The sequence below is a fragment of the Magnolia sinica genome, chromosome 4 (assembly GCF_029962835.1).
Source record: "Magnolia sinica isolate HGM2019 chromosome 4, MsV1, whole genome shotgun sequence".
NCBI classification, from domain to species: Eukaryota; Viridiplantae; Streptophyta; class Magnoliopsida; order Magnoliales; family Magnoliaceae; genus Magnolia; species Magnolia sinica.
This window is the reverse complement of record NC_080576.1, coordinates 69,491,755-69,635,933: the sequence shown is the minus strand read 5'-3', so window position 1 is coordinate 69,635,933 and position 144,179 is coordinate 69,491,755. Positions and strand designations below refer to the sequence as shown.

The following is a 144,179-nucleotide window of genomic DNA, read 5'->3' as shown; positions in this document are numbered from 1 at the left end:
CCGACCTTCTGCAAGATTAAGATCATCTATTCACACGTCATTCCAAGACCACTTACTTCCTTAGCTCTTAGAGATAACACTCGGAAGTAGGGGCAATTGTTATAGGTAAAATAGAACTAACCTGATCGCAGGGGCGTAACGAGGCCGTTTTCAAAGGAAGCCCATAAGAAAGGTCAAGATACTGAATCAAACTCCGAGACTAGCTTGAGTGGTGACTACAAATCCCGACTTTGATTGCCAAGCTTGACCACTGACCTTGAAGGTCGAACTCGGCCCCCGAACTAACCTCATAATAGAAGGTCAACCTCTACCTCGGGCGCCAAACTAAACCCCAGGTGCCAACCTCCTTGAGTATTGACCTTGACCTCGGCCTCAGGTATCGAGATCGGCCTTGGCCTCGATTACTAACCTTATCCCTGAAATGATGGAGAGAATCCGTCCAATGTATCCATCAAATCCACCATAACACGTAAGTGACCCAAAGGGCTTATAAATAGACCCCCCCCCCCCCCCCCCCCACATGGAACAAGGTATGCACAACTACCTCAATTCTACAACGCTTATGGTGAGCCCACCCTGACTTAGGCATCGAAGGGCCCCCAATCATAACTAGCGCCCCCAGTTTCCCCTTGTCTCCATTCGTTTGCGGGTACCTAGCGGGCTCGCAGGGAGCAGAGCAAGATCAACTAGATTTCACCATCAACATCCACCTAAGATACAATTTTTGTGAGAAGGTATATTAGGGAGGTGTGTTTCGAATGAAACATCACCTAGCCGATATGAAGAAGAATGTTGCGGCATGTCCCCAAGTAAATTGCAGAAAAATTTAAGAAATTATTAGATGGTAATGTTAATGAGAAGAAGCAACAAGAAGCGATGGGCTATGATGTTAGAAAGGTTCATATAATTGATGATGTTGATAAAATGGGTAGTGGAAAAAGAAAAAGAACAATAGATAATTTTATGGGAAATAGTGGGCCAAAAGAAAAACAACAAGCTACTCTAAACAAAATCTTTAAAAAAAATTTAAAAAAAATAATGATAGTATGTGCCTATTTATTTCACATTTACTATATGTGAATGCTCTACCATTTAACCTTGTAAAGAGCCCATTCTTTGCACCAACGATGGAAGCAATTGTTGCATTTGGGCCAGGATTGAACCTTTCATCATATCATGAAGTGAGAAATAAATTTTTGAATATGGATGTTGAATTGATAGAGAAATCTATTCATGCTATAAGAAAGAATAAGGGAAGATCAGATGCACAATTAAGTTAGATGAGTGGACCGATGGAGTGAATCGGTCAATTACAAAAAAAAAAAAAAAAAAAAAAAAATTGTTAATAGTCTAAGTGGTGTGATATTTTTAAGATATGCCGATACTTCCGATATTTCAAAATTTTTAAATAATTTGTTTGGCTTGCTCAAGTCAATGATTGATGAAGTGGGTGAAGAGAACGTTGTACAGGTAGTTACAGATAGTGCATTTGCCTATGTGAAGGTGGGTCAAATGTTAATAGAGAAGAGGAAGACATTGTTTTGGTCTCCATGTGCAGCCCATTGCATAGACCTAATGCTTACAGACATTGGAAAGTTGCAAGTTCGTTCATTAACCGTGGCGAAAGCAAGGGGCCATAATGGTCTATATTTACAAACATTATTGGGTCTTAAATTTGATGAGGAAGCACGCGAAATGGGAGTTGACTCGACCAGCCGTAACACGGTTTGCTACGTGTTAACTTTAAAAAGCATTCATGAAAATAGAATAGGCCTAAGATCGATGTTTACCTCAAAAGAATAGAAGGTAGCAGCTTTTCCAAGATCGCAAAGGGAAAATATGTTCAAGATAGTTTTGGCCAATGTAATTTTTGGCCATCTATTAAGTTTTACTTAAAGACCACTATTCCATTGGTCAAAGTGCTATGACTAATTGATTCAGATGAGAGGCTATCCATGGGATATATTTATAAAGCGATGGATCAGGCAAAAGAGGCTAGAGCAAAAAACTTGGGAGAGTTGAAGAAGCGATATTCGAATATATGAGAAATCATTGACCAGAAGTGGAATCTTCAGTTGCATAGACCCTTACATTCGGCGACTCACTTCTTAAATCTTATATTTCAGTATGATGACAATTTTCATCCAGATTTAGGGATTAAATTCAACCTATATGACTATTGAAAGAATGGTCCTTAATTCAAGGCAGAAGGTCATTATTGATGAGCAGATGGATAAGTTCAAAACGACTTATGGTTTATTTGGAAGAGAGACAGAAAAATTAACTAGAACGACAAAGCAACTAGGTAATTTTACTTACAATTATTTTGTTTCTTTGAGTTTGATTGTGTGCCTATTGTTTATATAAATTATTATATGATTGTGTTTTAGGTCTATGGTGGGAGAGTTACAGAGACAAGTTTCAAGAATTGTAAAAGTTGGTTGTTCGTATTTTAAGTTTGACATATGGTGCTACTGGTTGTGAGTGCAACTGGAGCACTTTTGAGCAGGTGAGACACTACTGAATTCATCAATCAACTTATAAATTCACCATGTAGATTGTAGTGACCGATAGCCTTATATTATTACGTTCTTAGGCTTGTAGATACATTTAAAGAATATTAATAGACTTGCGCTATAGAGATTGAATGTGCTCATCTTCGTAAGATATAATCTTTAGCTCGAAGTCCGTCATGCAAAGAAAGAGAAGGATCAAGGGCTTGATCCTATACAAGTGTAGAATTTGATGATGAATGGATCACAAAGAATGAGGATCCTATACTTCCTACAAATAACACCTAGATGGACATAGGTGAATGCTTTGCTGAAGGCTTGGAGGATGTGTGAGATGTCACTGGATTCACATCAAGATCGGATGGACGACGTAATATGACTCATATTCTTGTTGTAGTCGTATAATTATTAAGTAATAGTCTTATATTATAATAAATTTTGTAACAATTATTTTGTAGGTCCTAAAAAACTTACTATTCGAAGCAAGGCGAATGGAAAAGCGAAAGTGGTAGAAGTAGAGGAGGAAGATGAGTTTATTTTGAGATCGAATTCTAAAGATGAAGATGATGTTGATAATATTGACCTCATTGATGATGAGGAGGAGGATGATGGCGCAACCAATGAAGAGTAGATTTGTTTGGACTTTTTATTTCCTTTTTGAATTATAGAAACAAGTGAAGAATACATATACATTATACATGTAAATGGGGATGGGAAAATTGCTATTTTTCGAATCATATAGAAAACTTACATGTATAAGGGATGGGAAAATGGATTATTGTTTGAACTTGATTATGACATGATGATATATACATGATACATTTTTTTTTGTATAGTCATGACAAAATGAATGATTGACGTGTGTTTTTATTTTTATTTTTTAATTTATATACAATTTTTATATTTTTATAACATGTTTTATGAAATATATGAAAAAAATTTACAATTTATGATATGATTTACGATAAAATACGTTTCAGACCCCTTCAAGATTTATGATATAGTAATCATTATAACAACATTGGTCGTTATGCCCCTTGTAATGGTAAAAAAAAAAAATTGTCAAAGAAATTTTAAAAATATCTATTAAATTTAGAAAAATTATAAATATTCCAAATTTGCATTCATTTATAATTTTGAACATGTTTATGGTAGTATAACGATGCACTCTTCGGTTAGGAAGTTGTATCGGGCTGTCTTAATAAATTTATGAACTATATAACCTGGAATTAACTGCAGAACTCATAAATTAAATTTTCTAACTATCTAATACCAATGATAAATATATTAGAATGAATGTAATATAAAAATATCTCACATATGTACGTACTTGCTATTATTTTTCATAATTTACTCTATATTATTTAATAGAGACACGAGGACTTGCATAAATTACAATGTTCATTCTATTTTAATGTCTTTAACATGCTAAAGCAATGTATTCGAAATCGATTACCTATCGGTCATAACGACCGATACGTAACGGTAACGATTGACATTGTTACGCGATATGAGGTCGAAATGGTGACTTCTTAGCTTGATTGGACGGCCATATAAAATACTCGTAAAGATCCTAGCCACAAGGTTTTGAGCAGTCTTAGGGAAAGTTATCTCAGAATCTCAAGGAGCATTTCTAACAGGCAGATAGATTTTGGATAGTGCTCAAATTGCACTGAGTGCTTGGATTCGAGACATAATAAAGGAAAGTAGTGGATTGCATACAAACTGGACATTGAAAACGCATACAATCATGTAAATTGGGGATTTTTGGATTACATTTTGGGAAGATTGGGACCTATTCGGATTACAAATTACATTAGTAATGTATTGTTAAAGTGCAATGATTACAAATTATTATACCAATCTCCTAAAAACAAGTAATTTGACCAACAATTCTCATGATTGGATAAACATGGTAAAATTCTAACAATGATACTTTCACATTACTTCAATGTCAAGTCGTATAGAAAAATGCACCCTCGTGTTTGGATAGGAGATTTCTAATGCGATACAATGTAAAATTGTAATGATTACAAATTCATTTACTTTCCTCGTATGACTTATGCTTTTGACTGTTGAATTACATGTTTAAACCAAAGTTGTAAATTCATAATGATGGCGCTTTTACATTACGTTAATGATGTAATTCGCAAACCAAACAGGCCCTTAGGTTGTTAACCAATGTTATAGTGAAATTATGAAACATAAAGAAGAAGAATTGATTTCCAAAAAGGATTAGCTAAGATGAGACTTGGATGGTTTGACCATGTGCAACGGAGACCAAGAACTACACTAGTTAAGGATGAGTTAGTTCAAGAAAGCTCTAAAAGGGCAAGGCGATGACCTAAAAAGATGTGGGCAGAGTTACTAAAAAAATACTTAATGACTTATTGTTTAATTGAGGGATGTGGTCCGTTATAGAGTGGAATGGCAAAAGAGGATCTATGTACCCAACCCCAATTAATTTGGACAAGGCTTACATTACGATGAAGGATTCGATAAGATGCTTCCTCTGCTTTCAAGTGGCGCTAGAGCAGAGACCCATCAGATATCTAAACAATATGAGAACTAAGAGAATATCACACATACCATTCATGTGTTGTGTCCCAGATCAATAATCCAAGGAGTGAAGGAATAAAGATCAGGATTTACATAAAAAGATGTTCCTGTTTGATCCACATGGGATTTTAGGAACTTACCTTATCTAGATTAGGAGCTTGTGGAGCTCATGGAGTTAGTCATCTGGAAATGGTGACAAGATCTTTAAAGGTACTACAGGGGCAATAGAGAAATCACGAGATGTATTGTTTAATTCAGTGGAAGTCGGGTAGGCTTTTGTACATTATTTTAGACAAGGTTTGGCCCTCACAATGAGATCATAGAACATTCCCCTCATGTGTTGATTTTTCCCACAATGTGCATTTGAAGTTTTGTCCTTTTATTCAGAAGAGAATCTGTTTGATTTTCCTCAATCATGATTAAGCTGATTGTCAGAGACAAGTATTTGATCTCTTAGTCGTTGGGGTAATGATGCCCGGAAACCTCTTGACCGTTCTTCTCGTATTGGAGAAGAAAGAACATTGCCCCAGGGGAGTAAGTAGTTTCCCCTGTTAATATGTGTGCTCAAGTAGCTTCGAACTATGGATTTAACCCATCCAACAGATTAAATGTGTTATTGTAGCTGCTCTTATTGAGCATCAACAAAACAAGAAGAAATGGATTGATGGTAATTTAATTCATCCCACATCACTCGAATGTTGTAATAATCACTAATGGACAAGAGAACGTTATTTTGTCAAGAATCGATAGTTGGACTGGATTGAAAAGTTTCCTTTAAGCTCGCAACAGTGTTTCCCAAAGGTAACCTCTAATCATCGTCCAATAGCCTTGGTGGTTGAAGATGAGAACAAGAGCCCACACCACTTCATATTTGAAATTTTTTGATGGAAGTCAAAGGATTTTACTAGCTGATTTCTAATTGGTGGGTCTCATTTGATGTTCAAGGATTTGCAGGGTATATGCTTAGCATCAAGCTGAGACTTCTTAAGGAAAAGCTTAGGCAGTCGAAGAATGGCGTCCTAGGCGCCAGGGAAGAGGAGTTTGATAGAATGGTTGAAGAAATCTATAAGCTAGACTGACGAAAGAGTAAACCGAGATGAGCTTTCCCTCTCTTATGATACTCAAGAGAAAGAAGAGGAAATTAAGTGGCATTAAAGATCGAGGGCAGTTTGGTTAAAGGAAGGCGACAAGAACACTCGGGTCTTTCATAAAATAGCTAGTGCCCGTGCTCGTGCAAACAAAATATCATCCTTGGTGGTTGATGGGGTGAGGACTTCAGACAAGAGGAGAATCTGCAACTCGGTGGTTGCCTTTTATCAAAATGTGCTTGTTAGAGAGAAATGGGATCGCCCGAGATTGGATAATCTTCATTTTCATCAATTAATCGATGAGGATGCTTGCATGCTTGAAACACCAATATCAGAAGATAAAGTGAAAGCTGCCTTGACAGCCATGTGTGGAAATAAGTCCCCAGGACCTAATGGTTTTCCTATAATCTTCTTCCAGAAATTTTGGAATATTATTAAAAATGATGTAATGGATTATATTAAGGAATTTTACAATAGAGAGTGTTTGTCCAAAGAATTGACAGCCACTTTCATTGCCATTATCCCAAGTTGGAAGGAGTCCAGCAATTGAAGGACTTTAGGCCGATCCTAGCTATGCGTACAAAATTCTTATTGGGAGCTTGTACAAAATTCTTGTTAAGATCATGGCTATGCGTTTTAGGGATATCTTTTCAAAGGTTATCTTGGAAAACCAAGGAGCTTTTGTGCAAGGACGGCAGATCCTCAACAGCACCCTCGTAGGGCATGAATGTATAAATATAAGATTCAAGGAAAAGAAGAGCGGCCTAGTGGGCAAGCTTGACATCAAGAATGCGTACAATCATGTCGATTGGATTTCCTTGACTATATGCTTGGCAAGTTGGGATGTGGTCTCAAACGGAGGAATTGGATTTGAGAATGTGTGCAATCTGCCTCTTTTCTGTGTTGGTTAATAGTTCTCCCAGAGGATTCTTTAAAGCTTCTCGCAGCCTAAGGCAAGGAGATCCTATTTCCCCCTATTTGTTCGTAGTCATAGGGGAAGCTATAAGTATGATGCTCCAAAGGGGGTAGTTAAATGGGCTCTTTTGTGGCTTCAGGGGTACAAGTGAGGGTGAGAACATTAGCCACCTCCAATATGCTGATGACACCTTATTGTTCTGTGAGGTGGATGCTAGGTCGGTGACCAACCTTAGAAAGATATTGTTTTACTTCGAGGCAGTATCGAGCCTAAAGATTAATATGAAAAAATCTGAGATGCTGGGGGTGCACATGAACACGGAGGAGCTTTCTTATTTTGCTTCTTTATTCGGGTGAAGAATGGATAATTTCCCATCTTCTTATCTTGGGTTGTCGCTTTGCATTGAGAAGCCTCCAATTGCCATGTGGAACAAAATTGTTAAAAGAATCGAAAGGAAATTGGCCTCTTGGAGATGTCGACATCTTTCCTTGGGGGGCAAGTTGACCCTTTTAAAGATAGCCTTTTCAAATTTACTGATGTATTTCATGACTCCTTTCAAATGTCTGACATCTATGTTGAAAAGACTTGAGAAAATGAGAAGAGATTTCTTTTGGAGGGGACCCAATGTGGAGGGGAAATTTCACCTACTCAAGTGGGATGACATGTGTAAACTGATTAAAGAAGGGTGGGTGGCTAAAGCCTTTGTCAGTCATCGACATGACTTTGCTAGGCAAGTGGATATAGAGGTTCAAAGTTGAAGAGGAAAGACAATGGAGGGAAATTATTGCTAGTAAGTATGGAACTCAAGAAGCAGGTTGGTTTGTGAGAAGTTCTTCCTTTATGGAACTTCGGGGGGGGGGGGGGGGGGGGGGGGGGGGGGAATTAAATTTAAAAAGGAATCTCGTTCAAGCTTGGGAATGGTAAGTGCATATGATTTTGTGTTGATGTGTGGTGTACAAAAAGATCGTTTAAGGATTTATTCCCAATGATTGCCTGACTGGTTGTCGACCGACTCGTAGTAGTTGAGGATTGTTACTCGATTTTTGGGAGTAAGGTGGTGTGGAATATGTTGGATATGGAGATCGGTGAGGTTACAGATCTTTTCACTCTCCTTACCTCCTTAAAACCAAATTGTGATAAGCATGATGCCATATATTGGAGGAGGTCATGATCTGAGCAATTTTTCGTGTCTTTTTGTGACATTATTTTTGCTCTGAATATTGATTTCCCCTCGTCAACTTTTCAGCATTGGTTCTATGGGGTGCCACCTCGGGTGACAGTGTTTGTTTGGCATGTGGGAAGAAAGAGAATCCTTACGGATGACAACTTGCAGAGAAGATCTCTAGCTCTCCCTAATATTTATTTGATGTGCATGAAGACCAAGGAGTCCATTAACCATTTATTTATTCATTGTTCCTTTGTTAGTATTGTGTGGTGTTACTTCCTTTGCTTGATGCACATGGTTTAGGTTTTAATGTGTGGGGTTACTTCCCATGTGTGTTAGGGTTTTAATGCGTACCTCTCTCTATAGATTGAACCTCTATTTATAACCCCGATATGTCCTTCTTAGATGGAAAACTCCCATACATGGCAAGTGTTAGTTGCAACTGTATTTTGAGGTCCTCAACTGATATTTAGGAACGATTTTAGCGATAAGGGCAACTGGTCGGAACATGGAAAGGTTGCACCAGATAGCTAAGCCCAACCGGCACCAGATAGTTATACCCCAAAACTCGCGCCATGTGCGCAACCTATTACTTGGCGATGAAGTAATCAAAAATAACAACTAATCAAAGTAATCTAAACCGTCCATGACACTTGTAATAATAATAATAAGTAAAAGCTAAAATACGAGATTAATTAGACTAGTGGGCCACAATCATGATAACCCATGGTGGGCTTTATATGGCTATCGGGTCCACTCCAATGAACCAAAACGTAGTCCTCTAACTAGGAGGCCCTCCTTGGATGTCGTCATCGATCCAGATCGATGGTGGGGCCCTCCTCCTCCTTGCGTACGTGCGTATGAGAGCGTGCATGTGCACGTGATGTCCCCATCAACTCTCCTCGACTGCGAAGATTTCGCCACTGGCGAAATAAAATTCCTGGACCGCTCCAAGATGTGATGATCAAGTCTCTGAAGCTCCTCCTTAGTGAGCCACGCACTATCTAAAGTTGAACGTGACTTTCACTTAACTAGGTACTTTTAAAACCTGTCGTCCGATGTTGATACTATCTGATGGTCCAGAATATCCTCTATTTCCTCTTTGGGTGTGGGAAGATTAGGTATGGGAGGTAGAAGCTGAGAAGAAAGGTCCAGAAGAGGCCATGGATCAAGGAACAAATCTGAAAAATCAGGATGGATGAGCGAAGGGCCGGACAAAGTATCAGTGATTCCCTGAAAAGGAAGTAGAGCCTCCACATTGAATGTAGAACTAATTCCTATGGAAGGTAGAAGATCTACCACATATGCATTGAGACCATTTTGTTTTATAATTTTGAAGGGTTCAGCGCTACGCGCGTATAATTTACGAACGGCCCCCTGAGGGTACCGATCGGGCCTAATGCGGACCATTACAGAGTCCCCTACATTAAATTCCTTAAAACGTTTATGTTGGTCTGTGAAAATTTGTAATGTTCATTATTAGTAGTGATCTTTCACCTGATTTCTTGATGCAATGAATGAACATGATGCGCAAAAGACTCTGTAGACTCTGATGGCCTATGGGACAATGACATAAGGATAAGATCAATAGGCTTCCTAGGCTTATAACCAGTAACGACTTCAAAAGGACTTAGACCTACGGACCTATTGACAGAACTATTGAATGCAAACTAGTGTGCTCCCCCACTAAACACTTGAGCAAACTCCCTAAGCTCTTATTGACCACCTCAGTCTGACCATCTGTCTGAGGGTGGTAGGCAGAAGAAAATTGGAGCCTAGTATTCATCATATGCCATAGTGTCTTTCAAAAGTAACCCATGAATCGCACATCACGGTTAGACACTATAGTTTTTGGTAACCCATGCAGTTTGATGACCTCACTAAAGAACAGCTTGGCAACATGAGATGCGTCAGAGGTCTTAGAACAAGGAATGAAGTGAGCCATTTTAGAAAAACAGTCCATGACAACAAATATGGAATCATGTTTCCGAATAATCTTGGGGAGTCCATACTGATGTCCTGCTAAGGGATGAATAGAACTGACAACGGTGTGTATAATCTTGTATTTTGCTTCTTTTACTTTGCTAGTTGACAAGTACGACATTGCCCTATAATTTTAGCAACGTCTCGCTTGAAGCTTGGCTAATGAAACCTATCCTCCACTAGGGCAATGGTCTTGTCTCGACCGAAATGACCCGCAACCCCTCCTGAAGGTAACTCCCAGACAAGAAAATCATGGAGGGAGGTGTGCGGTATGTATAAGTGGTCACTCCTAAATAAGTAGCCGTCTAAAATCAAGTACTCATTGCTAGCTCCTGATGGATTCTAACAACGACGCATACACAACTTCAAAATCCGGACACTCGGAATACTCTTCTTTGATGCGCTTGAGGCCCCTGACTTCGACACTCATGGAATTGAGTAATGCAATTCGACAATTCAACGCGTTTGTAGTCTTATTCTCTACACTGGCCTTGTGCTTAAGCATAAAAGTGTACTCTTGAAGGAATTGAACCCACTTGGCGTGCCTAGGGTTTAATTTCTTCTGAGAGTTCAAATATCTCAAGGCCTCGTGATCTGAGAATAAGACGAATTCTTGTAGCAATAGGTAATGACGCCAATGGTACAGTGATTGCATTACCACATAAAACTCTTTGTCATAGGTGGAATATTTTTGTTTCACCTCATTTATTTTCTCACTAAAAAAGGCGACAGTGTGCCCTTCCTGATTAAGTATTCTTCCTATGCCGACTCCTGACGCGTCACATGCAACTTCAAAAGCTTTTGAAAAATTCAGAAGTTGCATGACCGGAGCTTCGGTCATCTTGACCTTTATTTTCTTGAAGGCCTTCGAGACTACCTTTAGCCATTGAAACTCTCCTTTTTTATGCAATCTGTGATGAGAGCCATAATGGAATTAAAACCTCGAATGAACCGCCTATAAAAGGTGGCTAAGCCGTGAAAGCTGCGCAACTCATAAACAGTGCGGGGTTTAGGCCAATGGACGATGGACTTGACCTTCTCGGGATCTGTCGATACACCCTTAGCTGACATAATAAAACCTAAGAAGATAATACTACTAGATAAAAATGCACACTTCTTTAGGTTGACATACAATTTATCGGCTCTAAGGATCCCATAAACTTGCCTTAAATGGTTGAGGTCTTGTTCTTTGGTCATGTTATAAATCAAGATATCATCAAAGTATACAACTAGAAACTTTCCCATGAAGGGCCTCAACACTTGAGTCATCACACACATGACAGTGCTTAGGGCATTAGTTAACCCAAAAGGCATAACTAGTCACTTGTATAGCCCATCATTCATCTTGAAGACCGTCTTCCACCCATCACCAGGGCATACATGGATTTCATAACCACTTTTGAGGTCAATTTTCAAGAAGATAGTAGCATTGGCCATCATGTCCAACATGTCATCAAGACGCGGTATGGGAAACTGATACTTGACTATGATTTTGTTGATGACCCTACTATCAACACACATCCTCCATGTGTCATCCTTCTTAGGTGTAAGAAGGGCGGGCACGGCACATGGGCTCATGCTCTCTCGAATGAAACCCTTCTCTAGGAGTTCGTCAATCTACCTCTTCAACTCAGTGTGCTCCTTTGGGTTCATTTTGTAAAGCAGGAGGTTTGGTAGAGTCGCCTCATGGATTAAATCAATGGCGTGCTATATATCCCTCATAAGGGAAGCTCATTCGGTAGATCATCAGGAAAAACATCACGAAACTCATGCATTAACTGAATGACCTTAATAGGTAACTTTACACTAGCCTCTGGTACACTCTCCCTAGCCACAAGGGCGTATACTATCGAGTCCGCCTCTGTTTCTCGCTCAAAGTCTTTGGCATTTAAAATATGGAGAGGCTTAGACTTGGACTTCGACTCCTTCAATTCTTTTGAGCCGCTCACACTACTTTATGTGGTGGATTCCTTTCCAGTAGTGTTCTTGGGTGGCAGTGGATTTAGCTTGACTTTCTTGCCCTCAAATCAGAATGTACACACATTTGAACGACTAAATATGGTAACATCTCTATCATAGAGCCACGATTTACCAAGAATGATATGGCCAACATCCATAAGAATAACATTACACCAAAGTGTGTCTTTATATGATCCAAACTAAATAGGAACAAGACAATGGTGTGAGACTGGAATGGAAGTTTCATCAACCCAGGAGCCTCTATAGGGTTGAGGATGGGCTTCCAGCTTTAAGCCCAAACGGCTCACAATGCTAGTCAATGCCACGTTGGCACAACTACCACTATCCACGATCATCTTACAGTTCTTTTCTCACACTTTGCATAAGTATAGAAGATCCTGTTGCGGCGTCAATCGTCAGGATTCTTGGCTTGAGCAAAGGCGCAACGCAAAACTGTGAGGGTCGCAGACTCTTGCACTCCATCTTCCTCATCACTAGGGGTTTCTACTGGCTTATATTCTTCCTCATCACATTCACTCTCTGGGGACACTACTTCTACTTGCCCATCAATAAGAAATACTTTGGTGCCCTCTTTCGTGCCGCACTGGTGAGCAAAGTGACCAAACCCCTGACACCTAAAACACCTAGTTGCCCCACTTCCATGTGAACTAGACCCGACAATCTCTTCACCCTTATCATCCTTGGGCCTAAACTGAGAACTGTTGGAAGGTTTGTTTTGGTATCCAGTGTGAGGTTTAGCCTCAGAGGGTTTGGCCTTAGCACTAGAATCGTGAAAGTCAAACCGTCTTCCCACAGATGCTTTGAGGTATTACTCGACTTCTAACACTACTTGATATAATTGTTCAATGGTATCTATGTCTTTAGTGAGCAATTCTCTCCTAATGTCAGGACGGAGGCCCATTTTAAAGTGAGCAAGGGTAAGTACGGGGTCCTCATCAACCTCGCAACGGGTCAAGTACTCTTCGAATTTCTCAATATATTCAGCAACAGTCATGGAACCCTATCGAAGAGACTGTCATTCCTCAATCAACCAAAGTGATAAGAGAAAGAGAGATACTTCTCTTTAAGTGTTTCTTTCATCTCTCCCCAATGGACTATTGGGAGCTTCCTCGCTCTTTCTTTCTTTCACTCTACTGTTGCCCAAAACCTCTTTGCTTGGCCCACAAGCTTCATCTTGGCGAATCAGACTCGACGAGCATTCGATATATTATACCACTCAAAATAGTGGTCCATATCCGTCAACCAATCTAAAAAGGCTTTAGGGTCCAAGTGGCCATCAAATGTAGATGCATCTACTCTAACTCCCTTGAGGTGCATCTGGGTCATATTGATCATGATATCCCTCATGGGGTGGGTGCATAGGTGCGCGCCCACGACCAACTCCTTGGCCGCCTCCAGTCCTTGGTCTAACCTCCTGACCGCCTACCTGAGATTGGACATTTTTCCCAATGGTGGGGTTTGCCCCAAGAGAGGCTTCTAGTTGGGCAACGCGATCATTAAATTGGTCAAGGCGTTGATCTATGCATTTTTCCAAGCGCTTACTCAAAGAATCAACCTGCTGGGTTAACTTGTCCATTGATTCTTGCAATTGCTCCATGTTTAGTGTAGGGTGCAAACCAAAACCATGACCCGTACGCATGGGCATGCAGTTATTAACTCAACCGAAAGACCTTCTACTACGACTATATGCAACTAGACAAGACTAAATGATCCTATGAGACTTTATATGAGAAAAAATACGCAGTGCTACTAAAATCCAGTAATATAGTTGTCAAAATATGGGAATAACAGAAAGTTATAGCAATGTGAATTGTTGGCTTCCTGATAATAGAAATTTCAGCAACTAATATTAGGATTTATGGATCTCTAGACAGCTATATGTGATGAGACTTGATGTATGATGGGCATAAACAAATTAAACCCTAAACATGTGATGCATTCCCTATAAGAACTCTAGTCTCTGATACCAAATTTGATGCAGGACATGAAATTCAAGTATGATGTGCAAGATTTTCAGGCTTTAGATCACACTAGTTTAAAAACAATTACAGAAAATTTCACATCCCACGCAAAAGTTCAAACACTCAATCAAGGAGAATCTTATGCGGATCCAGGCCTACACATGATAGGGCCGGATCAATCAAAATTATAAACCAAATAAGAATCAAAAGAGGGTAAATTCATCCACACATGCACAAAAATAATTCTGCCAATCTAAGGGATTCAGAAATTTTAATTTGGGGAACCCTAAGGTTGAAGAAATGGCATAAAATTGGGAATTTTAGTAATTTAGGGTTAGGTTTAGGGATTTTGGGTGAAAGAGGAATGAAAGAGAGGAGAGAGACGAACCAGGGAAGTACCGCACGTGTGGATAGCAGCGATAACATAGACACACATGTGTGTGATCCCGATCGCACATGTGTGGGGCCCACTATTCAGAAAAAGGCCACCTTGGCCCTGATCGGCCAGGGATGGACTCCAAACCTCCAAATCTCAGCTCGATCTGATGCATAGTTTATACGTGCTACTCCGCCGAAGTTTCAGCCTTCCTGTAGGGTCAGAATCTGAAAATCTACTGTAGAGAGAAAAATAACCTCAAATATTGATGGATTTGCAGATGGAATGCTTGTAGGAGGAGAAATATGGATGAAAGAAGATGGGGGCGAATCGGGATAGGTGTGGCTTCAAACCACTATAGTCAGCCCTTCGAGGAAAGGAGGGTTTCACACCCAATTGAATTTCCACAACTCAGAAGTTGAGAGGAGTAGAAAAAATGTAAGAATTTTTATTAATCTTCAATAAATTAAAAAGACTACAAGGGGTGCCTATTTATAATAAAACCTTATACCCCAAAACTCGCGCCATGTGCACAACCTATTACTTGGCGATAAAGTAATAAAAAATAACAACTAATCAAAGTAATCTAAACTGTCCATGACACTTGTAATAACAATAATAAGTAAAACCTAAAATACGAGATTAATTAGACTAGTGGGTCACGATCATGATAACACATGGTGGGCTTTATATGGCTATCGGGTCCACTCTAACGAATCAAAACGTAGTCCTCCAACTAAGAGGCCCTTCCTAGATGTTGTTATCGATTCAGATCGATGGTGGGGCCTCCTCCTCCTTGCATACGTGCGTATGGGGGGCGTATGTATGCGTGTGATGTCCCCATTAGAAATCTCCTTTCTCTGAGACCAGCTATCATAGCGACCAAGGCTATCTGATCTAAATAGCCTTCCACTTGCATTACTTCTTGGTTGTACTGCGCAATGTAGTCTTTCAACAACTCAGCCCCCTTTTGGGTAATGGCTTTGTTTTCGCTTCCCACAGACGACACCAACTGTTGATACTATTTTCTGGTCGTCCTAGCCTCACCTTTGAGCCCCTGTACCAACGAAACACCAATGGAGACCCTGGCTAAGACAAGGGACCCTTCGATGCCAAAGTCAGATACGGAATCTGGGTCTATGTGTATTAGGGTTTTAATGTGTACCTCTTTGTAGATTAGACCTTTATTTATAACCCCAAGATGTCCTTCTTGGATGGAAAACTCCCTTACTTGGCAAGTGTTAGTTGCAGTTGTCTTCCAAGATCCTCGGCTGAGACCTCGGAACGACTTTAGCAATAAGGGCAACTGGTCGGAACATGGAAAGGTTGCACCAGATAGCTGAGCCCGACTAGCAACAGATAGTCGAACCCAACCAGATGAGGCTGAGCTGTGGATTTAAGGGTCGATGTCGTCCCGAGTCGAGTGTTCGGCTGGGACCAGGTTGACCCGTATAGCAACTTGGCAAGAAAGTCATCGCAATGAGAGCTCGATGGCGACGAGGTTCCCTTCTCACGGTCGGTTCCCTGCTTGTGGTCGGGTCATTGAACCATCCATGGAGGTCGCACTCAGTCATTCAACCTGGGTTATCTTCCTGTTGTTGCTACTTCTATGTCAGTTACTTCATGTCAGTCCGTTTTTACCCACAACAATGTTTATTTAACATCCAATTTGTTCATAAGGTCATATAGACATGGATGAAGGGAAAACACAAATATCAGCTTTGTCAAAAACTTCTAAAGCCCCCAAAAAGTTTTCAATGGTGGGTGTTTAACATGCGCTGTTTTCTATGGTGTGGTCAGCTTTGGATCTACCTCATTTTTGGGCTCATATCCGGAAAAGAGAAAAAAATTGAATGAATGACGTGGATAAAACAGACATGGCCCACGGAGTTTTGGGTTGGAAAGATGTAAGAGGGGTTTGAGTGAGGTGGAAATCTGCCTATTGCCCAAACAACGAGCTTTTTTCATTATTACAAATTTACTGACTTTTATCAGTTACCCAACAAAACATGCCTTGAGTGGCATGCAACATGCATGTTTCAGCCAGATGAGGTGGCATAAAGGAGCCAAGCTATGAAGACACCAAAACAGCATTTTCGACTTCCTAATCACCATTATGTTATGTCATCATAACTGGGGCTCAGAACCTTACTTAAGACATCCAACTTCCTGCATCCACCCCCTCATTTTTTTAGATGGAGACCACTTTAGATAGTTTGTCCCATCAAATTTAATGGTGGTGATCTGAAGCTTCAGATTATCTGCAACACTACACTGAGATTCATACTCACGTATGAGGGAGCGCCAGAACTAGAATTTGATTACGTGTTATTAGCCATTGACCCTGTCAGCTACCTACTCTACCATAGTACAGTAAAGAAACATAAATATTTGGATTTCAATTACAGAACCTCATTTCCATATAACCTTATGGAACATATATTTCTAGAATGCTTATACCATCGATGTCACATGACAGAAAACAATTTTTGAAATGATGAAACCTAACTTCTCAAGGCCAGTGATCCAAATCCGTGGAAAACTTCGAATCTCCATTCCCAATACATCCACGGAAGTCATATTGGTAACTTGAGACCCACCAAACATGATGATATTAGCAGAGTGAGCATGCATACCAAAAACGTAAGAAACCCTTTCAAAAGCTCATTAAAAAAAAAAAAAACCTCATTCCTGATAAATCAAGCTAGTCTTGGTGGTACCTTTTTGTACCAAACTGGACACCTGGGCTGAACGGCTGCTGATGTCTACAATACGGCCAAATGACATCAAATTCTCTTGGAAAACTTTGAAGTAATTGTGATCCTTGTTGCATCAGGACATTGGGACTGTCCACTCGATCAACCTAGAATCTAGATTATCCATTAAGTCTAGTACACATTTCATAGGCTTCCTTGCAAAACTCAGACCTATTAAAAGATTTTAACCATTCATAAGTAGCATATAAAATCAACAAGCAAAATGTTTGTACAAAAAGTTCCAGTTAACAATTTGGAATAGGTACGTATTGTGCGAAGATGAGCGCTAACGCTACTCGCGCTCCTAATTGTACGAACGGTTCAAAGGATATCAAAGTTACATGGGGCCCCACAATGATGTACTTATTATATCCACACCGTTCATCCATTTTTCGAGATCATTTTATAGTACTATCCAAAAAATGAATCATATCCAAAGATCAACTGCACCACACCACAAATAGCAATGGAGATAATGATGTTCATCGTTAAAAATTTTGTAGGGCCCACCATAATGTCTATTTTCCATGCAATTTGTTCATAAGGTCACAAAGACATGGATGAAGAGTAAAAACAAATTTCATATTGATTCAAAACTTTTGTGAACCCCAAAAGGTTTTCAATGGTATCCGTTTAGTCCCCCACTGATTTTTGCATTGTGGTCCACTTGATCTGTGGATCTGTCTTATTTTTCGTCTCAAGCCTTATGACGAGCTCGCAAAATGGATGGACGGTTTGGATATAATACATACCTCCTAATGGGACCCACAGAACTTGCTGACGTCAATACACTGGCTATATAGCTGGTGCATGGTACACCAGCCAATCCACTTCCTAACAATTTAGGCTTTCTATTTGTTCAGGTCATCATGGATTGCTTATGTTTCTAAGGAATATTTAGGGTTTTGAGTCTTCTCAATGGTTGCATGTAAATATGGATTTTTAGGTGATTTAGTAAATTTTGACAAGTGATTTATAAATACCTGTTTGCTTGTGATGCTCATGGTTTTGAATATTTGTTACATTAATACTGTATTGGCTGTTACATAACGGTCATTCCTGTCACGCATTAAAGGGTTGAATGGGTCCTTTAAAAGAGGAAAAAAAAAGGGCTGTATTGACTAATTCATGGCAGTTATAGGTGATGCATGCTGATACGGACATTAAGGCCTTGTTTTGAAATTTTTATCTTCAAATCTTTTCTTATTTTTCCACTTGTTTCTTTATTTTCTTTTCAAAATCCTCATGTTTGTCGTCAGGAAGCTAGATAGGATCCAAGTAAACTTTCTATGGGAGGGGAGGAGAAACACAAAAGAGCATTTAATTACATGGAAATCCAAAATTCTCATAAAGGAGGAGGGCTTGGAAGGGTTGGGGGAGCACATTTGGAGTCTTCTAAGCAAATGATGGTGGATGATTGGATGTGGATAAGCTGATCCATTATAGAGGAAAGTTATTTCCATGAAGTATGACAACCTCAAATAAGTTGTGGGATCCTCTAATGCTGATCGTGACCGGCCAATCATGAAATAACGGATTGGATCTCTCTTTTAAAAATCCAAGATATCATTTTAACTAAATCCAATCCTAATCACGACAAGTGAGTAGTAAAACAATAGATTGGACCTAAAATTTTAAAATCCAAAAAATCATTTTCAATAAACTCAATTTTGATTGTGACCGTCTAATTACAAAATAAGGGATTGGATTTGATTTGTGAAAATCCAAATAAATAAATAAAGAATAAATCCATTCCTGGTCACGATTGTCCCATAGCAAAATGACATATTAGATCTCTTTTTCAAAAAAAAAAAAAAATCATTTTCAATAAATCTAATCCTGATTGCGACCATCGAGTCACGAAATAACAATTAAATCTCGTGTCCAAAAAATCTATATATATATATATATATATATATCTTTCAATAATAATAAAAAATTGATCTTGATTGTAATCATCAGATCATAAAATGATAAATCAAGTTCATTTTAAGAAATATACCCATATCGGAGCCTACAACAATAGCAACTATCTCGCCAATCTCTTGTGAGGTCATACCCCTCTAAAACAAAAATGGCCAAATAAAAACCATCCGTCGACGCCCGCCCACAAGATCAGACAGATCTTTACAAAATGAACGGCCCAACAAAATCTTTGAAAAATATTTTGTAATAAAAAAATCCCATGGAATTATGTTCTACAGGTGACGACCGCTTTTTAAAAAAAATATAAAAGTGCACGATACCCGAAGTATGAGGAAGTCTTCCATACCTCTCCGTGAGTACCGACGCAAAAGCAATAATTGATTTTAGTGTTTTTTGAATCTTCAATTTTCCCCAAATCATGTGGAACATGGGACAATAGACCTGGACTTCTAGTGCTAGCTCGGGTGTCTCAAACTACACACTAAGCCTGACTAAGATGGTGTAATTACACTTCCAGCTGCAAAAAGGCTCTAACTCAACCAAAGTACCGAGCTCGAAGCTCCGCATGGCAAAAGAATAACAAGGAAGGGCTCTACTAAGGGATGCTTTTCAAGACTGACATAAAGTAAAAAAATGCGCAAGCAACTGCCCGTTACGAGCATTCCATTTTACAAGCAATCCTAGGGGATTGCACATGCAATGCGAACTACTCTAGGTTTAAAAGGCTACCCTCATAAGGTCGTAAAAAGTGCATAGGCTCTAAACATCTTACACTTAGACTTGTAAACACCCTTGATGCACTTACGTTTGTCACAATGTGAAGGGGTTGCAATTTGATGACCTGTAAAGTCATGAAAGGGGTTGGGACAAATCACAACGTATTCCTTAACTCTTCAGAGACATCTGTATTGATTTTCAACCAAACGAGTATTTTAATCAAGGTATTATGCCTAGTTAGGGCAAATTGCCTTGTCCTTAAGGGTGGGGTGTCCACTTGTTTTGGCATTCAGTTGCCAACAACTTTTGCCAAAGAGGGGCATATGTAGACACTCTACCTAAATCACAAGGCACTTTTCCTAAATTGATCTACTATTCTCTTGATAATACAGCTCCTAGAACCCTTTATCACCATTGGATGCTCGACCAAATTTATAGGTAGACCCCCTAGCCCATCCTAACCTAGACTATTAGACTAGATTAGGGGATTCCTGACTCCCGACCCTTCAATCAAAACTACTAATCAACACAAACAAAAATTTACAACCCCTATTACATTATGATAAAATTGAACTTATGCACCAAATGGAGATTTAAAAGCTAACTAAAAAGACAACATTAGGCATAGACCCCTTTTTAAAGATAGTGAACGACTTGGATCATCCGATCCATGGCCATATAACTTGAGTTCAATTCGGAAAGAATAAAGGTAAAGGAGAGAAAATGTTGTTGTTGGACTCAAAACCAAGAGCAACAGGTCGTCGGCCTTTCACGAGCCGACTGCCACATGGCACACTTCCAACCAACTAGAGATCTAGCCCCCTTTGAAAAATCTTGCATGGCCAAAATTTAATAGCCGTCCACTGTCGACCCACCACAAGAAAATGGTTTTGATTCATAAAATTGACCCCCATCACTCCATAAAGGAATGGTGGAAGTCCCTAAAGGAGAGCGGAAAAATTCTAAGAGTGGTAAATGACCCCTAAGGGCTGAGAGTAGGTAAAACACAAGCCAATAATAGAGGTAAAATGGGTTATGCCATCTAGAAAATCCAAAAACTATTGCATCGATACTTACAGCTTGCCCCACGGAGAAAGTTAATTACTTTAGGAGTAGGGTCAGAATCAAGGATGTTTGACCATCCCTTTTGACAAAAAGGGGGTTTAATTTCCCTTTTTCTTTGTCACATCTCAATCAATATCAAAACATAGTTCATTTCACAAATTCCTACATATTATTTATAATCATCCACATTTTTATTATTCCATTTATATGCGTTTTTTTTTTTTTTCATTCATCTTGTTCTCTTGCTCGGGACTACTTGATTCCACGTAGCAAAGCTAGGATCTATATTGTTATTGCATGCCCAATCCTCTCATAGTACTACAGAAAACATGGCTAGACATATAATGACAATGCATGTCTAAATTCCATTCAAAGTTATATATCCTGTAAAGTAGAGACGGTACGAAATATAAGCAGAAGAGGCTGCCTAGCTCATTCCTCTCTTATAATCAAAACTCTTACCCAAATCATTATGATTGCAGGCCAATCACAGTAGTCATTTGAGTAAGGGGATTTCACGATCCCCTGACCTCGAGGTAGGTCCATGGACTTTAGCCAACCGTAGATACATGTGAGGCTGATTGGCTAATGGCAACTTCAAATATTCAAACGTACCCTTTTTCCGCCACCTTGGAAAGGAATTACACAACTAAGAAAATGAGGTAAAAGTCAATCAAACTAAAAATACCTTGTTTTACACCAAATACCTCCCTCTCTTCCCACGACGGACTGCATTGGGATAGGTGGTCGAACCTACGTGTGGCCTACACATATAACTGCCTCATTGGAACCCATAACCTCTTGTTGAAACTCTTATTAGTCTACCACTAAGGCACAAGTAAATGACCTGAACTCACCGAGATAAAGCTTAAATAATAATAATTTTATTCAATAATGCAAATAAAATCAAGAAGTGGGATTATATGCTACTCCAACTCACTTGTGGTGGTATTAGGCTGCTGCTTGCCCATCCACTTCAGCTTTGTATCCAAACTACCCCATCCATCGTGCTCTTTCCCCATGTGATCAAGTACAAACAAAGATGATTTAAAGTTAAGTAAGCCCCAATATAAGGATGATCTACAAGCATGCATGAAACCTCTAACATCACATTCAATGGGCCATCCAGTTTTGGGAATTGCTTTACTTTGATGTGTCCCTTAATGGCAGATGGCATATATACAACATGATGGCCTCACAAAAGGTGGCATAATTTTATTGGTTATCCCTTCACCACTGTTCTTTCTGGTGTGGCCCACCTGAGTTTCCATTGGGGCTGAATTTTGGTATCATTGACTAAAATCAAATCATAGATCTAATGGACGGGAAGGATCTGAAGCACAGTTATCGTGGGCTGCACAGCATCTCGGCTACAACTTCTGGGGGCACTGGTGCCATATGAGCACACCTCTGGAAATTAAGGAATATGCTGCACGATATACAGTACAATAGCGCAATACAATTCAATAATAATAATAATACTGTACACATGCACATCTTGCCATAAGCCACGTGGACATCAATTCAAACAATTCAGATAGTGGGCCTCGTTTGGACCATCCACCCAACGTCGAAATAACTGGACCAGCATTATCATATGTTAGAGCACCTTAGCCACACCCAATTTCTATTTTAATCAGCATTGCGCGGTCCACTTGGATGAACAGCTACGATTGTCTGGTGGATGCATGGATGACCTGAACACAAGTGGTTGCGGTGGAGAGCACCATCACACCCGTCGCATGAAGATAGCATGCGTGCCAGGGAGCCGCGTACGGAAAAAACGCGTCAAGCATAATCCGTATTTCGTTTCGTACGGTCGAGGGCAGTTTCGTGTTTTCAGGTAAAAGTCGGGGCATTTCGGATGGCTCCAATATTTAAATGGAAGGAAAAACAGCAACAGCACAGAAGAGTTGCTCAATACACTGAAAGATCATGGTTATTCATACGCACGCCACCTTTTTTTATAAACTAAGAATCAAGTTAACTAGAATCCAATCCGTCAAAATCAAGTGAATCATCATTTTGATAAGCTACAAAGACAGAATCAGATCGATTGTAAAATTCTTCCCTTTTCGTTTATTGAAACCATTCTCCAGTTCATCATCTATTTTTTAACTACCAATAGGAATAGGAAGGTCAGAAAAATCCTTTATACTTATGCGTTTTGTCGTAGATCCCTTGTTTTAATCGTTTTTGGGTAAACATATGAAATGTGTAAATTACCCAGTTTGCCTGTGTATGGATGCATTTTCTCTTGAGTATCAGTATTTTTCTCCAGCAACAAAACCATCCCAAGAGGGGCCCGTCGTCTTTCTTCCGTGGTTTGCCTTCGCTCTCTCTCTCTCTCTCTCTCTCTCTCTCCTCTGAGCTTTTCCCTTTCAATCCATCAAAATGTAAGTACTTCACCATTTAACAATCTTTGATTTCTTCTTCTTCTCATTACTATCATTTAAGATTCTCAGATTCCATAACAAAGCGCCTCGTTCTTCATTTCCCCCTTTCATTCTCTCATCTTCATGCATTCTTTTGTATAATTGGATTCTCTGAATATCTTCCACACGCAGCGGATCTCTTCGATTAGGTCTCGGAAATTCAACTCCCGGGGCTGCATCTCGATCTGCTGGGATTCGGTTTTTTTTTTCTTCCCTTAATCTCTGATGCAGATGCTAGTTTCTCCCGTTCTTGGTTCGATTCCTAGTGCTTGAAATGTACTCGTGCTTTTGTCTTACCGTTGTTGATGGGTTGGGGGGGATTTTAGGGCTTCTAGGGCTCTATTTAGGGTTTGTTTGCAACTTTTCTGTCATTTCCTTCTTCTTTCCGTTCTCGGGAGTTAGTTCTTTCCAAGCAGTGGAAAGCTAATGCGAGCTGCTTCTGGTTCATTTTAAGGAAACCGTTCCTTCGGCATTGGTTCCATCAGCTGATGTGTCTACAGCTTAATTATATGATTATATTATCATTATAACTACTGGGTTTTCTTTCTTTCTTTCTTTTATATTTAGAAGAAGATCTCAGTGAGAGATGAACTTTCTCGCCTTCCCTGTAATGCATTGGGTAGTGACATTTTACTTTGTTGTTGTTGTTGCTGTTGCTGTTTTTGGAAGGGCAACCATGGGCGATGAAGGAGAAAGAACGTGCCCTCTCTGTGCTGAAGAGATGGACTTGACTGATCGGCAATTGAGGCCATGCAAATGTGGTTATGAGGTTTGAATCCTTAGATGGCTTTCTTTCCAGATATAATGAATTTTACACGTGTTCATACTTTCTCAATCTATAATGTATTCTGTACACATGTGAGTTTGCATGACGTCGAAACAAACAGCCCCACGCATAAGTCTGTGAGTCTTGCCTGTGTGTGCATTTGTACTCTTCCTCCGGGTTGATTTTATAATGCCTTTCTAGCTATTTGGAGGATCTAGTTATTGCGATGATATCGTGAGCTTAGTCCCTCAATGCATGTTAGACTTCAACCATTATTTTGTGATCTGATATTCCAATGGATCGTCTTTTTTTCTATTTTGTGACCAGAAAATATTTCTAGTCAGACTATACTTGTTTTTGCCATAATTTGGCTAGATTTGCATTATTCAATTTATATCTAAAATGCTGACTTACATGGACTCTACCAAAGTATCTTAGATAATTAAGATTGATCACATTTTTCTGCATGTCTTAGATTATGGAGATTTATCAGCTGATTTCTATCTTGAAACAGATATGTGTGTGGTGTTGGCACCAAATAATGGACATGGCTGAGAAGGATGACACTGAGGGGCGGTGTCCAGCATGCCGTATGCCTTATGACAAGGAAAAAATTGTAGGAATGGCTGACAACTGTGAAAGGTCAGCCCAGTTCATAACACATGCACAAACACACCCTTACGCTCTTTTGTATGATGTTCTTTTGGGAGTGGGGGTTTCTCAAGATTTGTTCTCCTTGGCATAGGATGGTGGCCGAAATCAATTCCGAGAGAAAGCTGAAGTCACAGAAGGCAAAGTTGAAAACATCCGAAGGAAGGAAGCATCTTAGCAGTGTTCGTGTGATACAACGGAACCTAGTGTACATAATTGGCATACCTGTTAATTTAGCAGATGAAGATGTTGGTACCTCTTCATGATATTTCCTTGTTTTTATAGTGCCTAGAATGATTTTGGATGTGAGTTCCAAGGAGGCTCTTTTCTGAGTGTGTCTTTATGGATTTAAGCAGACTCTTGAGCGGAGGGAATTTTTTGGCCAGTATGGGAAGGTCCTGAAGGTGTCTATTTCTCGGCTAGCTGGTGGTAGTCAGCACTCTTCCAACAACAATACTTGTAGTGTGTAAGTTTTATATTTTTCATAAAAAGTGCCCTCCTATTCTAGCCACTAGAAGATTTTGAAGCCTTTGCATTGGCATCTGCTGGTGACATGGGGTCAAACCCTTCCATAGAATGGTTTCAGTTTGTGGGAGCCTATTGCACTGTTGTCCCGAGTCTTCTATTGCATCAGCTTAGATATCTACCTTTTACGCGATTATGTTCTTTCAATTGACTTGTTCCATGTCATGATCATTGTCTTCTGCTTTTAAGTGGATTGCAATGAATCCTAACAAACACTTGTGTGCGTGTGTATATAACTCTTTTCCATAATAACTTACCTGCAGACCGTTCAGGCACACACACACACATATATGTATATGTATGAATGTACAAACATACCTACATGGTGTAGGTTAGAGATCCCATGGTGTATCTTGTTTGTAAATAACATAGTTTTGATTGACAAGACGAGGGTGTAAATACAAAGCAAGATTTATGGAGAGGTAGCTTTATCATCTAAAGGATTTAAAATTAGTTGGACTAAAATAGAGTACATTGAGTGTAATTTTACTAATAATAGTGGGGATGAGGAATTAGTAAAGCTTGCTAACCAAGAAGTTTCCCAAAATGATCACTTTCAATATCTTGGGTTGATAATTCATGAGAGTAGAGAGATTAAGAAAGATGCTACGCATAGAATTCAAGCGGGGTGTAAGAAATGGAGATGTGCTTCTAGAGTTTTATGTAATTATCATGTATCACTTAAACTGAAAGGGAAATTTTATAGATGGCTATAAGACCAGCCATGCTCTATGGGATAGAATATTATGTAGTTAAGGAACAACATGTTCATAGGATGAGCGTAGCTGAATGAGGATGTTGAGATGGATGAATGACAAGATGAGGAAGGATAGAATTAGAAATGAATGTATTTGAGGCAACATAGACCAGCACCAATAGAGTAATAAGATGAGGGAAAGTAGATTTAGATGGTTTGGTCATGTGCAACGAAGACTAAAAACTGTGCTGGTTAGGAGTGAGTTCGTGCAAGTTTAAGGCTCTAAAGGGGCAAGGGGAAGGCCCAAAAGGATGTGGGTTGAGGTAGTAACAAAAGACTTGATGACCCATGGCCTAATTGAAGTTATGGCCCTTGATATAGTAGAATGGCGGAGAAGGATTCATGTAGCCGAACCCAATTAGTTGGGATAAGGCTCAGAAGATGATGATAATGATGTATAAGCAACAACTCCTTTTCCATGATAACTCACTTGCAGATCTTTCAGGAAAAATTCGTCAGGGTGTTAGGCTAGTTCCATTTTGTTATTTGAAGCTCTGACCTAAAAGTTATTCTAACTTCTCGCATGGTGGTGAAAATCTACTTCTCTTTCTACTGTGCTGTTACATTTAATTGTAGTGTGGTTCCACAACTCCTCTCTCTCTCTCTCTGTTTTTTTTTTTTTTTGGTCTCAGATATATTACTTATTCAAAAGAAGAGGAAGCTGTTCGATGTATTCAATCGGTTCATGGTTTCATTTTGGAAGGTAGATCCTTGAGGTAGGCATTTGATTCACTTTTCAGTTTTCACTGCACCTCAAGCATCCCCTTGATGACTATATGAAGCTTGTGTTTGTGCTTCGCAGAGCATGCTATGGTACTACAAAATATTGCCACACATGGTTGAGAAATATGGTATGATTGAATATATGATAGGATATAAATTCATTTGCTTATCATTTTATAACTTGTTCCCTTCTTTTGGTAATATCTGGTGGTCTGCTTTAACTTTGCTAAGGGAAATGTTTGTTTGGTTCAGCCTTGCAATAATCCAGATTGTTTATATTTGCATGACATTGGCACCCAAGAAGACAGTTTTACGAAAGATGAGATAATTTCTGCATATACGAGGTATATTTATTGGTACAAATGATGCATGGACTTCTGCTTTCATTTTCCACAATTTTGTTTATTTTATCGAAAGGATATGTGCTATTTTGTAACCCTGCAATCCGTATAGCTTACTTTTTCCACTTCTACCTAGAGATGATGAAAACTATTATGGGATTGTAACTGTTTTATTTGACGATACTCAAATCCAAGAATCTGCATGTTCCTTTCTTTGCTAGGCTTTACTGTTGTCTGGCTAAACCTTTTTTACCAGCTGCTATCATTATGCTCTTGGCCATGTGAAGCATTTTTGAAGTTTTTCATGATTCTTGTTTTTTTTTTTTTTTTTTTTTGACATGCATGCACACACACATATCACCATTAGCAATTTATTAAGGGCTACAAATAGACTCAATTTGATGAGTCAATTGTTAAAAAAATTGGAAAAACCCAAATTGATCAGATTTTGCTTTGACTTGACCAAAAACTTGCTTTGGCTAAGGCTTGATCAATGGCTGGTTGTATCACCAAGACTCTGCTGGGTCTTGTCTTTCTTTTTAAAGTATCTTTAACTGTAAAAGGGTTTCTTTTGAATAGATAAACCAATTTTTATGTAAATAAGGCATTTCTCAGATTTTCCTATATCCATACTTTTTCACTGATTTTTACATTTTTATTGTATTTAAAATGTCAATTGTTATTGAGTTTTTGATATTTAACAACTGACAGTGTTTTTGAGCTGACTTGCCTTGAATTAATCAAGCCTTTCCTTGTGTAAAAGTAACATGACACTTCTTCGAAATCGTATTTTGTTGACATGCATCCAACACTCCTACACGGCTCATTTTTAACTAATTCTTTATGTTTAATTGTTCTTATATTTTATTTTTTAAATATTTCTTGGCTTATAAAAAATCAATTTTAAGTTTGTTGTTATTTTATTTATTTTTCAGTCTACATTACCTATAATTCTAAATATATTATTAAAATAATGGTTTTTATTTATTTATTTATTTATAAATTTTAAGTATGATGTCTTATTTATTTAAAATCAAGGTGTTCCAAAACGGTAACGGTGGCCATAACGGCCACCACCATTACCGTTATGATACGGGCCGTAACGGCCTATTACGACCCACATTGGCCATTATGACCCCTTTTTATTTTTTGAAAAAAACTGTTATAGGTCCCCGTTATAGGGCCATTACAGCCGTTTTGACCCCGTAACGTGAAACGGTTAATGACCATTACCGTTATGTAATGGCTGTTACGTAACCGATTTTGAATACCTTGTTTAAAATATGATGTTTGTGCTTAGTTGGGACATCAACTTTTCACAAATTCCCCTTCGTGGATGGATAATACACCTTTTTTTTTTTTTTTTTGAAGATTGCAAATTTATTAAAACCCTGAATGTAGCAGAAAACAGAAAAGCAACAAAACATAAACAAAAACAAAAGAAAAGAAAATGGGAAAGACAAAAAAGAAAAGAAAAAAGAACACGAGCTATACAACTCGAACCAGGGACACAAACCTACAAAAAACTAAACATTAAGAAGCAGAGGTAGCATGATCAGGGGGTGGCTGGCAAGAAAGCCAATCTGTGACATCCTAAAGGATTTAGGCAATGACTCGTGTCGAAGAAGTGAATTATTGAAAAGAGTGAGAGTTCCTTTCCCTCCTGATAGCTCATAAGATGGCGAGCATGGAGAGATGCCAACGAGCTGTTGGGAAGACACCTTCAGGGACTCCATGCCAAGCGAAGAGGAGATCACTGACTAAGGAGGGCATCACCCAAGCAATGTTTGATTGGACTAGGATGGCCAACTAGATCTTTGAAGTGAAGGGACAATGGATGAATAGGTGGGATATGGTTTCAAAATCCTCTGCATGCAAAGTAGGTATATGCTTTGCAAAACCATGACTCGCCTCAGCGGGTTCTTAATGGTGAGAGCTCTTCCTCTAGTTAGGAGCCAAAAGTAGGCTGCAATCTTATGAGTGGCTTCATACTTCCAAACAAGTGAGGGAAAGGCTACCGAGTCGATTGGTTGGGAGGGGCTGAGCAGCTTGAATAGAATGTGGGCATAACATATATCAGAGAGATCATTGGTCCAAACGATGGAATCAGAAGCTTCAAGAGGGGTGAATATTTCGCATCATCTCCAACAACCTTGACAGCTCCACTTCGGCATCTCCACACCTTCGAGCCTATGTTGTCATCGCCACACCTTCAAGCATATGTTAGAGAAACAAGCCGCAACAGAATTGGAGATGGAGGAAGAGATTTTGCACACATAAGGAAAGGATGTGGAGTAGAGGAGAGTCGGAAATCCAAGGGTTGAGCCAAAAAAGAATGTTCAAGCCATTTCCAAAGGCAAAGGAGAAACTATTTTGCATTAGGGGCCTCAAGTGGCAGATATATTTCCAAACATGAGAGGCTTTGTAAGGAGAGGAAGATTTAGGAAACCATCCACCTTTGTTAATGCCATATTTGTAGACCAAAAGCTCTCTCCACTAGAGGCCAACTTTTGAGCAAAAATGCCCCAACGACTTGCTAAGCAAAGTAGAGTTCACAACCAAGAAGTTGCAAATCCCTGCTCCCCCATCAGAGAGGGGTTTATAAACCTCAGACCATTTAGGCAAATTAAATTTGTGGCTAATTGAGTCTCCTTGCCATAAGAAATCCTTGCGGATGTTGTCGAGTTTGCTAATAATAAATTTGGGGTAGTCATAAAGATTAAGGAAATACGAAGGGAGATTAGAAAACGTAGATTTGATGAGGGTGATACAGCCCCCTAGGTATAAATACCTTCTGTTCCAAGTCGACAATTTCCGTCCAAACCTTTCAATGATGATGTCCCAAAGGTGATCAACTGGCTTACCAATGTAAAGGTGGAGGTTGAGTTAGGTGGAGGGGAAAGAGCCGGCTTTGCAACCAAAGATATTGACCAGTCAAGGTTGACCCCTAGCATTCTGCTTTTGAAAAGATTGACCTTCAAGCCAGAGACAGCTTTGAAACACCGTATTGTTTTCCAGAGATTCAAAATTGCCCCCTCGGAAGCCTTACAACATAGGAGTGCATCATTTGTGAATAGTATGTGGAAGATAGTGGGTTCTAAAGGCGAGATACCTATCCCACTAAAGAGGCCAATAGACTCTCCCTTGTTGAGCATTTTGTTGTGACCCTCAATAGCAATAACAAACAGAAAGGTTGAGAGCAGATCATGGATCACCTTGTCTCAGGCCCCAAGAAGAGTTGAAAAAACCTTTGTGGGAGTCATTAACCAAAACTAAAAATTTCCCTGAGGAAATAGAAGCTCTCATCCAACCCTTCCACATTCGCCCAAAACTAAGGGGATCCAACATGTATAAAAGGTAATCCCATTCTACGTGATCGAAAGCTTTCCCTATATTGAGTTTACACAATACTTTTGCCCTCATGGTGCCTGGAATCTATACTCTTATGAATAATGAGAACACAGTCGAAGATTTGGCGATTAGCCATAAAGGCTCCTTGAGCTTGGGGGACCACACTAGAGAGGTCGAAGTCTAGAGGCTAAAACTTTAGCAAGGATCTTATAGGGGCCACCAAGCATATTAATAGGCCTAAAGTCTTTAAGATCCTCAACGCCATCAATTTTCAAGATAAGCGATATAAAGTTGGCTCCCATGGTGTAGGGTAGACGACTATGGTAATGAAAATCGAGCACAAACCTCAAAATATCCGATTTGATGACATCCGAAAAAACTTGGAAGAAGCCGATGAGGAAGCCATCGGGACCAGAGGCCTTGTCCCTGTCTAGAGAGAACACAACCTCCTTGACCTCCAGTTCAGAGAAAGGAGACTCAAGATTGACAACAATTTCAGTCGAAATTTGGGGGAAAACAAGATTGTCAAGATTCGGTCAGGCCCACCCTTCAGAGGAGAGAAGATTGCGATAAAAAAGCAACTATATGATCACAAACCTTGTCTCTCTCCTCAACTTTAGAGCCATCAAGATAGACACTGTTAATCTTATTGCTATGAGCCATGACATTAGCTATACAGTGAAAGAAATGAGTGTTTTGTTTCCCCTCTTTGAGCCACAGAGCTCGGGACCGTTGACTCCATTTAATCTCTTCCTATTTGATTTTATTGGACTAATCAGAAAGCAAAGCCAGTCTGGAAACTCTTTCATAGTTAGAAAGCTGGTGGAGCTCCTCCTTAGCATCAAGAATCTAAATGGCCGAGAGAAGATTAGCTAATTTAGATTCTAAGGAGTCAAGGGAAGATTTTCTTTAGGCAATCAACTTGAACTTGAGGAGTTTAAGCTTCTGCCCAAGTATAAGGCTTGAGTCACCAGAGATAGAGAAAGAGGACCGCCATTCTGAAATGAGAGAGCAGAAGCTGTTTGGCGGAACCGACTGATGGGGAGGATCTGCCCAAGCGTAGGCACCTCCAAGCTAAGCACAAGAATCACACAAAGTAGAAAGAAACAAATTAGAATTCTTATTCAATTCAAATGTTTCTTGATGCTATTCATTCTAGGCCCTTGTATAAGATTTTGAAATGTACATATGAGGAAAACTTATAATGTCATTGACAACCAATGACTTGTTACAAATATTGAAAAGAAATAAAAGGGATAAGAACACGTTTAAAAATATTTGATTAATGGATTATTCATAGCTAGTTGATTGATTTTGTTAGCTAATTACCTAAATAGGCGGCTTGGGTATCCTTATTGATGGGCCAAGTTGGGTTTGGGCTTAATAGGCCTGGGCCTGGCCGATGGATCATAGGTCCACATCAGCCTGCATTAGTCCTCTCTCGCTTGAAAGAACTCGACTCTGGCGAGTTAATAGCTTGATATTGCTCATAAAGGTTAAGATTCAGATGCTGGAAGCCTGTGGCTGTGATCCATGTAGCATCGGAGAGGGGTCGTCTTTGCCAACAGACGAGAAACTTCTAGTAACCGCCTTGGCGCATGGAGATGATCTACCTCTGGTGATCGAGAACATCAATGATTGCGTCTATAGGTGGCAAAATAGTCAAAAGTGTGATGGTGTGTTCTTTGATACTATCGTCAGTATGGTGCCAATGATAGATTGAAAGATCTTCCACATTGAAAGGACTGACAGGTAAATCTAGTGGGAGATCTAAACATAAGCATTGACACTAATCTTCTTTATGATTTTGAACGGTTCCACATAACCATTACTTGAGGCAATGTTGTGTTGAACTTCGTCACGCTCTTGCTACATATGGCGGATGAAGTCATCAACTTCTGCTTTTGGTCTCGACTCTGTGTAGATCCAAATTGAATAGAAGATGCGGTCGTATACCCAGTTATTGCTTCAAAAGGGGACATCTTTGTGATCCTGTTGACTGAGTTTTTATTAGTAAATTCAGCCGTGGGTATTACTAGTGCCTATGAAATTATATGATCGCGGACAAGACACTGTAATAACTTACCCAAGCTATGGCTGACCACTTTCGTTTGACCATCGGTTCGAGGGTGGTAGGCACTAGAAAACTGAAGCTTGGTTTTCATTGCTGCTTAAAGAGTTTTCCAGAAATAACTCATGGACTTGGTATCACGACTAGATACAATTGTTTTCGGAAGGCCATGAAGATGAACAACCTCTCGAAAGAATAATTGGGCAATCTTGAGAGCGTCTGTTGTATTCGAGCATGGTATGAAATGAGCCATCTTTGAAAATCAATCAACCACCACAAATACTAAATCAACTTTCCGAGCAGTCTTTGGCAAACCCAAGACGAAGTCTATGCTGAGATTATGGTGTGCCGTAAAGGCCTTTACGGGGCTGTAAAGGCCGTTACGTAAAGGTAACGGTGGCAACCGTTACACGTTACGGGGTCGTAATAGCCGTTATGGGAAAAAATGACCCGTAATTGCCGTTAACGGCACGTTACATCCCCTATAAAGGCCATAATAGTCCCTTAATGGTCTATTACATGACATATATAGGTTTTTCATATTTTTTAATCAACATTACGGGGCAGATACAAGTTTTTTTGGGGGTGTTTTCAATAAATAAAAAATAAAAAAGAGAGATCTTAATGGCCGTTACGAGGCCGTAATAGCCGTTATGCCTCGTATCGTAAAGGTAATAGTGGTGGCCGTTACGGCCACTGTTACCGTTACGGAACACCTTGGCCGAGATCTTCCCACAGAGCATGTGGGATCAATAATGGTTGATACAATCCATTATTTTTCTTTTGACCCTTAACAAGTTGGCAAACTCTGGATAACTGGTAAATCTTTGCAACATTTGATTTTATACAGGGCCAAAAGTATCCATCTCCAATGAGAGCTAGGGTCTTATTACAACCTAAGTGTCCACTACACCCATTGGCGTGCAACTCCCTCACAACATACTCACGGATGGACGTATTGGGTAGACAAAGTTGCGTTCCCCAGAACAAGTAGCCATTATGAATGCTGAAATTTGGGTGTCTCGCATGCTCTGCACTAAGAACGCATGTATAAATACTTATGAAATCCTTGTCGTTAGTATACTCATACCATCTCTCTTTGAATCCCGGAACAGTGATCGACATTGATGACAATAAATGCACTCTACGGCTTATGACATTCGGTCCCACAAATGGACCTAGCACTTTCATGCACGTCATGACCCAGTTGTTACACTCCTTCATTGGTAAGTTTGTCGTTGTTTATTTTGACGACATCCTTCTATCAAGCTATTAACTCGCTAGAGTCGAGTTCTTTGGCAAACCCAAGATGAAGTCTATGCTGAGAATATGCGGAGCATCCTTAAAAAGGGCATTAAGTCTAGCATATCATCAAGCCGATGAATGGGGAAGCGGTACTTCACTGTGATTTTATTAATAGCTTGGGTGTTTACACACATATGCCAACTCCCATCCTTCTCGGGAGTAAGGAAGGCGGGCACCGCACATGGGCTTAGGCTCTCTCGGATGTAGCCCTTTTTAATTAACTCATCAACTTGATGTTTCAACTTGGTGTGCTCGGTGGGACTCATTCGGTATGCTAGTAAGTTAGGTAAAGATACTTCGAAAACCAAATCTATAGCAACCTGAATATCTTGTAGTGGAGGCAACTCCTCAAGCAGATCATCGGGGACTAAATCCTGGAAATCATGCAACATAGATTTGATTTCATCAGGAATAAGCTTATCTCGGTCAATAACAGGCTCCTACACCTGTTTTGTGATTAGAGCGAACATAATGCCTTTCTCCTTGCTTCCTCTTCAAACTTCTACATGGTGAGAACACGTGAGTTAAAAAGAGCAGTCAATATCGGCAATGGAGGTGTCGATGAAGGAGGTGATGTAGGATGTAACAAGCAAAGAAGGATATGATGACCTCGCCATAGGACAATATGCGCGTTAGCCTCACCTTCGCTTTGTACCTTCCAATAAAAAAGCCAAGGTTGACTGAGAAGGACGTGAGTGACATTCATCGGAATTATGTTACATCAAATATCATCCGCATATATGTTGATTTTAAAGGATACCAAACACCTTTGAATTATGAGGGTGGATGCATTTCAGTTGGCAACTTGAGCTTATCAATCATCTCTTGAGATATGATGTTTATTGCACTGCTACCATCGATGATCATATTACATAACCTACCTTGGCATCTTACTTGCGTACAGAAAACAGTGGTCCGTCGCCAGTCTTCCTCTTCCTAGTTAGTGGTGGTAAGGCGGTAGCGTATGATAAGAGTGGGACCTTCAACTTCAACAGGGGGTCCTTTGGCTTTGATGCAAGTTCTACACTAGGTTGTTTCATCTCGATGTGCTCGTCGTAATACTCATAGTCATTCGGGTAGTAGGGTTCCTCCACATTACCGTAGTAATGGGGGTTCTTGCCTTTCAGATGCTCATTAGAAAAATGTCCTATCTATCTAAAACGATAACAGTCAACACCCTGTGTTCTCGCCGGAGGGGATGATTAGGATTAGAGCCTCGTTGTAACAACTCGAGATTCTGATCCTCGTGGACAACACGAAAAAGTCAAATTCCAAGGTGATAATATGAGTATGTTAGAGTATACTACTCCGCATATTCTTTGCAATCTTATAAATTCATGTTTTCATGGCAATCACGTCATAAATGACGGGAAAATTAAATCTCATTTACATAACTATTCTAAGTTCCATTAATCATCATTACATCTATATGTTATATGCTCAGTCCTTCCATGCGACTTATTACAATTTAAAATTTAAGCAACTACTTTTAAGAAAGAAAAATAAATAAAAGAAGAAAAATAGTCCAAGCCGTCTTGGCTTCATCATCTGCCATCTGTCGCCATAGACCATCATAATTCTCACCTTGAAGCTCTGGCTCATTCTTTGGAACGTGACCTGCACAGTCTATGTTTGCTTTTCCAATAAGAGGAATGGGTTGCCTAGGTTCAACTTAGTGAGGGCTTCCCTCCAAGATTATCACAATAATAGCTCATTCAATTCATAACAAAGCAAAACATCCATACAAAGTCTTAATTAATGCAATGCATGAAACACATGCTCTAATGAAGGCACCTTGACTAAATAAGATGGTGAAGCGGGAACCCATTACAACTTCAACGTTAGCTACTAGTCATTGGAGTAATGTGAAGTGGGGACCTCATCCAAATAATGAAAGTGGGAAACCTCCATTAAAACTTCCATTAGATAGTGTACAACTGGAAGCAGGAACCCCCTATTACAACTTCCATTGTATCACCTACGGGGCTGATCCATCAAGTCAAATCGCAGTGAATGCATGTTATTAATCCAATCCTTTAATTAATCCGGTTCAATATCCATCCGGTTTAATAATTCCCACACTCAACAAGTCACCACCTCACCCCATCATCGTTCTTTCACGGATCCACCATAAGAAACAATCCAACCTTCGGATCCCCCATAAGTCACCATAATCCATACACATGGATACTTCATACTCATTCCATTATATAAACCACATGGGTCTTAATAATTCCATAACATAAACCACATGAATTTCCATAATTCCATAACATAAACCACATGGGATGAGGGGTTTCCTTATGATGTGGCATTCCAATTACATATGTCCACAATCACAATATCACATGGGCGTGCCATGTCCATCATCATAGCACATTCATCATGAAACATACATAGTTTCCACCTAGTTCCATCATGTACACCATTTCATCTGTAATTTCATGTTCAAATGTCCAAACGTGTAACATTCTCATGTTCATCAAAAAGTCCAGCAACATATCATCACATATACCTCATATTAAACATCATCAAACCATTCACAAACATCACAACTATTAGGCCAACCCAATCTACATCATATAGGTTCCATATGGGCTAACCTAGTGGGCGCACTTTGTAGGCTCAGCAGGTAAGCTCATCACAATGGGTTAACTCGCTAATCTACACGTTCCCATGATATCCAACACCATAGGACATCAATCTAGGCATCATAGGTTCACGCCCCCAATCTAGGTAGGGTTTCCAACATCAATTCCACAAATCCTACATTATGTAGTTAGGGTTTAGGCTCATTCATGATTAAATTCACCACCAAACCACATCCAAATATGGATTCATTCAATCATCCTCAATTTTACAGCAATAAAAGAAATTAAAACAGAGAATTAACATGAATTACACCAATCATACCAACAAGCAAACAATCAAGGAAAACAATGCCTATATTTAAGGAAAGACAAATTCGAATTGTGCACAAGTTTAAAGGGAGTCCTCACCTTAGCCTTAGATGAAAATCCTAGGTTGAATTTGATGGAGGAGGCATCTACACGAACCACAACAACGACGAGCTAGGGTGGAGACGTCCACACATGGAAGGAAGAAGGAGAAGATGGAAGGGGGTTGGACGTCCCTGGTAAGAGCGTACTCTCTCTCTCTCTCTCTCTCTCTCTCTCTCTCTCTCTCTCTCCCCTCACATCTAGCCCCTCATGTCTAGTTCAAAATCTAAATTTTGAATAGGCTTGGCTCGAAACAGTTCAAAATCCGGGATGAGGCCAACCTTAGGCCTGGCCCGTTGACAACCCTAATCAAGTTGCTCTTTATATTGTTCTCCACGTAGTTGGTCAACAATGGTTTCTAGGTTGGCTACCCTTACGAATAGCTCGGTGATTCAATTGTCTCATTGTTGATTGGTAAGCTTCCCTCAATAGATGTTACCACTACGGGTAGACATCGTGATGTCGGAAAGTAATGGACAAAATATATAGCGGTGGAGTCTAGGGAATCTGAATGCCTCCAATCCGATCGGCCCCTAAAGGAATTGTGATGACAGTGCCGTTAGTAAAATTCTCATGTAGTCAGAGGTGGATCGGATCAAGAGGCTTAGAAGCCAAAGAGAAACGAAGATGTAGAGTACCAAAGAGATGCACGAAGATCTATATAGCAGTCCCCATTATCCCCTTATCTGTGTCTATCTCCTTCATTATACTCACATCTTCGCTACATCCACCCTCATTTTCATCCTTGTGGTCAATAATGTGGATCATCTTCTTCTTCCAATGTTAGGATTTGATTTTTGTGGAATTTCCATTTGAGGCTTTATCAAGAAGAACATTCTTCTTAGGTACCCATTGTTTCATAGCATCAATGCTCTATAGGCTAATGGGGTTAGAAGCGATGAGCTCATCTTCTATCTCTTTCTTCTATGTAATGGATGAATCAGCCCCACACACTTTTATTTCTTTTCCTAATGTTAGGAAGGTTGATGTTTCCATAACTTCTTTTGTTGGTTATTCATTTTTTGTTATGCATTTCTATTAAATAATCAGTTTTATAATTATTTTGACCTTTAAAAGTAATACGGTTTGAATATATTATATTTTTTGTAGCCTTTTGTTCTAAAATAAAAATAAAAAATACACAAATGAATAATTCAGGTGAAATATTTAGATATACCATGTTCAATTTTCGTATGGTTACTAGTTTATTTTCTTAATTTTTTCAACAAGTTCCTCATTTTCATATTTTTTGAACAAAATGAAGGAAGAGCATGTTTCGGGTGGTTACAATAATACTATACCTCATGCCTCAAAGCTTACACTTTGCTTTATACCTCATTTCATGCCTTTGGCCAAAACGCTGCTTACATCAACAAGCTTGATGAACACAACACCCTTGTGGTACTGATTTGCCTCATCAACTTGTTCAAAAAAAAGGTAAAAAGGAAAAAGAAAAAGAAAAAGAAAAAGCCTCATCAACTTATAACTTATCAGCCGTAGTTGAGCACCCTATTTATTCCCCAAATTCCCTAAACTAGCAAAGCATGCCTTCAGATTATTTGGGAATGGTGGCCCTTCAATCATGCTATGAGAGCATCCTATAACATGCCGTGGTGAACCTATCCAGTTGGGTTGGAAATGTTTTGGTTGGGCACCATTGAAATGACACCATCTCCTAAGTTGTGATCTCCTACCCAGCCATAAAATAGAGATCTTCCATTAAGATCTCTATTTTGCTTTATTGCTAATAAATCTTGTTTTTGAAAGGTGATGCAGAGATTTCTAAGAGTAACTACTTGAATGTGTAATTATCTCTCTCAAAAAAAGAAAAAGAAAAAGAAAAAAAAAGGAAAAAAAAGAACAGAAAAAGATAATGGCATGTGTAATTTTGGCAGTAAATCTTATCATTTTGCATTAGTTCCTATGTTACATTTTCGTTCTCACGGAAATTTATGCACCTTAGTTCTACGTGTCTTTTCTTTTCTGTTATGTATGCTTAATTCTGGTCATATTACCAAAGGAGTAGAGTTCTACAAATTGCTGGTGCTTCAAACAATTCACAACGGCATTCAGGGAATGTGTTACCTCCCCCATCAGATGAGTTCTGCAATAGTGGTGCTGCCTCTTTGGACAAACTTATGGTCAAGAATGTGTCAAATGTAAGGCATCCAGTCTTAACTTTCTCTTTCTTCTGATAAGTGGCTTCTGTAAGCAGCACTTTTGGACTACTCAATTTTATTTTTTTATTTTTTTTGGGGGAAGGGGGGTATCTAAATGCATATGGTCAGTTTTTTGGAAGAGGATATGTTATTTAGTTGTAGTGTTTTTCATATTCACTGTAATCTGTGCCTTCTGCCTACAGAATCCTGCAAATCAGTTAAAAGGTTCTCCTCCTAATAGTAGCTCCGGAAGATCTAGTGCCCTACCAGCAGGAGCTTCATGGTTTGCTACTTACTGTTATTTAACTTCTTCATTTCGTCAGTGAGAACTGAGAAGTTACTGTTGCTAAGATAATGATATTATGTGGCAGGGGATTGCGTGTTTCAAATTGCCGGGCATCAGATGCAAGTACTGTCAATTTGCATGGAACTGCCACACAAAAAGCTGACACATTTACTGGTTCATCTGCCTTTTCCTCGATGGTTGCAGGCTCAGCTCCAACATCTGCATTGCATGCAGTAGGCAAAACATCTGCGGTAACTGAAGAAACTCACACAATGCATTCGAATGGCAGATCTCGGTCATTGGAATATTCAAAACAATGCATAGGCAGCATTTGCAAAACAAGTGAAGATAAACCTGCAGAGAATGTGCTAGATGCAGCTCGGGCCGTTAACTCCGAGGACCTTCCAAGACAGCCATCTTCTACTTCTAGTCTTGATGAAGTTGCTCATGGGTGTTTGTCTGTTGATGTAACTGTGCAGGGCTTATCTTCTGGGTTGTCTTCAGTAGACAGTGACAACATTATTGGGATTGAATATCCTGATATAAGCAAACTGCGAAGTTCAGTTTCTGGTCATCTTTTTTCCAGATCAGCTGGAAATGCAGTTTCAGGCTCACACCAATATTCTCTTGTACATGGAAGTGATTTGATAGAACCTTTAACCTCACTGCAGTTGGGGAAACCTGCCTCAGAGTCTAAGGGCACGTGTGTTTCAAGAGAACTATCGAAATGGAGCACAGAGTTTCAGGCACAAGGATTGCCAGCTGGAGGCAGTGAAACGGATGAGGTTTTGATACCTGTTGATCAAGGGTTTAAGCTTTCAAAGGCTTTTACTCATCCACTATATTTGTCCAATTCATGTAGTCCACTTAAAATTTCAGACCATTCATTGCAGCACATTGATAATGCTAGTACAAGTCATCCAGTTATTTCAGATCCTAGAGCTGAGGATGGAAAAGTTGATGAAGCATTGCTTCCAGTTACCACTGGTGGTTCAGCATTATCTAATGGATTAAAAGAGAACAAATTCAGCACTTCTGCTTCTGAATCAAATAAATTTTCTGATTGTTCTGACGCATTCTCCAATATAGATAAGGTTAGACATTTAGGAGGATGTAATGGGGATGCATCTAAAGATGATAAAACTGCTGACATTGATCTGGGGGAGAACGTCATCTTATCAAACATCTTGTCTATGGACTTCGATCCATGGGATGACTCGTTGACTTGCAGCTTAGCTGAATTGTTAAGCGAAACTGATATACCGAATGGTTCTCTTCGATCATCAAGTTCGCGGAAGCCACAAAATAGCAGCCAGTCCAGGTTCTCATTTGCAAGACAGGAGGATTTTGTGAATCAAGCTACCTGTTTGGAACCTTTTAGTGATACCGAGTATGTACAGGAAAGGTATTTTTCTCCGCAGGACTCTTTGCAGAACAGGGAATCTTATGGAGATATACATCAGAATGGTTTTGTAGCCTATAGCTTTGAGGGCTCGGGGAATCTTATTAGCAGCCATTCAATTCCTCCTCCTAATAAGGTTTCTGGTGAGTTTCAACTGTTTCTCCTGTTTGTGTTGTATTATTGCCTGTTTCTGGTCCATGTTTTGTGTTTGGTCAAATGAAAGCAGATGTGTGTGTGTGTGTTTTGTTCTTTTTCTGCTGATTCTGGTTTCTGTGTTCTCTTTATTCACCATCTTTTCTTTACCATCTTTTCTTTACAGGCATGCCACCTGTTCCCCCCCTCCCCCCCCCCCCCCCTTTTTTTTTTTTCCTATATTTTTTAATGTTTATTTTTATAATCTTGTCTCATTTCTTTTAGCATTAGATTTGACTGTTCTCTGCTGACATAGATAGATCTTCAGGTATTGTGACCTGAATGCCAACCATTTCGCAGTCCTAGCAAACTCTTTTACCCTAGTACAGATATAAGTTCAGTGTAGCAGGGATTGGGTACGGCCAATCCACAAAATCCATTTTTCAGGATATTGGTGCAAAAAGGACTAGTTACAACTTAGAGATATAGTCATGTTAGAAAATATATCCCTAAAAATATCACAAGTTGAAGTTGCTGTCTAGTTCCTATGATTAGCTTAAGTATTAATGAGTAACACTTTGGAGTTTAATTCCCAGCAGATTTATATTTCCAAATCTAATGGAAGGGTGATTCCTTATCATTGCACTTATCTTTTCTAAGTATCTGATTCCAATACCTACTTCTTTGAAGGTATCCAAGAATGATAGCTTGGAAGTTGTCCCAGTCTTCTGACATGCATTAAAATTCTAAGTCACCCTTACAACTGAAAACAGGCATCAGATCTTTGCCCTGTCCATTATTATATTCATATTATGGATTTTGTTCTGTCTTTCACTTTCAATTATAGTTGTGTGGTGGCTGCCATAATACAGTAAAGTGGTATTAATGCGAGCGTACTTAAGCTGTTTTGTATTGAGGTGTAAGAGGCTGTTTACTGGTTGAGTTGCTTCACTCCCTTGCTAGTGGGGTTTCTGAGTAATTTTATTGCTTCAAGAGTCATTGTTGTTGATTTCAATAATGGGACTTCAATTGTAGATCATTGGTGTTGGCTGTTTCTCTTCCAGTTGGTTAATTCAATCTTGTCTCATTCTTCTGGGGAAGCCATCAGAATGAGATGCAAGACAATGCATTTGCTGGAAACTAAGTGGTTGGTGATGTAGTGTTCTTTTGTAGGTGACTTTATGGAATTATGTGCTTTCTAAAGGACACGCTTTCCAATTGTGTTACAATACCATGAGTTTCATATAGCAGGACACCAACAGACAAAATTTCTCTTGTTCTTCTACGGAGAAATCAGAGCATGACTTAGTCGGTTAATTTGGTGGAAACCAAATGGTTGGTGGCATGCAGTGTTTTTCTTTCTTTCTCTGGGATGACTTTCTGCAACATGTCTTTCTGAACTACAGCAATTGTGGGAGAATTCATGGGTTGCTTATAACAGGATACCAACAAATGAAACATCTCTTATTCACAGGATGCTGCTTGTAAGATGTGCTGAGCTTGGAAATTAATTTGTATTAACTCTTGGCTTCCATGTCAATGATTTTTTCCTATAGTGTGCCTCTTTGGGAACAGGGAAAAGAAAGATCCAGGGAAATGGAAATGAGATTTCCATGGTTAACATACCAATGAAGATGAAATTCCCTCTTTGATTTCAAAGATGTATTTCCACAGAAAATGGTTCTCTTTTCCATTTTATGCTGTTTGGCAGAGTATTTCCGAGGGGGGAAAAATAGCTTGTTTAGCAATGGTTGCTAAAGATGTCATATGTTGAAAGACTAGGATCTTCCAAAGTGAAAAAAATTTAAAGCCATCCACTATCCTTGGTGGGGTCTATCAGGTCAATGGTTTGGACAACGAACCATGGCCCTACGTTAACAATAGGTTTGTACACCCATCCTGAACTCATCCCCATTGAGATCTGTGGGTAATCCAAGGTTGGCCCAGCTAACGATCACATCATGCTAATTTTTCAGACAGAATCAACCCATTAGGATTCCCTAATGAACAGTTTAACTCTTGCAAACACGTATTATTTGGCATGAATGCAGCAGTTTGCATTTTCTATCTCCTTGCTTGGATCATCCTTTTCCTATGTATCCATGGCTTTTGGTGTGCATTCAGGCTCTGCTTGCCCTTCTATCCTCTTCTCCATTACAACTCTCAAATCACTTAAAAACATGGCTTCCTCTTTTGTTCCGTCCAATTTTCACCTAATCTTACTGCAGTGATCTCCTGCAATATTTTCAATCATATCTAAACCCATGCCATTCATTTTCTTTATTCTTGGTTCTTGTATTTTTATCCATTGCTCATGTGCTCTGCTTCTTTATTCAAATTCGGAAGCACAATGCAGTGCCACTAGGCTCCCACCTGGAAGCTACGGATTGCTCATCATAGCAAAACTATCATTTCCTCCAATGCAATTGAAGCTGGACATTTGAGAAATTCATTAGAGAGGATGAAGAAGTGTGGTGGCCAGATCTTCAGGACATTGCTGCTCTCTGAATGGAAAAAAAGACCTGGAAGCTGTGGGTTGTTTGTCATGGACGAAACTATCTGCTTCCTCTGATCTACTTGAATCGGGAAACAGAAGAGTATTAGAGAGAGGATGAAGAAGCATGGAGGTGGGAATGGAAAGTAACCCTCATCTGAGGGCCGAGGAGACAATATGCAGTTTGAAGCTTTGAGGTGAGGAACGAGCTGGTGGAGATCGTCAATTTCGTCAAATGGGCTCAAGCACAATCAGAAATGGAGGTGTGATGGCAATGAGGTCTGCTCGATGATTTGAAAAGGTGATTTCCAAATCTATGGATTGCTCATCATAGGCAAAACTATCCATTTCCTCCAATGCACTTGAAGCTGGACGTTTGAGAAATTCATTAGAGAGGATGAAGAAATGTGGTGGCCAGATCTTCAGAACATTGCTGCTCTCTGAATGGGGAAAAAACCTGGGAGCTGTGGGTTGTTTGTCATAGACAAAACTATCTACTTCCTCTGGTCCACTTGAAGTGGGAAACCAAAGAGCATTAACATTGGAGAGAGGATGAAGAAGTGTGGAGGCAGGAATGAAAAAATAACCCTCATCTATTAGGAGACGATATGCAGTTTGAAGCTTTGAGGTGAGGAATGAAGCTGCGAAGATCATCGATTTCATCAAATGGGCTCGAGCACAACCAAGGATAGGGGTGTGATGGCAATGATGCCCCCTCGACTATTTGAAAAGTTGATTTTCAAAGAGAGACAAATCTAATGAGGCTGTTTTCAATGGAATTCTATTGGTTTACCACATATATGGGGAACTAATTTCAGAGCGTTTTGAGTTTCACAACACTGAAAGCTCTGGTTACCGCAGGAACCCTTTTGCTGTGTTTTCTGTACTTGCTTTTCAAACGGGCCCTTAAATGTGGAACATTCAGAATGAAACAGGAATGCAGCTTTAGAACTGATGCTTCAATTTACTAGGAGATTCTTCAAAAAATTTAGTTAATGTTTAAATGGCCGACAACCCTTTGATCATTGTAGTTAGTCAAAATTGAACGATTGATCATCCTTCAAGGATTGTGGATATTCTGATCTATCAACTATTTATTGACATGAAACGGCTGCGTGTTTCTTTCTGCAGCAGTCCCTAGGTTTCATGCACCCATACACTCACATACACAAGCATCATCATAATCATTATATCCTTGTCCCAACTATTTGGGCTGTCACACAAACAGTGTTGTCATGTGCGACCGCATTGTATATGCACATGCCACATATCCATATGCAGATCGCATATACGATCATGGCACATATGCGATGTATGCGATCGCATACAGTATATGTGATCGCATATTGGCCAACGGACAGAATAAGTTTTTTTGTTTGTGCAAAAAAAATAACCTTTTGCCTATAAAAAGGCTTTCAAACCTCATCCATTTGCAATATTCTCATCCCAAAACTCTCTTACTCTCTTCTTCTCTTACATTTCTTAATTCCAAGTGGTTTTAATCTCTCTCTCTCTCTCTCTCTCTCTCTCTCCTACATTCCCTCTCTTGGAAGTTGGGAGATCAAGATTTGAGCACTTGATTTTTAATTCATTGTTTAATTGATTTCATTTATCTCAAATGTATTTTAAATATGTAAAATTAGTTATCTATTAACTTAGGAAAGTTCCCCTCAATATCTTAAATTTTCTTTTTACATTTATTTGAAATTTCTTCTATTTTCGTTTTTTTTTTTTTTTTTAAAAATTTTAAAATTTAATTTACAATAATTTTTTTGAAAAAAAAATATGCGCCTGCATATGCGATTCGACAACATTGCACACAAACACATGCAGTCATGGTTGGAGTGATTGAAGAGACAAATTGTGGCACAAGTTCTTATATGGAACTCATGGTGTGCTGTAAAGGCTATTATGTAAGGGTAACAGTGACAACCGTTACACGTTACGGGGTCATAACAGCCGTTACGGAAAAAAATGACTTGTTATGGCCGTTACAACTCATGTAATAGCCCGTTACACCCCCCATAAAGGCCGTAACAGCCCCATAACGGTCCATTACGGGGCTGATACTGGTTTTTTCAGGTTGTTTTCTCAATAAAAAGAAAGTGATCGTAAAGGCCGTTACGAGGGTTGTAATAGCCATTATAGCACGCATCGTAAAGGTAATGGTGGTGGCTATTATGGCCACCATTACTATTACAAAATTCCTATTTAGTAGTGCCCTGGTTGAAATCCTTTAACCCAAGCTCCATATAGATTTCTTCATAGAAGGGAGATCTGAGCCTTTCTGATAGAAAGTCGGCTGTTTCTTTAAAGATCTTTCTTTCAACTGGAAGTCGAGTTCTCCGTGGGACTGGAGGTATTGAGATTGCAGAAGACTTGGTTCCATGGAGTTCTTAAGTGGAAAGTTCCACACATCCAAATGACCCTTGAAGGACTCCTTGTACTTAGAAGGTGAGAATGGTATCTAACACATTAAAGATAACTCCAAAGGATGGGAAATTCTCATGCATGGAGGGAGCATAATAGGGCCATTAGCCATTCAGTTAAAACTTCATTCAATGCTTGAGTTGTAGTACTTCGATTTATAGTTTCCCATGCAATAAGAAATGTGGAAGTTGGGTAAGGTGGTTTGCACAATGCTCATCTTTCCACAAAAGATAATGAACGTATAAGGTTTCCAATATATTTTTCCATCCATTCTGCAATAGTAATTGACCCTATTTTATCCTTAAAAAATGGATATATGAAACGAATCAACCCTATTAATACTACTTTGTTTCTAAGGAGCCAATCTAACAACTTTGGGGTATACAAAACCAACTCAATACAATATAAGTTAGCAAACATATCATGGTTACGTTAATATTCACCCATGGGTTTTTCTTGCTCAATTTTGCTATGCCTAATCTTTTTTCCATACATTGTCTGGTTGATGATGGACCTTACATGTGTCTAATCCATTTGTAACAAGGTAAAGATGGTTGTGCCATGTACTTATTGCTACTCTGTGACCATTCCCCCTTCTGAATTGGAAGGATAAATGACAATAGAAATAAATGTTTGCTTTTATTGAAATAACTTTCCAATCCAACAATTGCAAAAACTAGGACCCCTTTTTTTTTAAACTACACATTTCTTTGTAAAATACATTTTCACTTCGGAGATCGATGCTAGTTTCCTCCATTGTTGTGATCACTGTGTTTAGGATTAGTATGCTTTTACTTTTTACCCAACTCACTTCGTATACCATATATTAAGGCTCAAGCCACAAACACAAATTTTTTGGAGACGATAAAAGAAAATTTTATTGAAGAAGGCCAAAGGCGAAAGTATATAAAAGAAAACAAAGAAAAAAGAACACCCTAAAGATCTAAGCAGCTAACTGGAAATTGAGTAGCAGGGAAAACATTAGTTGCATATGCCCACTCAATTGCATTCATTTTTGCCCTATTAAAAACTTAAAAAAGGCCGCTTCAATTTCGAAAGTAGCGATTATTTTGCTCCAACCAAATGCTCCATAGATTTGCTAATAAGCATAAATGCCAAATTCACTTCCCAATGTTACTCTTCCCCTCTCCATGCCAAGCCAAGAAAAACTGATTAATCAATCTTGGAATAGCCCATGAAACTCCAAATAGATTGAAGGAGCTAGCCCACATCTTTGTTGCAAAGAGACAACGAATGAATAGATGATCAACTGACTCTTCATCACTATAACATATAAGGCAAACATTAGGCATTATTATACCGTGCCTTTGTAGATTGTCAACTATAAGAACTTTTCTCCTACCCGCAAGCCATGTGAACAAGGTCACCTTAGGAGCACCATATCACCAAAGAAACGCTGTATGGCACTCACCTTGCTCAATAAAACCCCCATCTAGTCTCTTGTACGAGGACTTTATCGAGAATTTTGTAGATTTTTCGATGAGCCACACCAAATCATCTTCCTTCGAAATTGAAGGGAGGCGATTTGAGAGAAAATCCAGCATCCCTTACAATTCTTCCACCTCTCCATCGATCAAATTTCTTCTACAAGGAGGACCCCAAATAACTTCCTCACGATGAATGGAATAACCCCCATCTAGTCTCTTGTACAAGGACTTCCCTGAGAATTTTCCAAATTTTTCGATGAGCCACACCTGACCATCTTCCTTTGAAATTGAAGGGAGGTGATTCAAGAGAAAATCAAGCATCCTTAACATGTCTTCCACCTCTTCATCGGTCAAATTTATTCTGCAAGGTCTCCAAATAACTCCCTCACCGTGATTGGAATAACACCTCTCAAATGAGATATTTGGATCTAAGGTGATACGAGCTAGATGAGGAAATAATGTACTCAATTTTTGATTCCCCTACCCACATGTCTTCCTAAAATCGCATCTTCTTCCCATTCCCTAGTGAGAATCCTACACATTTGAAGACCTTATCCTTTAATAGATTTGCTGACCTCCATAATGATGAGTCCCTATACAATGAAGTAACTTTTGTCCATCTTCCCTCCTCAATACCGTATTTTCTACCCAACACATCTCTCCACAAACTTCCCTCAAACCCAAATCTCCACACCCACTTACTCAATAATGCCATGTTCATCATCTCCAACTTTCGCAAGCCCGCTCCTCCTTGAGACAATGTTTTACATACTTCTTCTTATTTTAAGAGATGAAATTTATGATTTTCTTCCGACCCTTGTCATAGAAAATCCAGTCTACTCTTTTCTAACTTGGCTTTTACGAATTTTGGGCATCTAAAGATAGAAATGAAATAAATCGGAAGGTTAGACATAGCCGACTTAATTATAGTCAGCTTTCCACCCAAAGAAAGGTGTTTCCCTCTCTAAGATGATAATTTCCTTTCAAATCTTTTAATCACTTTATCACATAGATGTTTGACTGACTTCCCAATGTGTAAGGGGAGCCGCAAATATGAGGAAGGGAAAGAACATACTCTACATCCAAAACAAGCTGGATAAGCCTCAATCCTCCTCAGAGAGCCCCACTCCCAAAAATTCGCTTATGTTGACTTTTAAGCTCGAAACTACATCGACACATGCGATTATGGTCCAGAGATTATAAATTTTCACTTCATCCACTTCGCATGATGATGTTGTGTCGTCCGCATACTGGAGATGAGAGATTTGAAAATCTGAATTATCCACCTGAAAGCCTTCCACTAGACCCACTGACACCCCTTGTTCAATCATCCTCCTGAATGCCTCCATCACCACCACAAATAGATAAGGCGATAGCGGATCCCCCTGTCGCAAATCTTTAGAAGAAGAAAAATTTCCCGTGTGCTCCATTTACCAACATCGAATACTTTGACAATTGAATACATGCTTGCACCTAGGCCCTCCATTTCACCTCGCATCCCAGACGCTGCACTACACAATCGAGGAAGTTCCAATCAACATGATTATAAGCTTTTTCAATATCTAGCTCGCGGACAATGCCCTTCGATCCTTTCCTTTTACAAGAGTCCATACATTCGTGAGCTATAAGAACACTATCCACTATCTGTATACCTTTCACAAATGCCCCTTGAGATCTTGAAATCACCCCACTTTAAGTACCAAACTGAATCTTGAAGCCAAAATTTTTGTCAGGATCTTGTACGGGCTCCCTAAGAGGCTGATTGGCCTAAAATCCTTTAAGCATTCAGTCCCTTCATTCTTAGGGATTAAGGCAATAAATGTTGCTCCAAACTCTATAGCTAAGTGACTTGAATAAAAAAAAAAATCATAAATAAGGTTGATCAAACCACATTTCGCCATACCCCAGAAAATTTGAAAGAAAGCAAGTGGGTAATCATCTGGACCAGGAGCCTTATCACTTCGTAACTCTAAAACTACCTTTTTAATTTCTTCCTCTCAGACTCAAACCGGTCTTTCTAATTCTTCCGCCGTATCCGGAGAGGACACGAAAGAGAGATTATCAAGAGAAGGCCTCAACCATTCTTTCCTTTTGAGCAGTTTTTTTTTTTTTTTTAATTATATATATTTATTTATAAAAATTGACAATTGCAGAGCAAACTTTATCCATGCCTTCAATTCTTTTCCCATCCACTGATAGACCTGTTATTTTGTTAACTCAAGCTTGTGCACTTGTCATAGTGTGAAAAAATTGTGTTTTTGTCTCTCTTTCAACCAAATCACTCGAGAATGCTATCTTCACTTGATTTCCTCCTCTCTTATTCTTGGATTATATTTTTCTTTATAAACCACTCTCCATGCTCTCTCCTCTTTCGACAACTCGTCAGACTCTTCTTTTATATTAAGGGCTTGAATATTTTGAAGCAACGTTGCCGATTCCTCTTCATGAGGCTTCCACAACTCCTTTTTCCACACCATAACGATTACATCTTCTGAAATAAACGAAAACCTGCATATCCATCCACCTTGAAGGAAGCTCACCATCCTCTATTTTTCTCTGCAAAACCGTCTACTTGTAACCATGCCTGCTCGAATATGAATGGGCATAGGCCCCACTCCTCTTCCACTTCTAAAATAATTGGGCAGTGGTTAGACACTGGTTTTGGCAAGCCTCTTTGATACACTAAAGGATATTTTTGAATCCAATTCGAGGGAACGGTCCAGTTTTGATTTAGTAGCATTAATTTGGCTGTTTGATCACATGTGTTTCACTTCTCCCTTCAGCAAATCCACCATTTCATGCTTGATTATCCATTCTAAAAAATTCCTCGTGTTACGAGTTATTAGACCCCCATTTAATTTTTTATATGGGAACCTCACGACATTAAAGTCACCTTCCACACACCATGGAAAATTCCCCTTATTTCGGCATGTATCCAGCTTGTCCCGTAAGATTGACCTATTTCTCAAGGTCGATGAACCATAGATAGACGTGAACACCCAACAATAGCCTGATGAAATAGCACTGAAATTGAATAGTTCCCTATTCAATTGTCCTCTTTCAACTAGATATTTGTGTTCCAAATAATGATAAGTCCACCTGCTATTCCTTCTGCATGAAGGGCCACCCATTCTTTAGATCTACTACTTCACAAGGAGTTAATTAGCCGCTGGTCAACTGGCATTTTGGTCTCCTAAAGGCCACAATTTGCTCTTTGTATTTCTTACACAAGTCCCTTATTTTCCCTCTCTTCTGCGGGCAGCCCAAACCATTCACATTCCAACAAATAATCTTCTGTTAGCACTCCTTCCCTTATCTACCCGTGCTACAAGCCAGGGAGAGGACCAAATCGTTGCGTGTGATGAAGCCCCTGACTTGACTGCTCACCTTTGATTAAATTCATCTTCCAATCTTTGACCACTTTGAGCTTAAATGTTGATTTTCCGCCCTCTAGATTCCACAAACTCAAACAATTCCACATAATCTTCAGTCCTATCCCCAAATGATACTCCCAACAATCAAGCTATCTATTAAGTTACAACTTTTATCCACCTCATCAGTTGAGCCATTGAGACCCCGCGACTCTGATTTTGAGATGAGATAGAAACAATACTTGATTCTACTCTTGCAACCTGATTTAACATCATACCTTGCATCTTCGGAGTCTTTTGATTCTGAATGGCTAATGGAACCGCTTCTATAACCTCCTCATCATCAGAGTAAAGACTTTGAGAGTCACTATTTGCCTCTATTGACAAAATTTGATGAGCTTCTTTTGAAACCAATGCTGGGGAAGCTTTTGGGATTGGTATAAGACTGTTTTCTAGTTCCATTATCCTCTCTTGGGCTTTCGAAGCAGGTTCGACCGACTTCCTTGCTACGATTGTCTTCACTTCTGCTCCCACCTTCAACCCTGTTTGTGGCAAAACCCAAAATCGACTTCTACATGAGAGAATGGCACTAACATCTTACATGGGTTCGACGACGCTAGCCGATTTTCTTCAAATCTAAGAACTCCCACAAATGGGCTTTCTCCGCTTTCTTCTCCCATTATCAGTCTTCGAATGTCGATAAGGAAAGAAACATCTGGACCCTTTATGTTAAAAAAGTCGAAAACGACGTGTGGGATAACTTAAATTTCCACACACATGGTGGTTATGTTAATGTTTGCACACTTTTTTCCCATCATGCATGTGAAGGAAGAGAGTTCAATCGCCTTTTCCGAATTGAGTCCCAAATCAGATTCCATTACAACACCCATACACGTGTCCATGGAATTCGAACTCTCTACTTTGGTACGAGTGACTTTCGCGCCACGTGTCGAGAGAAGAGAAAGCACTTCTTTGTTTTCGAGCTCCACACTCTTGCACGATGTCATGCGATCTTTAATGATCTTGTCCTTTTGGCTACGTTTCACAACTTTGTTTGGAAATGTGTTTGCACTTAGCTGCTTTTCATTTATTTCTTTGCGCATGTCTTCTCTTGGTTCTAGTGTATCACAGGAGCGCAAAATTGTTACTCCATCTCCTCTATTTCCACCACTTGCCATGGATGAGATTTCACCATTTAGGGTTGCTACTTTGGCATTCGAAGAGCTCTCCTCTCACCAATTTCACTGCTAATTTGATTTCCCTCGCTTTGATTGTAATCTTTTTCAACAACAGATACAATATCTTCTTCCTGATCAACACTCTAGCAAAGCGTGTATTCTCACTGTTTTCTAATCTGGATCCATCCTCAGTACCTGGCCGATGCATCCCCCAATCTCTAAAAAGACCTCATTAATCCACAGCTCCAAGGAAAGATTCCAAATTTGAAGCCCATATTTCTTCATACCCAAATATAAACTATTCCTCAATTTTGAATAGTCCAAACGACCGAATCTCTATAAAGATTAACCACGAAGAAATGCTCCGTGTTAATATGTGAAATGGGATACACCCAAGTGTCTTGTACATTTAGGGATTTGATTATCCATTCTTCTTCATCTATGCTGCAATTACGAATTAACCATTCCTCAAATCTCCTTTTCTGAAATTCCTGGTTTTACAGATAAGACAAAACTATTCTTTAATTTATTCCATGAATTTTCTAGTAATTTCGGATTGATTTTGACTTTTGGCATGTTCTCTGATTCTTTGTTCCAGACCCATCCCCCTTTCATTTGTTCATCATTTTCGAGTCATGGAATCCTTGTTTTCCCATGATTAACTACGTCACGAAAAGACTGTGTTTCTTTCATCTTATAGCTTGCATCTTTTGTAAGGGGTGAAGAAAACCCAGTTTCAACAAACACGTTCGATTCGATCCTCCCTTCTTGGTTTGGATTGATATTGGGAAAGGTATTGCTGATTGTCTTCTGCCCCTATTCTTTGCTGTTTAATCCTTTTTTTTTTTTAATGTCCAGACCAAAACGTGCCTTATGCACAAACAATATCTTTCCTCCAAAGCTTTCACTGTTTAGCATCTTCGCTGCTCTTTCCACCTCTTTGTCCAAACTCATTCTAACGAATAGAAACCTTCGATTACCTGATGGACTCTTAGGATGAGGAATCACCACCTCCATTACTTTTCCTGCTATGATAAAAGCCCTCTCGAAGTTAATCGGAAGCCATCCTTCCGGAAAACCATTGACAAACAACATCGGGTACTCTGGAAGCATAATTGGAGCTTTTTCCAGAACAACCAACTTTTTCTTTCTTCCGACCTCATACCATGGACCTTCTTCCCGTTTCTATCTGATCACAACTTGGATTGAGCAAAACCGCCTTACCCTTGTTAGCTGCCGAGACTTTCGATCTTCTGTTTGACGCATCCATCATTTTCCTCTGCCACTCCATCTAGGAATCTATGCTTAATTTTTACCACAAGTTATAAATGACAAACCGTAGATTTCTTCATTTGCTGTTGCGTTTTCCAACTTTCTTTCCCTCTTTGTTTTCTTTTTTCCTTTTTATGCACAAACGGAATATATCATGAACATTCAGTTCACAATTGTATGTGTTCATAACCAAGGTTGTTCAATTTTCACCATAACCATTTATGAATAGCGTACAAGTAGGGTTTCTTGTTGACTTTTGATCCGTTTTAGCTATTTTAGGCCCACATGAGGCTTTTGTTTTGTTTTGTTTATCAAGAAATGCCAATTTATGGATGTGGTTGTATTAACCAAGTTTGGTAGCCTAGGACTCTGACTTGCTTCACTCCACACATCGAATATACATAATGTGTTACTTTTGTAAATCATGAGATAAAGGATGCAAATCTCTATTTAAGATGATGATGTGGAGATAAAGGATAATCACTCTGGGGCCTCACCAATGGGGATTTCTTAGGGCATCGCGCCACTAGTGACAAATTCGCATCGCAGGGAATCCATAAAACAATCTCTATTTTAAAAAAATTTCAAAATCTGCTCTACAAGTTCATAGATATGCCTTTATAGTCAGTTAAGTAATGTGCATTATCGTCATCATCATCATCATCATCATTATCTAAGCTTATCTCAAGTAATTGTGGTTGACTACACTATCAAGGACCATATCCTTAGTTAAACCATGTGTCATCAAATCTTTTATTATTCCCTCCACCCACATCCTTCTGGGCTGCCTTTCTACCTTTTAGATTCTTCAACTTGAACCAACTACTTTTAATTAGTGCAAGTCTTGGTCTTTTTTGCACATGGCCAAACAATTTTAAGTACACTTTCCCTCATCTTATTACCTATTGGTGCTTCTCCTAAGTTTCCTTCAATGCATTTAATTTTTAATTTATTGATGCAAACCCTAAAGGGGATGAAAAGGATCAAAGATAGATAAAACAATTGCTGGATGCTAGAGATCACAAAATCCCAATCCTCTTCCAAAGTAAAGAGAAAACAAACCAAGTAACTTCTATCCAAATCATCATAATAATGCATTGCACCTTCATAAGATAGCCTTATATATGCTTAAAACCAGAAGGAGATGCCCTAATAGTGGAAAATGACCAAACTACCCCTAGATCCCATCATTACCGTATGGATCCATGTAAATGGCCATAACTCACTCAAGCAGCCTCAAATTTACATGATCTTGCGCTGGCTTGAGAGCTAACTCGATGAGGTATCAAAAGGGACCAATTTCCCATCATTTGGACATCATTTGGTGCCTCAAAAGTGGCCCACCAAAATAATGCCGAAATATGAGAGGGGAATTTATTAAGTGCTCGATTAGCCCTAATAACTAACTAAACAAATAATTCCTAGAAATATAATGACCATATGATTGATCTCTCATCCCTACAATGTAATTTGACCATTGATCTCATTAGATTGATCATCAAACCGCAGATCTGGTCTAGATCATCAATCAAAACAATTTGAATGGCCGCATTCTTCAAATATTGATCAATCGGCTTATGCGGCCATTGGTTGCATAATTTATCCTTCCTCATCTTGCCACTGATCCATCTCAACATCTTCATTTTAGCCACGCTCATGCTATGAACATTTTGTTCCTTGACCGCTCAACATTATGTCCCATACAACATGGCTAGTCTTAGTTATCCTAAAAAATATACCCGTCAATTTGATTCGTATGCGATGATCATGTAAAACTCAAAAGGCACATCTCCACTCCATCTACGCAACTCTGATTCTATGAGCAATATTGTTCTCAATCTCCCTGCTCTCATGATTTATAGTCCTAAGATAGTGAAAATGATCATTTTGGGGTACTTTTGGTCAACAATCTCAAATTATTCCTCGTTTCCCCTTGTCCCTTGTACTAAGCGCAATTGATTTTAAAAACCTTTAGATTTTAAAGCATCCCTACATAGTTCTAGTTTCTGTTTACGCCCTGCTTCATCTTGTCAATCAAAACTCTGTCATCTACAAACAACATACACGAAGGGAACTCTTCCTATAAATGGCTCACTATAGAATATATACAAAGTCAATGCCAACTTGTAGTGCATACAATAATGGAAACTCACTTGTCTTGCCACCAGTGGTCCTCACATTTGTTATTGCTCCTTTAATATTTTCTTAATCATGTCGATATATCATCTTGCGACTCCTTTCCTAACACTCAAAAGATTATCTGTAGGGAATCTATTGTCATCTACAAACAACACACACGAAGGGACCTCTTCCTATAAATGCCTCATTATAAAAAATATACAAACTCAATGCCAACCACTTGTGCATATAGTAATTGGAAACTCACTTGTCTTGCCACTAGTGGTCCTAACATTTGTTACCGCTAAACTATACATATCCTTGATCATGTCGATATATCCTCTTGAGACTCCTTTGCTAACACCCAGAATATTATCTCTAGGGAACCTATTGTATGCTTTCTTTTAAGTCAATAAAGACCATGCGGAAATATCCTCTCCCTATATTTTTCTCCATCAGCCGTCTAAGTAGGAAAATACCCTCAATGGTTGTCCTTTCTACCGGTATAAATTCAAACTAGTTTTCCGGAACACTTGTCTCTTGACTTAAAACTTTACGCAATCACTCTCTCCCAAAGTTTTATAGTATGACTCGTACGTTAACTCCAATGGTAGTTGGTGCAACTTTGTATGTCTTTTTTTTTTTTTGTTTTGTTTTGTAAATAGGTACCGTGGTATTTATCCTCCATTTGCCTAGCCTTTTCTTCAATTTTACAATCTTGTTGAGCAACTTTTTTTTTCTTTTTTTTTGAAAGGATCATATTCAACAAATTTATCAACCAAAATAAACCAATTTATCTGGTGCACTTCCAAACTTCTTCTCGTATACCATTTGAGCTTTGGACTTTCCTGTCTTCATCTTTCTCAAAGCTTCTTTCACTAAAGATATCCTAACCCTATTTATTTTCTCTGCCTCATTTGAGTTTATTGTTCCTGTCCCCATATCTCTCAAAAGTGGTCATCATTTAAATCCTTCAAAAAAGGAGTGGTCATTTGACAATCTTTGAAGTAGCTTCACAATCTTTCATTTATGTCATTATCATTAATCGATACTCTCTGGTCAGTGCTCTTAATGCATCTAAGCATGACCTAGGTCCTTACCCTTTTTCTCCTTTTCGCAAGTTTTAAGACTTTCTCACCTTCTCTTATACCCCTTCTATCATACAAATCATCATATACCCTAAGTTTTGCCTCAGTACTCTTTGCCTCTCCTTTTTTTTTTTTTTTTTTTTGGCATTTTTATATTCTTCAAAAATTTCCCCTTTCATAGCAATGATTAGTTAGTGGTTCCAACTAAAAGCCAAGATGTCAGCAGCCATTTTAAGTAAGATGTTGGATAAAGGGTTGACAAGAGGCCTTATAAGCGGGTTTAAGGTGGATAAAACAATGTTCTAAGTGTTCCATCTCCAATTCGTTGATGATACCATCCTTTTTTGTAATGTGGAAGAGGCTGAGGTAGACAACCTTAGGAAGATTATCAGGTGCTTCAAGGTAGTGCCGGGCCCGAAAGTGAACATCCTAAAAAACGAGATGTTGGTTGTTGGTATTCCGAAAGAGGAAATGGAGATGGGGGTGTTTGGCTGTAGGGGAGGACAGTTTCCTTTAACGTACCTTGGTCTTTCTTTATGTATTGGTAAGCCTGCAAAACATTTGTGGGCTATGGTTGTTGAAAAAGCTGAGAAGTTGTTGAGATGGAAGAGTCAACATCCGTCTCTAGGAGGTAGACTAACGTTAATTAAAGCAGCATTATTGAATCTCCCTCTTTACTTCATCTCGTTGTTTAGATGGCCAAAGAATGTGCTAGAAAGGTTTGAGAAGTTGAGGCGAGATTTCCTATGGCAGGTAGCAGAGTAGAATCATAAGTTTCATTTGTTGAAGTAGGACGAGGTTTATGTGGAGATGGCAATGCAGGTATAAAGAAGTTGGAATGAGGTGTTGATAGGAAATTGGTTATGGAGGTTTGGCACAAAAGAGGGTTGGCTATGGAGAGAGGTGATAGCTAGGAATTACGGAGTTATGTAGGTAGAGTGGTGGACGAAGGACTCATCTCTTTATAGGGCCTCGATGCTATGAAAGTCAGTTGTCAGGGTGGGGAGAAGGTTTAAGAAAGGGCTGAGGTTCTCTTTAGGGAATGGAAAGAGGATTTTGGTTTTGGGAGGACGTTTGGATGGGAAAGAGGTTGTTCCTCAATGTGTTTCCGAGGCTAGTTGGATTATCCCCGTAAGCGAACATATCTATTGCTCATTGCTATTGAATTTCAGGCATGGTGTGCCGTAAAGGCCGTTACGTAAAGGTAACGGTGGCAACCGTTACGCGTTACGGGGGCGTAACGGCCGTAACAGCCGTTATGGAAAAAATGACCCGTAATTGCCGTTAACGGCACGTTACATTCCCTATAAAGGCCATAACAACCCCGTAATTGTCTGTTATAGGGCAGATACAGGTTTTCCATACTTTTTAATCAACATTACGGGGCAAATACAAGTTTTTCAGGATTTTTTTGTCAATAAAAAAAGAGACTGTAATGGTCGTTACGGGGGCCGTAACAGCCGTTACAACCCGTATCGTAAAGGTAATGGTGGTGGCTGTTACGGCCACCGTTACCGTTACAGAATGCCTTGATTTCAGGTAACATGGGGGTGTGGTCTCCTTGTTGGTGGAACCTATCGGAAGGGAAAGAGGTAGAGCTAATTGGCCTGTTGGTGCAACTCCAAGGCTTTAATCCTGATCCGGGCATTATGGATGAGTTGAAATGGAACATCGATAAACCATGGCGGTTCTTGGTTAATTCATTCTACTGGATGTTTTGCGAGATATCTTCCGAAGGGTGCAAGGGGCACACCTCTTTCGCTTGGCATTACGAGCCACCCCCTGCTCTAGCATGGTTGGTCTACAAGAATTAAAGGTGCTTACAGTTGAAAATCTTTGTAAGATGAAGATGGTGATTACCAATATTTGTGTGATGTGTATGCAAAATGATGAATCAGTTGTACGTCTCTTTATGCATTGTCCTTTTGCTAGCGACCTTTGGGTGAGGTTCTTGGCAGATTTCGGTGTGTTATGGGCAATGCCGATCTCTAGTAAGGGCCTTGTCCTTGTCCCACATGGACAAGGGATTGGGAAGAAGGGGAGATTGCTTTGAAGATTGTCCTTATTGGTGGTGATTTGGGCTTTACAAGCGGAGAGAAATGATTGGTGCTTCTGGAAACAGAGTGGGTTGGTCATGAAGGTTTTTGGGAGGGCTAAATCTGATGCAACTGAGTGGGCCTTGAATGTTAGGGACCTTGTGAACATCCCCTTTCGTCTGCCCTGTGGGCGGTTTTGTAGTCTTTTCTGGCTGTTTTGGCCTTTCTAATAAAATCATTACCTTAACAAAAAAGAACCAAGAAAGTCATCCTATTGGTTAATCAATGGTTCAACCCAAAGATCAAATCCTATTGGTTTGAACACATCATTGTACCAATCACACTCAACAATTAATAGAAATAGACCAGCAGTAGACTCCAACTGTAAACAACTTGCTATAAAGGAGACGGATCTAGATTATTACCATTAAGGCTTCCAAGCCACACTACACTTTGTATGCTATGAGTAGGAATCCCTGTGCCCAACCTTACGGCCCTAATAGCTGTATGGTTGGCGTGAAGGTTCAAAAGATCATGCAGACGTGTATGATGTGGTCCAGATCTTCAATGCAGATTACTGGATAGTCCAGATATTAAATCTGGATGGTTGGATTCATCAGATCTTTATCCAGACCTTGGATAGGCCTGTCCTGGGCCTGATGTTCAATATGATGGTCTGATATTTATCGGCCAGTTTGTCTGGCTGGATGCATCTTTTCCCTGATCATGAATGGCTTGGCTGCGTCAGGGACTATAGGTGTCACTGGGATTGTGAGCTGCAATTCAAAAAGAAGAGAATGTGAGAAATGAAAGTGAGAGGGAAACTAAGCTGCCATCGTAAAATGATGTCATATATTGGATTTAGGTTACTTTTAGATGTTTTTTTTTTTTTTTTTTTTTTTTAAATTTTAAATTTTAAATAACCTCAGCTGAGTTACCAAGTCATTACAAAACTTGCCAAAGTGGCATCAATTCTGGGTCCGCACTGTCAACACTTTTTTTCTTCTTCTTTCTTACTCGGTGAGGCATTTAAACAATGTCAAATCTGGTGGATACCAACTCTGATAAACTTGCCCTAGTGGCATCAATTTTGTGCCCTCAACTACTTGATTTTTTTTTTTTTTTTTGGACTGACGAGGCTTTATAACAAGGTGAACTCGAGCAAAGCAGAGGTTGACTTGCTGACTCGGCCAATTTCATGATGAAACTTCTTCCTTTTTAATTTTTTTTTTTAATCCATCTGGTTTTATTTTCCCCTTGCAATTGTCTTGTCTGTTTTAGACTTTGTTTCTTCCTTCCGGACATATATATTTCACAAGGAAATTTCCCTGATTTGCAGATTGATTTTATATAATCTGTCTATACACATTCATCTGATATTCCTTTCCATTGCTTTTACAAAACAGTTTCAAGGGCTCAAATTTCAGTCCCTCCTGGATTCACAGTTCCAAGCAGAGCACCACCGCCTGGATTTTTTTCTCAACAGAGAATAGATCATGCATTTGACTCGACAGCATCTTCTGGTTTGTCTACTTTGGATTTTTATTTTATTTTATTTATTATTATTATTTTATTTTGTAGTTACAGGAATTCTTCCTGCTAAACTATAATTGTCTCTATTTTTTGGCAGGGAATCAACTGCTTGGAGGTTCCTCCATCCTCAGGAATCAGTATCAGTGTCAGTCACCACCACTACCTGGAAATATTGGCAGTGCTGGGGATGTAGAATTCATTGATCCTGCTATTTTAGCAGTTGGTAAAGGAAGGTTTCCAGTTGCTGGGATAAGTAACTTGGGCTTAGATTCGGGATCTACTTTTCAACAACAGCTAATGATGTCTGAAAATGACACAAGAATTCGGCTATTGATGCAACCATCCAAATCTTCACATCAGAACTTCCAATATTCTGACCATGTGGCAGATATACTTTCACCTTTGAGCGATGCTTATACCCGGTCTAGGCTTGTAGAGCATCAAAAATCCCTGAGCAGCAGTCTCACTCATCATCAATTTCCGCAGATGTCATCACTTCAACAATCTAGGAATGGACGCGTGCCAAACAGCCTGTGGGACAGTTGGAATGATATTCAAACTGGCAATGATCTAGCTATGGCAGAGATTGTCAGAAATGAGAGACTCGGATTGGACAAGTATCCTGGTTATGATGAACTGAGGTTCCATCGGTCCACTTCAGGTGATCTATACAACAGAGCATTTGGGATGTGAATTGCATGGGGGTCAGACATACGGTATGCTTGGGAATCTTTCAAGTCAAAGAAACCAGTGTGGCCATGCATAAGATGAGTTGCCCTGGCAGATTAGAGCACAACTCTTTCTGCTTTTCTTCATTATTGCCCAGTTAAACCGTTCATGATGGGAAAGCGTGTTGGATCGAGCTCTCGTGGGGGTAATGAAAGGTTCTTCGCTTGCGCCTCTGAATACGACCTACCCACAGGTAAGGCAACAAGCCTCATTCCAGTTTCTAGGTGAAGCTAGATTGCATACAAGGGTGGCAATGGGCTGGGGGCATGGCCCTGGTCCCTAAACTTGGCCCAAGGACCAGGTCTGGGCTTGAAATTTAGCCTGATGTCCTGCCCAGGCTGGGTGGGCGTAGGCCAATTATAAATTGTCCGGCCTGGTCCAATCGTCAACTGACAAGTGGGCCACGATTAATAAAGGCACTCTTGGATTCACGGTCATGTTTCAATGATTTTTTTTTTTTTTTTTTATAAAAACATTTTTATGATGAAGACAGGTTGGAGGGGATACCCCCAAAAAATTCTATGGGGGGCTAATTTCAAAACTTTGATCATTTTACTCTTCTTCTTGCAGGGCCAAGGCCAAGGCCTTTTTAGTCCAATTAGGGCCAGGTAGATTGCCACCCCTAATTGCGTATTTGCCACCATGTAGACAACATTGAATGTAATCCCTAGTAACCTTTAAGCAATAAGAATCTGTGGAACTGATCCCATTCTCAAATTTATGTTGAACAACGTTGGGTAGAAGCCAATGCTCACCTTGGCACGTGCACTTGACATGTTGTGGGGACTTCTGAGCCATGAATCAGGTTGGCCCCAACATTTGGCCACTCAACTCATCAGGTGGGCAACATGTACAAAAATAATAATGGTTTAATGGGGTTTCCACTGGTCCACACTTGCATATGAATGTGACCCACCTTCTGTATGGCCTGATTTTTGGGTGGTGTCATCTACATTGCGGGTCCCTCTTAGTGCATGGCATGGACATGAACCATGAACAGAGGTTCATGTGGAGGGAGGGGGACGTGTGGGCTTTACCAAAACCTGGTTCGGACATTGAGCTGATGACTGCATGGATCTCTCAGCCCACTATACTAGTAAATCATTAACATTTTCTTTTGCTTTGTTTCTTTTCTTTTTCTTTGTAATTTTCGCAATAGGAATCGACTGCAGCAGCTGATGCGTTCAGCACCCATCACTGTTTTAATGAATGGTGCACAGCAACATTTTTGAGAATCAAATTGTTTGATGGAGACATGCGGCATCTTTCATTCCCAGTGCAGCTGCAATCTTTTTGCATGTTCAGAGATACTGTAATAGGGTGGAGGAGACTTTTGGAGAAGTACATGGTCTGTAGGTAATGTTTACCGTTGGATGTGGTTAATTGTGGTCATTTTTTGGGAGCTGAGGGCCTTCTACTAATTATGTAGCAAAAGATGCATTTCCTCGAACATCTTCCTTACATCCCATCAATTGCTTTTGATGATGGTCATGTACTCTGTTTCTTTCTATTTGTAAGACTGTTTGAGGCCCGATCAGATCCATCCGTTGCTTGAGGTGCTTCAACTTGACTATGACAAAAGGTGGGATCCATGAGAAAGCAGCAACAGCAGTAGTTTGGTGGCTTGCTCTTGTGACTCCACATTGCACAACTGCCCCACCACCATATTTGTAAAAGGTTTGGACTTCTTATCACCCATTATTTCATACAGTTATATTTGGACTGAGAGACTTTGAATGCCCAACATGGAATCTTGATTTGGCCACCGGGCCTTGTTGCTGCAATAGTCATTTGATCATCACGGCGGCAAGGTTAAGTGTACTTAGGGGTGCGTTCTGGGTTCTGCATGCGTTGAACTAATAGGGGGGCTGCACTTGGGGTTGGATTCAGTCTGAATTTCAACTATGATGATGATTATGGCCTGCTGGGTTGGGATCAAGGCTATGATGATGATCATGGCCTGCTGAGTGGGCCTTGATTTATTTATTTTTTTCGTCTTATTGACAGCCCTACGACCCAGTGATAAAATGGGATATGCCAAATTGTCCATCGAGGCCTGATCCGAGCTTGAGAACTGGACTGTTTGTGGTGTTAATGGGTGGGCTTTGGCCCTGGGTTTTTAGCTAAGAGCATCATTGCCTTTGACCCTGCAATAACCAGTGTATGAGAGTGTTAATAACATAACATCACGGTCCTGCATGTTTGTTGCTGGGGTTAGCTTAGTAAAAGATGAAAATCTACTCTTTTCACATTTCGTATTTCAATTAGTGTCCTAAAACTTGGATGGATGGTGTGTTTTCTTTTCTTCATATTTCATATTTCAGCCAACACTGACTGGAGCTGCCGTATAAAATGGGCAAGCTATGTATGATAACAATATTGGTTGGGCGGGTATTTGGGTTCAAATGGTGAACCACCCAACATGCAGTGTCGAGCAGAAGCCATTTGTCATTGGGTTATCTACTTGTGTGTGGAGCTCTGGCCATCTACATGCATTCACAGGTAATAATTTGAATATTGTGTGATGGATCCGGCCACTTCACTCAAGTGGGGCGTGGTTAAAAATAAAAATTTCCAACTGTATATTTACTTTGCATGTTGGGGTATTACCGAGGTGTCAAATGGTCTATTTTCTGGGACACGTGATCAACATCACTGTAGCCATGGAAAACTCAGATATTTTGAAGTTCTTCTGGTTGGCACGTGTGTGCCTGCGTTTCGGACTCACACATGCATATTGATTCGACACCTATTTATAATTGTGGAGCAGGCAAAGGTAAGAGGAGTTGGAGAGTACATTGGATATACTAGGACTTTGAAACTGTTTAGTTGATACACAGGAACTTGGAAATTTTAAGCCTAGAAATTGTAATTATGGCAAACATCAACGACAATTAAATTTATCCGGAATTGAGGGGCCCACTTCAAGTATGGTATATTCCCAATACTCTCGTTTTGTTTTATCATCCTAACCCATGGTTGACTTTCCTTCGCGGAATTCAAACTGTCGTCCAGCTTTTGTTTCACCCATCATTAAGTGCTCACTGTAGGACAATTAGATAAAGAAAATAAACGTATTTCTTTATCATCATCGACCTAAATTTCCGCTCATAAGTTGGATGGTTCATTTAAAAAAAGAAGAAGAAGAAGAATTGGATGGCTCATTTTGAGTTACTTGTACAGTTACTGTACAACTGTACTTAAAAATGTGTATCAAGTATCACTCTCTGCTAGAATATTAGAGACTAATGCAACCAGACGGCTGAGGGAAACTGTTTTAATTTCCTTTGTGAAATGTAAATTTAATGACTTGACCAATACCCATAATATGGGATGTGTGGAAAAGACTTGATCGACGGATTGGATGTCATGTCTGTTTGTCAAGGTGGCACCTGTATTTTACATACATGTAGAAGATATATCTTATACGTGTTGAATGTGTGCCTTGCAAAGCCAATTTGTGTTCTTTATTTATTGGAACCTGGGTCATTAGTTAATCCCTTGTGATGAATGGAATGAAGTCAGTAGTGACTTCTCAGTTATGTGTAGAACCTTACAACTGATAAATGTTAAGTCGGTTACAATGGATTTCTTTATAAGTCTCTCTAGCAATCCCTTGAGGGATGAATGAAGCGGACATAACGGCCATGATGTCTAAGTAAGATTTGTGATAACATGGTTATTGAGTACCCTAAACTCCATGGCCACTACATCGGGTTTGGGTTAGCCACGATTAGTTTTGTATTATCTTTGTCAAAGGAACTGATGGATGATGAGTTGGGATGGCTTCATCTCCACCATCATGTACCTACCCTTTCAATTACAAGTGTAGATCTTAACCATATTCTCTTAATCACATCGCATCACTTGTAAATAGGTCCATCATGCTTGGTACAGGTGGTTTGGTAATGCACAAACATATACTTATCCTTTGACTTGAGGTAATAGAAGAACTTCATGGCCTTAATGTAATCACATTGACACCTTTTGATGCCACAAATGTGATTGGCACAAAGGTGTGATTGGATACATGCATTGAGATTCGATTGAAGCTTGATACAATCCAACATGGGATTACAGATTACTAACAGCCAGAAACTTAGTTTTTGGCTAGAACTTGCCTGTTAAATACTCTAAGCTTTAAATAATTGGCCAATATCTTATAATGTTTTCAAAAGAGGGCTTTGTGCTCGTCCCTTCATTGGATATTTTGATGGGTCACTTGGAACTTAATTTGTGCTCGTCTCTTATTCAATTTCAACCATTAAATCTTTTGTTCTCACTGTTAGATTGTTTTATCAAGCTTGATGGAAGTTTAATGGTCTACCTCTTGTGCGTAGATGGAGCCAAGAGTGGACAATTGATAGTGGAAGGATGTGGGTCCATTTAATTGCATGAGATAGGCATGATTATGGCTTTTGATTTTGTACGGTATACCAAACTCCATATGAGTTGGAAGCAATATAGTATTTCCTAATTTTATTCTTACTAGGACAATTGATAGTGGAAGGATGTGGATCCAAACTCCTATTTTTTTACTAAATAAATTTTGTTAAAAAAGTAAAAACGAAAAAAAAAAAATTTGTTAAAAAAGTAAAAACCAAAAAAAAAACTCTTTATGTACTCTTATATAAGATTCTACCTTCAAAGGGATTATGCAAGAGAATCCCCTCCGCAACGTACATCCAATCAAGGATAGAGAAAAAGAATAGAATATATATCTCTTTTCTTCCCTCTACAACATCATCAATGGAGCACACTTTATAATGGCTATTTTTGAGATAGTTTGCATCCCTGAACTGGACATGTGTAGTAGGCTCCTCGACACACAACCTCCAAAATCCAATGCCTGGCATGGCCATCTTTTGGGTGCACCAATCATGGATGTGCCCAACACCAAGAAGATGATTTTCGCTGCTATGTTGTGAAGTGCCAAGACCCAGGTTACAACCTCCTTTTATAGAATTAGGGGAGAGACCACTTTTAAAAAGAGGAGTAAAAATGGTCATGCGTTTCCAACCTTTATTGGATGCAATTGATAGGCTAAGTCTTAATGTGAGACACTAATGGAAACAATCTAGATTAATGTGCCTCATCAAACATAAGAAGCAACAATGAGAAACACCCACATATTCATTACAAATAATTTAGAAAAAAAAGTCAAAACCAAACCCCTTAAGCCATTCGGGGGCAAATCCCCCCCATGTGTGAGTATTCAAGTGCACACACCCAATTAACTAATTTTTGGGCTAGTTTTCCTACTAAGCTAGGCTCGTGCTCATCCCATTCCCAATTCCCATTCCCATTCCCATCCGATGTGGGACTCTTCTCTTACACAAAGGACAAAAGCACAAAGGGTACTAAATGACAAAAAAGAACAAAACAAAGTTTATTTTTATTTTATTTTTTCCTTTATTATATTTTATTCGAAATATTTCAAAAATTTCTCAAATATTTCAAAATAAAATAAAATTTGGGCATAACAAAGCACTATTGTGCATAAAAAGGCAATAAATTCTCTTAAACCTCACTTAGTGAAACGTGAACTAGGTATTGAACTAAAATTCTTTAGTGTATACCATACATGAGACATATACAATGGTTAAGATTTTAGTGGATGTTTAGATCTGCACCTTATGACTATGTGCAATATCCCAGTTTTATGAGTACTTTGGAGAATTAACTAAATTCTCATATGAAGCGGCATCACTTCTAGACTCATATAAGTGAGTTCATTAATGGTATCTCTGTAACAACTATAACCCTACCTTATAGCTATAAATTCATTAATGGATAGAACAACATTACTTGTATCATAGAGAGAGCCTCGAAAATGTGATTTGTGTTTAATTTTATAATACATTTCAACTAGAAATCACATGAAAACTTAATTTTCCCAAAATTTATTTTATTAAGTCCTTTGGTTGTGTTATTATTTTTAACGATTTATTTTTGTATGAGCTTAAGTCCCATCCTCGTCGATGTTTTTTAAACTTTTTCCCTAGTTAAGTTGTTGGTTAAAAGATCCGCTATATTCTCATTGAATCTTATAAATCCTAAAGTTGAAATACTATTTTTCAAAAGTTGTCCCACGCAATCATACTTTAGACAAATTTGACTAAAATTTTTATTATAAAACTTATTATTAGCTCTTTCTATAAATGTTAAGCTATCACAATGAATGAATATGGATGGAATTGATTTTATATAGAAGAGTATTTTTAATCCATTCTACCTCCTCATTTGCAAAAGCAACTGATTCAAATTCCATAGAGGAATAAGCTATACAAGTTCATTTATTTTTTTCATTTTCACAAAACAAGTCAACCTACTTGTGTGAAGATAAAGCCACTAGTTGATTTGGAATCATTTGTCGTCGAGTTTTAATATGCATAACTGTAACCTTCAATTGTAATGAGGAATCTTTGTAAATGAATGTCAAAATCCCATATCCTTTTAATATATCTTAAGACCTTATAAATTGCATTCCAATGCATGTAACTTAGATTATTAGAATATCGGCATAGTTTACTTACTATAAAGACAATGTTTGGCTCAGTGCAATTCATAACATAGGCTAAACTGCTAATGATACTTACACATTCAGTCCGAGATATTTCTTCATCAGTATTCATTTTTATTTTATTCCAGGATTGAAAGGTGTACAAATGGGTTTACAGTCATAATGATTATATTTCATTAGAATTTCTCTATGTAACAGTATTGGGTTAGTGTTATACAATTTTTACTCCAAATTATTTTAATCCTTAGAATTATATCAACATCTCTAAGATCTTTTATATCAAAGTGAGAAGATGAAATGGTTTTTGTAAAAGTAATTTCTCACTCTTATTGAACATAAACCCATTGATCATCACAACTTGGTTAATTTTTTTGTGCCATTGCAGGTGCTTATTTAACTCCATACAAAGATTAAAAGTCTATACACTTTATTTTCTGGACTTGATTGAACAAACAATTTTGGTTGTTTCATATATTTTTCTTGTTTTAGTTCATCATTTAAAAAGACAATTTTAACATCCATTTCATGAATTAGAAAATTATTAATCAAAGTATTGACAATTAAGATTCGAATTGAAGTCATGTTAAACACACGCGAGTATGTATCAAAGTGATCTATATATTCCTTTTATCTAAAACACTTGGCTACTAGCTTAAACTTATATTTCTCGATTGAGCCATTGGTCTTACGTTTCTTTTTTAATGTCCATTTTTATATTAAGGTTTTATTCCAGGAGGTAGGTTAGCTAATTTCCATGTGTTATTAGTCTTGATGAACTGTATTTTATCTATGACTGTTTTTTTTTTTTTCCCAATAGTACTATGTGATAATATAGCCTCTTTAAATGTCATGGGGCCACCTTCCAGTTAGGCTAAAAATACATGAAAATTAGGACCATGATCTCTAAAAATCTTAAGCTGCCTGTTTCTTCTACTTTAAGTTCAGACTCAAACTCATCTATTTTAAAAGGAGAACCCCAACTAGGATGACCCCATTGTTCTTTAGTTTATATGAAAAAATATTTTCATAAAACTTAATATCTCTATATTCAATTATAATGTTTTTATTTGTCTCTAGAAATCTATATGCCTCGCTATAAGATGCATGAATGAATGCTTCTTTATTACACTTTTTGTTTTTCAATTCATCTTTTACATTTACATGACATGCATCACACAAAAGTAAGAGAAACTGAACTTTAAAATTTGAGTTCCAATCATCATGAAACTCAACTAATTTATCCACTCATATGGGGACTTATTACAAAGCTTAAAAATCTTTTCAAGTATTAAAGTTCTACTAAAATATAAGAAGTAGATCTAGCTATTGGATGAGTTCAATGATCTCCGCTTTAGTCATATACAACATCTCTTCCATGGAATTCTCACTTGGTTCTTTAGGTTTCGTATTCTTTTAATCCTGCATTATCTGTTGGGGATATATACCCTTCGAAATGGTTAATGGTCATCTCAGTGAAAACTCTCCTCTAAAATTACACGTATATCATCATAGTCAAGTATAATTTATAAACAGAAACAAATAAAATAAAATAATCATTTCATGATGCGAATCTTGATTAATGTATGCATGGATGAATGCACATCCAATTGAAACATGTGACTAAACCCACGATGCAAGTGAATTCTTCATGATAATCCAAAATTCAACAAAGGAACTCCAGCATCACTTGGGAATCACAAGTAAACTTCGCACGATGACCTGAAAATCACAAGTGATGTTTGGCGTCACCTGAAAATCATAAGTGAACTTCACATGATGACCAAAAAATCAACAAGTGAACTTTGGTGTCATGTAAAAATCACAAATCCCATCAATGCATGATTAACCAATCCTTTATTAGTCCAATTTACAAGTAACTACTTATGAAAATTCTTTATACTTTGTAGCCCTTTGAATTGCCATACCACATGAAAATCACAAGTGAACTCTGCACAATGACCCAAAAACATAAGTAAACTCTGACGTCACCCGAAAATCATAAATGAACTCCACACGATAACCCGAAAATCAATAAGTAAACTTCGATGTCACCTGAAAATCACAAATGCTATGAATGATAAGATGACCATTGAAAACATAAGTCCTATACATGAACATAAAACAAAAGGCTCATCACCTGTACCAATTAGGCACCAAAATAAGTCACAAAGTGACATTCAAAATTATAAACCATTATTGTATTAAGTCCATAAACAATATAGGCCAACTAAGTTTCAAGGTATAATCCAATGAGGTGAATCTTCAACCAAACAACACCTAGTGTTTTTATAAATAGTTTTCCATACATGTCCACCACATGGATTGTGCCCTAAATCGGGTACTTGACGTGGGTAATCATGCCACATGTGCAAATGTATATAGATCATATAATAAGCATCGCCAATTCACTCCTTAACATGAATTGTTTAAATTTTTCCATCAACTAAACATCACTACACATGTTTAATATAAATATGTTAAGGTTCAACTAACACGTAAAAGCATACTAAATATGTGATCTAAACAAGTTATATAAGAATTTAAACCAAATATGATAATTTCAACATAACTATGACTATCCTAAGAATTAAGGCAGAAAGCCTGAAAGGAATTCTTCACCTCTTGAGTTGGATCACCCTCTAACGTTGCTAGATACTTGTAAATACGCCTTATGATCAAGCTCAACCTAGATCACACAATTTGTGTGGTAAGGAATAAAACTAGGGTTTGGTTGTGTAGATTAGGGTTTTGATCTTCAGTATAGATTTAGGTTTGGATTTGAGGATTTTAATCTCCCACATTGCAAAAAAAAAAAAAAAAAAAACTAAAATCAAACTAATTAAATTTTAGACGACTCACCTGGACTCGAACTCAATTTAGTTCAACTCGATCTCCCTTATTTCTCTTGTATTCCTTCTTTTTCTTACTTTCTTCTCTTCCTCTCTCTTCCCTTCCTCCTCTTTCTTTTCTTCTGAATGGTCTGGATGGGTCCATGAGAGCTTATGGACCCCACAATCCAAGCTTTAGACGATTTTTGCCGGTGGATTCGTGAGAAAACTAGTTTCAACTGGTTTTCTCCTGTTGCTGCAAGAAATGGAGGAAATCTGGATTCTAGTTGTTGCGTCTAATTCCTTCTTCTCTTATAACATATCTTAAATCTCCCAGACCCATTGATGGAGAATAAACGGTCTGGATTTGTTTCCTATTGTAATAGTTTTTAAAATGGATAACGGAGATGAAACTTCCCGTGGTGAGAGTTGTTGAAGAATTTGTGTGATCTGATTCAAATGGTTGTGATTTGCTCAAATGGACGGTCTAAATTAATCTTGGATCCTTCACATGGATCATGCTCAAGAAGAAGAAATAGAAATGACTTTTCTATTTTGAAAATAGTTTCGGGGGCGGGAAGATTGTCGATTTTTGTTTTACATTTTGATTTTCTTGTTCAAACAATTGTGTTCTTTAACAGCGAACAATTGTGATTCGTTGTTTGGAACAATTTAGATCATCTAGAGAAATTCCACAAGGATCATAGGTTGAGTTAGTTTTAAAAGAAGAATCAGCGAGGGATTTTTATCCAGTTTTCAGTTTGATGTTGTCCACTAGATTTTGGAGGATGGAGGGCTGGGATTTCTCCGATGAATGGTCTCGATTTTCCTATTTGAGGGAGGGGCAGTGTTTTGTTCGAACTCAGCTTTGCGCACGCATTGTTGAGAAGGATGGGTCTTTTGGTTTAAATGGTTTTAGGTTATATCATGTATGCACACGCACTGCGGGTGTTGAGTTCTGATTCGCATGCGCGAATGGGTAAAATGTAAGGCCTGTGTTATAGTCCGTACAGTTCTGTAGACTTTCGCGATCCTCTTTGTCGAATTTCGACGACCCGTGACGCATAGATAACATTTACGCGTGACCCTGAGTCACATCCTATCAACCCGAGTCGACTCGACCCAAGACTTGTATCCTTGCGACCACGTCTCGCGCGCCGATGCGATATATAGGCCAGAAGTTGTGGGCTCGGGCATATTTTGAAGAAAAACATGACGTGTTGCGAATTCCGAGAGAATCTCTACTAAACATCATATCAATCAATCAAGTACAACCCATCACTCACCCATACCTCTCTCTTCCCCAAAGTCAAAACAACCCATACCTCTCAAGTCAAGTACACCCTTCACTCACCCATCACACCCATCCCTCTCCCTTACAACCACTCACTCACTCTCTCTCTCTCTCTCTCTCTCTCTCTCTCTCTCTTCCTTACCCATTTTCCAAGCAACCAAAGAGGAGAGACCATCCAAGCTCTAAGGAGAGCAAGGAGAGCCTAGTGTATGGCCCATTTTCTACCCCTAAACTCCCATCTCAACCCTTCAATCCTCATCCTTCTCTATTAAAGTTGAAGCCAAGGAGCTAAGGAAGCCATAAAAGCCAAGAAGGAGCAAAATCGGTGGGTGATCCTAGAAATTTCACCTCAAGTTGCTAATTTAAGGGCCCACATATCATTGAGACCCATCTTGATGTATATATTGTATGGCTAGGGAGCTCATAGTGGCGGAGCTCCCTCCACCACAAGATTTGATCTCTCTCTCTCTCTCTCTCTCTCCCATATTTTGTGGCCCACTTGATGAATGGGTTGTACCCATGCTACCCAGGCCTTGGGGGCATATTGCTGTCCACTAGATGGTCCACCTTGTTGGACTGTTTGGACCAATATGGCCGGACGGCCACATAGGCCCAAATTAAAAGGAAAATACAAATATTAGATTGATCCAATCCATGGTGGGCCACCACGTGGGACCCACTTGGCTGCACATATTGTATATCCTCATTGTCCAGCATTCTGAACGGTGGAACCCACCTGAAGGATGTATTGTATCAGCACTGTCCAGCCTGCCTGCAGGTCTAGACAGTGGAAGGACTCAAATATCAGCTTTTTGTAAAACTGGTGGGCCACACGTGTGGACCCACCTGATGTATGTTTTTCATCCATGCCATCCACTGTCAATGGACGGTGGAGCCTTCCTTGATTTATGCATTGTATATTCTCACCGTCTAGCATCTGGACGGTGAGGCCCTTGATGTATTTGTTGTATCTGCATCGTCCAGATGGACGGTGGGCCCTGAATGATATATGCGTTTTTTTCCACGCCATCCACATGGGACGTGGACCCCCATCATGGTGCATATGGGTGGTATACACACCATCCGTCCAGCCCTTCATATCATCCCAGGCCATGGGCATGGGAACGAGGCAGATTTAAATCTCACGTGGAGCACACTGCTGGACAGCATGCTATCCAGCATGTTCTCTAACGCTGTGGGGCACATTGTAGGGTCCCATCGTGATGTGTGTTGGATCCACACAGTCCATCTAGTTTTTCAGATCATTTAGGGGCTTGAACTAGGTGGGCCAGTCCAGTGGGCAGGGGTCTGCCCAACCGCTGCCCCACCCTGATGTACCTGCTTTGTCTAGTTGCCGGGCCCACCTGGTAGCTGATGTCTGGGTTCGGCCCACCTCCCGGATGGCCCAATACATGGGTGAGTTGAATCCAGACCGCCCATCCTCAGACCATTCCAACGTCAGCCCAAATTGGGCAGACCCAGCTAGTAGCAGACTGCCCAATGGACAGTCACGCCCACCGTGATGCAGCTGCCTTCTACACTGCCCAGATGTGTTGGGTGGAAGTGTGGGCTCGGCCCACCTCCTGGGTGACCCACCTTCAGTGGGACCCACCGTGGCAAGTGTTTTATCCAGCCGTCCACTACTGGACTGCCCAGCAGGGCTAGGGCACTGCTGGACCGTCCAACAGCAGGACCTCTTTGATGTATGTATTTTATATTCGAGCCGGCCATCTTTGGGTGGGGCCCACTTATGACGTGTAAGGCCCACCGTGATCATGGGTTTCAGCCTGACTATCCATCTGTGGACGCCCCGACAAGGATAGCAGCCTAGATGGGCTGACTGTCCACCAGTGAGCCCACCTTGGCTTATGTATTTTATATCCATGCGGTTCATATGTTTGTGTGGGGCCTATTAGTGATGATGTGGTGTGGGCCACTTTATGGTGTGGGCCCACACAGTTGCAGCAAATCCAAATCTCAGGTAAACTCCCACCAGGATGTGTGATTGGGCTGGGGCGTCCTATCATAGGGTTGGCCTGTGAGGCCCACCTTGATATATATGTTATACATGCTGCCCATCCATTTTACTAAATCGTGGGCTGACTTGTAAGGCCCACTATGAGGTATGTACGAGTGGTTCCATTTTCTGGGCCATGGACTGCCCCATGAAGCCCACCATGATGAATGTGTTATATGTATCCTATTCATGCATTTCCCTAGGCCATGGGCTGCCTTGAGAGGCCCACAGTGATGTGTATGCTATACGCCCATGTTAGGGGCTGCCTTGTGAGGCCCATCATGACGTATGTGTTACATACACGATGTCCATCCTTTTACCTGATTTGTATAAGGGTCGTGGGCCCCATAGAGAGTTAAATTCAAATCCCAAGTGGACCACACTAGGAGACAATAGTGGTTAAATATCCACCGTTGAAATCCTCCCTAGGGCCCGTTGTTAAGCCCATTACCTTGGGAGCAATAATGGTTAAATGTCCACATTGTAATCTCCCTAAGGCCCATTATTAGGCTCATGTGATGTGGCCCATTGTGATGTATTTGATGCTCATGTGATGTGGCCCATTGTGATGTGTATTGGGCCCAAGTGATGAGGCCCATTGTGATGCATTCGAGGGCCAGGTGATGGGGCCCATTGTGATGTATATTAGGCTTGTGTGAGCGGCCCATTGTGATGTATATTAGGCCCATGTGATGCGGCCCATTGTGATATGTGAGGCCCATATGATGAGGCCCAGTGTGATGTATGTGAGGCCTATGTGATGAGGCCCGATGTAATGTATATGTGGCCCATGCGATGCATCCCACTTGATGTATATGAGGCCTACGTGATGCGGCCTATTGTGATATGTGAGGCCCATATGATAAGGCCCAGTGTGATGTATGTGAGGCCTATGTGATGAGGCCCGATGTAATGTATATGTGGCTTATGCGACGCGGCCCACTTGATGTATATGAGGCCCATGTGATATGTGAGGCCCATATGATGAGCCCAGTGTGATGTATGTGAGGCCTATGTGATGAGGCCCGATGTGATGTATATGTGGCCCATGCGATGTGGCCCACTTGATGTATACGAGGCCCATGTGATGCGGCCCATTATGTTGTATGTAAGGCTCTTTTGTGAGGCCATGGGCCCCACTATATGTTTGGCCCCATGAGGGCCACTCCTTAGAAGCAATGTTGGTTGAATGTCCACATTAATGGGCAATAATAGTTAAATGTCCACATTGTGACCTTCCCTTAGGCCTCGTTAGGCCCATCCTTGACATGAGGAGAGTACATCATCATCATATAACATGCTTAGTATAGCTCCATGATCCATGCCCATACGCATCATATGTATGCTTATTATGAAGAGTAATTGATCATAGCACATGTCATTGGGGGGATTATTACATGACTGGATGATATGACTCATGCATCTTGTATTTTGTGATATGACTATCGTATGCCCTAGCGACATCAGGGCCGTGACCTCCATAGGCATGTGGTGGATGGCCAGATGGGACACTGAAAATCTTTTTCTACATGGGGTGCCATAGATGTCCCTAGGTGAAAGTCTCTAAACCCTCTTGGTACTAGAGGATGCCCTAATATCTAGACCGAGTGGATATATATGAGTGCATGAGGGCTGTATACCAGTAGGCCGCGTCTCTCACTATGTCGTGGTCGGTTGGGAGGGGGTGTGGCCTTACCCACCTGAGGGAGTAGGCAATGTTAGGCTGAGTCTGACTAGCTCATAAATGGGTCTGCTATCGACGAGCCGGGCCGATATTGGTAGGTGGATAGTGAGGTCTCTTCTACTTACCCAGTTGTGCGCTTGATGGGGCGGCAGGTGGCGTAGAGTGTACTAGACCCCGGTGATGATCTCAGAGATATACGGTACTGATATGTGGACTTATTGAGCAGGAGTTGCATACTCAACATTTTACTCATTCATTCATTCATTCACTATCCACTCGGGCTAGTGGTGCGTAACTAATTGTTAGGTGTACCTTTGCAATGGCCAGGATTTTGTTTGGGGCACGCGACCAACCTGAGATCAGGAGTCTACCACATTGAGTCTGGCTATCCAAATTTAGGTATGAGACCGGTTTGGATAAAAGTCTCCTGTGATGGACCCCATAGCTTGCGATACTACGTACTATCAACTCGACTTCACACTCTAGCTTAGTCATTTCATTCGCATCACATATTGTATTACATCCGCGACATATGGCATATTAGGTTGCTATGTTTCTACATTTATATGGCCTAGACGAGGTTGATGGTATTTGTGGACTCGTTAGGATTTGCATATTGCATTATATCCTTAGTATATGATATTTGGCTCAATATGTCTTCGCATTATATAACTGATCTACATTGCTTCCTCAGTATATGATATTGACTTATTATGTTTTTGCATCGCATAGCCTGGACAAGGCTGATGGTATTTATGGACTTATCGGCATGTTTCCTCATTGTCTGATATTGCATACTTGACACTTACCTTGTGCACACACTTACACCACCCTCTAAGTTTTCTATAAGCTTATGCACGATAGATGCGTGCAGGTGGCGTTAGGTCGCTGCAGTGTTAAGCTTGGAGTGTGTAGCTGTCTTTTGGAGCTTTGATTTTTGATATATGTATTTTCCCTTTCAGCACTGTATTCAACTGTTTATATTAGTGGATATGTGATGATAATGTTACCTTTGTGATTTGGGTAAATTTGTGGTTATGCTTCTTATGAGATAAATGTATGTTGGAAAATCCTCCTTGTGGGATCCCAGGATCGGAATCTGGCATATGAGCACTGGGAGCCGAGAATGGGGTACTAAGGAGGCTGTCGGCACCGGATTCGGCGATTGAAAATTCTGTGAGCCCTGTTTTCGAGTTTGGGGCGTGACATAAAAGCTTATGTGAAGCATGGTCAATGGTCACGCAATATAACGACCCTCTTAGTGTGTGGATTATATTATCGAGGTTCGGCTCCGATTAACTCTTTTAAATTGAATGGTTATAAACGATGAGATTTTACAATTAATGGTCAGATCACCTTCAAATGCGCAACTCAAGTGGCCCATAGGGTTCCTTAGGTTGTTATGGTGTAGATGCATGGGTAATCTCTCAAATTAACGGTTATATTTTGATTTTGTTGGGTGAAGTTGCATGGTGCAAGTTATAGCTGTGACTACTATATCCTTTTTGGTTTTGGAACGTTTTCATTGGATTCTTCCTGGACAATATGAGATCTTTAGAACTTGTCTTAAATATGGTCGGATGTAGAAAGAAAAAGATATATGTTCATCCCTTTTGTCGCTAATTCCTGCAAAAGTCAATCAGAGTGAGTTATATGTGATCTGGATGAATTTGCGTTGTGTATTTGGAGATCTATGGAGATATGCGAAGATGATCCTACAATAGTACAGCTGGAGCATATTGAACAATGCCACAACATCTATTAAGCAGTCGATTGAAAAATAATTGTGTAGAAGCGGTTACAAGACAGATAATAGGAGTAGAAGCAAAGAAGGCCATGTAGTATTAAATGGTTATAGCAATTGTCAAAACATGGGAAGAATCTAAATGGCCGGGGTAAGGATATACATAGTAAAGGAATTCAACAGGAAGAATTTGTCTCACATAAAACCAATTCAACCCAATATTATCTTTCAATTACCCATCATTTACATTCCTTAGTGTAATCACTTTACCATTTATGCAAGTCAATTACATTTCCTAGTGTAATCATTTAGTTTTTGCATGTTGTTTACATTCCATAGTGTAATTTGTAGCGTTTAATCAAGTACCTAGTAATCTTAGCTGTAATTTAGGTCTACTCTCATATGCTAGATTCAGTTCCCCATTCAGGAAGGTGCTTGGCAGTTGTTCTTCGCGATCGGCTATAAGGATTCCTTTCCTATTTATATTTTATTTGTACTGAAAAGTCCTTTTGTACATAAGGCAAAGGTGTAACCCATTATCAGAGGACGAACCCTACCCTCTGAATATCGCCTAATCCTATTTATATATTGAGCGAGTGGCTGAATAGGCATCCAATCTTAGTCATATACTGCATATTAGGGGTGCACATGGAACTGGTAGAACTGGTAAATCAGACCGGTGGTCCGGTTATGAGTGCACCAATTCCGGTTCTGGTTCTAAAAATCAAAGAATCGGTTAGTACGGTTCGGTTCTCGGTTTGGGGTTTTGTATAACCGAACTGGATAATGAATCAGACCATAGAACCGAGCTTGGAATGGAACCTAAAACCAGACCATAGAACTGAACCTGGAACCAAACCTAGAACTAGACCATCCAGTCAATAAAGATTAAAAAATTAAACAAAAAAAACTCAAATCACTCAAGCTGTAACGCCCCAGCCATTGTTAATCCGTGCTGTGGTCCAAGCGTGGGTTGGGGTGAGCCGTTTGATCCGAACCCCCTTCGAAAATAGCGCTCCAGTCGGTCGGAGCAGTTCACTGGCCAGCGGTACGAGTCCCACATCAGATGGATGGGTGCTCACGAACTGGGCTATAAGTTCGGTCTCCACCATTCCTAGTGTGCCGTGTTTTAAAGCCATGTGGGGCAATCCAAAGTGGGTAATATCACACTGTGGGGACGAGGTTGTTTCAGAGCGGAGTATTGAGATAACCAAGACCTTGGGAATGAGGACTATACAAACCATAATAACTAGGTGCTAAGAAACTTAAAATTTGAGGTTTGAACCTAAAAGTGGATTTCCTTAGTTTACGGAGTATTCAATACTATAGGAAATACAGTAAACTAGGGACAATGAACCAAGGACCAAATTCCCTGCTTGGTTGTGTTTTGCAACTCAAAACTTAGAAACCGAATTCTAGGATAAAATCACTTATTGTTGGATGATTTTGAGCTTAAACTTAAAAAATGATGAACGATAGGATCAAATCCCCAATTTTTTATGCTTTTGAACCTAAATCTAGAAATCAGAGATTTAGGAATGCCCTGGTTAGTTTTGTTGTGTACAAAGTATTTGAGTATGGGTGATTCCGCCTTGAAATGAGTAAATTCGGTAAACTGTATCTCTAGAGAGTAAGATTTAACATAGGAGTTTAAAGACTAAGTGAAATGAGTGATCCGGGCTTGGTAGAAACTCGACCAACAAGTACAAAGTTAAAGTTTTATAGAATATGGACAGTGGGGCTCTGTTCCTTGAAGTGATAGTTAGGGGTTACTTGGCACCATGGATTTGGGGGGATTTCAAATCCCCTGGTTGTTTGGCACCATAAAGTAATTGGGAGTTTCAAATCTCCTCAAAGAGGGGGTTTGAAATCCTCGGTGAGAGCTTGGATTACATCTAAAGTACTTCAAAGAGTTGCATATGTAATGTGTCACTAAACTATTAAACAATCGGGCACATAGTCCACTAATGATATCCTAAAACAACTACATTGTCAAATGCATCACTATAATTACTTTAATATTTGTTCAAACATTGTCCATGTAAATAAACAATTAAAAATCGTTTGTTAGTCACTCGATCATGATCTTGTGCTTGTGGCCCATCCTATACTTGGAATCTCGACATTTTCGAACAGAGTATATATTTCAATGGGCTTATTACAACCATTATGTCAAACATTACATACATGCACTAATTAGAGATATTAAAGTTGATTTAGTAATTAAATTTAAATCCTTGTAAATATATCATGCATAACTACTCCGAAGCCACAGAGCTTCTCTAGACTCCTCACATAGATACCTCGAATTCATGAGGAAAAATAAGAAAATAGAATTAAATTCTAAAAAATTTGAAATTCTATTGGTAGATAATAAAAATGAATTTACAATCCTTTAAATAGTGATACCAAACCTTGTACGAAGTTCCATAATCAAATTCCAACTCAAACTCAAAATTTGTAACTTAATATAAATAGTAAATTTGCTATTTATAGTGTCCTATATGGCTTAACCACTTTATTCTTCTAATTTTTCTAAGAACTTTTCATGTTGGACACAACTCCTAAAGCTCAAAAGATGAAGAGTTATAATCAAACTAAAACTTACTATAATTAGTAAAAAGGGAAATAAAATGGATTTTTGACCTCGAACTGATGGAATCTTGGAAAATAACTGGGTTTTTTGGCTAAAGAAGCTTCTCCTACCCCAAAATCATATATGGTACGTTAAGTAACTCATTCTGGTTTGGGAGATATGCTTGTTGAATGAATAAAGAAAGAAAGAAAGAGAGAATTTTTTATATGCTTATATATACATATATACATATACATGTGGTAGAGAAAAAGGTGGAAAAAAAATCCTTTTGTAAAAAAAAAAAAAAAGAGCCGGAGTGGCGGTGCCCCACTAAAATCCACCAAGTAGCGGCGGTACCACCGCCGGATTCCTTCAGACTGGCGGCAGAAAATGGCGGTGCCACCACCAAAAGTTTTCAGCGATTTTCAGTTTTTTTTTTTTAGGCCAACTTAAAAAAAATTCATATCTCCTTCAACATGAGGTGATTCAAAAGCTAAATTAAAGCTTGATGAGTCTAGTTTTATATAAAAATAAAAAATAAAAAAATAAAAAAATAAAAATATAACCAATTTTAGGATGTTTTGACAACTGTCCAAAAATTATTAATTTTGAACAAAATTATAATATTTTTTCTGCAACTCTAAATGAAATGAAATTTTGTAGTGTGAGTTTAAACTTAATGATAAAATATTATAAATCTTTTAAAAATAATTCAATTCCTAAAAATACAAGAAATGTTACAAGGAATAGAGACGTTTTGGAATCATACAAAAAATTGTAGGTTTTGGACAACATGCACTTCCAGAATTTTTATAAGCTTTTTGGATCCTCAAATGAAATGAAATTTTGTGAAATAAAATTAATCTTGTTAATGGATTACTAGAAAAAATATAAAAATAATTCAGTAACTAAAAGTGACAAAGATGTTACGAATAATAGAAGGGTTAAAACTGAAAATTTCTGCAACTTTGAGTTACCGATGAATAGACATATCTTTTCATATTAGAGTTTTAGTATTAGGTGTCTATTTAGGAATTATTTATAATCATATAAGGAATCATCATGTGATTGTGATTAAATTTTATTATATATATACATATATTTTTTGTTTAAGTAGTTTTTAGTGCAATTAAATTAGGACCCTTGAGTAGGATTGGGTTTCATAGTTTAATACTCTGTAAGCTCGTATTAGAGACAGAATACAATAAAATATTTTGAGTTTCCTTATTCTCTTATAGACTCAAGGTTCATACGATGTTCTTCCTCTTATCCTTTTCTGTGCTCTTTCTTGCGTCACCGTCCATGCAAACTTCTTAAATATCTTAGAACTTCCGATTCTATATTCCCTCTCGAAATTAACGAAATTGAATCATGGTTGCTCATAACCCACTAGCCATAGAATCGAGACGGTAACATAAAGATACAATCTTATGCCCTTGGAAACCTTTCTAGGATAATCATTGACCATAAGCATAGTGAAAGATTTATTAATCACTAATTTGGACAAGAATTAAAACAAGAACTCTCTTTAACCAAGACTCGAGTGACAACCTTATAAATAGGAGATTTTAACTTTTCAATGATGTGTGATATTCCTTAAACATTTAGGATGATCGGATTATGGAATTACAGAACTATACAATTGCGAGGCATTCGTGGCTTAATCCAATTCTCAATCCTGTGCGACTACCAATGGACTCACTGCTTTGACCGAGCAGAAGACCAGGATCCACCAAGACTAATAATGGATACAATGAGCTTTCTGCCCTGGTTAGGCAGAAGATTAATGTATCGGATGTAAGCCTACTACAACTATTTTTCCATATTAGCCCAATCATGAAGAGCATAATATACAACCCTTAGGTAAACTTTGTCGTCAAATACTTAGTGCGATAATAATGATTTTTGACGTTTGTTTTCAAACCTTAAAGGTGGAAACTATTAAGGGGGTAGACCATAATAAGCCAAGCTAGTGTACTTAGTATATACCTTAACACGTATATGAACGTGAAATCAAAAGAAACTTAGGTGTACGAAATTAGAATGTCTTACATATTAACATCAAGCAAATTTAGGGATGAAATTGTTTTTAAGGGGGGTAGATTGTAACGTTCTGGATTTTCGCTATTTCAAATTTCCAAAAATCCTTGAAAACTTTCAATATGACTAGCCTACGTTATTTCTTATTGGCCCTTGACGCTCAAAGTGAGCCTATACGGGGTGGTAACCAACGAATCCGCCTGATCACTTAAACATAGAGCTTAGCCTTGGGATTTGTTCACGTAGGGTTCAAATCTAACCGACTTATCACTTAATAATTAAGATGACCGTAACTAATACAGACCTACTGAAAGTTGAGACAACTAGAGGTCAGATCTTAATTAACAAACCAAATCAATCCATTTACTCCTTTAGCCTAAAAACAAACGACTTGATTGACTTTAACCAAATTGCCATTTTCGCTAATTACGAATAGGCCACATTACAAACTTAGCTAATCCAAACCCTAATCATTACGCACAATAAATCTAGATACCCAATCATTCTAAAAATGCCCTGATTATCCAAACAAGCTTTAGACCGCTTGTTAGTGGCCCATTAAACCCGATACTATAGAAAGACATTTGTTTTAGTGGGCTTAATGTCTATCATGAGACATCGAGTTGAGGTTGCATCTCAAATTGTTCAACTTGGACCTGCAAGCCAAGTGCATGCGATGTGTGAATGCCCTAAGTGAAAACCTGAAATTTATGTGAAATTAGCCCATTGCTCTTTCGCGAAGTTGTAACCTTCGGACCGTCGGTTCATGGCCAAATTCTGGGTATTGACTGAAGATATTTCTCCACACATATCCATATAGCCACAGCCCCGATTGATCATTGGTGATCGTCAATTTAAGTTAAGGCCTTCCCGATTGATCAGTATGCCCCGATCATCATATATTTGTGTCCAAATAGAGATAGTAGTGTTGGACACCTATTCCATGGCTTAGATTGACCCATATGAAAGTGCCTTGGTTTGTCAATTAGCGTGAGCATTGAGTTAGCTAGACAAAGGAGCCCCATAGGAAGATTGATCAAGTGTTTGCCTCAACTGGATGTGTGCCTGAACTCGTCACAGGTAAATCTTAGCCTTAAATCCCATGTCCCAAAACACCAAGTATATAAAACCCTTAAAATTAAATAGAACACAGTAGGGTTTTTGGTTAGAAAACGTTTTTCACATTTAGGAAAATCCTTAAGTTTTCTACCTTTGTCGATTTATCGATAAGTGGTTCGATGAAATTGAACCCTGTTGTCGATGTCCTCGAAGCCCACTCGATCTTATTAAAATGAGGACCTAAGATGTCCAGCAACCACAAAGATATCTGGACTGAATTATCGATGAATCGATGGACTCATCGATATCATCGAAACTTGAATCTCGAAGACCATCGAGCCGTCTCAATAAAATCGACATTTGTTCTGTTTGTATCTAAAATGCTTCTAAGGTAAATCTTATGATTCTCGATATATCGAAGGGCTTCTCGATATCCTCGAAATTCAAATCTCGATGATATCGCTAGACGTTTGATAATTTCAGATTCGGACACAAATCTATCCAGCAAGTTTTCAGGTTATTTTTTCTTGGATCGAGAGTCACTCGATAAAATCGATATTTAAATATTGATCATATCGAGGCACGGTCAATGTCATTGAAAGAGGACATAAACAGTCCAGCAAGCTTATAGGAAAATTCTTTAGAATTATCGATAAATCGACACTGCCCTCAATATCATCGATATTCAAATTCTGATGATATCGAGTGATGCTCGATCATATCATATACCTGAAATATTTTAAAGGCAAGTGCTCTATTTTCAAATGTCGAGGAATCGAATCTCGTGTCGATGAAATTGGAGTTCGAAATCCGATGACAGCAATGCTCGTTCAATTTCCTCGACCAGTTGGCAAAAGGTTTTAAAAGCATTTGACAGTTGAGTTCGTGTCATCGAGCGGCCATTCGATGCTATCGAGAGTATACGCTCAATGATATCGAAGTCTGTAAAAAATGTGACCGTTTTATATCCGTTGGAACCTTTTGCCTATTTAAGGAGAGATTGCCCTTGGTTATTGGTAGAGAAAACAGAGAGTGCTTTTGTGTGTTTAACCCCATATCATATACCGTAAGCCTTTTCTCTCATGGAAGTTCATCCTCTAATCTACCCTCATCATTGACATTCAATAGAGTGGATTGGAGAATGAACTTTCGCATTCAAGGATCCTACAGCTACTACCTTAATGGCAAATCATTAAGCTGGGATGCCTTGAATGCATAGATGATTGGAATCACTCTATCTCCTTTATAGGAAAATATTTAATAAAGTAGGATTCCATCATAACCTTGACCCAACCCATCGCCTTATATTGGTACATCTTCTTAGTTGCTGTTCAAGGGAGTTGAAGATTCTTCGTCATCAAAGGGGGAGATCTTCATCAACATGCTGAATGGGGCTCATTTACTTATCTGTAAGTCATTAGAGTCCAGAGGAACTTTGTGATCATTCCTTCTGTAGGATCAGGTTTAAGGTGTTTCTCACCCCTTTCAAGTCCTCATAGGAGGCCTTTGGCAGGAGTGTACGTGGGGGTGCTTTGTGTTAACCCTTGCTATATGGAGAGTATAAACTCATAGGTTTTTGTGTAGGTCCTTGACCCGTAGGGTCTAAAACTCGGGTGCTTTGTGTTGACCCTTGCTCATAGGAGTATAAACTGGTGAGGTTACTTGTGTAGATCCTTGGCTTGTGTGGCCTAAAAGTTGGGTGCTGTGTATTGACCCTTGCTCATGGGAGCATAAACTTGTGTCTTGTAGGCATGTTGTGTCAGCATAAGTATAGGTTATATTGGGTAGAGGTAAACCTGATTTAAAACCTCCGGTTTGAGGTGAACCTATTGTGAAACCTCTGTTAGTGAGATCCGATACACTCAAAGGTTGAGTGCATCCGCCGGAAGTGGAGTAGACAAGTAGTCGAACCACTATAAAAACAACTGTGTTTGAGATTAATATTTTCTTTGATTGCTTGTGTGATTTCCCTAAATGCTTTTGAATATATTTATCTGAGATCACACCTCGCACACAGTTTCATCCATCATAAACTATGATTTGCATTTTTTTCATCTTTCAAATAGTGTTATGACTGGATCCTCTATTTGGCTTGGAAGCCATCAGAGTTACTTTGAAGATATCCTGATATATGCATATTTTTCTCAGGATAAGTTTGATAGGATTTTAAATTAACATAAAATATTAAAAATTCCTATTCACCCCCCTCTAGGACATATTGACATATTTCCACTTCAACTAAAGCGGCCATTACCGCAATTTCACCATATACCTTCTGTCAGGTCTCATTAGTGGGAAACAACCTCCCTTAGGGTTAATATAATGAATAAAGGGCCATTAAGGCCATTTGCACCACTTCTGGTATTATAAATACCCATTCATTTCATGCCCCCTCTCCCCATATGAATTTTGAGCTTAAATTAGAGGAGAGAAGAGAAAGAGGAGAAAGAAGGAAAGAGAGAGAGGGATCTTGGAAGTATGAGGGTTTGTGCACATTCACCCTCTCATCCCTTTCATTCCCCCTCTCCCCATATGAATTTTGAGCCTAACCTTGGAGGAGAGAAGAGAAAGAGGAGAAAGAAGAAGAGAGAGAGAGAGGGAGCTTAGAAGTGTGAGGGTTTGTGCACATTCACCCTCTCATCCCTCTCTATAGTCACATTATCGCTTCATATCCTTTATGTAGTTCTCTCAGCGGCGATTGAAGGTAAAAAATAGAATCTACTCTCTAATCTAGTATTTTGGGTTAGGTTTTCTAGTCCTTACAATGGTTTGTATGATTGTTTAGGCTTTGGTTGATTTTCTCTATAACCCTAATCCTAGGAGCGCTTTGAGTTGGACGAATCTTTGCAAAGGTGCGGGCCATTATGCCTAGGTTTCCATTTATAGACCCTTGAGGGTCTTAGTTAATGATTTCTTGTGGTGAACGATTTGTAAATAGCTAGCATGTTCATATTTTGTGTTTGATTGTAATATGTGTCATTGCTTGTCTATGCATGCTCACATGTTTGATATAATGTCTAAGTGATTAAATGTGTTTTTCTAATGATGCTTACATGTTTGATTGAATGCTAGATTGAATGTGTTGATTTGTTGATGCTCACATATTTGATAAAATGGTCTAGTGAATGTTTTTCTCTATTGAGGCTCACATGTTTGATGAAATGTGTGAGTGTTTGTGTTGTTGAATCTATGATTCTTATGAAACCTCGCAATGATCGCATGATGAGTTACTAGGTTTGTAGTGATATTAAAATTGCCTACGATGTTGGGTTAGGCAGCTAACCACCCAATTTAAGGGGAGACCCGAGTTAGGTCGGCCACCCTAGACTTGTTCAGTCGAGTCGGGTCGAACGTGGACAACCGACAGTAGTTGGACTACACAGGATGCTTGCACTCAATGCTGGTTGCGCCTGAGTTCTCCAAGTCAATCAAATTAGCCCAATAGTCAACCGACCATGTGTGTTCAAATGTATGATAATAACAAATAAAATCTAAGATACCCCCATTCCCATTGAATGAGTCTACTTATAACTGTTGGTGGTACAATCCACAAGACTCATGAGCCGAGCAGGTGGTATGAGACACCGTGTTTGAGCTGTCAGCCTACACTGGGGTGACGAGCCTCCATGTATGAAAAGGCTGAGCTCTAAGTCCTAGAGGGGAGGTGAATAGGACTATACCAAATTAAAAAATAAATGTGGAATACAAAGATAGATAGAACAATCAAATAATAAAATAACACAAGTAAATAGCAATCTCAAATGCACTAGTCTTGAGAGATTGATACAGACTGAGTTCTAAGGACAACCTAATACCAAAAACCAAAGGTTTATGGCAGGACAACCTTATTAGAATGTTTGTAAGTATCAAAAACCCAAACCAATAAAGAGGTAAAAGAAATAAGCTAAGTTATTACACCATTCACCACAAGTTCATAAAGTAAATTACACCATTCACCACAAGTTCATAAAGTAAATTTCAAATTCACACACATAAACAAATCCAATCATCCACCACAACTCCAGGAATTATAGTGGTTCGTTTGTGTGTACACCAACAGTCTGAAAAATAGCCACACAACTACTTCACTCCCAATATCCATAGCCATGGGATATTGGCTTTCACTATGAAAAAGGTTTTCCAATGTTCACCTTAAAACCTTCACAATTGTGTCTTTAGATAGACTTACACAATTACAAAAACCCCACACTCTAAGATTTTCTGGCTTACCTTAGACAAAACCAAAAATGAGATTTTCCTGGCTGAACCTTATAAACCACAAAAGATGCACAAAATTTAAATGGTACTTATCTAAAAATTCTCCTTCTGGTGAAGCCCGGTAGAACCAATCCGATGTAGATGAAGATGTTCAATGTCCAGTCTCACAAATGAAAGGTTCTAGGTCTAAATAAATTTTAGATTAATTCAGCCTGGGCTAGCTTGATTTGATTTTGATCTCAAAAGAGGGTAAATCACAATTCCCTTCTTTAATGAAATAGAGTTAAATGGAGATCACAAAATCAAATACAAAAAGCTATTTATGAGAGTTTAAAATGAACAAAATATAGCTTAAGAAATGCAGGAACTTATCTCTCAGAGTGATGGTATGATTAGGCTTGGAATGAATGAAAAACTCTGAGATTCGTCCTCTATTTATAGGTGAAAATACTGTTCCCTCGACTGGTCGAAGGACCAACCAATTTTTAAAATTTTTGGCGTGATAAGATAAGGTAGGTACTCGACTGGTTGAGTGGCCTGCTTAACTAGTCGAGTGGGACCAAAAAACTTTGTTGGACTTTGAGTCGAGCCTGCACGACCAGTCGAGCACTGTTCACTAGATTGGTCGAGCAGTCTTCAGGACTGGTCGAGAATCCAACAGAAAATTCTAAAAATTCACAACAAGCCTTGGACTGGTTGAGAAACTCTTGGACTGGTCATGCCAGTGCTTGGACTAGTCAAATAAAGACTAGGACTAGTTGAGGAAATGACCTATAAACTTATGAAATGACCCAAATAAAATATGCAATAAATATGACCTAACCTATGGTCAATCTAGGGTCATCCATACCTTGTTTGTGAGTTTGAACAATTGAAACATCATTCGCTTTGCTAACTCATACACTTGAAATACTTGAAGCTTATCTTCAAAATCTTAAACTTGAGCTTGAACTAGGGCTTGAGTTCTTGAGTTTGTTTAAGGTACTGAACTTGAACTTGAGCCTTGAACTTGTACTTGAGCTTGAAATCTTGAACTTCGACAATGCTCTTCAACTTGAATACGTAGAAACGTTTGATGAAGATGAGGACAACTTTAAAATCCACAAAGTCGATCAATTAATCTTTTTAATACATGATATAGATTCTAAATGATTTGGCACAACAAAATTTGACAACTTTGGGTGCTAGATTTACAATATAGCATTTACAATCTCCCCCTTTGTCAAATTTGTGACAAAACCAAATAAAGAATCATGCACTAGTTACCAAATAAAGAATCATGCGCAATAAAGAATCATGCACCAAATGTGCAACAGTTACTCGCCCCTTCAATCCATTACTCCCCCTCAATCCAGGCGAGGTGATATGTAGAACCTGTATAAATCAAATACATGTCCAATAAAAAACATACTATATTTCCACAATCACACATCCCCAACAATTATCATATAATCATTCCACATTTTCTCCCCCTTTTTGTCACAAAATCACAAAGGAAAGAAATACAATCTGATGATATAATCAAACAGATATGATAAGTATAAGAAATAGGAGAGTAAATAGCATAGACATGTTCATCAAAATATAATCATGAAGCTTAAAGTCATGTCCACATAAAGAAGCAAATAAAAGCACATAAGTCCAAGTTCTATCCAAACACAAATAAAGATAAGAATTAATACATGCCCAAAATAAAAAGTCTAGTTAAAACTAGAAGATGGAGCAGGGATAGATGGATCAATTTGATGTAATCCCTTGTTAATGCGCCTAAGGTATTTACCCATATACTTGAATTGAGTCTCCTGAGATACATGCAAACCTTTCACCTTTTCCGCTAAGGTTCTTAACTGCTCATCAAAATCAGATGGCTAAAAGTAAGGATCAGCCTCAGAATCAGATTCTAATTCATCAAATAAATCATCCATGTTCACATCATCAAGAGGTAAAGCATCTTCCTCTCCAGCTTCTTCAGCAGCTCCTCCAACATCCCTATCAACTTGGCTGGGTACCACTCACAGATTCATCTTGTTAATGTTGGAATAGTTGAAGGGTAGATGGGAAATAGGAGCTTCTCCAACAGGCATGACCATAAGACTGTGAATAGCTAGGGTGGTCATCAGATATGCAAAAGGAATATCATTATGGCCAAGATGGAGACAAAACTGAATTATGATATAACAAATAAGAGACAAAAGACACACTTGAACACTAGAAACAACTGAGTGAAAAATGTGCACCATGAAAGTTGTTAACTCAGTTTTCTTACCAGACCGAGGATACACATTTGAAATGAAAATAGGATGAAGAACTCTGTATCTGGGTAACATATTTTTGGAACTAAGTGCAATACTGGAATTCCATTCTGCATTCATGTTGTATAAAACTCTAGTTAACATATATATTTTTAATTCAGATGGTCTCACAACTAACGTAGAGATAGGTATTCCTTCATCATTCACAGGAATATCCATCAAACTAGAGATAAAGTGACGGTCTACTTCAACTGGACCTTCCTTAGTTGTCATAGTAAAGGTTAAGTTTTTAACAGAGAAGTCACTGATACATGCATACATGGCCTGTGCAATGGACCGGTATGCAGGACCACCCCAATTCAATATGTTAGCCCATCCTACAGCTTCAAGGAGGGGAACAATATTGAAAGGACTCAAATGATTGGAATTAACAGTCCGCTCAACAATAACATTGCGGAGACAAATATCTCGCACGTATTCGGGGTTCTCTTCTGGTGGTCGAAGAGTACGCACCGTAACCGGTGTGGAACGGGAAGAAGAAGGACCGCGAGAAGATCTCTTCTTGTATCTACTCTCCATTTCATAATGCACAAAAGGAATACAAAAAAGGTATGGAGTGTTTCACCCAAATCAGATTTTATGCCAGAAAACCAAAGAAACCACTAGAAATCTGGAAATAAACCGTAAAATCAAAGAAATGAAAGTGTAAAGATCCAAAAGGAAAATGGAAAAGATGCACTAACCAAGTTGCAATCGAAGGTGGGTCCGACCGGTCGTGGAAGGGTCGGTTGGAGAAGATGAGCGAATGGAGAAAAAAATACTTTTTTCACATTTAAAACCCCCAAACCCGAGCTACTCGATTGGTCGTGCCACGACTGGTCCGTGTGTACTCGATTGGTCGTGCAACTTTAAAAATTTTCTTTTTTTAAAAATAATTTTTGATTTTTAAAAATTTTAAAAAATAAAACATGCAGTATAGTACAAGCAAACACAATTAACTTTGATCACATTACACATACTAATATCCAATTTCAATTTAGCAAACCAGTTTCTGTCAAGTGGTTTTGTGAAAATGTCTGCATGTTGATTTTCAGTTTGAATATAATCTAAAGAAATAATCTTATCTTCCACTAATTCTCGAATATAATAATATTTAATGTTAATATGCTTAGTTTGTGAATGCTGGATTGAATTTTTAGAAATGTTGATTGCGCTAGAATTATCGCAATACAGAACCATAGAATCTTGCGAAAATCCGTAATCATTTAACATCCTCTTCATCCACACAAGCTAAGTGCATGCATTACCGGCTGCAATATACTCAGCCTTAGCTGTGGAAAGCGATACAGAACTCCATTTCTTACTATGCCACAAAACTAGACAGTTCCTGACATAAAAACATCCACCGCTGGTAGACTTTCGGTCATCAATATTACTAGCCCAATCAACATCTGTATAACCCGCTAGTTGAACATTAGTATCATGTGTATACTAAAGACCAAGATTAGCTGAACTTGCGACATATCTCAAAATACGTTTAATAGCAATTTGGTGAGATTCTTTAGGGTTAGATTGATACCTAGCACAGATACCTACGCTGAATGCAATATTGGGTTGGCTCGTAGTTAAATATAATAAACTACCTATCATACTGCGATATAACTTAGGATCTACACTTCTACCTGTTGAATCCTTAGAGAGCTTCAGAGTCGTACTCATAGGAGTATCGATGTTTTTACCGCTCTCGAATCTAAACTTTTTTACCAAGTTTAGGTCATACTTGATTTGAGAAATAAAGATCCCATCTTCAAGTTGTTTCACTTGCAGACCTAAAAAGTAGTTCAGTTCTCCAACCATGCTCATTTCAAATCTGGACTTTAGTAAATTTACAAACTCAACAGACATGTTAAAACAGGTAAATCCATAGATAATGTCATCAACATATATCTGTATTATCAGTATGTGATCAGTGTGTTTTTTTACAAACAATGTCTTATCAACACTCCCCATTACAAAGTTATGACTCAGTAAAAACTTAGTCAATTTCTCGTACCATGCCCTAGGAGCTTATTTTAATCCATAGAGTGCCTTTTTTAGGCGATAAATATGATCAGTATGTTTAGGGTCTTCAAAACCCTTAGGCTGTTCAACATATACTTCCTCATGCAGATCACCATTCAAGAAAGTACTCTTAACATCCATTTGATAGATTTTAAATTTTTTATAACAAGCAATGGATTAAATAGTCTGATAGATTTAAGATAAGCTACTAGGGCAAAGGTTTCATCATAATCGATGCCTTCTTTCTGAGTGTACCCTTGTACAACCAGTCTAGCCTTGTTTCTTATAATGTTACCTAATTCATCAGACTTATTTTTAAAGATTCATTTAGTTTCAATAATATATTTATCATTAGGTCTAGGAACTAAGTACCATACATCATTCCTTACGAATTGATTAAGTTAATCTTGGATAGCCACTATCCAGTTTTCATCAGCAAGCACTTCTTGTACATTGGCTGGTTCAATCTGGGAAGTGAAGCACACATAGTTACATATGTTTTCTAGTTATCTACGTGTGTGCACACCAGTGAGAGGGTTCCCAAGTATTTGATCAGTTGGATGGCCTTTAACTGACCGTAGTTCAGTGTCATTTTGACTAGATGAAGAGTCTAGTTTATCAAATAAAGAGACTTCATCATCTTCTGAACTTGAGACAGGTGTATTCAGGTGTTCATATATAACCACATTAATGGATTCCTGAATTACACAAGTCCTCTTATTGAGAACACGATATGCTCGACTGTTTAGTGCATATCCTAGGAAAATACCCTCGTCACTTTTAGTGTTAAATTTTTCCGAATTTTCCTGGTCATGTAGAATATAACATTTGCTGCCAAAAACTCAAAAGTATGTGACTGTTGGCTTCTTATTGAACCACAGTTCATATGTAGTCTTATTATTTAACTTTTTAGTATAAACATGGTTAATAATATAACAAGCCGTGTTCACTACTTCAGCCTAAAGATTTTTAGGAAGTTTTATGCTGTTTAACATCACGTTGGCCATTTCTTGAAGCACATGATTTTTCTTTCAACAACCCCATTCTGTTAAGGAGTCTTAGGAGTAGAAAATTCATGCGATATACCATGATCAGTACAGAACTTCTCAAAATTGCTATTGTCAAATTCAAAACCATGATCACTACGGATTTTAGAGACATGTGATTCTTTCTCAGTTTGGATACGCTTGAGTATCCTTTTTACTTCATCGAGAGTTTCAGATTTCTCTCTCATGAATACTACCCATGTATACCGGTAAAATCATCTACTATAATCAGAATATATTTCTTACCGCCTCGACTCTCCATTTTAGTAGGTCCAACGAGATCCATGTGGAGGAGTTCAAGGGGTTTGGATGTGGCACTGGAGTTCACTTTCTTGTGAGCACTCCTAGTTTGTTTTCCAATCTGACATTTGCCATAAATTTTATCCATTTTCTTTAACTTGGGTAGACCTCTTATTACTTCACCTTTGCTCAGTTTATAAATATTATGGTAGTGTACATGTCTTGGGCGTTTATGCCATAGATTGGCCTCATTAGTTTGGACCATGTAACATGATAACTTAGACGAGCTTGAATCATTGATTATATAGCAGTTCTCATATGTTCTGCAACCTGTTAATATCACAGTACCATTCTCATTAGAAATCTCACACCCTTGGTTGGTGAATTTGACACTATATTTATTATCCCAAATGTGAGAAATGCTTAAGAGATTATGCTTAAGGCCCTCTACAAACAAAACATTCTTAAATGGAGGAAGAATAAAGAGTTGAACCATACCTTGGCCAATAATTCTACAGTTGTTACCATCACCGAATGTGACTGACCCATCAGTCATTTCTTTAAGATTGGTGAACAAATCTTTGTCACCTGTCATGTGTCTAGAGCAACCACTGTCTAGGTACCACTTTGATTGACTCAAAGCCTTGAAAGCGGTATGAGCAACTAGACAAGCAACCTTAGGGACCTATTTCATTACTGTTTTGGGTTTTGGAGCATAGTTAGTTTTTTTATACTTATAGTTGTTATACATTCTACCATTTGAGTTAGATTTTAGAAGCTCCTTGAGTAAATGTACAATTTTCTCAGCTAAGGGGTTATGATTTTGATTTCTATAATTGATATGGTTGCTTTTAGGTTTCATAGCCTGAAAAGTTTTAAGATTTTTAAAACTATTTTGATTTAGACTTTTCCCTTTTGAGTTAGAGGACACCCCTTTAACAAACTTAGGAGGAGTGGACTTACTTTTAGGAGGTTTATTCTTATCGTAGCCCAGACCAGATCTATCGCCACATTTCCTTGATCCAGTTAGCAATCTTTCTAGTTTAGGATCACCATGGGCATACTTCCAAGTATCCTTTAAACTCAAGAGAGAAGAGACTTCTAGTTTTAGTTTTTCATTTTCTGATTTAAGGTTTTCAACTTGGGATGTTTTGAAATCTAAATCACACTTAGCTTTTTCAAAACAATAAAAAAATGTGATTTTTCTAAAGTTAGGTTATCAAAATCTTATTTTAACTTTAAAAACTTTTCCTTTTGAAGTTTTAGTTTTATAGCTATCTTCCAACTTTCCTTATATAGGGCATTATAGGCATCTTGTAAATCATCATCATTTTCAGGGTCGCTTCTTAGATTTTTATCATAAATTGAATTACAATTGTCTGAGGAAGTGACTCTGGCTAGAGTAATTTAGGCCTTGACCTCATTAGTAGACTCAAGTTTAGAATCATCTGACTCAGAAGAAGCTTTTGAGCAAGATGACTCATCCCATGTGGCCAACATACCTTTCTTCTTAGGTTTGTCCCTTTTTGGACATTTGTTTGACAGATGCCTGTATTCATGGCGGTTGAAGCATTAGCTGTCTTTAATATATTTTCAATTTTTAGATCTAGTCCTTTTCTTTTTAGAAGGTTTTTGAAAATCTACTCTCTTTTTGCTTTTGAAAATTTTATAAAACTTCTTGGCTAATAGTGTCATATCATCTTTAGAATTTTCACAATCAGAATTACTAGCATTATCTTGAGAAATATTTTTAGAAGACTTAAGGGCTATGGACTTACCTTTAGGAGCCTTAAAATTTAACTCGTAGGTTTGTAAAGAACCAACAAGCTCTTCAACGCTCATATTATCCGTATCATGAAGTTTCTGAATGGCAGTGACTTTAGAATTGAACCTTTCAGGTGATGAGCGCAGTATCTTTGTACAGACTTTACTTTCTGGGATGCTATCACCAAGACCCCACATAGAGTTGACTATGTAATTTAACTTAGTATAGAACTCCATGAAGTTTCACTTTCTTCCATACATATCTCCTCAAATCGAGTGGTGAGGATTTGAAGTTTAGATTTCTTTACTATAGTCGTACCCTCATGTGTCATTTCTAGAATGTCCCAGGCTTGTTTTGTAGTATCATAAGATATAATTCTTTTGAATTCATCCGGTGATAGTGTGCAAGTAATTGCATTTAAAGCCTTTGCATTAGCACTACTCTCATTTTTCTGAAGAGTGGTCCATCAAAAGTAAGGTGTAACTTTAACAGATTTAGTTCCATCAGTGCCTAGATCTTTAGATGTGGGTGGGTTCCATTTAGTCACTATGGCTTGCCACACGCTCTCATCTATGGACCTCAGAAAGATCCTCATTCTGGCTTTCCAATAAGTATAATTGGAGCCATCAAAAGGTGGAGGCCTAGTAATTGAGAGGCTATCAAAATTTGACATCTTATAAGCTGAGATTGGTTAGCTCGGGAAATAAATGCAAATAATAAAAAGGAGCTATTAGGCTCTGATACCACTTGAAAAGGCCGGGCTCTAAGTCCTAGAGGGGGGGTGAATAGGACTACGCCAAATTAAAAAATAAATGCGGAATATAAAGATGGATAACACAATTAAATAATAAAATAATATAAGTAAATAACAACCTCAAATGCACTAGTCTTGAGAGGTTGATACAAACTGAGTTCTTAGGACAATCTAACACCAAAAACCAAAGGCTTATGGCAGGACAACCTTACTAGAACGTTTGTAAGTATCAAAAACCCAAACTAATAAAGAGGCAAAAGAAATACTAAGTTATTACAACATTCACCAAAAGTGCATAAAGTAAATTACACCATTCACCACAAGTGCATAAAGTAAATTACAACATTCACACACATAAACAAATCCAATCATCCACCACAACTCTAGGAATTATAGTGGTTCATTTGTGTGTACACCAACTATTTGAAAAACAGCCACACAACTACTCCACTCTCAATATCCACACCCACGGGATATTGGCTTTCACTGTGAAAAAGGTTTTCCAAGGTTCACCTTAAAACATTCACAATTATGTCATTAGAAAGGCTTAAACAATTACAAAAACCCCACACTCTGAGATTTTCTGGCTTACCTCAGACAAAACCAAAAATGAGATTTTCTTGGTTGAACCTCACAAACCATAAAAGATGCACAAAATTTAAATGATACTTATCTAAAAATTCTCCTTCTGATGAATCCCGGTAGAACCAATCCGATGTAGACGAAGATGTTCAATGTCCAGCCTCACAAATGAAAGGTTCCAGGTCTAAATGATTTTTAGATTGATTCAGCCTGGGCTAGCTTGATTTGATTTTGATCTCAAAAGAGGGTAAATCAGAATTCCCTTCTTTAAGGATATAGATTTAAATGGAGATTAAAAAATCAAATACAAAAAGTTATTTAAGAGCATTTAAAATGAACACAATATAGCTTAAGAAATGTAGGAAATTATCTCTTAGAGTGATGATATGATTAGGCTTGTAATGAATGAAAAACTTTGAGATTCATCCTCTATTTATAGGTGAAAATACTGTTCCCTCGACTGGTCTAAGATCCGGTTCGACTGGTCGAAGGACCAACCAAATTTTAAAATTTTTGGCACGATAAGATAAGGTAGGTACTCGACTGGTCGAGTGGCTTACTCGACTGGTCGAGTGGGACCAAAAAACCTTGCTGGACTTTGAGTCGAGCCTGCATGACCGGTGAGCATGAAATTAGGGTAAAGACCACTTTAGCAGAAGTGGGAATAGGTTAAAGTGTCCTAGAGGGGGGTGAATAGGACTTTATAAATTTTTTATGATGATTTAATATCCTATTGACATAATCCTAATTTAACAAACTCCTATCAAGATGACCCCAATTTAACTCTAATGGCTTCCATGCCAAATAGAAGATCTAATCATAAGACTATCTAGTATTTAAACAGTATGATAGCTTAGTCTATGATGATGAATGATATGATTGTGTGTGTGTGGGATGTGATTTTTATCAGTTCTAAATAATCATGTGAGCATGCTTTATGAGAACATTCAAATTAAACACAAACAGTAAGGCAAAAATATCAATCATAAGCACAGTTATTTATAGTGGTTCGGTTACGTGCCTACTCCACTTTCGGTGTACGCACTCAACCCTTGAGTGTACTAGATCTTACTAAAGGAGGTTTTAAATCAAGTTCACCTCTAACCTTCACAACCTACACGAGGTCGATTCTAGGACCTACACAAGGAACCTAGGCATGTCTCCATGAGACACAAGTTTATGCCCCACACAGAAGTAAAGGTCAACACATAGTACTCAGGTTTTATGCTCTACATATGAGCAAAGGATCCACATAAGGAACCTAGGATTTTAGGCCACACAGGCCAAGGATCCACACAAGGAACCTAGAGTTTATGCCCTACACAAGAGCAAAGGTCAACACACAACACCTAAGTTTTAGGCCACACATGCCAAGGACATACACTAAGGACCTAAGTTTATGCTCTACAAGAGCAAGGGTCGACACATAACACCCACACGTACTCTCCCATCGGAGGCCTCCTATGAGGACTTGTAAGGGGTGAGAATCACCTGTGACCCAATCCTACACAAAGGAATTATCAGCAGGGTCTCTGGACTCTAATGACTTACAGATAAATAGATGAGCCCCATTAAGCATGTTGATGAAGATCTCTTCCTTTGATGATAAAGAATCTTTAGCTCCCTTGATTCGTAACACTGATGATGCTCCAATGTATGGCGATGGGTTGGGTCAAGGTTATGTTGGTAATTAATCTATTAAATGATAATCATTGAAGAGATAGAGTAATTCTAAGATCTTAGGCATTCAAGGGATCCCAGCTCAATGATCTGCCATTAAGGTGGTAGCTGGAAGATCCTTGAATGCGGAAGTTCATTCACCAATCCACTCTATTGAATATCAATGATGAGGGTGGAATGAGGAATGAACTCCCTTGAAAAAAAGGGCTTAGGGTAGGTGATGTGAGTTACTCTCTCAAAGCTCTCTCTATTTTTCTCAATACAGTAACCAATAGCAAGCTCTCCTTAAATAGGCAAAGAGATACAACGATAATAAAATAGTCAGTTTTTTGACAGAGTTCGATATCATCGAAGGTATACTTTTGAAGACATCGAGGGACAGATCGATGATATGAACTCTACTGACAATCACAGTTGAGTCTCTTATACACAGCTCGATCATATCGAACATGCTTCGATGTCATCGGATTTCGAACTCCAATTTCATCGAACCACGGTTCGATTCTTTCACAATGAAAACATGAGAGCAGGCTAAAATGAGATAGTTGGCTTTGATATTATTGATCCTCCCACGATGTCATCGGATTTCAAATATCGATGATATCGATACCTAGTTCGATTCATCAATCTTTTATAGAAGATTTTCCTATAAGCTCCCTGGACATTCCATTATCCAAATTCGATGATATCGACCTAGATTAGATATGATTGATATTTGAATATCGATATTATCGAGGGAGTCTCGATTCCTTGAATCATTTAAAAGGAATTTTCTTAAAAGCTTGCTGGACATTTTTAATCCAAATTAGATATCATCGAAGGTCCATCAATACCATTGGTGTTTGAATTATAAGGATATCGAGGCTCCCTTCGAGTCATCGATAAATACATGATTTGACTTAACAGCTTACTGGACACAAACTGACTAGAGTTCAATTATATCGAGTCGTCCTGATGATCTCGGAATTCAAATGTCGATGATATCGATTGTTCCATCGATTCATCGATAATTTTGTCCAAAGATCAAGTTGGTTGCTAGACATAAGAGGTCCTCAATTCGAAGATATCGATTGCATTCCAAGGACATCAATAACTGGTGTTCAATCTCATCGAGGTGATCTCGATATATCAACAAAAGCTGAAAACTTAGAGATTTTCCTGATTTGCAAAATAGTTTTTATACTTTAAACCCTATGTTGTTCTATCCACTTTTAAGGGTTTTATATTACCTTGGTGTTTTGGGACATGGGATGTGAGGCTGAGTTTACCTTTGATGAGTTCGGAGTACACATCTAATTGAGGTAGATGCTTGAATGATCTTCCTATGGGGCTCACTTGACTTGCTGACTCAACACTCACGCTAATTGACAAACTAGGCACTTTCAATCTCCCCCTTTGTCATTTACGTGACAAAATACCTGAAATCCTAGAACAACACCTAGACCAACATCTTAAATTGTATGTACATGAACTTTACACAATTTTACAAATATATTATTTGAGTTCACACACAAGGTTGTAACATTCAGCAGTAGTTGCTCCCCCTATCTTCTTGTAGATGCTCCCCTTAACACCTGTACTACTATACATACATAGATACACACAAATTTCTCCATGGTGGGATTTGTTCTCTCCCTTTTTATTGGTCATTGTTCTCCACGTAACATTCAGTGGGATTTTCTCTAGGACTGGTCGAGAGTCCAACAGAAAATTTCAAAAATTCACAATAAACCTTGGATTAGTCGGGCCAGTGCTTGGACTAGTCAAACAAAGACTAGGACTAGTCAAGAAAATGACCTATAAACTTATGAAATAACCCAAATAAAATATGCAATGAATATGACCTAACCTATGGTCAATCTAGGGTCATCCATATCTTGTTTGTGAGTGTGAACAATTAAAACGGCGTTCGCTCTGCTAACTCATACACTTGAAATACTTGAAGCTTGTCTTCAAAATCTTAAACTTGAGCTTGAACTAGGGCTTGAGTTCTTGAGTTTGTTTAAGGTACTAAACTTGAACTTGAGCCTTAAAGTTGTACTTGTACTTGAGCTTGAAATCTTGAACTTTAACAACGCTCTTCAACTTGAATACGTAGAAAAGTTCGACGAAGATGAGGAGAACTTTAAAATGCATGAAGTCAATCAATTCATCTCATCAATACATGATACATATTCTAAATGATTTGGCAAAACAAAATTTGACAACTCTGGGTGATAGATTTATAATATAGCATTTACACTGTAGAGACCAATGAGTAACCGAGAAGGCTATGAGCCTAGTACATCAAACTGTAATGATGCTACAACCGCTCCACATTTGCGTTTGGGTGATGACTCTTATATCATTTGTGGGCATCCATTACCCATCGATGGGCTGCTTAACGCTATGCATCCGGACTGTGTCATTCGGGTCCTTGATGTGGGATCGGTCGGGCCAGTGTTAGCCTCACATTAATTGGGGAGTTATCGTTTAGGTGGTAAACCCAAATACAGATCAAGGGACACAGGTAAGGAGTCACTTCGGCCGCTCCGAGCCTAGTGATTCAGTTGAGACCATGATAAAATGTGGGTATCCTAGATACGCTAATATGCTGGATAAATGGAACTTAATAAATACTCGGCTAACATACGCATCAATCGCATTGCATTAGATAGGATGTGACAATTTGGCGTTAGAGTCGCATGATGAGGAAGTATTGGCATTTGCAAAATAGGCATTGAAGTCGTGTGTGAGGGAGTGTTTGATTGAAAGGTGCATGCATCGGTACATAATCTCATTCGTGCATTTAACAAGAGTATTTAGGAAGTGCTTGATTTCTTATTTTATCATTAACTGTGCTCATTGAGTTGATAAAAATTGTGACTTAGAACTAATGGAACCACTAAGTTAGCTACTCACTCCCACTTGGGACAGTGTTTTAAAACACCAACCAGACAATATTATTGATGCAGGTACTAGCGAGCCCTTAGACGAGTAGGCATAGATCGGCTTGTGCCACCATCCTTATGTTTTGGAGGATAGGGTGAAAATGGAAAACTTAACACTTTAATTGTCTTGGGTATGTATATCGTGGCTTGTATAATCACTATTTTAGGTGATCATCACTATTGTAATTGTATTTTTGACTCTTACCCCTATATTTCTGAATCTTTTGTTATTTTTACCTCTCTTTGATTTCGCTAAGTTGAATTACGCAACTCTGATTATCTGCGTCTGAAATAAATTTGAATCTGAATGAGGACACACATGCGTTTTCATTTGGTTAACACCCAAAAACTCGAGACCGGTGTCTATGTACTCGGGTGTTTTTAGGGCATTACACAAGCACCTCACGCCTCCTAGCCCCCATTCTCATCTCTCTCATGGGTTGGATTATAAGATGATTTCTAGACCATTCATCAAATGTATCATAACATGAATGGACATGGGCTGGATTATTAAAAAAACGTACAATTTGGCTGGATTATAAAAAAACCCAGAACCATAGAACCGAATCGAAATCGAGCTAGTTTTTATGGTCTGGTTCCGATTTGGTTCTAGGGTGCAAACGGTCCGGTTCCGGTTCTAATTTTTCTAGAACCGTTAGGAATGGTTCAGTTCCGGTTTCACCCCAGAACCAGGCTGAATTGAAATGTGTACACCCCTACTGTGTATCTCCCTATCTCGACACTTGGGGTCATAGTTGTTCGGTTTGAATTGAGCCACAAATTCAATTCTGGCACACTCGCACTTCTCACATGACTAAATTAAAAAACAACAACAAGCAATAGTTTGGCACGCCCGATGGGACCCTATCTCTATTTACTGGTGTAACATTGCCAATCATAATTATGAAAAGGAGTGATTAAATCACCAGATTCAAACCTTCTACACTAACTACACCACTTCCGACCGAGGATGTGCATGTTCAAGTGGCCCTTGAAGTATTAAATTTGAATAGTAGCCTAAAACTTAGTACTAAACATCAAAAAGGGGCGTGACCACTCAGACCATTTCTCCTGATGATATGTCGATTGCGTTCTGAGATCTACAATTAAGTATCCAACATGTTCAGGAATACGAAAGAGCCCAGGTCGAGCCATTCCATATTCAAATCGAGAGCACTAACTGATATATGGCCAGCTAGACTGAGGCCGTACATAGATTGATGGTTGAAAGAAAGCCTATGGCAACGTAGTATAATACTGAGGAAAGTTCTATCGACAACATGTAAGTGCTATGGTTTCTAGCTCCTATAATTGTTAAATTTTGTAGTGCCAAAACCTCTCTTGGAATCTATGTCTTGTGTAGCTCATCTACATAATGAAGTCTGTACATCTCTCAAGGACAAGGGTCTTTAGTTCAAAAACTTCAAAGGCAAGATTACTTGTTCATGTTCATGTACAACATTAATTATGAATTTAAGCTTTCAAGCTTCAAGAGTTTAAGATTTTCAAAGCTTCGTACAAGTCAAGACAACATTCCTAGATTTTGATACTCAAATTCAAGATTTAACATTAGTCAATTTCAAGCTTCGAAAGACTCAAGTTCAAGCTTCATCCTATGACAAGATCTCAAGCTTCGCGAACTTCAAAGAACGACTATCAACTGAAGAAAAAGAAGTTTTAATGTTCATACATCATGTATAAGGTATGAATGACCCTAGATTGACCATAGGGTAGGTCATTTTGAATATATAATTTAATTAGATCATTTTATATGTGAATAGACTGTTTCTCGACTAGTCTTGGATTCTGTTCGACTAGTCTTAACATAGGCACGACCAGTCTAAGAAATTCCTCAACCAGTCCTAATTTTGTTACAAATTTTTAGAATTTTTTGTTAAGCCTTGATCAGTCCTGGAGACTGCTCGACCGGTCGTGTGAACAGTGCTTGACTCATTTTCGACCAGTCTTGCAACCTTGACTCAAAGTCCAGCAACTAAATCTGGTTCCACATGACTAGTCATGAACAAGTCACGACCAGTCGTGGAGGTCCCTTGACCGGTCGTGCAGGGCATACGACCAGTCGTGGAACGACTTTCTCTTATCATGCTCAAAATTTCAAAAATTTGTTGGTGCTACGACCAGTCGTGGTGTCCTCAGGACCAGTCGTGAACGCGATTTCTTCGCTTATAAATAGAGCACGAATTTCAAAGTTTTTCATTCAATTCAAGCTAAATCAATATGCCACTCTAAGAGATAGGTTAGTGATCTTTTCAAGCTATATTGTGCTCATTTAATATTCTCTTTTACTAGATTTCTTCACATTTGATTTTGAATTTTCGCATTCCAATTTTATTTGAAAGAGGGATTGAAGTATTTCCATTTCTTGGAATCAAAATCAAATCAAGCTAGCCCAAGGTGCTTTAAATCTAAAATCAATTTAGAACCTAGAATCATTTCATAAGTGAGTTTGGACATTAAACTTCTACGTTGAACTTCTACTCCGATTTGGTTCGTCTGGGCTTCATCAAAAAGAGAATATCTAGGTATTCTACATTATTGTAAATTTCTATATTTTAGTTTCATTGTGATTGTGCCAGAAAAATCTCTTTGTTTTGGTTTGTCTGAGGTGATCCAGAAAACTCAGAGTGTGGGATTTTTGAATTGTGTAAGCCCACTTGAAAGACACAATTGTGAGAGTTTTAGGTTAACCCAGAAAAATCTATTTTCATAGTGAACGCTAATATCCACTGTGTGAGGATATTAGGAGTGGAGTAGTTGTGTGGCTGTTTTTCTAAACAGTTGGTGTACACACAAGCGAACCACTATAATTTCTGGTCTTGTGGATTGATTGTTTATTTCTTTTTGTGGATGATTATAATTTTCCTTTTATGCAAGTGTGGGAATGTTGTAATAGTGTAGATTTCTTTATTTGCTATTTATTTTTTTATTCCTCTGTATCAGTTTGAGTTTTTGATACACAAACTGTTCTAGTAAGGTTGTCCTACCATAAACCCTTGGTTTTTATGGTGTAAGGTTGCCCTTAGAACAACATATGTATCAACCTCTTAATACTCGTTCATTTGAGGTTGTCTTTAAATTCAGCATTATGGGATTATCTATTGCTATCTGTCTTTAATTTATTTAAATTCTGCAGTTATTTTTTTAATTTGGCATAGTCCTATTCACCCCCCCTCTAGGACATATAGCTCGGCCTTTTTAAGTGGTATCAAAGCCTAATAGCTCGTTTTAATTGTTATTTCTTTTTGGATTAATTTTCTGAGCTAATCGATCTGAGCTTTGTAAGAAGTCAAATTTTGATAGCTTATCAGTCACTAGGCCTCCACCATTTGATGGCTCAAATTATGCCTATTGAAAAGCCAGGATGAGAGTGTGTGGCAAGCCACAGTGACTGATTGGACCCCTCCCACCACTGAAGTAACTGGCATCGATGGATCCAAAACTATGAGAGTTACACCTTCTCTTGGACCACACTTCAGAAAAGTAAGAGTAGTGCCAATGCAAAAGCACTAAATGCAATTACTTGCGCACTATTACTAGATGAATTCAAAAGAATTATATCCTGTGATACTGTAAAGCAAGCCTGAGATATTTTAGAAATGATACACGAGGGAACATCAATTGTTAAGAAATCTAAAGTCCAAATCATCACAACCAAAATATGTATGGAGGAAAGTGAAACTTTCATGGACTTTTATACTATATTAAATGTCATTATTAACTCTATGTGGGGTCTCGGTGATAAAATCCCAGAAAGTAAAGTCTGTGCAAAGATACTACGCTCACTACCTGAACGGTTCAATTCAAAGGTGATTGCGATCCAGGAACTTCGTGATACAGACAATATGAGTGTAGAAGAATTAGTTGGGTCATTATAGACCTATAAGTTAAACTTTAAATCTCCTAAAGGTAAATCCATCACCTTTAAATCTTTTAAATGTATTTCTCAAGAAAATAGTAATTTTGATTTAGAAAATTCTGAAGATGATATGGCCCTTTTAGCTAAAACGTTTTATAAGATTTTCAAAAGTAAAAAGAGGGTTGATTTTAAAAAACCTAATGAAAAGAAAAGATTGAAATCTAAAACCTAAAAATCTTTAAAAGATAGTCAATGTTATAACTGACATGAATATGGGCATTTAGCAAACAAGTGTCCTAAAAAGGACAAACCTAAAAAGAAAGGTATGTTGGCTACTTGGGATAATCTTCTGGCTCTGAAGCCTCTTCTAAATTAGAAGATTTTGAAACTGAATCAGATAATGAAGTTAAAGGCCTTATGACTGTAGCCAAGTTTACATTTTCAGATAATGATAATTCAACTAGTGAAGAAAATCTGAATAGTGATCATGAAAATGAAGAAGATCTTCAAGATGCTTACAATGCCCTATACATGAAAAGTTGTAAAATTGTAGTAAAACTAAAACTTCAGAAAGAAAAGTTTTCAAAACTTAAAGAAAATTTTGATACTCTTGTTTTAGAAAAATTCCACATTTCAGATTGTTTTGAAAAAACTAAATGCGATTTAGATTTCAAAACCTCCCTTACTGAAAATCTAAAATTCGAAAATGAAAAACTAAAACTTGAAGTCTCTTCACTTTTGAGTTTAAAGGATGCATGGAGGTATGCCCAAGGTGATCCAAAGTTAGAAAAACTATTATCTGGATCCAGAAAATGTGGCGACCGATCCAGTTTGGGCTACGACAAAAATATTCCTCCCAAACATAAGAATACTCCTCCTAAGTTTGTGAAAGGAGAGTCTTCAAACTCAAAAGGAAAAAGTTCAAATCAAAATTATTCTAAAAATACTAAAACTTTTCAATCCTTAAAACCTAAAAGCAACCATATCAACTATAAAAATCAGAATCGTAATCCTTTAGCTGAGAAAATTGTTGATTTACTTAAGGAGCTCTTAAAATCTAATTTAAAGGGTCGGTCTTATATCAACTACAAACACAAGAAGACCAACTATACTTCTAAACCCAAAATTGTAATGAAATGGGTTCCTAAGGTTACTTGCTTGGTTGTCCATATGGCTTTCAAAGCTTCAAGCCATTCAAAGTGGTACCTAGACAGTGGATGCTCCAGGCACATGACTGGTGACAAAGGTCTGTTCACCAATTTTAAAGACATGACTGATGATTCAGTCACAGTTGGTGATGGTAGCAACTGCAGGATTATTGGCTAAGGTACGGTTCAACTTTCTATCCTCCCTTTATTTGGAAATGTTTTATATGTAGAAGGTTTAAAACACAACTTATTAAGAATTTCTCAAATATACGATAAAAATCATAGCGTAAAATTTTCTTAGGGTGTGAAATTTTAAATAAAAATGGTTCTGTAATATTAACTGGTCGCAGAACTTTTGAAAACTGCTATATTGTAAGTGACTCTAGCTCATCCAATTTATCGTGTTACATGGTCCATACCGATGAGACCGAGTTATGGCATAAATGCCTTGGACATGTACACTATTGTAGCTTGTATAGATTGAGCAAAAGAGAGTTAGTAAGAGGCCTACCCAAAATATAAAAATTAGATAAAATATGTGGTGAATGCCATATTGGCAAGCAAACTAGGAGTTCTCACAAAAAACTGGACTCCAATGCCACATTTAAAGCGCTCGAACTCCTTTATATGGATCTTATTGGACCAACTAGAACAGAGAGTCGAGGTGGTAAAAAGTATATTTTGGTAATCGTTGATGAATTTACCAGATATACTTGGGTAGTCTTCTTAAGAGACAAATCAGAAACTCTTGATGAAGTTAAAAGGGTACTTAGACGTATCCAAACTGAAAAAGAGACTCAAGTCTGTAAGATCCGTAGCGATCATGGATCAGAATTTGAGAATAGCGGTTTTAAGAAGTTTTGCAGTGATCAGGGAATATCACATGAATTCTTTGCGCCCAAAACACCACAACAAAATGGTATAGTAGAAAGATAAAATAGAGTGCTTCAAGAAATGACAAATGTAATGTTAAACAGTATGAAGCTTCCTAAAAATCTTTGGGCCGAAGCTGTAAATACTGCATGTTATATAATTAACTGTGTTTATACTAGAAAATTAAATGGTAAAATGACTTATAAAATGTGGTTTGATAAGAAGCCTACTGACAAATGCTTTCGAGTTTTTGGCAGTAAGTGCTACATTTTACGTGACTGAGAAAATTTTGGTAAGTTTGACACCAAAAGTGATGAAGGGATATTTTTAGGGTATGCTCTGAATAGTCGAGTATATCGGGTTCTTAATAAGAGAACCGATGTAATTCAAGAATCCATTAATGTGATTATTGATAATCATTTGAATACACCTATCTCAAGTTCAGATAATGATGAAGTACTTTGATAAATTAGATTCTTCATTAAGTCAAAATAACTTTAAACTAAGGACGGTTAAAGATCATCCAACTAATTAAATTCTTAAAAACCCTCTCACTACTGTGCGCACTCATAGACAACTAGAAGATATGTGTAATTACATGTTCTTTACATCTCAGATAGAACCGGCTAACGTAAAAGAAGCTCTTACTGACGAAAACTAGATAGTTGCGATACAAGAAGAGCTTAATCAATTCATTAAAAATGATGTTTGGTACTTAGTTCTTAGACCTAAAGATAAACACATTACTGGAACTAAATGAATTTTCAAAAATAAGTCTGATGAACTTGGTAATATTATTAGAAACAAGGCTAGACTGGTTGTACAAGGGTACACTCAAATTGAAGGCATCGATTATGATGAAACCTTTGCCCCAATAGCTCGTCTTGAATCAATCAAACTATTTATAACCATTGCTTGCTTTAGAAAGTTCAAAATATATCAAATGGATGTAAAAAGTTCTTTTTTAAATGGCGATTTGCATGAAGAAGTGTATGTTGAACAACCAACGGGTTTTGAAGACCTTAAGAATGGTAATCATGTATACCACCTAAAAAAGGCCCTCTACAGTTTAAAATAAGTTCCCCGGGCATGTTATGAAAAATTGACTAAGTTTTTAATAAGTCATAACTTTATAATGGGAAGTGTTGATAAGACTTTGTTTGTAAAGAAACATAATGATCACATTTTAATAGCACAAATTTATGTTGATGATATTATTTATGGATCTACCTGTGCTAACATGACTGTTGAGTTTGCAGATCTTATGAAATCTAAGTTCAAAATGAGCATGGTTGGGGAATTGAATTATTTCCTAGGGTTGCAAGTTAGACAGTAACCTGATGGTTTCTTTATTTCTCAAACCAAATATGCTCTGAACTTAGTTAAAAAGTTTAGATTTGAGAATGGGAAAAATTTTGATACTCCTATGAGTACGACACTAAAACTCTCAAAGGACTCTACAGGTAAGAAAGTGGATCCTAAATTGTATCGCAGTATGATAGGTAGTTTGTTGTATTTAACTGCGAGTCAACCTGATATTACATTTAGCGTAGGGATTTGCGCTAGATATCAATCTGACCCTAAAGAGTCACATTTAACTACTGTTAAGTGGATTATGCGATATGTCATAAGTTCAGCTAATCTGGGTATTTGGTATCCACATGATACTAGTGTTCAATTAGCTGGTTACACTGATGCTGATTGGGCTGGTAACGTTGGTGATAGGAAATCAACCAGTGGTGATTGTTTCTATGTTGGAAACTTTTTAGTTTCTTGGCAGAGTAAGAAATAAAGTTTCGTATCGCTCTCTACCGCTGAGGTTGAATACATTGTAGCAGGTAATGCATGCACTCAGCTTGTATGGATGAAAAGAATGTTAAGCAATTATGGAATTGCATGGGACTCTATGGTTTTATATTGTGATAACTCTAGTGTAATTAATATATCTAAAAATCCAATCCAACATTCACGAACTAAGCACATTGACATTAGATATCACTACATTCGTGAGTTAGTGGAACAAAAGACATACTTTGGAATACATTCCGACCGAGACTCAACTTGCTGACATTTTTATGAAACCGCTCGACAAAAGCAGGTTTTCTAAATTGAAATTTGATCTTGGTATGTGCAATTTGAATTGATTATTCATGCATTTCTATATTATAATGTATATACTTGTTAGTATGAATGTTTAAATTTCAAAATTTAATGAAAAATGCACATTTTTACCTGTGCATGACCAGTCGAGTACATACTCGACCAGTCGTGGCACGACCAGTCAAGCATGTATTGGACTAGTCATGTAGCGTGGGTTTGATGTTTATTTGGGGGAAAAACCCTTTTTTCTTCATTTGGGTTTCTGTCCAACAGGTCCTAGCTCTACCGGTCGAACCCATCTCCATTGTTCTTCAAGGTTAGTGCTTTATTTCCATTTTCCTTATAGATTTAAGTTCATATCACTTCTTTTTCATCTTTGGAGTGATTTATTGCTTGTTTCATTAAGGTTTTTGGGGTTTTCTTCTCTAAAATCTGATTTTAAGAAAACCCACTCTACTTCTTTTGTAACCTTTTGATTCCTTGATTTCCTAGTTACAAATGGAACGTAGAGGCAAAAAGAAAAGTTCTCATGGTACTTCAACATCTAGATCGATACCTATCACAAGTCACCACCTTCGGTCCCTGAAGATGATCCCTCTTATGTGCAGGATTTAAGGTTGCGCAATGTTATAGTTGAACGACCTGTTCATTTTGAACATCTTGCTCCATTTGAAATCCTTTATCTTCTCTAATCTGTAGGATGTGCTAACATTCTACATTGGGGTGGGCCAGCATACCGGTCTATTGCTCAAGATATATATGCATGTATTTCTAATTTTTCAACTGAAAATTTAACTTTTATTATAGCAACTAGAGAAGGTCCATTTGAAGTAGATCGACATCTGATTTCTGGCCTAATGGACATACCTGTCAATGATGAAGGTATTCCAATTAGCACTCTAGTAGCTAAACCATCTGAATCAGAAAAATGTATGCTTACTAGAGTATTGTACAATATAGATGCACAATGGAGTCAAAATGGGAATGCGTTTGCTTCAAAGTATTTGTTACCCAGATACAGGGTCCTTCACAGGATATTTATTTCAAATCTTTATCCATGTTCTAGTAATAAAACCGAACTCACCTTTTTCATGGTTCAGATTCATCATTCCATCATCTCTGATACATCTGTATGTCTTCCTTCTTTAATCTGTCATTCCATCATATAATTCCATCTCCATTCTGGACACAGTGATATCCCTTTTGCATATTTTATGACTGTGTTGGCTACCCATATGTTAGTGGATATGCCTATTGGAGAGGCTCCTATCAACACCTACTCTTCAACAACTCAAATATAAACAAGATAAATTTGAGGTTGGTCGTAAGCCAAGTCAATGTAGGTGCTGGTGGAAATGATGCCGCAAATGAAGAAAAAGGTGGTGATTTACCTCCAGATGACTTTAACATGGACGATATCTTTGATGAGATCGAATCAGATTCTAAGACTGACCCTAATTATCAGACTTCTGATTTCGCTGAGAGGTTAAATTCTCTTGAGGAACAGGTGGCTCAGATTTGTGTAACCCAGGATTCGTAATTTGCTTATATGTGTAAATATATGAGGAGCATTAATAAGAGTTTACATCAGATTGATTCATCTATTCCTGCTCCCTCTTCAGGATCTGATTAGTATTTTCTAATCTTGGTTTGTAATAACTTTAATGATACTTAGATTTCTTTTGTCTTGTGAGGTTATACTTGACTTAACTTGGTAGTACTTGGTTGAACTTGGTTTAAATATGACTTGCTTATGGATTTAATATGTTGACTATCTTGATCATTTATTCCTCAATACTCTTCTTATTTTTCCTTCTTTATCTAATTCCACTTCTATTTCTTGATTCCTTCCTTTGTCATATTGTGACAAAAAGGGGGAGAATTTTGGTATGCTTAATATATGGTGATTGTGGTATATTAGTATACGGCATATGGATTCTATATGGATGTGGATTATGGATGAATTAATTGTGAATGATTCTATTTTGGTGAAGGGGAGTTAAGTAAGGGGGAGTATTGTTGGTGGAATTGATGCAAATTGATAATTGGTGCATGGTTCTTTGTGCATATAATGCTTATGTTTGTATGGAGTGTGATTTTTCATAAATTTGATAAAGGAGGAGATTGTAAGTGCTATGGTTTCTAGCTCCTATAATTGTCAAATTTTGTAGTGCCAAAACCACTCTTGGAATCTGTCTTGTGTAGCTCATCTACATAATGAAGTCTGTGCATCTCTCAAGGACAAGGGTCTTTAGTTCAAAAACTTCAAAGGTAAGATTACTTGTTCATGTTCATCTACAACATCAATTGTGAATTCAAGCTTTCAAGCTTCAAGAGTTTAAGATTTTCAAAGCTTCGTACAAGTCAAGACAACGTTCCTAGATTTTGATACTCAAGTTCAAGCTTCAACGTTAGTCAATTTCAAGCCTCAAAAGACTCAAGTTCAAGCTTCATCCTATGACAAGATCTCAAGCTTCGCGAACTTCAAAGAACGACTATCAACTGAAGAATAGAAGTTTCAATGTTCATACATCATGTATAAGGTATGAATGACCCTAGATTGACTATAGGGTAGGTCATTTTGAATACTTAATTCAATTAGATCATTTTATAAGTGAATAGACTATTTCTCGACTAGTCTTGGACTCTGTTCGACTAGTCTTAACACAAGCATGACCAATCCAAGAAATTCCTCGACCAGTCCTAAGTTTGTTATAAATTTTTAGAATTTTTTTGTTAAGCCTTGACCAGTCCTGGAGATTGCTCGACCGGTCATGTGAACAATGCTCAACTCGTTCTCGACTAGTCCTGCAGCCTCAACTAAAAGTCTAACAACTAAATCTGGTTCCACATGACCAGTCATGGATAGGTCATGACTAGTCGTGGAGGTCCCTCGACTAGTCGTGCAGGGCATACGACTAGTCGTGGAATGGCTTTCTCTTATCTCGCTCAAAATTTCAAAAATCTATTGGTCATACGACCAGTCATGAATGCGATTTCTTCACTTATAAATAGAGCATGAATTTCAGAGTTTTTCATTCAATTCAAGCTAAATCAATACTCCACTCTAAGAGATAAGTTAGTGATCTTTTTAAGCTATATTGTGCTCATTTAATATTCTCTTTTATTAGCTTTCTTTGCATTTAATTTTAAATTTTTACATTCTAATTTTATTTGAAAGAGGGATTGAAGTATTCTTATTTCTTGAAATCAAAATCAAATCAAGCTAGCCTAAGGTGCTTTAAATCTAAAATCAAATTAGAACTTAGAACTATTTCATAAGTGAGTTTGGACATTGAACTTCTACGTTGAACTTCTACTCTGATTTGGTTCATCCGGGCTTCATCAAAAAGAGAATATCTAGGTATTTTACATTATTGTAAATTTTTGTATTTTAGTTTCATTAAGATTGTGCCAGAAAAATCTCTCTATTTTGGTTTGTCTGAGGTGATCTAGAAAACTCAAAGTGTGGGGTTTTGAATTGTGTAAGCCCACTTGAAAGACACAATTGTGAGGGTTTTAGGTGAACCTAGAAACCTATTTTTATAGTGAACGCTAATATCCACTATGTGAGGATATTAGGAGTGCAGTAGTTATGTGGCTATTTTTCTAAACAGTTGGTGTACACACAAGCGAACCATTATAATTTATGGCCTTATGGATTGATTGTTTATTTCTTTTTGTGGATGATTATAATTTTCCTTTTATGCAAGTGTGGGAATGTTATAATAGCATAGATTTCTTTCCTTGCTATTTATTTCTTTATTCCTCTGTATCAGTTTGAGTTTTTGATACACAAACTGTTCTAGTAAGGTTATCCTGCCATAAACCCTTGGTTTTTATGGTGTAAGGTTGTCCTTAGAACAACATATGTATCAACCTCTCAATACTCATTCATTTGAGGTTGTCTTTAAATTCAACATTGTGGGATTGTCTATTGATATCTGTATTTAATCTATTTAAATTCTGTTGTTATTTTTTTTTAATTTGGCATAATCCTATTCACCCCGCCTCTAGGACAAATAGCTTGGCGTTTTCACAACGCAGTTCAGCCGTCACCTATGCCTCCCCCGTAAAGGTACCCACCACCAATTCTAGTTAAGGAGATATAGAATGCTCAACCACCCACTGAATTCAGACGACTAGAGTGGGAGGCTAGGAGTTTTGTAAATGCTATATTGTAAATCTAGCACCCACACTTGTCAAATTTTATTGTGCCAAATCATTCAGAATCTGTATCATGTATTGATGAGATGAATTGATCAACTTCGTGCATTTTAAAGTTATCCTCGTCTTCATCGAACATGTCTATGTATTCAAGTTGAAGAGCGATGTCGAAGTTCAAGATTTTAAGCTCAAGTTCAAGTACAAGTTCAAGGCTCAAGTTTAAGTTTAATCTTCAAGTTCAGTATCTTAAACAAACTCAAGAAGTCAAGCCCTAGTTCAAGCGCAAGTTTAAGATTTTGAAGACAAGCTTCAAGTATTTCAAGTGAATGAGTTAGCAGAGCGAACGATGTTTCAATTGTTCAAACTCTCGAACAAGGTATGGATGACCTTAGATTGACCATAAGTTAGGTCATATTCTTTGCATATTTTATTTGGGTCATTTCATAAGTTTATAGGTCCTTTCCTCGACTAGTCCTAGTCTTTGTTTGACTAGTCCAAGCTCTAGCTCAACCAGTCCAAGAGTTTCTCAACCAGTCTAAGATTTGTTGTGAATTTTTAAAATTTTCTGTTGAACTCTTGACCAGTCCTGGAGACTGCTTGACCAGTCGAGTGAACAGTGATCGACTGGTCGTGTAGGCTCGACCCAAAGTCCAATAAGGTTTTTTGGTCCCACTCGACTAGTTGAGAGCATTGCTCGACCAGTCGAGTAGGCCACTCGACCAGTCATGCAAGCCACTCGAGCAGTCGAGTACGTAGCTTATCTTATCGCGCTAGAAATTTTGAAATTTGGTTGGTCCTTCGACCAATCGAACCAACCCTTAGACCAGTTGAGAGAACATTATTTTCACCTATAAATAGAGGATGAATCTCAGAGTTTTTCATTCATTCCAAGCCTAATCAAACCATCACTCTGAGAGATAAGTTCCTCCATTTCTTAGGCTATATTGTGTTCATTTTAAATTCTCTTAAATAGTTTTTTGTATTTGATTTTGTGATCTCCATTTAACTCTACTTCATTAAAGAAGGGAATTGTGATTTACCCTCTTTTGAGATCAAAATCAAATTAAGCTAGCCCGGGCTGAATTAATCTAAAAATCATTTAGACTTAAAACCTTTCATTTGTGAGACTGGACATTGAACATCTTCGTCTACAATGGATTGGTTCTACCGGGCTTCATCAGAAAGAGAATTTTCAGATAAGTACCATTTAAATTTTGTGTATCTTTTGTGGTTTGTGAGGTTCAGCCAGGAAAATCTCATTTTTGGTTTTGTCTGTGGTAAGCCAGAAAATCTCAGAGTGTGGGGTTTTTGTAATTGTGTAAGCCCATCTAAAAATACAATTGTAAAGGTTTTAAGGTGAACCTTGAAAAACCTTATTTAATAGTGAAAGCTAATATCCCGAGGGAGTGGATATTAGGAGTAGAGTAGTTGTGTGGCTATTTTTCAAACAGTTGGTGTACACACAAACGAACCACTATAATTTCGAGAGTTGTGGTTGTTTCGAACAAGAAACAAATGCATTCGATTTGAGGGAATTATCTTATTTGAACATAACAGAGAAAGTGTATGAAGAACAATCATTGTTTTATTAATACTGTGTTCATTTACATCCTTTAATATCCCTTAATTCTAAGATAGATCATTTAAAATAAAGGAATTGACAAAGTTTGAATGTCGAATCTGAATATTAAATTCAGCAGCATTTCAACTTGTGCTTTGATAATCTTTCTAGGAGGAATGTTGTGCGGGTCTGATCATCTGATCTTCCCTTTTCGAGCTTATCCCTTATGCAAAAGGAGAACTTGAAGTGATGAAGATCAAACTTGACGATTTCGACAACATTTCGGCCCTTTGTCATTATTGGCTGTATAACAGGTCGCGCAACCACTTTGCAACTTCTCTCTCCTACCTTCAACTTCCTCTGGAGCTCTGACCTTCTTCCAAAATTCTTCTGATCCCCAAATGAGAGGAGAAATGGGGTATTTATAAGCTTCCACACATGCGAACCCTCAATGTTTGTGCCATGGGGCCCACCTTGTATCAGATCAAATCATCCATAACAGACTACTTTTGATCTTGTTTGAGTGACCCACACAACATATTAAGCTGTTTACGTGACCTGCGCAACCGACTATTGATTGTTTAACACATTAAGTTGTTTGCGCGACCCACGCAACCAACTATTGATTGTTCAACACATTAAGCTGTTTGCGTGACCCGCGCAACCAAGTTTGATTGCGTGGTCTGTGCAACTACTTATAATGACATTCAGTTTTCTTCTTTCTTTCTCATTTCTTCATTTTTCTCCAAATCTTCTATCCCTTCAATCTTCTTTCCTCTCTTCTTCTTCTTTTTGTGCTCCAACAAATGCCCCCTTGATCCATTCTTTGTTCATTTGAATCAAAGAATTAGGATCAATCTTCTCAAATTTTTGGACCTCCTGAAGTGGTTGTGCGACCCGCGCAACAGGTGCCCAAGTACCGTACTCGGCCCCGTCCTCTATAAATAGCCAGTCTCAATTCATTCTCTCACTTCCCACTTCCTGCAGCGAAGCCCTGTCTCACTAACTTCTCCCTGCCCAATCAAATCTGGTTGCACGACCCGCGCAATGGACATCCCGTTAGCGCAAGGCATAAGCTCATAGCGTGAGTTCGCACAACTACTTTCAGTTGCGTGATCCGCGCAACCGACCCTTAACAAAATTTCATGGACTTAGTCTTTTTTCCTCAACTTGACTGATTTTCCTTAAGGCTTTGAATCTTTTCGCGATCGCTTGCACGAAAAGGACCTTCCTTGTCATCGATCCTCCTACTGCTCATCCTTCCCACTAAGAATTACCGAACCCATCACCTTCTCAAGCCACAAAATCTCCGCCAACCCCAGCCCAGCCTTCACGTAAGCGCTTCAAAATAACTAGTAAGCACCCTACTTACATTAAAGAGCTGGTGCTTCCTACCTTTGATTTCATTAATCGCATTAACACACTTCCGTCTCCCATTTATTGAGCCATTTCTATGGGTGACCTTGAAAGACCTCCCAAGCATGGTCGTGAATCCGACTGGGAGGAATGGTTGAAATCAACGACTCATCTTCAAACCATCAGCCAGAAACCCCCAGATAGGGAAGATATTCTGCCTCCTTCCAGATCGAAGACCCGCTGGAACAAAGCTTAAGAGTTCCAGGAGAAGATACAATCCAACCTTCCTTCTGTGGATGCTGAGTGGTCTGAACTGGCTAAGAATGAAGAGCTAATTGCTTCATTGGAGAAAAAGTTAGTTGGCATTCCAAATCCTACCAGAATCATTTCAAATGCCAAATTGGAACATGTAGCTGCTCAAGTTCATCTTTAGGAAAATTTGCAACAATACTTAGCAGCATTAGGCATGGTAGAGAGTTATGAGAGATGTAACTTTGTCGTATTTTCTTTTGTTATTACAAGTACTCTTTGAATTGCAAGCTATTCAAGTATTTTGTGATGTTCTTGAAAATGATTGTCACTTTTGCATTTTCTTTTTATACTTATGCATATGTGTTTATGCGATATTTTGATTGATGAATTGTACTTTTATTTAATAATCTCTTATGACTGTTAGTAAGGGATTTCCTACATGATTCTCGTCCTAGTTGGCAGTACTAAGTTTCAGTTTAGTCAGATAATCACACACAGTTTAGGCTCTTGAGTAGTGGAGCCACGCAGTTTTTTAGACTCTTGAGTAGTGGAGTCGGGTCTCAAGTGATGGTCTCTGTAACTCTTTTGAGTTCACTAGACTTCTCAAAGCCTGGTGAGTTCACAAACTGCGATCCATCAGAGGGGCCTAGTGAAGCTACCGGGGCCGTGAACTCAGTTGGATTTATGCACAGGGTTGGCTGCAAGAAACTCTCTAGAGTTTACGCGGTGCACAAGGTGACCTTTGGGGTACCAAATCTAGGGCCGCCAGTCCATTGATGAGTAGGTTTAAGCCCTTCCTCATGAGTTACTACTGAAATTAAGCCAGAGATCTTGGGGGTCTTATGCATGGTTGGCCTATTTATGGACATGGCAAAAGAGCTCACAATACAGCCCGCGTTTTCTTTGCTTGCAAGGTCAGACCCATTCTCGGGACGATAGTTTCATCTATTCCCCACGATGCTGTCAGAAAGCTATATAGACGGCATGGGTGTTACGCGTGACTAGCCGTTAAGGACTTTTGGCCCTTTTAGGGCTTTCAGTTGTTGGCTTCATCTGCAGCTCGCATGGGTATGTATATGATGGCCGTCACGGGCTTTTTAGGGCCACTGGCTTCTCATTACTGCTCGAATGGCGAAAATGATAGGTCTTATGCGTAGCTGGCCATTTTTATGGCTTGGCTAGGCTGCCTTAAAAGATAATAGTAGGCAGCCATCGTTGTTGTGAGAATGATAGATATCTCTGATTGAGATTGATACATCACCACTTCTACTAATATCTTCAATGATATTCATATGTATTATTCATAATATATCAGCTTGGTGATGATATCAATTTCAGCAAAATTCTGTAAAGCTCACTTGATGATGACAGTGATGGTCACCTTCCCTTTGTAACACTCGTTGATATGTAATCTTGGTGCGCTCGTAAATTTCTGCTTTATTCATTCATCTGACGGTACATGGCCATGGCCTTGCTTATTCTTGTCCCCTTTTGATGCAGGCGTATTATTCTGATAATATGCTGGATCAAAATCTTTTGATGAAGCGATCATTGACCAGTATACTTATAACTCGTCTTTCTTGATCTACGACTCTGTACGCCCCATTGGAACATACTTCTTTTATTTTGTACGGCCCGTCCCATTTGGGTTCGAATTTGTCCCCTGTCCTATGGGTGACCACTATCGGTCTTTTTATCATTAGCACCATATCCCCTTTTTTGAAGAGCGATACTTGACTTGTTTATCAAAGGCGGCTGATATCCTTCCCTGATACGATTGCAATCGCTGTTGGGCTGCCAGGCATTTCTCATTGAGCAAGTCCAGTTCCTCGAGCCTTACTTTTGTATTTTCATCATCTGTAATTGACTAATGTACTGCCACTCTGAGTGATGCAATTTGTGTTTCAATCGTGATAATCGCCTCTACACCATAAACTAGTGAATATGGCATTACTCAGGTTGCCGTCCGGTGGGTAGTTCTGTAAGCCCATAATGCTTCTTGTAACTTTTCATCCCAGTCATGCTTGTTTCCTGTCACCGTCTTCTTCAGTATTTTCACTATCATTTTGTTGAATGCCTCTACTAATCCATTGGTCTATGGATAGTAAGGTGTTGAAAATGAATGGTGAATGCTGAATTTCTAACACAACTTTTCCATTCCTCTATTTTTTAAACGAGTGTCGTTATCAGCAACAATTTTTCTTTGGGATACCATGGTAGTATATTATTGCATGTCGAATGAAATTGACTACATCTTTCTCCTTGATGCTGCGCAATGCAATTGCTTTTGTCCACTTGGAGAAGTAATCTGTTGCTACTAGAATATACTATTTTCCTTTGGACAAAGGTGGATTTATGGGACCAATAACATTAAGTCCCCAAGTAGAAAAGGGCCAAGAGGTGACTGACTGGTGTAGGTCTTTTGGAGGAATGTGTATAACATCTTCGTGAATCTGACATTTGTGACATCGCTTTGCATAATCTATCACATCTTTGAACATTGTAGGCTATTAGTACCCCATTCGATGTATCCAATGAAATAAGTTTCGGTTAGCTTGATGTGCCCCACATTCTCCAGAGTGCGCTTCTCGTAACATCTGGCCTGCTCCTTGTTCGTCTAGGCAATGTAGCAGCATCCCATTATAGGATTTTCTATACATTACTTTGCTACATATGATGAATTTGCTTGATCTTTGCTTGATTCGCTGTCTCTGCACTGAGTCTTCTGGCAAGATATCATATTTGAGGTAATTTATGAAAGGCTAACGCCAATCATCTGTCGTCACCTGGAGAGGACTTCGATTTGGATAGGACAGAGCTGCTGCCAGGCTGGCCAAAGCATCTGTTTTTGTGTTTTCTGCCCGCAGTACATGCTTAATTTCGACATGGCAGAACTGCTCCAATAACTGCTGTGCTTTACGACAATATGGCAATAGCTCTTGCTTTTTTATCTCGAATTTAGTTGTTAATTGATTTATGATCAATTTAGAATCCCTGAAGATTTGTAGCATTTTTATCTTCATTTCTTGAGCAATTTCCATTCCGATGTGAGGGCCTTATACTCGGCTTCGTTGTTTGTGCACGCGGCACCCAACGTGAAGGAGTAAGGTAACAAGTCACCTTGAGGAGTAATGAATATCACCCCGGCACCTGCCCCTGATGCTCGAGAAACATCGTCAAAATACATTTGCCATGTGCTTTGCGACTCGACCAACATAACCTCTTCATCAGGAAAATCATCACTAATGGTCTCCTCTCTACTACGGGGTGCGCTGCTAGGAAATCCACCACTGCTTGCCCCTTTACCGCTTTTGCCAGCTCATACGTGATCATATATTTTGAAAGTAACAACATCCATTTGGCCAGTCTTCCTGATAGTATCGGTCTTTTCATTAAAAAACTTTATCGGATCTGCTCTTGAGATTAAAGTTAGTCATGAGAGAGACAATAATGCCTCAACTTCTGCACCACAAATATCAGTGCCAAACATTCCTTTTCAATCGGGGAATAATTGCATTCTACGCCTATCAGAGTTCTGCTCAGATAATAAAGAGTGGTCTCTTTCCCAGATTCATTCACCTGTGCCAACAAGGCTCCTAACGAATTCTCAGCTGCAGATACGTATAAAATGAGTGATTTCCCTTTTATAGGGGCTGTCAATACCAACGGCTGCTTCAACAATTCCTTGATCAAATCGAACGCATTCTAACAGGCTTTATCCCATACAAACTCTGTTCCTTTCTTCATTAAATGAGAAAACGACTGACATCTCCCTACCAGATTTTAAATGAAACAGCGAACGTATGCTAGCTTTCCTTGTAAACTTTTCAATTCCTTCAATGTCTTTGGAGGTGGCATATCTTGAATGGCCTTAAGTTTCCCTGGATCAATCTCTATGCCTCTATGCCTGATAACAAAATCGAGAAATTTTCCAGATGACACCCCAAAAGCACATTTAGCTGGATTCATTTTTAGTTGCTTCTTTCTAAGTCGACAGAAGATTGACGCTAGATGTTCGTGATGTCCTGATGATTACTTGACCTGACCACCAAATCATCCACATAACACTCAACATGCTTGTGTATCATATCTTGAAAGATATTCTGCATTGCCCTCTGATACGTCGCTCCGGCATTCTTGAGACCAAATGGCATGACTTTATAACAGTAAATTCCCAGCGAAGTTCTAAATGCTGTTGCTTCTTCGTCTTCAGGTGCTATTCTAATCTGATTATAACCTGTGTAACCATCTATGAAGGACATAATAACATACTGAGCCGTACTATCAATCAACAATTTGGTTATCGGGAGAGGAAAATCACATTTCAGGCAGCTTCATTTAGATCTCTGAAACCAACGCACACCCTGACTTGTCCGTTTTTCTTCTTTACTGGGACAATATTCGATATCCACTTAGGATACTTGACCTCCTTGATAAACCTGACTTTTATCAGCTTGTTTATTTCTTCTTCTATCAAAGGAATCAAATCTAAGTGAAATCGCCTTTGCGCACGTTTAACTGGCCTTTTCTCTTTAGAAATATTCAACCAGTGTATTGCTACTGATGGTTCCAGACTTGACATCTCTGCATATGTCTAAGCGAAGATGTCTCTATTTTCTTTGAGAAGTTCATCATATTTCTTGGCCTCTTGCTCAGGAAGACCGGTGCTGATAAATCTACTCCTTGGCTATTCTTCTGTACCCAAATTTATGTCCCACAAACTGTCTATCATTGGCTACCCCTCGTATTTCATTTGCTTTGGGGCCTTTTCAGGATGCTCAACTACTTTAGGATCTATCTCTGATAATTGTTCAAATGTGACCATGTTCACCGATGATTCTGCCCCCAATCCTTGAAATTTTCCTCGCTTTTTCTAACCAACCCCAATAGGAATCTAGATCCGTTTCCTGTGATTTAGGCCGGTGGGTTCTTCGTAATCAAAAGCCATACTTTTCATGAAATTCTTGCTTTCGAGGCTATATTTCTTAAGATCTTATGTTTTTAGCTTCCCGTGATATACATTATTTTTGGCCTTTTCCTCTTTCTTTGCTTCTGTGGGAGCGTAAAACTTGATTAGTTCCGGATATTTTGCATTGGCCCTGACTCGAAATCTTTTCGGAACAGCCAAGAATGGCTTGTTCCTTTCAGCATATGGTAACAACACTATATAATTGGACTGTAAGATTTTTAACTATTCGGGGGACAATAATGTTAACGGCGGCTACCCCGGCTGTCTCAGATGTTTCGGCACAAAATAAAATCTCTTCTTTATTTCTGCAATTTCAGATGATTCTACCTTTTCTGCTTCCTTTTTCATCACCTTCGCTTGAATATTCCCCTAGGCTTTACTTTCATCATTCTTTCTCTCTTCTTTTTTAGCGAATCTTTATAATAACTGGCATCCGCAAAGAAGGCTTCGGCTTCTGTATAAGGTCTTGCGTCGGCCAATACTTTATACTGTATCCCGTCTTTACAGTACTTGAAACATTAATGCAGCGTAGAGGGCACAATGCCGTACTGATGTATCCACAGCCTTCCCAAGAGAAGATTGTATGTCATCATGGCATTTATGATGTGACAAACGACATCAGTAGTTAACTCTCCTATTTCCAATGTTACTGTAATTTTACCGAGTGCATGTTTCCCATCCTGATTGAAGCCCTGTATCATCATTCCACTAGGGCGTAGATTAGAACGATGATAACCCAATTTACTCAATATCATCAGTGGTAGCAGATTCACCGCGGACCCATTGTCAAGCATAATCTGTTTAAATTTCTTACCACGGATGTGACCTTTTATCATCGGTGGCCCGTTGTGTCCTGTATCATAAACTAAATCGTCATCAGAGAAGGAGACGGCTGGCATGCAGTCTTCTTGCTCTTTGCATTCTTCGCTTTCCATTTCCGCAAGCAATGTTTCTTTGACATCATGATCAGATAACACTCGAACCAGACTCTGCCAAAATTCCTCCGACAACTTAAGCATATCATAAATGCTCAATTGAGCCAGTATGCCTTTCAAGTGACTTACCACATCATAAATTACCTTCGTTATCTCACTCTTCTCTTCTCTCTTAGCACCATCATGCTGACCTTCGACGATTTCTTTTTTTGTAACCCCTGTTTTCTACTTCGCGGGGCTTACTGTCCTTTTTCTAGACCGTAGCATAATCACTGCTACCTTTCTTGCTGTCTTATAATCCTTTTTCCCTGTTCTTTCTTGAGATTTTTCCCGGATTGTCAGCATACGCACTGCTGCCTTCGCATCTCTTTCCTTTTCTTTTCCTATCATTATTTCACCTCTATCTATCATCCTTTGTATTATGCATTTCAACGTATAACAATTTTCTGTCGGATGTCCCACTAGGTGATGATAGCTGCAGAAATCTCTTTCTCTTACCCTCGTTGCATCTTTAGGGTGCTTAGGTGCAGGTAATTCTATCTATCGGTTTTCAGCAGTTGGTTCATCATAGGGACAACATCTTCCCTATCAAACGCAAACCCTTCGTGAGAATTGAGCGATCTAGGCCTTTTTCCAATGAACCTGCTTCTAGGTCGGTTTAACTCTTCCTTTGGTTCTGACCTTTTTCCTCTTGAATCTCTCATCTCTTGACTTCTCTTCTCATGATCTACAGTATTTACGATCATCCCGCTGGGTCCCCTCCTAGCTGTTTCATATTGAAACGTTAGCATCTTCCGAGTCATTAACTCTAAGGCATGGGCCTTAGTGGCTAGGTCATGGAAAGTCTTAATATTGACATTAGTGAGCCCAAATGCAATTCTCGTTTCCATGGAATTTAGGTACATCTTGACCTGTTCATTCTCTTCCTGTAGCTACCTACACGAGGCTCCCAATGTCTTCCATCTGTCTATAAATTTCTCCATTGGTTCCCCTTTTCTCTTCCAACAAAAGCCAATTCCGTGATGCTGACATCACACTCTGAAGAGAAGAAGTGCGAGATGAAAGCGTCTTGCATTTGCTCCCAAGTGTGTATCGATCCCGGAGCCAAACTAGAATACCACCGGAATGCTTTACATATCAGAGTTGATCCAAACAATCGCAGACAATATTGCGGTAACGTAGAGAAATTCCCCATGCTAGTAATAAAATGAATTAAGTGTTCCTCTGGCGACCCCTCTCCATTAAACTTATGAAAATCTAGGTGCTTGAAATTAACTGGGAACAGGACATCTTCTACCTCTCGCGGGTATGACATTCGATACTGAACCGACCAACATTCTCACGCTCCCTCTCTATTCTGACAGCCTCTTCGATGACTTACCGCACTTCCTCTTGTGTTATAGTTCTTACTGCTGGGACAAATCCAAGTGATCCTACTGCCGTTGGTTGAAAGCTTTCAGGTTGGTGTTCTTGCCCATTTATGGTGCCCATCATCAGGGGAGCTGTCATCTGGGCTACGTTATATGTGAGAGTCGCTAAGGCTTCTCTGAGATTTCTGCATTCTTTCATCAATGTTCTCTGTGCTTGTGCCATCTCATTCATATGGTCTTCCGTGGTCGGCATAGTTTTCTGATTTATTCCGGCCATATGTACTGCGGCTTCTCCCCTTCCTGATGAAGCTGTACTCAGAGTGGGACGAGAATATGTTGATGCAATAGGGCTTACGAGGAGAGGAGTTTCATCCGGTTTCCCTGTACGTCCACTGCTGTTGATCGATCGGGGTGATACAGAAATAGGTGAACTTACAAGTAGTGCCTTACCTTTCTGTTCTTTTGTCCATTTGACTCTTGGGGCAACCAAAGTTAGGAAATCACGCGATGTTAATTGCAGAGTTGTTCGCACGGGATATATCGCAGGAGCGGCGAGTTCAGGATTCTTCTTAGCAATGTTACGCGTTATCAGTCCCTTAACTCTTGGTGAGGGTAAGATCATTCTGGGGCTTCTCACATTTTGAGCTCTTATCCTTCAAGACATCACAACAGTCCAGTCCTAATCACTTTCCGGTGCTTGAGGCGAAGTAGACACAACTCTAACTGTTGTTTGGGTTAGGTCATTTTTAATTGCGGGAGACTGAGTCATGTGCCTCGGAGACTGGTCTGGTGCGTATTCCACTACGAATCTGGTTGTAGTGAAATAAAAGTTCATCTTTCTCGTAGAGATTGCCATTGGTTATAGTTTGCAGTTTGATCTTTTCACCTTCAATACGAAACATAGGATTAAATTATAATTAGTATTTGAAGGATAACGTAATCTATCTAAGAGATGAAGGGGAGGATGTTCCCACTAAGAGTCGCCATTTTGTTGTTGAAAAACACCACATTGCAATGAAAGTTCTATTACACTCTTAATGTTAATATCAAATAAGATATTCCCTAGCAGAGTCACCATTTTGTTTCGAATAAGAAACAAATGCATTCGATTTGGAGGAATTATCTTATTTGAACATAACAGAGAAAGTGTATGAAGAACAATCATTGTTTTATTAATACTGAGTTCATTTACATCCTTTAATATCCCTTGATTCTAAGATAGATCATTTAAAATATAGGAATTGACAAAGTTCGAATGTCGAATCTGAATATCAAATTCGTCAGCATTTCGACTTGTGCTTTGATCATCTCTCTAGGAGGAATGTTGTGCAGTTCCGATCATCTGATCTTCCCTTTTCAAGATTATCCCTTATGTAAAGGAGAACTTGAAGTGATGAAGATCAAACTTGACGATTTTGGCAGCATTTTGGCCCTTTGTCATTATTGGCAGTATAACAGCCTGGTTGCGCGACCCGCACAACCAACTATGGGTTGCGCGGTCCGCGCAACCAATTTGCAACTTCTCTCTCCTACCTTCAACTTCCTCTGGAGCTCTGACCTTCTTCCAAAATTCTTCCAATCCCCAAATGAAAGGGGGAATGGGGTATTTATAGGCTTTCACATGTGCGAACCCTCAATCTTTTTGCCATGGGGCCCACCTTGTATCGATCAAATCATCTATAACAGACTACTTCTTATCTTGTTTGAGTGACCCGCACAACATATTAAGCTGTTTACATGACCCGTGCAACTGACTATTGATTGTTCAACACATTAAGTTGTTCACGTGACCCGCGCAACCAACTATTGATTGCACGGTCTGTGCAACTACTTATAATGATATTCAGTTTTCTTCTTTCTTGCTCATTTCTTCATTTTACTCCAAATCTTCTATCCCTTCAATCTTCTTTCCTCTCCTTTTCTTCCTTTTATGCTCCACCAGTGGTGGATGATTGGATTTGTTTATGTGTGTGAATGTTGTAATTTACTTTATGCACTTGTGGTGAACTTTGTAATAACTTAGTTTATTTCCTTTGCCTCTTTATTGGTTTGGGTTTTTAATACTTACAAACATTCTACTATGGTTGTCCTGCCATAAGCCTTTAGTTTTTGGTGATAGGTTGTCCTTAGAACTCAGTTTGTATCAACCTCTCAAGACTAGTACATTTGAGGTTGCTATTTACTTGTGATATTTTATTATTTAATTGTGCTATCTATCTTTGTATTCCACATTTATTTTTTAATTTGGCATAGTCCTATTCACTCCCCCTCTAGGACTTAGAGCTCGGCCTTTTCAAGTGGTATTAGAGCCTAATAACTCTTTTTTATTATTTGGATTCATTTCCTAAGCTAACCGATCCGGGCTTATAAGATGTCAAATTTTTATAGCCTCTCTATCACTAGGCCTCCATCTTTTGATGGCTCCAATTATGCCTATTGAAAAGCCAGAATGAGGATCTTTTTGAGGCCATAGATGAGAGCATGTGGTAAGAAACAGTGACTAGATGGAACCCACCCACATCTGAAGTTCTAAGCACCGATGGTATGAAATCTATTAAAGTTACACTTTATTTTTCATGGACCACTCTTCAGAAAAATGAGAGTAGTGCCAATGCCAAAGCTTTAAATGCAATCACTTGTGCACTATCACTAGATTAATTCAAAAGAATAATATCTTGTGATACTATAAAGTAAGCCTGGGATATCGTAGAAATGACACACGAGGGTACGACTATAGTCAAGAAATCTAAACTTCAAATCCTCACCACTAGGTTTGAGGAAATATGTATGGAAGAAAGTGAAACTTTCATGGACTTCTATACAAAATTGAATGACATAGTCAACTCAATGTGGGGTCTTCAAGATAACCTCCAAGAAAGTAAAGTTTGTGCAAAGATACTGCGCTTATTGCCTGAAAGGTTCAATTCTAAGGTCACTGCCATTTAGGAACTTCGTGATACAGATAATATGAGGGTTGAAGAGCTTGTTGGTTCTTTACAAACCTACGAGTTAAATTTTGAGGCTCTTAAAGGTAAGTCCATAGCCCTTAAGTCTTCTAAAAATATTTCTCAAGATAATGCTAGTAATTTTGATTGTGAAAATTTTGAAGATGATATGACACTATTAGCCAAGAAGTTTTATAAAATTTTTAAAAGCAAAAAGAGAGTAGATTTTCAAAAACCTTTTGAAAAAAAAAGGACTAGATCTAAAAAGTGGAAATCTATTAAAGACAGCTAATCTTCAACTGCCATGAATACGGGCATCTGACAAACAAATGTCCAAAAAGGGACAAACCTAAGAACAAAGGTATGTTAGTCACATGGGATGAGTCACCTTGCTTAGAAGCTTCTTCTAAGTCAGATGTTTCTAAACCTAAGTCTACGAATGAGGTCAAGGCCTTAATGACTCTAGCCAGAGTCACTTCCTTAGTTGTAATTCAACTTATGATGAAAATCTGAGAAGTGACCCTGAAAATGATGATAATTTACAAGATGCCTATAATTCCCTATACAGGGTAAGTTGCAAGATAGCTGTAAAACTAAAACTTTAAAAGGAAAAGTTTTTAAAGTTAAAAGAAGATTTTGATAACCTAGTTTTAGAAAAATTGCATTTCCTAATTTTTTTGAAAAATCTAAGTGTGATTTAGATTTCAAAACATCCCAAGTTGAAAACCTTAAATCAGAAAATGAAAAACTAAAACTAGAAGTCTCTTCTCTCTTGAGTTTGAAGGATTCTTGGAGGTATGCCCATGGTGATCCTAAGCTAGAAAGATTGCTAACCGGATCAAGGAAATGTGGCGATAGATCTGGTCTGGGCTACGATAAGAATACACCTCCTAAAAGTAAGTCCACTCCTAAGTTTGTTAAAAGGGAGTCCTCTAACTCAAAAGGGAAAAGTTTGAATCATAATAGTTTCAAAAATCCTAAAACTTTTTGGCCTATGAAACCTAAAAGCGACCATATCAATTATAGAAATTAGAATCATAACCCCTTAACTGAGAAAATTGTAAATTTACTCAATGAACTTCTAAAATCTAACTCAAATGGTAGAATGCATAACAATTATAAGTATAGAAAAATAAACTATGCTCCAAAACCCAAAATAGTAATGAAATGGGTCCCTAAGGTTGGTTGTCTGGTTGCTCACACCGCTTTCTAGGCCTCGAGTCAATCAAAGTGGTACCTAGACCGTGGTTGCTCTAGACACATGACAGGTGACAAAGATTTGTTCACCAATCTTAAAGATATGAGTGATGGCTCAGTCACATTTGGTGATGGTAGCAACAATAAAATTATTGGCCAAGGTACGGTTTGACTCTTTAATCTTCCTCCATTTGAGAGTGTATTGTTTGTAGAGGGCCTTAAGCATTTCTCAAATTCGTGATAATAAACATAACGTCAAATTCACCAACCAAGGGTGTGAGATTTCTAATGAGAATGGTTTTGTGATATTAACTGGTCGCAGAACATCTGAGAACTGCTATATAGTCAGTGATTCAAGCTCTTTTAAGTTATCGTGTTACACGGTCCAAACCAATGAGACCGATCTATGACATAAACGCTTAGGACATGTATAATACAATAATCTTTATAGACTGAGGAAAGGTAAAGTAATAAGAGGTCTACCCAAGTTAAAGAGAATGGATAAAATTTGTGGTGACTGTTAGATTGGAAAACAAACTAGGAGTGCTTACAAGAAAGTGAACTCCAGTGCCACATCCAAACCCCTTGAACTCCTCCACATGGATCTCATTGGACCTACTAGAACGGAGAGTCAAGGCGGTAAGAAATATATTCTGGTAATAGTAGATGACTTTACCAGGTATACATGGGTAGTTTTCATGAGAGAAAAATCTGAAACTCTCGATGAAGTGAAAAGGATACTCAAGCGTATCCAAACTGAGAAAGAATCACATGTCTCTAAAATCCGTAGTGATCATGGTTCTGAATTTGACAATAGCAATTTTGAGAAGTTCTGTAGCGGTCATGGTATATCACATGAATTTTCTGCTCCTAAGACACCTCAACAGAATGGGGTTGTTGAAACAAAAAATCACGTGCTTCAAGAAATGGCTAATGTAATGTTAAACAACATGAAACTTCCTAAAAATCTTTGGGCTGAAGCAGTGAACACGACTTGTTATATTATTAACCATGTTTATACTAGAAAGTCAAATAATAAGACTGTATATGAATTGTGGTTCAAGAAGAAGCCAATAGTCAAATACTTTCGAGTTTTTGGTAGTAAATGCTATATTCTACGTGGCTAGGAAAATTTAGAAAAATTCGATACTAAAAGTGACGAGGGTATTTTCCTAGGATATGTGTTAAACAGTCAAGCATATCATGTTCTCAATAAGAGGACCGGTGTAATTCAGGAATCCATTAATGTGGTTATAGATGATCACCTAAATACACCTGTCTTAAGTTCAAAAGATGATGAAGTCTCTTTATTTGATAAACTAGACTCTTCATCTAGTCAAAAAGATACTGAACTGCAGTCAGTTAAAGACCATCCAACTGATCAAATACTTGAGAACCCTCTCACTAGTGTGTGCACTCATAGACAACTAGAAAAGATATGTAACTATGTGTGCTTTACTTCCCATATTGAGCCGGCCAATGTAAAAGAAGCGCTTGCTGATGAAAACTAGATAGTAGTTATGCAAGATGAACTTAATCAATTCATAAGGAATGATGTATGGTACTTAGTTCCTAGACCTAATGATAAACATATTATTAGAACTAAGTGGATCTTTAAAAATAAGTCTGATGAATTAGGTAACATTATAAGAAATAAGGCTAGACTGGTTGGACAAGGGTACACTCAGATAGAAGGCATAGATTATGATGAAACCTTTGCCCCAGTAGCTCGTCTTAAATCTATCAGACTATTTATATCCATTGCTTGTTACAAAAAATTTAAAATCTATCAAATGGATGTTAAGAGTACTTTCTTAAATGGTGATCTGTATGAGTAAGTATATGTTGAACAGCCTAAGGGGTTTCAAGACCCTAAACATATTGATCATGTTTATCACCTGAAAAATGAACTTTATGGATTAAAACAAACTCCCAGGGCATGATACGAAAAGTTGACTAAGTTTATACTAAGTCATAATTTTGTAATGGGGAGTGTTGATAAGACACTACTTGTAAAGAAACATAATGATCACATATTGATAGTACAGATATACGTTGATGATATTATCTATGGATCTACCTATTCTAACGTGTCTGTTGAGTTTGTAGAATTGATGAAGTCCAAGTTTGAAATAAGCATGGTTGTAGAACTGAACTATTTTTTAGGTCTGCAAGTGAAAGAGCTTAGAGACGAGATCTTTATTTCTCAAACCAAGTATACTCTAAACTTGGTGAAAAAGTTTAGATTTGAGAGTGGTAAAAACTTTGATACTCCTATGAGTATGACTCTGAAGCTCTCTAAGGATTCAACAGGTAAAAGTGTAGATCCTAAGTTGTATCGGAGTATGATAGGTAGTTTATTATATTTAACTGCGAGCTGACCCGATATAGCATTCAACGTAGGTATATGTGTTAGGTATCAATCTGATCCTAAAGAATCTCACCTGATTGCTGTCAAGCGTATTTTAAGATATGTCACAAGTTCGGCCAATCTTAGTCTTTGGTATCCACATGATACTAATGTTCAATTAGCTGGTTATATGGATGTTGATTGGGCGGGTAATATTGATGATCACAAGTCTACTAGTGGTGGATGTTTTTATGTCGGCAACTACTTAGTTTTATGGCATAGTAAGAAATAGAGTTCCGTATCGCTATCCACAGCTGAGGTTGAGTATATTGCAGCCGGTAATGCACGCACTCAGCTTGTGTGGATGAAGAGGATGTTAAATGATTACGAATTTGTGCAAGATTCTATGGTTCTGTATTGCGATAATTCTAGCATAATCAACATTTCTAATAATCCAATCATCATTCACGAACTAAGCATATTGACATTAGATATCATTATATTCGTGAATTAGTGGAAGATAAGATTATTTCATTAGATTATATTCAAACTGAAAATCAACTTGTAGACATTTTCACAAAACCACTTAACAAAAACAGGTTTGCTAAATTGAAATTAGATATTGGTATGTGTAATGTGATCTAAGTTAATTGTGTTTACCTATATCAGTGTCTTCTCTGTTGAAAACTTAACCTTTATTGTGACAACTAGAGAAGGTCCAGTTCAAGTAGACTGTCACTTGATCTCTGGTTTGATGATATTCCTGTGAATGATGAAGGAATACCTATCTCTACGTTAGTTACGAGACCGTCTGAATTAGAAAAATGTATGTTAACTAGAGTTTTGTGCAGCATGAATGCAGAATGGAATTCTGGTATGGTGCTCAGTTCTAAAAATACGTTACCTAGATACAGAGTTCTTCATCGTATTTTTATTTCAAATGTGTATCTTCGGTCTGGTAACAAAACTGAGTTAACATCTTTCATGGTGTGCATTCTTCACTCAGTTGTTTCTGGTGTTTAAGTGTGTCTTCCGTCTCTTATTTGTTATATCATAATTCAGTTTTGTCTCCATCCTAGCCATAGTGATATTCCTTTTGCATATCTGATGACCACCCTATCTATTCATAGTCTTGTGGTCATGCCTGTTGGAGAAGCTCCTATTTCACATCTACCCTTCTAGTTCATGTAATGACCCTGGAAATTTTGTGCTAATCTTTCCTTAGTAGTTGTTTTTGGGGTAATTAGCGCTATACTCGATTGCTTGTGAAATCTGCATCAATCACTTTAAATTGTATCTGCATGACTCAAAACTTGTAAATTAGTTAGCGCTATGTTACTCTGAAATCTAGGATCCATCGCTAAATCCAGTTGTTCTGGGGAATTTTTGGAAGTTCTAGATCGGACCTGGACCACGCGTCAAAAGTCCGATAGCGATAATCTTAGGCTGTTGCGGTCACCAGGTTGGGCTTGACCATCACCTCGAAAATCAAGTCCATGTGATGTTCTGGGTCGATTTGTTTGAGTTCGGAGTGAAGAGTATGAGAACGGTTGGAAAATAAATGTGATTTTATGAAATCTGAGTCGTGTCGCTTGCGCGATGATTTTAAGCAATCTGACTGTTGTTTTCTGACCCAATTTCACCCTCTGATCAGGGAAGGTGGCCCAAGCATGTCCTTATGCTTGTGGACCTGATCGAGATTCAGTGACCGTTGAATTGAGTGTAGTCCGGCACGACTGATCTTAAGAGCCGGTCGGTACGAAAACTCAGCTTGACTTAGATCCATGGTCAGTGAGCTTAAGTCTGACCTTTCGTGGTATTTGGCCCACCAAAAGTGCTTCGTTGGATCGTGAGAGGCAGGTTTTGGTTATACCCTAAGTATACCTTAGCCCTGGGGTTATTTTCATCAATATTAGGCCTATTTATAGTCCGTGAAACCCTAGCTCTCTTTTCCATACGAATTTCCTAACCCTACCTAAGAAAGAGAAAGGAAAAGAGAGAGAAAGTGAGAGATAAGTTGGTGAATCATCTTAGATTCTTTCCGGTTCTTCTACATCCTTGAACCTTCACTTTGAATCATTATTCTGACGATTCTGAGTTCATCTTGGGGTAAGTTAACCTAACCCTAATCTGTGTTAGAGCTTAGAATAGTCTTGGTGTTGTTGTATCTCATTTTTATCCTTGTTTTAGGTTATCTTGTCGCCGTTGACGAAGACATATCATCTGAAATCAGTTCGGTGTTCTTTTCTGGCTTAAGGTGCGGACTTTAAGTGTATAGGTTATGGTTTTCAAGGCTTTCAATGCCAGTTAATGGCTTATTCTTGTTATGGATGAGATTTCACATGCCAAATGTTATGTTTACTTTGTGTTCCTGATATGTATGCGTTATTTTGAGATTTGTGTATTCTATGTGTATGTATAAAGTACCGTATGCGTATAAATTATGAACTTATGTTTGCCATGATTATTTGTCATGTATGTATGCTAGATGTATGTGCGACAACTCCTTGGTAAAAGGAATTGTCCAAATGCATGTATTTCAACATACGTCATGTATGTTGAACAATGTATTCTAAGTGTTTGTAGAAATGGCTGAATGATCTAAAGTGCAATATATTATACTATTTGCGGGAGTTGAGAAGTGATTCTCAACACTTCTATTGATGTGTATGATTTCCTTCATGTAAGTTACATTCCTTGTTATTTAAATTCAAGCATTACTTATGCTTACATTTATGTTAAGTTGATATTCTTCAAATGCTTGAGTACCACATGATTGAAGTTGTTGTTCCATTACTATTCTACATTTAATACGAATATCTGTTGTAGGGTAATGTGTTTGGGACTATGAATAGTCCAGAAAATCGGTAATCTGCTTGAAGGTTGTGGCTGAGATTGCTTTCGCCACAACGGACGTAATTAGACGAACCCGAGCCGTATTAGAGTTGGTGGCAGTGGTTTGACCACGCGGAGTGTTTGCGTACTCTATGTCGTTCAACCCAACGTGTGCTCGTGCTAGTCAAGTTCGTCAAGTAACCCGATTATCCGATGTATGTTCACCATGTATGGACGCTGCTGCTTGAATCTAGGGTAGCAGACTTACCGATGAAATCCTATTAACCATAGTACCTTGATCCGCTAAGACTCATGAGCCGGACATGGTGGTATGGGACACCGTGGTCGAGCTGTCGACCTACGCTAGGGTGACGAGCCTCCCCGTAGTGACCAGTGAGCAACTAAACTCGTGAGCCGATTATGGTGGTATGGGACACTATATTCGTGCTATCGGCCTACATTGATTGGTGACGAGCCCTTTGTAGTGACCTCGAGCATACCTGGATACCGCATTGAGGTGACGATCCTTAGTGTAGTAACGAAGGTATGATAGGCGTGCATTGATTGGTGACGCGCCCTTTGCAACAACCTCAAACCATATGATCATATGAGATGTTTAGGACTGACGACCCTAGAATGGATCACTGTTTGGATGGTGATATGAGGAAGGTACTTTAGCTTCCCAATCCTGCTGTATGAAAAGGACTAATAACAACTTGGTAATCATATTCATGCACTGCATTTGCATGTGCTTTGTAGACGTGGCGCACTTTGAGGTGGTGTCATGTGTAACGTAAGATGAAGACGCTGAGGGTGTACGCGTGAGGGCACGCATCATTCTGCATACATCCTTGCATTAACAAGAGTACTTAGGACTTGTTTAATTGTTCTGCTTTATCATTTCTGCTTGATTGAACTGATAACATGTTAACCTGTGCCTTAGTGTTCCACTGAGTTGATCACTCACTCCCACGTTCTGGGGCGATGTTAAACACCCACCAAACTCTGTCTTAGCTGATGATGTTGCAGATGTTGAGGCAACCTCTGAGGCAGAGCGGGAGATGGATGATGATGAGGCTGCTTTCTCTTATATGCAGTTTTCAGACGGGTTCTAGCGAGCCTTGTTCTGATGTGCGGGATTCTGGGATTATTTTTGGGAATTAAATGATGTAACTTGATAGTAACACTTTCATTACGACCTGGTATGTATATGTACTTCAGGGATTTGCACTTGTACACATATTTCTATAAGTCTTCCGCTTGCTTTTTTCACTTATCCCTGAATTATATTTGCTATTTGGCTTAATCTATTCCATGTTTTATGCACTAATACAGACAACATACATCCATCATTAAATATGTTGCATAAGTGATGTTTTGGAACTCAGGAGCTGAGTTATGCTCGACCCCCGAATTTCAGGGCGTTACAAGTTGGTATCAAAGCATGGTCTGGATTAAACCGGACCTGGGTTATGGTCACATATCGCACGCTGTCACCACTTTAGTGTATTTGGGTGCGAGTCTATCTTAGATTTTGTGTTTGTGCTCTGTAGCTTCTATCGGCGAAAGTTTCCTGAAAATGTTCGCCGAGATTGAGTCTGTGCTCTCTCCTGACCACACACAGCGACCCGAAACCTTTCCTAGACCATCTATTAATGAGTCTAGATGGTCTATCATCCCATCATAACGCTTAAAATTTCAAGAAATCTTTATTTGAATCAGATTTCTGCCCGAATGGCCCGATAGGCGTCAAACTAAGCAAAGGGACCGATCGGGGCATTTTCAGTGGGGCCCCGGGGGGGACCCACACCATTTTGAGCATGGGGGACCAGGAGGACCTCACCTAAATGGTGAGGCATCGCCGGATGGTCCAGAGACCGGCGATGCCATTGCCGGTTCGGCGAGGGCTCGCCGATCAGTGGGCCAGGCCGGGCAGGCCGGCTCAGGCCGACGTCTGTTTGGCCTAGTGTGGCCAACCCCTCCATGGTTCGGTGATTAAGACACCTTCTACACCCTACTTCCTTCACAATCTCCCCTCCCAATCTCTCTTTTCTTTCAAGTTTCTCTCCAAACTCTTCCAAATCTTCTTCTTCTTCCATTTTTGTGCAAACCCCATCACCCCATCTCAAAACCCTCACCCCCATTGCTGTTTATCTTTTCTTTCCTTCTCATTTGAGTTCTCACATTCTCTTTTGAGATCTCAAGTGTGTGGAAACTTCTCATCCTTCCTACTTCTCTCTTTCTCTCATTTCTCATGGCCCTCTTTGAGTTCATCACGGCCATCTTTTCCATTTCCTCCCTTCTTTCTTTGATGGGGAAGAAGAGAGCGCCCATGGATGAAGCCGGGCCTAACCGTCCAACCCATGCACGGAGGTCGAGAGGTGCCACCGCGAGCACGTCCGCCACTAGTGAATTCCAGACCAAGCGGGACCTCGATGCTCGAGCTCCCATTGGTAGAACTTTGTTGGCGGAGCTATCGCATAGAGTCTATGAAGGTCGTAAAGTCCTTTTTGAGGCTCATGTTGATCCGCGGCTGTATAGTGAGTTTTTGTTGTTGGAGCCCCTGGAAGGGGCTGGTTAGTGTCCCTTGTTTGAAGGCGAGTATCGCGTGAATGCAAGTACTGTTCGAGCCTTTTATGCCAATATTCGTGATCCTTCGCTGGAGCCTCTGTAGTTCAAGATTCCTTGTGGTAGCGGTCGAGAGGGTATAGTCAAAGTCGCTTTGATATCCTGACTCCTGAATGTGCTACTTGGTGAAGTGCATGCCAGCGAGAAGAATGTGAACAGTATGCGTGAGAGGGATTGTCGCACTCGATCCTTATGTGGTCATCTGGTTGAATGGCAGCCGAATAGGAGTCTTCTGGCTACCTACATGACGGACGACTTTCGTTTGCTTCATCACATGTGTACGTTCAATGTATACCCAAGGTGGAGCAACCCCAGTGAGTGTATGCGCCTGATGGTAGATTTCCTCTATCAGGTGGGGCAAGAAGCGAAGTTGTGTGTGCCGACGTACATCCTGCACCAGATTATTCTCATTGCTCATTTGACTAGGAGGACCGAGTCGCTTCCATTTGGCCGCCTCATTTGCAAGCTTACACATGAGTTTGGCTATAGGCTTGGAGCAGAGAAGCCGGTTGCTGTTCGTCATATCAATCTGATGACTCTTAAGCAGATGGAGATCGGTTCTGGTCGGCATGCTTCAGAGAGTGAGGCTGAGTCTGAGAGCAGTGGTGAAGAGAGTTATGCTGATACGAGGCGTCGAGGAAGAAACAGAGCAAGACGAGGAAGGGGTTGAGGCACAGGATACGAGTGATAGCTCTCCTCCTGTGGCGCCAGAGCGGAGCGTAGAGCAGACTGCCAGAGATGCCCGTCTCGCACGGCTTGAAGAAGGGCAGGCTGTTTTACACTAAGATATTGTTGATCTTCGAGTCCTTGTTAAGCATAAGTTTAAGAAGGTGACTCGAACTCTGAAGTCTATCCAGTGTTGCTTGCAGGATAAGGGTCCCCCGCCTCCATCTCCTGATTCCAACGAGTAGTATCGTTGTGGCCGTCCTTTGCTTTGTTTGTTATTTTTTTCTTTCTGTGTGTAGCCGTTGTTGGCTTTATAGTTGGAGTTGTTTGTAGTTGTTTGTTGTTGCTTGAAGTGTTAGATGTTATTGTTCACATGCTTTCCTAGTCGTGATTCATGTAATGCTGCACTACTTGTATTGCGACAATTTTGTTTAATGGAATGCGTGTTGATTTCTTAGTCGCACCGCTTTATCATTACGATGTTATTATGGGTATGGATTGGCTCACGAGGATGCGAGCTGAGATTGATTGTGAAGCAAGGTCGGTGACCATCCATGGACCTGAGGGCGAGACTATTACTTTCCCAGTTCAGGTCAGTTATCCTCTTCGTATTGATTATTATTCTTCTCTGTTGGAGAGTATGGCTGAATCGGCGTTAGTTACCACGCCTGTAGTTAGGGAGTTTGAAGATGTGTTTGAGTCGATTCCTGGATTACCTCCTCAGCGTGAGATTGATTTTGCTATCTACCTCATGCCTGGTGCGGCGCCCATTTCATTACCCACCTATAGTATGCCTCCGAGTGAAATGGAGGAGTTGAGGAAGTAGATAGATGGATTGCTGAATTTGGGTTTTATTCGGCCTAGTGTGTCTCCTTGGGGAGCACCTGTTTTGTTTATGAAGAAGAAGGATGGTTCTTTACGGTTATGTATTGATTATCACAAGCTGAATTTGGTAACTGTGAAGAATAAGTACCCTTTGCCTAGGATTGATGATCTGTTTGATCAATTGAAGGGGGCATGGTACTTTTCAAAGGTTGATCTGCAGTCAGGGTATCATTAGTTGCGCGTCAAGATGGGGACGTGCAGAAGACCGTTTTCAGGACTAGCTTTGATCATTATGAGTTCCTTTTGATGTCGTTCGGTCTTACGAATGCACCGGCCGTGTTCATGGATCTGATGAACAGGGTGTTTCGGCCATTCTTGTTCCGATTCGTCATTGTCTTTATCGATGACATCTTGATTTATTCGGCAAGCCGGGAAGAACACGAGGAGCATTTAAGAGCGGTTTTGGATACTCTTAGGAAGAATCAGCTTTTTGCACAGTTCAAGAAGTGTGATTTCTGGAAAGAGGAAGTCAAGTTCCTAGGACATGTGGTGTCCAAGGAAGGGATAGCTGTCGATCTTGCCAAGGTAGCTGCAGTGCAGGACTGGAAACTGAGGTAAGGAGTTTTCTGGGTCTTGCAGGATATTATCGACACTTCATTCAAGACTTCTCGAAGATTGCTAGACCGTTGTCGCAGTTGACACGGAAGGATTTGAAGTTTGCTTGGAATGAGAAGGCGGAGTTAGCTTTTCAGGAGCTAAAGGACAAGTTGACGTCCGCCCTTGTGCTAATATTGCCAGAGCAAGGGGTTAAGTATATTATATATACTGACGCCTCTCACGTTGGCTTGGGTTGTGTCCTTATGCAAAAGGACAGGGTGATTGCTTATGCTTCGCGTCAGTTGAGGAAACATAAAGAGAATTACCCTACGCATGACCTTGAGTTAGCAGCTGTCATTTTCGCATTAAAGCTTTGGAGACATTACCTCTATGGTGAGGAGTTCGAGCTCTTTTGCAACCACAAGAGCCTTAAGTATATTTTCACGCAGCGTGACTTGAATATGAGGCAGCGCCTGTTATGCCCCAAACCCGGAAATCGGATTCACAGGAATCCTGATCACCAAATCTGGTGCCGACAGCCTTCGTAGTACCCCATTCCCGGCTCCTAGCGTCCAGACGCCAAATTCCGATCCTGGGATCCTACAAGGAGGATTTTTTTTTTAAACGAACATTTAACTCGTAATAAGCATAACCACAAGATTACCCAATTCACAAAGGCAACATCATCATCACATATCCACTAATATAATCATTGAGTACAATGCTAAAAGGAAATACATAAATCAAAAATCAATCTCCAGAAGATCACTGCACACTCCAAGCTCAACACTGCTGCAACCTAACATCACCTGCACGCATCTATCGTGCATAAGCTTATAGAAAGCTTAGAGGGTGGTGTAAGTGTGTGCACAAGGTAAGGGCCAATTATGCAATACAATGCCATAAATCATACAATGGAATAAATGGAAATACTGACAAGATACAATATCAGAGTAAGCGAAATTTTACTGGTAAGTCCGTAAGTTACATAATATCAGAGTAAGTGGAATACAGATTAGCTATACAAAGGAGGAGTCAAAGAGAGCCAAAAATCATATACTGAGGGTACAATGTAATATGTAAATCCTGCTAAGTCCGTCTAGGCCATATAAGTGCAGAAAAATAGTAACTCAAAATGCTAGGTACTGCGGATGCAATGTAATATGCAGTGTGAATGAAATGACCATGCTGGAGTGTGAAGTCGGGTTGATAGTACGTAGTATCGCAGACTACAAGGTCCACCACAAGGGACTTCTATCCAAACCAGTCCCATACCTAAATTTGGATAGTCAGACTCAATGTAGTAAACTCCTGATCTCAGGTTAGTCGCGCGCCCAACCGAAATCCTGGTCATGCGAAGGTACACGTAACAAATAATTACGCACCACCAACCCGAGTAGATAATGAATGAATGAATATACAATTCCTGCTCAATAAGTCCACATATCAGTACGGTTTCTCTCTGGGGAATCACCGGGGTCTATTACACTCCAAACTAGATTGCCGCTCCATCGCGCACAACAAGGTGAGTGGAAGAGACCTCACTATCCGCCTGCCAATATCGGGCCCAGCTCGTCGATAGCGGACCCATTCCTCGAGCTGGTCAGACTCATCCTAGCATTGCCCCCTCCTCTCGGGCAGGTAAGGCCGCACCCCCTTCCAACCGACCACGACACAGTGGGAGACGGGGCCTACGGTATATGGCCCTCATGCGCTCATGTATCCACTCGGTCTAGACATTGGAGCAACCTCTGGAACTAAGAGGGTTTAGGGACTTTCACCCAGGGATATCTATAGCACCCCATGTAGAACAGATTTTCGGTGTCCCATCTGGTCATCCACAAAATACCTGTGGAGGCTATGGCCCTGATGTCGCTAGGGCGTACGGTGGTCATGTTACACAAATGCGAGATGCATGAGTCACACAGTCCAATCATGCATCAATCCTGCACAAGTCGTGCTCTCATGTGGGACAACTCCACCTATCAGGAAGCCCCATGAACAACCTACCCTATAATATATGCAATGGTCAATCACATCTCATAATAAACATGCAAATGATGCATATGGGCATATATCATGATGCTATGCTGTCATATACTCATAATCGGTATCAAGAATCGGCATCGACAATCGATCTCGACAATGTGGACATTTAACCAGCATTACCCTCAAGGAATGACTCACATAAAGCCTAATATATAGTAGACTCATGGCCTCATACAAGGACCTAATATATATCAAATTTAGAGTGCCAAAATCACTATTATACTCTGTTATATATAACTTGCATAAGTGAAGCTTTCTCAAGGATCAACATTCATTAACAAGCTAAGCTCACATCAAGCAAAGCTCTCAAGTACAAGACTCGGGATCTTGAATGAAAGAACTGATCACAAGACAAGGATCTTGAATGAAAGAACTGCTCCCAAGACTCAAGCTGAAAAGAAAAAGAAAGTACAAGGCAAGACTCAAGTTGAACTCAAGACTCAAGTTGAAAGTCAAGTTTTTCAAGACTCAAGTGAAACTCAAGCCACTTTCATGATTGAGCTACTTCAAGGTTTAGTCTACATCAAGACTTCAAGGCTCATTCTTCATGGTCTCTTTTTTCAATGTCCATACTTCATGATTGAGGTTTGTTTGACCATTGGATGACCTTAGAAGTAGGTCATTTCGGATACATAAGTCGAATGTTATTTTACATGTGATTGGTCGGTTCTTCGATGGTCTGTTCTGCGACTAGTCCTAGACTTGCTTGACCTAATTAAGTCCTGGATCGATCGTAAGTTTGTTACAAATTCCGGATAAAATCATAGCCTTCGACTAGTCACGGAATGTCACCATCGTAGGAACAGTGTTTACGCATCTTCGATCGTAGAATCTACGACTCGAAGTCCAGAGGGTCTTTGGTTCTTCGACCGATCGAAGGAAACCTACGACCAGTCGTAGGTGACCTACGACATCGTAGGAAGGCTTCGACCAGTCGTAGAGCGGTCAAAGCATATCCCGCCGGATTTTCAAATATCTGTTGAGCTTTGACTAGTCGTAGAGCACTCTAGACCATCGAAGACCTGATCTTTTCACTTATAAATAGAGCACGAATCTCGGAAGAAATCATCGATTTAATTATAGTATTCAAGCCAATCTTCGTCGAACTTCCGAGAGATAATTTTGTGCTCCATCTAAGCTAAGTGTGCTTATTTAATATCTTCTTTCCTTAGCTTTATTTTAATTGATTTTGTTTCTCCTATTCCAATCTGATTTGAAAAGAGGAATTGTTATTCCCTTTCTTTGGAATCAAAATCAATTAAGGCAAGCCTGTTTGGTTTAATTTAAAATCAATTAGAACTAGAACCATTGTAATCGAGTACTGGACATTGAACTTGGACATTCATCTACTTTGATTTGGTTCTACCGGGCTGCTACAACGAAGGAGATATTCGGGTATTTTACATATTGTAAATTCCTTTCTATTATTTTGGTTTCTTTCAAGATTTGCCGGAAAAATCTTGTTATATTGGTTATCTGAGGAGAGCCAGGAAAACTCAGAAGTGGGGGTTTTTAATTGTGTAAGCCCACATACAAAGACACAATTGTAAGGGTTTTGGGTGAACCTGGGAAAACCTATCTTTAGTGAACGCTAATATCCTCTGTGTGAGGATATTAGGAGTGGAGTAGCTTTTTGTGTGGCTGTTGGATAACGGTTGGTGAACACACAGGCGAACCACTATAAATCCTTTGAGTTGTGGTTGATTGATTTATTCTTTTAATTATTTTTATTCTTTTTGTGGGATGTATGTATGGTGGTGAATGTTGTAATTATTTCAAGCTTTGTGAGAATGTTGTAATAGCTTAGAATTTACTTTCTGCTATTCCTTTATAAGCTTGTTTTTCAATTTCATTTTGAAAGTTGTTCCTGAAAGGTTGCCCTGCCATTTTTATGGTGTATGGCCGTCCCTAGAACAATACATCTTTAATTACAAGTTATTTCAATTCAGTTCATATTTGTTTTTGTATTCCTCTTCGATTTGAGACTTGATACAAAGACCTTTCTAGAAATAAGGTTGTCCTACCATAAACTCTGTTTTTGGTGTAAGGTTGTCCTTAGAATAACGTTTGTATCAACCTCTCAAGATCTGAATTTTGAGGTTGTTTTTCTTTCTTGCATTATTATTTAATTTGGCTATCATTTTCTTTATTATTCCGCTGTTATAAGTTTTTATTTGGCATTGTCCTATTCACCCCCTCTAGGACATATAGCTTGGCCTTTAGACTCATGGCCTCATACAAGGACCTAATATATAACACTATGGGCCTTACTCAAGGGCCACATATACACAACAGGTTGGCCCTGCTCATGGGCTTCAAATACATGAAATGTGAGCCCTACACATGGGTCACGAATACATCAAATGCGTCATACATCATGGGCCTAATACATATCACAATGGCCTTGCCCACAGGTCATGAATACACCACAATGGGCCTTGCCCATGGGCCATGAATACATCACAGTAGGCCTCGACTACGGTTTGCATATATATCATATAGGTCTCGACAATCGGAATTGACACTCGGAATCGGCCTCAACAATCGGAGTCGGCCTATACAATTGACCTTGACAATCGAAATCGGCTTCAATACTCGGCCTCAACAATCGGGATCAATCGATAATCAAAATCGGCAAATCGGTCCCGACAATCGGATCGATCGATAATCAGAATCGGTAAATCGGTCACGACAATCGGATCGATCGATAATAAAAATTGACAAATCGGTCACGGCAATCGGATCGATCGATAATCAAAATCGGCAAATCGGTCACGACAATCGGATCGATCGATAATCAGAGTCGGCAAATCGGTCACGACAATTGGATCGATCGATAATCAAAATCGGTAAGTCGCTCATGATAATCAGCCTCGATCGCTAATCAAAATCGACAAATCGGTCACGACAATCGGGATCGATCGATAATCAGAGTCGGCAAATCAGTCACGACAATCGGATCAATCGATAATAAAAATCGACAAATCGGTCACGACAATCGGATCGATTGATAATCAGAATCGATAAATCGGTCACGACAATCGGATCGATCGATAATCAGAGTCGGCAAATCGGTCACGATAATCGGATCGATTGATAATCAAAATCGGTAAGTCGGTCACGATAATCAGCCTCGATCGCTAATCAAAATCGGCAAATCGGTCACGATAATCGGGATCGATCGATAATCAGAGTCGGCAAATCAGTCACGACAATCGGATCGATCGATAATAAAAATCGACAAATCAGTCACAACAATCGGGATCGATCGATAATCAGAGTCGGCAAATCAGTCACGACAATCGGATCGATCGATAATCAGAATCGGCAAATCGGTCACGACAATCGGATCGATCGATAATCAGAATCAGTAAATCGGTCACGACAATCGGGATCGATCGATAATCAGAGTCGACAAATCAGTCACGACAATCGGATCGATCGATAATAAAAATTGGCAATTCGGTCACGACAATCGGGATCGATCGATAATCAGAGTCGACAAATCAGTCACGACAATCGGATCGATCGATAATCAAAATCGGCAAATCGGTCACGACAATCGGATCGATCAATAATCAGAATCGGTAAATCGGTCACGACAATCGGGATCGATCAATAATCAGAGTCGACAAATCAGTAAGAATGGTCTTAACAAGGCCTAAGGGAAGGTCACAATGAGGACATCTAATCATCATTGCCCATCAATGTGGACATCTAACCAACATTGCTCTCCAGGAGTGGCCCACATAAGGGATTCATATGTAACCTAACGACCACATATATATCACATCGGGCCTCGCCCATGGGCCTCAAATACATCACAATGGGCCACTACCCATGGGCTTAATACACGTCACAACGGGCCGCACGAGAAGGGCCTAATACACATCATAATGGGCCTCGTGAACATTAAGTCGGGCCCCATCATATGGGCCTCATATACGCCATGTGGGCCACATCAATGGGCCACACTAATGGGCCTCATACACATCAAGTGAGCTGCATTTATAGGCCGCACTAATATATCAAGGTGGCCTCAGGGATGGGCCACAAATATATCAAGGTGGGCCATAAAACATCGTATTGGGCCTTGACAAGGCCACAGATACATAACAGGTGGGCCCTGCTCATGGGCCCTCAAATATACTACATGGGCCATATAAGCATCAAGTGGACCGCATTACATGAGTCTTATATACCACATGTCGGGCCTCATGGACAGCCACAAATATATCAAGGTGGGCCTCATCATATGGGCCGCACCAAGAATCATTTTAATAGTTATAGGTGTAACATTTGTATCACTGCACACATGGCCCACGTATGATGATTAGCACTGTCCAAACATTGTCCAGGTAAATCAGTACCATCCAAACATTGTCTAAGTAAATCAACGCCACCCAAACATTATCTATGTAAATCAGCGCCGCCCAAACATTGTCCAGCACCATCCAACATATTCTGGACGGTGTGGATGAAATAAATACATCATGGGGTGCCATGCTGGTGAGACAGATGGACGGCTAGGAGAAGTGCATGCGTCATGGTGGACCCTCACACATATTGATGGTCTGGATTAAAAAAAATACCGCATGATGGCCCACAATACTTGCTGACGTGAATACAGGTAGGACCCACTGAACTCGCAGACGTCCTAACAGATGGACAGTCTGATAAAACCCATAGAGCTCCACCGTCCAGCAATGGACGGTGAGAATATAGAATGCATACATCAAGGTGGTCCCATCCCACACGTGTAGTACGTTTGGGTGGGCCCCACACGAGCTACCATTTGGATGGGCGGGGGATATGTGCAAAGCACATACATAGCAGTGTGTCCATCTGCACCGTCCATGGACTAACAGTGTGAGTATGGAAAACATACATGAAGGTGGGTCCCACATGGGGCCCACACGTACAGCCATGAGGCTATATATGCCACATTACATTATTGTAATATAATATTATATTATAATATATACATAACATATGTATAAAATAATATTTATTAATTTTGAAATAGGTCCAGCGTCTAGGGTCTGGACGCTGGACGGTGTGTATAAAACATATACTTATGTGGGTCCACCGTCCTGGATGGTGTACTCAGCAGGTGGGTGTCCACCGTCCAGACTATGGACGGAAAGGATACAACATATTCATCATGGGTGGGTCCACGTGGTGGCCCACTAAAGCTTTGGATCAACTTGATATTTGTAATTTCCCTCATCTAGGCCTGTCCAAATGGACGGGCAGCAATGGTGGGTCCCACAATCGGACGGTGTGGATCAAACTCAACATGGTGGGCCACACACACCTCATCAACATCATCACCAAACAAAGAGGAAAAGAGAGAGGGAGAGAGAGAGAGAGGAAAACGGATGGTGGAGATGGGAGGGACCCCGCCACTATGGGCCCCTCTTTGATACAAGGCATACATCGAGATTAGTCCCACCACATGTGGGCCCTCAAATGATCAAATCCACACAATAAAACAAAGAAAAACACCCACCGTTTGTAAATCTTCTAGCCTCTTTGGTCTCCCCGAGCTCCAAGGGATGCGATTCAACGGTCGAAATTAT

At 39.0% G+C, this 144,179-nt stretch overlaps 1 protein-coding gene across 4 annotated transcripts; it reads left to right on the top strand.

Moving 5' to 3' along the window:
- Positions 1 to 23,356: 23,356 nt before the first annotated feature.
- LOC131243196 (uncharacterized) lies at positions 23,357 to 63,961 on the top strand. Of its 4 annotated transcripts, none has more exons than XM_058242365.1 (14): positions 23,357 to 23,401; positions 24,110 to 24,209; positions 24,721 to 24,848; positions 24,952 to 25,105; positions 25,214 to 25,323; positions 26,772 to 26,855; positions 26,942 to 26,990; positions 27,115 to 27,206; positions 38,950 to 39,088; positions 39,292 to 39,371; positions 39,460 to 40,919; positions 59,750 to 59,866; positions 59,974 to 60,798; positions 61,765 to 62,331. In XM_058242365.1, coding segments are annotated over exons 1-13 (3,111 nt in total). In that variant the 5' UTR covers positions 23,357 to 23,399; the 3' UTR covers positions 60,570 to 60,798; positions 61,765 to 62,331. The 4 variants fall into 4 exon arrangements, with proteins under 4 accessions (XP_058098348.1, XP_058098347.1, XP_058098346.1 ...); XM_058242363.1 differs by lacking the exon at positions 23,357 to 23,401 and adding an exon at positions 63,376 to 63,961 and having other exon boundaries at positions 23,411 to 24,209; positions 61,765 to 62,282; XM_058242364.1 differs by lacking the exon at positions 23,357 to 23,401 and having other exon boundaries at positions 23,410 to 24,209; positions 38,956 to 39,088.
- Positions 63,962 to 144,179: the final 80,218 nt, after the last annotated feature.

Bases quoted from the DNA above. Each gene is read 5' to 3' on its own strand.
- LOC131243196 (XM_058242363.1), top strand. From the start codon at position 24,027: ATGAACTTTCTCGCCTTCCCTGTAATGCATTGGGTAGTGACATTTTAC. The intron at 24,849-24,951 runs GTCAGCCCAGTT...TCCTTGGCATAG, and splicing joins ATGGCTGACAACTGTGAAAG to GATGGTGGCCGAAATCAATT. The intron at 39,089-39,291 runs GTAAGGCATCCA...TTCTGCCTACAG, and splicing joins TGGTCAAGAATGTGTCAAAT to AATCCTGCAAATCAGTTAAA.